Here is a 108135-nt window from a genome sequence, read left to right as displayed (position 1 = left end):
TGGCATTACTTTATCGAGCATGCAAGAATGTAAATGTCTTGTACCTTGGTACATATTCAAGGTACACCATCTCCTAAATATACAAGGTTTAACTTAATGCCTTTTTTTATACAAATACACACATCATAATCTTAATATTCTTTTTTTTTTTATTTGAGCATTGTACACACACAGCAGGTACTTCGTACTACATCATATAGATCTAAGCCATACATTTCATGCACATAATTATGCATGTGTAACTCAGGGTGCGTTTATAAGATTTTTCTTTTGGCCAGAAACAGTGTTTTGAAACACTGTTTATGGCCAAACAGTGTTTATAGCAAGAAAAAAAAAAAATCTTATAAACGCTAACCGTGATTCGAAACACTGCTTTGAAACACTGTTTTGAAACGCACAAAATAGTGTGTTTCAAAACAGTAGAAACAGTGCTTCAGAAATCTTATAAAACGCAACCTCGATCTCAAACACTGTTTATGTGACGTCATAATGCCTTGCGCGCACCCTGTTTGACCTTTTGCCGAGGAAAAACTGCGCAATGTGAATTGCGCAACGGCACAGTCTGAGCGAGAGCCCCAACACACTCGGAGAAAAAAAAAAATCTTATAAACGCTCTCCTGATGAAACTGTGATTTGAAACATTGTTTCAAAACAGTGTTTCAAAACAGTGATTCTGGGCACGCAAAATCTTAACGCGGCCTATGATACATGTGTTTCAAAAATAGGGATTTGTAAGGTAATTTGCAATACAGACTCCTGACTTCGACAGTCAGAAATCACACTGACAAAAGTTGAAACAAAAAATAATTTGGTCTTTGCAATGTCCCACCTTGGAATTGACATTATTATTTTCACAACGCATACAATTACACTGTATTAACATTTCTGATGAAAATGGGAGGCAATAATTTTGCCACTCATTAATTTTGTATGACGCAGTGAAAAGCTATCTTTACAGATCAAAAAAGAAAAAAAAAATCAAGAGAGATTACAAAAACATGCAAGAGTACTAGCCTACGGAGTGTAGAGCTTACAAACTGGGAAGTGCCTATTAAAAGAAAAGACACAATCTGTCTCCTCATATCTCATATACACCCCTGAAGCTATCAGCAGTGAAAACCAGTTGGCCACACAGACTTGCTGTACTGCTGAACAGAGTATACATACCAATGTACACTGGTGCAACTCGTGGAGGCTAGAGTACCACTGTCCGAACATTGTCACAGAGTGGCCATATGGATATGGAATTTTCAATTTGTGCAAAGTTGGCTTCAAACCTAGTTAAAAGTTAAATCATTAGCCAAAGCAAGTACCAGTACAATCATTTTGTTCACAGCCTCAGAAACTCCAACAGCAAATATGTCTGGTATACGATGCTTTATTGAAGATGCCTTAAGGAATAATGAAATATTTATGCAATCAAAGCCGATTCGGAACATTTTCCTGTGTCCATCTTTGCTCAATTTTGGGAAAGCGTGATGCCTGCAATGTAAAGGACACAGGCACTGTCCATTGTATGATTCCAGCTGGTTAATATAGCTACAAAGCAACTAGATAAAATCCAAATGGCTACTTTTCTCTGTATTCTAGTAACAAAACACATGACACATTTTGGCAAAACAGAAAGAAAGTAATTTCTTCCACCTAGGCTTGGGAACTACAATGCTGAATCAAAAAATTCTAAAATGAAATACACAAGAGGTAATAACAATAAAGGAAAGCTAAAAAAGAAAATAAAGACAAAAACAATGAAAACCTCAGAGGAGTCTGTGAACAAAAGCTCAGTCACATCATTATTCAACAGTTCAGGAGAAACACAATAGGTCCCAAAACAGACAAATTATCTTCAAATCATTTTTTTTTCTTTATATACAAAACTATTCTAGGTACAATTGAGTAGGCAAGATTAAGACAGGGGGACTTATATGGGGGAAAAAGATATGATTACAACAGAAGAACATAATTTGTTTGCACATAAAGATTTTCATTACCCGGTACTTGACTCTTGGAAAATATAATCTGGCAGGAATGTTGCTTTTAAAGGGATGGTACAGTATTGGTGGAGATGAGAATCGGGCTTTTAACTTTTTACGAGATACCAAGAAAACACTTATGATATAGTACAGAGTATACAAACTACCATTTTAAGAGAAATTCAAAGTTTATTTGATGAAAATCGGGTTTGGAATGACTGAAACATGCAAAAACAAAGTAAAACGAAGCAATCGTAATAAAGTGTGGGTCCCACACTTTATAAGATTCGCTCTTTTTTGGATATCTCAGCCATTTCAAACCAATTTTAATCAAATAAATGTTGAATTCCTCATGGAATTACATGCTCTTTCATATTTCATAACAGGTTTCTCATTATCTCACCAAAAATGTTTGTAGAAACCTGAAATTAGGTCTCAACCAAAACTATATGATCCGTTTAAATTATTATCAGCAACTTATATTTTGTAGGGTGAGAGAAGTGGTGGGGAATCCCCACCTATAAAAACTCTCCTATGAACAGGGTTTGTGAAAACTGTTTTACACTTTTATATTACATAGGCCCATGTATGGCAGTTTGGATTTTAGATAGTTATTAATTACATTGTACATTGCATGGAATCATGTTGACCCTTATGCATACTACATTTTAATAAGTAAAGAAGAAACAAGACCCAGCATGCCCTGTAAACACTGAGCTAAAACAGCTTTAGTATCTACGAAGAATCCTTGCTATGTCATCTTATACTCGGTACTACAGCATTCAGAAGGGCTATTTACAGGCAGTCTGCAGGGACAACAAGTACAAATGGAGCTGTGAAAGCAGTCTCCTATGCGAAGTCAGAAATACCAGCTGTTCTCTGAGCTTGTAGTAGCAAAGTCCCAAACATTTTAATAAGCATTTTCACATCAGCCTGATGAAATCCAAGCTCAAGATTTTTTTTGGTTGGTTTTTTGTGTGTGTTCTTTTTTTTTTCATGATCTCAAATTAAGACGCTGTTTCATAACCTATTCATATCAGCCCAAAGAGAATTGGCGGAGAATTTTTTCGAACATATTTTATAGCTGAGCATGCGCAAACAGCGTCATTAGAGTGTGCACCTTCAACAAATCACCCACTACTTGTGTGCAGCTTGCCTCAGTTGATCAGGTCACACAGGCTAGGCATGATGAAATGCATCGCGCTAATTCCTCGAGTCAAATCCACCATTTATCAAATAGCACGCTAGTTCGCAAATCATCCCACTATTGCCGAAATTTCCCCAAGTTTGGGTCGAGATATTTTCTTGAGCTTGTCCTTTCAAATTATCAAACAGCACGCTTCTTCGTCATCTGCCAACGAAAATCGGAGTTGAGATTCTGAAAACAGCGCATTTATGTCGAAACATGGGGCTAACGTAAAAATGCCTAATACATGTATGATGCACAATGACAATGGTGGTGATTTACCATCCACCTCATTTCAAACCTATAAAATGCAGCTGTGGCGCTTAGGCCCATATGTGTACACGCAAAAAAAAAGTATCAAAATTTGGAATGCACACATTATAGTGTATTTGAGGCTGGGCTGTGAATGTTTTCACTCAGAATCATTGAGAAAACAAAAGCAATAAAAAGTGCTGAAGAAAAATTTAGACAGCATTCTTCAAATGAGTTTGAATGCACAGACATATTAAAAAAAATAATATGAAAACAAGTACAGTATATGCAAACTGAAACAACAAATATATCCAGATACAACAGTAGTTTGGATGATCAATTGGTTTCACAAATATGAACATGAGTAAAAAATAAGAAAGAAAACAAAGAACACACAAAAAAGCTTACAAGTGCTATTGCATTACTCAAAATATCCCAATGCAAAGGTTAAAGGTCACTTGAAAACATGAGCAAAATGAACAAACAAAAAAACTGGTCATAACAATTTATAATACATTCCCACATACCAGATGATATCAATGCTATTGCTGTCACCAATGTACAGTTACAGTGTACTATCCTCATCAACTATCACTGACAATAATGATACTTAAAAATATCAAAATTAATTCATCAATTATTCATGCAATGACAAAGTCATGCTTTTGCTTCAATTTCAATTGAACTGACTTGAATTGAAGTGAGTCGAATTGAAGTGAGTCATACAATTGAATATCAAAAGCAATGTGACAATATAGGATCAAGTATTATCTCACTGGATCATGCCTTCTGTATTAAATCTGCCAAATTCTACAAAGATAACATTCTACAAAGATAACAAAATGTTGTCACGCACAAATACAGCAATGTAGCCTTTCTCTATTTCAAACGTAATGGAAATAATGAACAACAAATTGCACACTGAACAAAAGTGAACAAAAAAAGAAAAAAGATCAATACTCATGCAGCTTCTTCTTTTTTTAACGTTTTGAATAACAATTGGCACTGGAAAAACATTCTAAATGAATACTTCACCAATCTGGTAATCATGCAAAAGTATTTAAAATCTTGGTTCTGCATGGGCTTTTAACATACTTCATTTATTAACCAAAAAAAAAAACAACAACTTCAACGACGGTGACCAAGAATTAGGTTAGCTTTGTTTTCAATACGATAGTAACAAAGAGAAAACAAGAAGTTCTTTATACACAAGTACCCATACCTTTCATATAATTTTAAAACAATTTCATTTTCTAGGTGACAACACTATCACAACTTTCCAGACAACATTACAAAATCATCTACTCTAGGAAGAATAATGATGCCTTTACATAACAGGTATTTCTCACAAATTTTCACAAGAAATATCACAATGAGTTGTGCCATCTAACATGTAGAAACATTTTAGCAATGTGAATCTGTTCCAAATCATTTCAACGTTTTTGTCAAGGGCTTGAATATCTATTTCATACCAAGTCATTAATATGCTTTTACTTTACAATTATGGTCTTTTTGAAAAAAAAAGAAAATGAAAAAGAGCACTACCTCGGTATATTCAAGTTGTCTACATGAATGAATATACAACCAAATATCACGGTTTGGAATAAAAAAAAAAGCCTAGGAGAACTACTGTGGGAATTTTCACCTGAATATTTCTGCCAACCTTCTTTTCAATTCACGATAGTCATGATGACTTCAGAGTCAAACTATGTTGAATCATACACTTCCTTTAATTAAAAAAAACAAGAAAGAAAAAAAAAAAGAGAATATAATGTTTGCTACGTGGACAATTTTGTCAACCCCATTTTTTTATTTCAGTTTCTAAAAAGAAAGGTAAGGGTATATCGAGAGTATAGACCGATTCTGTGACGCGCTATGTGTATTTTTGGCATGGGCATGTCTCAGCCGACCCCCCTCTCCTCTTCCCCACCCCCTTCTGCGCGCGGAATGAAAAACTGATGCATGGTCGTTTTAGCAAATAGGCGTCTCATACTGAGTGCGCGAACGCTTGCTTTTAATAGTGCGCGAACCTTTGTTACAAGTGCGTGATAAACATGTTGCCCGGGGGTGGGGGAGAGCAGGGGGGGTCGGCTGAGACACCCACTATGGCTGCGCCCAGTGCCACAAATTGTCTGCTGCCCTCAATGGACCCGAATCGGTCTATAATAACCTGTTGAATATTTTTGAATGTATCCTTTAGGACTGACCCGTGACAGTCCAGTAAAAATCACATTTATTTTTAATAGGTCTATCAACACTGGAGTATCTGGAACACAGGCATTTCTTATAGAGATCATTAAACAACTGCAAGAAAGAATTTCAAAGGAAATGAAAGGCACAGACTTGATCATCTTCTGGACAGAATTGAGCCATCTTGTCTCGCCTAAATATCCATAACATAATGTTCGCCAAATGTGAATTTCACGTTCAGAGTTCAGAATGTAAAATGTACGACGTACACATCTACACAATTGTACATCACATGGTAGAAACAGCCATGACATTACACCTGTCATGTCATATCCCGATTCTAGCATGCTTTATCTATTTCTTCATTGGTCCTTTATGAGGAATTGTTAGGAGATATTTCATTTCGTATCATTTTTTTTTTGTTTTTGTAATTACTAAAACTCAACAAAATTTCAGTGACAAACAATTTTACATCCATCAGTATTGCAGCAATCTTGCAAAGTGACGACATATCTCTATTGAAACAAAACAAAACAAAAACTCATACAATAATAGTCGTGGATGCAGTTTACAATGAAAGAGGGCCTGAAATACATCTACATGAAACTACTCTGTACGTGAAAGGGAATGAACTTTGATACTACTATAGGGCTCAAATTCAGGCTTTTGCCTGAAAACTGGCAACCGGCCCGCATATTGTGTCCTCATTTCTGATACAGAAATGGACACACAAGCACAGTGCAATGCCATACAATTCCCTACCTTTGTACAATACACATTCAACAAGATTAATTGTAGACATGATAAGTTACATTAAATAACTTTTTGCCAAGATGGTCACGTGAATGACTGGAACTGAACTGTTCATTCAAACAGTTCACCTTTTAAAATATAGTATAGTCGTGGAGAGATGAATTAAGACTAGAGATAGGTACCTGTACATGGTAGGACCTTCCATTGAAAAAGAATTACATTTTTGTTGTCACATAGTGAAACATATCTTCCATCAAATGCTTTCTGTGGAATATAACATTCTCTTGTAAAGTTGAGGAAAAACAGAGGTCAAATGTTTGCCAGTACAAGCTTGAATGATGTACATATATCTAACCCGTCAAGGATGAGTCCCCAGTACGCTTGGGCAGATGTCTATGGGAAATGTGTGTTGTAGCAAAATCTGCCCGTCCTCATGGGTTAACACATGGCTTTTCTGGCCTCATTCCACTCAATACATACATGTATGTTGGACAATGCATGTGTGAGTAGTTCATATACACACCCCCATTTTATATCACAGAAAGCTTTTAGGCTTACAGCTGCTGAAAATACCGAAGCAATCATTCCTAAACATGATGCATGTCTCTTTGGCATAATCGCCTCAGCCTACAGCCTGGATGATATTGGGCCTTTACATTTGTATGAAGAGTTTGATTGCACAATGAGTAAAGTGCCATTCTTATACATTTCAAAATAAGTCCGTCAAAAGATGGAGCAAAATAATTATAATCTTCCAATGATACCTCACTTTTACATATCAATAAAAATTCTTTAAGTTATGATTTAGAATATCCCACGTAATATCAATTCCAATCTTTTCTTGAGGGTGTCATCGATATATTTCAACTTGACAAGAATGGAGTGAAAGCATTGTGCCATTAAACTCTTCATATCTGCACTAGAGAAATTCTTCATGTACATTGGACTCTTTATGTGCCACGTTCGCACCTCCTACTCAGTCGATGGTGTGCCAACTTCGCATATTCTGCTCAAAAACAGGTAGCTTATGCTATGTGGCTATTGGCTGTCAAGTGGTGTTCCCTACTGGATTTGCGAGTAAATTGTATTAAAGCTTCTGGCACTGTTTTGTGTGCAAAGGTCATGCATGCCTCTACAATAATATGGCTACTGGTCATTTGAAAGAAAAACGGTCGTAGATTGGTCATACAATTTACGTCAAAGCAAAGTTTGGCGTTTTTTCGACAACTCTGCTCATTACATTTCCAGGGTTACAAAAATCTACTGCAACTTGAAGAGATTTGAAAAGCGGATTGTTTCTCCAAAGCATGGCTACAGTGGTGTCTTAGAATAATGTGGCACACAGGGGTTTACACCACGGCACATAAAGAGTTAAATGCAGGTCTATGCATCACATTTGTTGGGTACACATATATTCCACTCCGGAGCATGCAATACTCTAAATATAATACACATTCACACAGAGTTATATATTAATAAGAAATGTACATTTAAGACATAGAGTGAGGTATAGAGGTCAAATTATTTCTGTTCAGTTTTCCTTTATGGTGTCCTGCTTCTCAGACATGACAAAGCTCTGGTTGAGTAGGAGAGGAGGAGTGAACTTCTTTCCACTACATATCCTGTCCAAGCCCTGGAAATTTGGAAAGAACAGGAAAAAGAAATATAGAATGAATGAATGGATGACTGTATGGATGGACAGACGGATGGATGGATGGATGGATGGATGGATGAATAAATGAATGAATGAATAAAAAAAAACTAGATATATCGCTACGGCGACTGATATGCCTCCGCCATAATGCATGGTTCTCCTATTATAGGTCTATAGTACAATATCTTGACAATGTGTGATGACAGTTTCACACAATTGGCAAAATATTTAAATGACAGGTTTGCCACAAATGTGCTGAATGTTCACTTTCCTAGAACTAGGTTCAATTGGATGAATGATTAAAACGTCAGAGTGCAGGTATTTGGGGGAACTGATGATTTTTACTTGACTTTTGACCCCTTTATAAGTTTATGCATTGAGTAATTTTCAAGGTATTAAGAAAAAGTATAATTTCAGTATCAAATGGTAAAATAGTATTATCTAAACCTGGCCTTTGACCTTTGACCTCACAGTTCCAAAGAGAATCACTGTTAGGTATAGGCTGTAGAACATGCATAAATATGTAAGTTTCGTGATAATACCTTAAGTGAGTTACTTTTGAGATATGGAGGAAGAAGTGCAATTTAGCACTTTCACTTGACCTTTGACGTTTTGACCTTTGACCTTTTGGCAAGAAACTTCCCACAGAATATATATTGGGTTATACATGCATACATCAAGTTAAAAAAAAATCCTTCAGGCATTGCATAAATATAAGGAAAGCAGTGATATTTTGAGGAGTTGACCTTGACCTTTGACCCATGACCCCCAACTTCCCTAGATAATCACTGCCCATCGGTACATGCATATATACTAAGTTCCATGAAGATACCTTGAACCATTTGCGAGATATGGAGAAAAACATGAAATTTCAACTTTTTTTTCACAAAATAACCTGTGACCTTTGACCTTTGACCCCGTGACCCTAAAATCCAAACAAAGTATTATCCCCCCAGGATATACCCTCATACCAAGTTTGATGCAAAACCACCTCACGGTTCTTGAGATATCCACAAAAACAAAACGGGACGTACGTACGGATGTACGGACGGACGGACGGACGACCCGAAAACATAATGCCTCCAGCCACTTCCTTGGCGGAGGCATAAAAAAAATATGACTAAATAAATAAATCAATTAATTAATACATCCGCAATGATTGAATAGATGAATAAAGTTGAACATACACAACCAAAAACAGAAACAAATGTTGACATGGTTGACAATGCCACCCACAGACAGGCGAGTGTTTTGAGAGGCCCTCTTTCCAAAACCCTCATCTGGAATTTTGGTCTAATGAAAAACTGCCACTTTTTGAGAGCCAGTTAAATTGGTTCAGTGGAATATAACAACAATTTTAGTGTTAACTTTTGTGACAATGTTACAAACATAATGACCGACAGATAAATTGGTCAAACAAGGCATTTTACTGGAACGCCTGGTCATCCATGACATATTCGATTTCAAAAGTGCAATTTTAGCCATCATTGAATGCATTTTGGCGGTATTTTCTTCTTTTTTTTAGGAAACTTGATGTCAGTGGCCATGACTTGATTAGAATTGTGTTATCAATAAAAAGGCAACATCAAAATCAAGGCAAGCATTCATGCTGTTGTTGCCTGTGACTGCATGCTGAGAATGTTGCAATAATGGCAGTCCACAATCCCAATATGAGACAGCGCCCTCTACTGGCAGTGGGAAGCTAATCTCACCTCTCCTGCATAGGAAAGCAGTGGAGAGACTTCGCACGTCACTGGGTAGCCGTCGGGATCGTTGGCTCTCCGGCTGTAAGACAACACAGGACAGAAATGGATTTAATAAGTATCTAAGGACTGCATGACATTCCCCCATTGTGCAGTGTATGAATTAAATACTATATGTGACCGTGCATCACAAAACGAACAAAAAGTCACACACACTCATTTTGCGCGAGGACTGAAAATAAGTGAAATGGGTCAACCTAGCCGAAATTGACTTTTTCATACATGTATTTTCTGGAAGAGGAAGTCTTCTCTTACATTATGCTAAAATTTGGGATCATAAAATGGGCGGGAAAGTGTGTTTTTTAGCAGTTTATCTCGAACATTTTTTGGCAGAATAGTGTGTTTTATAGGTGTGTCTTTAGAGTCCCTTTTTCATTTTTGAAAAACCTTGTACACACTCTCAAATTTCAACTTTAATAACTTTTGAAAGGATAGCGCTACTGCTTTGAAAGTTGGCATTAATAATGGACAGAATGTGTTAATGAGGCATGCTCAATTTCAGTTTAATCTGATAATCCCTTTATTGTTGTTGTGAAGAGAATTAATGTGAATATTCAACAGAATGTCAGCTTAAAATTAACGCTTGTGGGTGAAAAAGTAGGCCTTCAAAATGTTTCCAAAGCTGCTTGTACACAGTACATATTGAGAGCTGCTGAAGCATTTTTTTTTTCTTGATCGAATGGAAGTTGACGGAATCGATGGGTTTGGAGTAGCATTAATATGTGATAGCTCATGAGATTTTTTTGCAATGATGTAGGGTATTTCATTATACATGGACCACCACCACATCGACCTATATAAGAACTAGAAACAAAAATAGTAATGGGATGATGCTAAAAAAAAAAAGAAAAAAAATGAGAATTCACGTATTGGCTCCAATATAACGAAGAATCAAGAAATAAACTGGTAATGCATTTGTTTGCCAATAGAGAATGAGTTTATTGGACTGGAATTTTTGGTGGCCTCCACCTTCTTCAGGATCCTCGACAATGGTCTTTATTTCTTGATTCTTCGTTCCATAATATCTATGTGTGTATTTCACCAGTTTGGAATGAAGTTACATATTTTCTTTACCATTTGCCAGATTTCCAGAGTGCATAGAATATTTTAATAGAAGTCTAATACTCACCTGTTTTCACAACAAATGCTTCTAGTGTTATGAAATGATCTGATTGTTTAACAGCACAGATACATATTGTACAGAGTATATCCCCCATGCCCAATCTACATGTACACAAACTTTTCATGTCTCATTATCTCTATTAAAAATGTGTTGGTCTTTAACACATATATAAATGCAATAACATTCTGGCAAAGGTAATTAGGAAAATGTGAAACATTATGATACACCAATGGAGAATCGAGAGTCAAATGCAAAAATGACGACACTATAAAGGTCAGTACAAATCCCACATCTGCTCCATATCAAGTACAATGTAATATAATTATCTAGATGTTTTACTGTATCAAAACAGTAGACTACCTTGTACATCACTCCTATAAAGGCAGCACATGTAAACTTATGAAATATACAGTGTATAGTTTATTAAACAATTTTAAGCTGGAATGCTCCATACTCCCGTGACATTTGACAAAAGTCATACATAGTCGGTGGCTTGCACAAAAAAAAAAGAAAGAAAGAAGACAACTGGTATGCCTCCGCCATAATGCATGATTCTCCTAATAGGTCTAGATAGTACATGTGGACAATGTGTGATTACATTTTCACAAAATTGGCAAAATATTAAAATGACAAGTTTGTCACAAATGTGTTGGAATGTTCACCTTCCTTGACCTAGGTTTAATTGGATGAATAGGAGAGCATGTATTTGGGATTTAAGGACTTTACCTTGACTTTGACCCATTCATACATTTATGCATTGAGTAATTTTCAAGGTATGGAGAAAAAGTGCAATTTCTGTACTGAATAGTAAATTGTTTAATATTTTCATCTGGCCTTTGACCCTAAACTTCATAAGATAATCACTGTCAGGCAAAACATGCATGAATATGTAGTACATTTCAAGATAACTTGAGCCACTTGCAAGATATGGAGGAAAACTAATAGTTCAGCACTTTCACTTGATCTTTGACCTTTTGACCTTTGAGGCAAAAACAAAAGAAAAACAAAAACTTTCCAGAGAATTTCTATTAGGTTATACATGCATACAACAAGTGTAAAAAAAAAAAAATAATCCTGCTGGCATTGCATATTAATGACGGAAATAGTAAAATTTTGAAGTGATGCCCTTGACCTTTGACCCCTGACCTGTGACCCCATGAACCCTAAATTCTCTAGATAATCACTGCTAGTCAGTACATGTATATATACTATGTTCCATGAAGATACCTCCATTCCATGAAGATACAATTTCCAAGGTACAGAGAAAAAAGGTAAAGTTTTTATATTATTACTTGACCTTTTGACCTTTGACCTCATGACCCAAACTTTCATCAGAGAATCTTAATTGGGTAATATATGTATACACTAAGTTTCAAGAAAATATCTTCAGTCATTGCTTACAGTAGATATGGTGGAAATAGTGAAATTTTATGTATTTGACCTTGGCCTTTTGACCTTTGACCTTGAGCATGTGCATCTAAAAGTTGATAGGCACAACTTCATCCCCTTAAATACACATACATGCCAAGTTTCATTAGGATACCTCAAAAGGTTTTGATAGTTACCCTGTCCACAAAGTTCATTACGGACGGACGGACAACCCGAAAACATAATGCCTCCGGCACCGCTTCATGGCGGAGGCATAAAAATGTTAAGTGTTTGATTTTGAGAATGGTGCCTGTAATTGATCTACTGGCACCATATGTTCAAAAACACACTAATATTTGTCTCTACTCCTAAATCTCCCTATGATATCAAAAGTCCTATGGCTTACAAGCATAGAGCTACCACAAACAGTACACACTTGCACTGTTTATTGCCACAAGTTAAACACCATGCAGTGTTCAGTAAATGTCAGTTAATATTTACAATATGTAAGTGCAAACACCATTATTTCCTGCCATTTAACCAGACTGTTTGTTTTTTTTAATTATGAAAATACAAAGAACATTATTTTCATCATCAGCAACACAAAATCTCCAACAGCACAACAAACCAATAAAGTGCAATGTTCCAAAATCCAAATTTTGACCTGTCGTACGAGATGAGCACTCTCGATACTCTACTGTCTGCAATTAATCAAACTTGGGCATTCTCTTAAGGCAGGGCAGAAAAGCGAAATGTAGCACTATGCACACATTGCAGAACAATGTGTTTCTTGACAATGTACAGTGTACGAATAAATGTGATGGCAAGGTGTCGCACTCACATCCATTGCCTTTTGTCAAGGCCCCTTCGCTGTAATGGGCAAGCGAAACGAGCCCAGCCCAGCACGAAAGTGCGAGGGCCGTTTAAGATATGCTTCACACATCATTCACGACACATGAACCCTACTGAATAGTCATATTAACTCTTTATGTGCCATGGTGGAAACCCCCTGTGTGCCACGTTATTCTGAGACACAAAGATAGTCATGCTTAGAGAAAGAATTCTGTTTTTCCAATCTGTATAACTTCTACAAATTTCTGTTAAGCCGGACATAATAGTATTAAAGCAAAGTTAAAGAAGAATGCCAAACTTTGCTTCCATATACAATGTATTACAATTCTATTTTCAGTTTTTCTTTTGAATTACCAGTTGCTACATTACTGTAAAGAAATGACTTTTGCACATAAAATAGTGACAGAAACTTAAAGTGTACATGCAAAATCTAGTTGGGAACACCACTTGATAGTCATTCACCACCTAGAATGCAAGCCGTATATGAGAGGAACAAAAGGGCGAGAAACGCTTTGATTGTACCGCGGGATTAGCGATTTATCGATCGGTTTTGGCGGCTTTGTTTGTTGAGCAGAATATGCGAAGTTGGCATGCCGTCGACTGAGTCGGACGTGCGAACGTGGCACATAAAGAGTTAACAGGATCCCGTCGACAAATGGAATTTCGCCACATCCTTCGTCTTGGCGTTGTCTGGCCTGTTCGCACGCATCACTGACCACCAATGGAGGTCTATGGCATGCTTTCACCGTATGCAAATCAGGCTTGGGCAGACAGACATGCAGATTGGTCGACTTTTGCTCCCGAGGAGCAAAAGTTCCTGATTCAAAGGGCTAACAAAATTATGCAAAGCAGATCTCAAAAGGCCCTCGCGCAACCCCACTCGGCTGGGCTCTCTCCACCATACAGCGAGAGGGCCTTGACAAAAGGCTATCAAATCCTTTTTCACACTCTATAGCAGAGTCTAACCCATTGAGGACTCGGCTAATTTTGCTACAACACCCATTTCCCATAGACTCCTGCCCGAGTATACTCGGGACTCGTCTCCAACGAGTTAAAGATTAAATCTCAAATATGCACGTATCATTAAATATCAATGCTGACAACTACTCGCTTTCTGCAATCAACTCAGGGTGACGTTATGATTGAGTATGTGGGAGAATCAGTTTCTCACTGTGTATTGCAAAGAAGTGACACAGAAAAAACAAGGAAAAGTAGAAATTACACGGTGCGTAATATATGTCCCCGCCGGAAGTAGCATTTAGTAGCAAAATGTACAATATAGGTAAAAAGATCAAGGTCAAAGGTCAAAGAAGTCAAAGGTCAAAATTCTGTGTACAAGTTTTGAAGCCCTCACCTAGTGCCATCATATAAAGCAAAAGGAATCAAAATCGGGTTAGAAATGGCGAAGGAGTAGCATTTTGAAGCAAAATGTACAATATAGGTCAAAGGTCAAGGTCAAAGGTCACAACTGAAATTCTGTGTACAAGTTTCAAAGCTCCCAGGTAGTGCTATCATATAAAGCAAACAGAATTAAAATCGGGTTAGAAATGGCGAAGGAGTAGCATTTTGAACATTTTGATCACACACGGACGCACAGACGGACGGACGGACAGACAGACAGACGGACGGACACACAGACACACACACGTACGGAGCCCGTTTCATAGTCCCCTGCTCGAACTCGTTCGGCGGGGACAAAAAAAAATTGAAATACTGTAAAGAGAGAGGAAATGACAATCATCTAAAGACCTGTACGTGAATCACTGTATACTGAATACATTTCCCTGTTCCATTTGTGCCAAGTTCTGGCATGCAATCTACATAAAAATTCTAAGGCTACACCATTGCATGCTTCCATGCTTTTCTGCATGTCCAGTATGACAAGAAAGATGCATTTTTGTTGGTTGGTCTGCTTCATATATATATATTTTTTTTTTCAAAGTCATTTATAGTAGCCCGTGCCAGCTAGACTTCACTGCATGCATCAAAGAATGCGACTACGAAAAGAGAATGAACTAGAAATGTCGCTATGGCGACTGATGCCTCCGCCATAATGCATGATTCTCCCAATAGGCGTATAGTACAATGTCTTCACAATGTGTGATCCATGACATTTTCACATAACTGGCAAAATATTGAAATGACAGGTTTGTCAGAAATGTCTTGAACTGGGTTTGCCATAATTTTCTAAGAGTGCAGGTATACATATTTGGGGAATTTTGGGGAAGTTTATGCATGGAGTAATTTCAAAGGTATGAAGAAAGAGTGTGAGAACGGTACAAAATATATATATATTTTTTTTTGGGGGGGGCATTGAAACCTGGCCTTTGACCCTTAACCTTTGACCTTTGACCTTCAGGCTGGAAATTTCCTGGAGAATCTCCATTAGGTAATGCATGTACTAAGTTTTGAAATTAATAATGCAAGCATTGCAGATATATGAGGGAAATAGTAAGATTTTGAGGAGTTGACCTTGACCTTTGACCCCTGACTATTGACCCATGACCCCTACATTCCCTAGAGAATCCCTACCAGACAGTACATGCGTATGTACTAAGTTCCATGAAAACACATTGAACCATTTGCGAGAAAAGTGATATTGCAACATTTTCACCTAACCTTTGACCTTATGACATGAAACTCTCTAGCACTGGAGAATCTTTATGCAGTAGTACATGTCCACACCAAGTTTCAAGAAAATACCTTTGGGCATTGCATAGATATGGGGGAAATTGCAACATTCGTAGAATTTGACCTTGACCTTTTGACCTTTGACCTCTTGCCAATGTCACTAAAATATACTCAACTAATTGTCCCATTATACATCATCCTTGGACCAAGTTTGGTGAAAGCTGCTTCATCCAGTTTTGGGTTATCACGTAAACAGATAAATTTTAGGATTTGACCTTGATCTTTGACCTTTGACCTCTGTCCGATTTCACTGAAAAACTAATCAAGTAATTGTCCCATCATACATCATCCTCCAACAAAGTTTGGTGAAATTTGCTCCATCCAGTCTTGAGTTATCGCGTAAACGGATACAATTTCATGATTTGACCTTGACCTTTGACCTTTGACCTTTGACCTTTAGCCGATTTCACCCAAAATCTAATCAACTAATTGCCCCATCATACTTCATACTTGGACCAAGTTTGGTAAAATTCCAGTAAACATTACTCAAGTTATCGCGTAAACGAAAGCGGACGGAATTACGTACAGACGTACAGACGTACGGACATACGTACAGACGTACAGACGTACAGACGTACGGACGTACGGACGGACGGACAACCCAAAAACATAATGCCTCCGGCACCACTTCGTGGCGGAGGCATAAAAAGACATGCTCCAGCCAGCTCATGCAATGTCATGCACGATGTTGACCCATGCGAAGCATGAAAGGTACAATTGTAGCCTCGTACAGACAATAATAATTGATGGCCTGGGTACAATATGCATGGAAAACTTTGGGTGCCTTGTCCTCACTTGGGGTACCTACTGCATCTAGAGAATTCTGTTATTTCCCTCCCATATCATGCAAAGAAATTGGCTAATCTGCCCAGACTTGCAAACAGACAAATGTCCCACAAAACAAACAAACAAACAAACAGACAAACATGCCACAGTGCCCTTCTATCATGAGGCACTCCATCTGAATCACAGTCAAATTCTAGTTGTCCATGTTCATGCATTGGGCATCTACAAGAATGACTTGGTCCTGTGGTACCAGTGATTCTGTGCATTACCTCCCCCCACCCTTCTTCACTACCAGGTTGCCAGGAGACACACCTGCTGCTTTGCTAGTGTGCACTTTCCATCTCTCCCTCAATCTTTCTCCCCATGTACCTCTCTTTCTCTCTCTGCCTTTCTCTCTTTCTCTCTATCTTTTCCTCTCTCATTTATTGTTCCTTTCTTTCTTCCTTTCTTTCTTTCTTTCTCATTTCCTTCTCCTCCTTCGATAACTCTCTTTTTGCTTTCTTCCCTTTCCTTCTTGCAGTTATTATAAACCTCGGTTTCACTTTTAATTGTCTTGTAATAAAATGGATCTGTACTAAATTCAATTAAACTATTAAAAATAAACTTGCATTTCTCTTTGCTGTAATGTTGCAACTTTACCGACAAATCTAATGAAAAGAAATGTTTTTATTTTCTTCTCTTTTTTTTCAGGTGCAATCATCTAGCCTGTCTCACACTTACAAACTGTATACAGGAAAGATACATTACATTTGTTTTTTCTTTCTTTCTTTTTTCTCCCAATTATAGCAATGCATGTATACTATGCATCATTGAAAAAAAAAAAGAAAGAAAGAAAATGGAAGAGCCTCACTGTGTAAATTTGGTTTCTGTTTATTCCAGAATGCATACAAGTGGTGAAAGTATTCACAGTTTATACCAAGGGAAAATATCATTCCCGCCAATGTTTTCCCTCCATGTTTGCTGTCCCTTTAATACTGCACGAAATTATACAGTTTGGTATATTCACAGAAAGCAAGCTCTAGAAATGTCATGAATGGATGTATCAAATTGTTACGGCATACTAGCTCTGTGGTGTGGCTTCTCTTCTTTAAAGCAACACTCCGTTCAGAAATTTCAGTCTCTGAGAATGGGCATCTAAAAGATGATAATTGCACATAAAGAGAGAGTGTATTTCTATCCAGTTCTCTACCTAACTATGCATGTATTAAAGTCTGTACACTAAAATCTGTGGAGTGTTTTTACAAGATCAAGCTACACACAGACCACACACTATCTATAGAATGAGCTTTGAAATACATTGGATGGAAATGGAAAGAGAGAATTACTGCGCTTAAGGAAGAATTCTGCGCCAAATGGAAATACTTTATTGCTACCAGTGTCTGTGAATGGGAGCGACAGTCATGAAGCACACTGGTCATGAAAGGGTAATTGATAGCTATGGCATACAACAGTATAACATTAACCCGTTGAGGACAGACTAGGACCCCGTTTACAGTGCAGGGCCGGGCTGAGCCTGGACCGAGCACAATTTTGTCCGTTTACAGTGCCGGGCTCGATCGGCCCGGGCTTTTAATTCAAACCTTTCAATATTTCGTTGTAGTGGGGCTCTGCTTGTAAACAAATGACTACTGTAAAACATGATATATTCGCGGCATGAATTTTTCCTTTTTTGCGGCATGAAATTTTCACGACCTGCCACTGGCATTCAATGCATATAGTGTAGACAAGAACTTTCACGTGCATTTTGATTTCGCGAATCTTGGCGCTCGCGAAATTCGCGAAATTAAAATGCACACGAACATTCCTCGTTTTACAGTATCATTGGGAGCGCGCCGGTCGCAATTTGGTAACGCATTTGGTCCAGTGCGCGTTTACAGTGAGAAAAGGCCTGACTCGGCCGCAGCGGAGCCCGGCCTTTTTTCACTGTAAACGGGGTCTGATTTTACTACAACATGCATTTCCCATAGCCAGCTGCCCTAGTATACTTGGGACTCATCCTCAATGGGTTAAACATGGCCGCTCATCATGCTGAAGTGGTCAGGCCCAAATTAAAATCCCCTTTATTCATATTTTCTCCTTAGAATATGTTTGGCTACGTTGTAGAGTGACATATTTTGATACTATGAATATTGATGCTTGAATCAACATATGTGACCCGCCACAACAAAAGGATCCTAAAGTCGCTGACGGGTGAGCCGAGAAAATCGAGTTTGAAGTCAGATCACCAAAATCTGTCAAAACGTTCGGGTTCTGTTTTTACATAATTTTGTAGTCTAATTTATCTTCTATCATCTGCCGAAATTTCGAAGCTAAATGATCAAAGGAAAGGCCTGAAAATAGCATTTTTCTGGGCCATGCTTGGCTCGCCCGTCAGCGACTGTAGGATCCTTTTGTTGTAGCTGGTCACATATTATAAAATGGACTTAATTTCCCTTTGAAATTTCTAACAGATGGTCTGTCAGCATCAGCTGCAAAACACTACGGTGTTGTATCAATATCGAAAGTAGACAATGAAAGTCACATACATTGTCATGATATCATGGGGGGGGGGGGGGAGAGGAGGAGGAGTTCTAGAGACTGACATTTCTTGTTAATGAGGAAATCAGTCCCAAAAGACGCTGTAAAGGATTACTTTAAGGAGTAGTAGGGATTACGTAATCTTTGCCATCTTCCCAAACACAAGGTAAATGTGGTCTCCTTGTGGTACTGTATTTTATACTCAAGTTTATAAAGAAGGTAAGTTTATAGGAGGTTGATACAAGTTTACAAAAGGTTAATCTACAATATCTATGAGAAGCTATTGCCGTGTTACAATCGAGAGAAACCACTTGTACTGTTTGCCTCTAAAAGTAATGACTGAAAGCATATTCAAAGTATATCATGTTCATTTTTTTTTTTTTTTTTTTTTTTTGGGGGGGGGGGGGGGCTATGGGGTGTAAGTTGAGATATGAGGGGAAGGGGCAAAGAGAAGGATTTTTTTCACATTTTTTAGCTATCCATGTCTACTTTAGTCAGTGAATGATGAAAGGATGTCCAGAAAAATGAGATAAGCCTGAAGATGATGAAATGAGACAGGAACGCGGCTGACACACAGTTGGTAATGTTGACAGATAGGCCTACATACACTATAGAGCCCAACAGAGCGAATACCGTGCAACCAGAAATACTTGCTTGCTTGAATTGAAACTTTTAAAAATTTCACGAGGAGCCATGGTGAACAAAATAAAAATGCACCCAAAAATTTTTGTTCATTGTTTGCTTGTTTGTTTTTCTTTTCTTTTTTTTTTTCTCCTACACAATGCACTAGATGTCGGGGAGGGGGGGGGGGGGCAACTCATTAAAGTTTCACGCCACAAAAAAGGCTGTTGTTTGAGATTTGGGAAAGTTTCAAGCTGCGAATGTTTCTGGTTTTACAGTATGCAATACGATATCCCTTGCTACCAAATGAAGTACGGCTCAAGATAGCACGGAAGCACCGTGTGCAATTGAGGGGGTCGGTGCAATATAGTGCTAACCCACACAATAGTCATTTTGAGATAATCGCTGTTGAATGTTTGAAAAGTCCATACATTGTACATGTATCAATAAAACATGAATGCATGCATTTTTTACCATCTTATTGGTTGAATTCAAATATGATATTTTCACGGAGGTTAGTGTGAAGGATATGGATTATGAAAATGCATGTAACTCAATTTTGACAAAAGTGTGGGTTAGCACTATATTGCACTGACCCCCTCAATTATTAGACTAGAATTACTAGTCAATTGTTGAAGCATTTACTTTGCTTAACAGTGTGGAAGATACACATACATGTAGCGTCATGAAGAGGCATAAATAAGGGTATCTTTTGAGCAGGAGAAAGGATTTGCTGAAAATCAAAGATGGAAAGTAAGAGGTTAAAAGATCACGATGCAGTGGTGCAGTCTTACTTATTGCTCTGCGGGTCGTCGGAAATCTGGCGCGAATATCTGTCACAGAAAGCAGGTGCAATATAGCTGCTAAACACTCGTGTTTCACATTTAGGGCAAACATGAATCCAAAGCCATCCCCAAACCAAATTAAACACACTACAGATACACACGTACGTAGATAAAGTTACACCAGTGTAGCTCATTATCTATCATATCATTAGAGCCAGTGTACTGATCTCCACATGTAAAAAAATCACTTCCTTTCTTCTTTCTTTTTTTTTTCTTTCCGCAAACATGCCTTCTACCAAATAAAAACACAAAATAAAACCAACAAATAGAAATATTACTATCAATTCAATCTTATGCTTTGACACTTCAGATTCAGATAAGATTATCACTTCAGAAATACCAAAACAATGGCAACCAGCACGGTGGAAAAAACAAACAAACAAACAAAAAACAAGACAAAACAAAACAGAACGCACATTGTTATGCCTACTGGAGATTTACATAACTGTACTGGCTGTATTGTACCTCTATGACTAAGACAGTCTACAACTGTAGCTGTGTGAATTCATCAATATGCAAACTTGTTTATCAATATTGCAATGAAAAGTAGGCATTTTTTACATGATTCACAGTATGCCAAATGTTCATTGCAACTCTCAAGATAAGTGGATTTCCCTCAAATTATGGAGCACCAGTATACAGAATATTCTGTCATTACTTATCATGTACACACCACTTGTACATTTGTACATTTTAGGGATTTATGACAGACAGTCTTGCAAAAATTGTCAAGCTGGGCCTGCAGGAGATCGCCTTATGACGAAATATAAAATCAAATTAGTATGAAATATGTTATAAAAGTAACAAACAAAAGAATAGGTTTTCTTACCTTAAAAGAAACACAATGAGACAAAACAAGACAACAGAATGGACACACATAGAAAAACAAAAATAAATCGAGAAGAAATGTCTCTGGTGCATATATAAGCAGACATATGAAGGATGACACAACATTTGCTCCTGAAACATGAAGAGTTTGTTTGCAAAAACGGATAAGTCCATATTTGCCAAATGGAGATATTTGCGATTAAAGGTCAAGAAAAATAAAGAGAATAATAAGAATTTTATTGCTTCTTTTGACCATAACTTCAAAAATGTACCTTCACATGTAGTGACCAATATAATCATTTTAAAGGTATTATTTTGTACCTTATGATAGAGACCCTACTTCAAAATCTTCAAAAATGGACTTATCGGTTTTTGCGAACACACTCTTCAATTACTCTGCTCTTATTATCTGCAAGGACTTGGGTATGGGTTTGGGTTGTGGTAGGGTTTTAGGTTTAGTTTGATGTGAGGATAAGGATTAGGATTAGGGTTATGCTTTGCTTTAAGGTAGAATTCATGCTTAGCTCCTTGAAAATTACACATTCCATCAATTTGATATTTCATGGGAGTAATTGCCACAGGAGCAAATGTCATGGAACCTACCCAGAGACTACTGCTGTGTACGATGAAAAATGTACATTCAAATGAGTGGTTAGGCACTTATTTTGTGGTTGAGAGCAGATATTATAGTGTGTCTGCATCCTTCCTCCATACTGCTGCACCAAGCATTAACAATGGGTTAATTTGACCAATGGGAGAGGGTAGGGGAGAGGAAGTGAGGAGAGAGGAGGGGAGGGGAGGAGGGGGCGTTGCCAAGAAGCTGGTGATAATCAATTGCTGCTGGATTGTCAACCACTCTCCAGAGTTCGCAGGGAAAATTGGCAAGTTGTTAGCTTACACCCATTAAATGCAAACACACCCACGTACACAATGACCCAGCTGAGCAAACCCCATTAAAGAAATTTAAAAAAAAATGCAAACACAAATATGAAGAGTTTGGCTGCAAAACGAGTTAACTCCATTTTTGTCAATTTGAGATATTTGCAAAGAATAGACTCATTAATCAGGGGATGGAGCTGCTGATGCATTTCTTGATTTTTTTCAGGTATTTTCTGTGAATGGTTGGAAATTGTTTCCAGCTCTGAGAGCACATTAATAATGGTTTACTGCTTTGCTTTTGCGAAGCTGTCTGCTCTTTAATATCATTACATTTGAATACATGCAACTGATTTGTTTTGTTTTTGTCTGACCCTTACTTCAAAATATGAAAATATGCTTTAATATACTGATACATTTTTAAAAATGATTTCATGGGGTGGAAAATCAAGGCAATATTTTTGGCATGGTGGCTTCAAACCATACACAGCCATTGAGAATCCCTCCCTCATACAGTGTAACATGGTTAGAAAGACAGAAAGAAAAAAAAAACATTCTCACAGCTGATAGATGAAAATCTGAGAAGGAAAGCAAACCTACTGCTAAGAGACCAGGCGGGTGTTTCATAAAGCTGTTCTTTATACTTACGAACAACTTATGAGCGACTGGTGATCAGTTCTTGTGCTGAATTATCAAAATTCTGGTAAGTATAGCACATCACAACTGATCACCAGTCACGCATAAGTTGTTCGTAACATTAAGAACAGCTATATGAAACATCTCCCCCCCCCCCACCCCACCACCATATCCAGTTGATTTCATTCATCCCTTGCAAAGTTTCTGCACCAGGGGGGCGTTTCATCAACGAGTTCGTCGGAGGTTTTCACCGACAAATTTGCCATCAGCCAATCAGACTCAAGGATTTCAGTAGCTTTTAACAGTTGTCAGTGTAAACCACTGACAAAAAGTTTCATGAAACGTTCCCCTGCTCTACTGTAGAGTCCAACACAGCCTGCCCAACACTTTATGAACCATGACCTTGAATCTACATCAGTTTGAAAATGCATGAACATGACTAGCACACCACACAAAAATAATTAGACTCTCATTCTTTATAGTCTTCGTCAAGTTGGACAAAATCTTATCAACTTGCATCCCATTAGAAGAAGAAGAAAAATAAAGAAAAAGATGATGAGAGAAGTAAGATTTAGCAGAGCAAGACCAAGGCAATAATGATGAAGAAGAAAATACGAGAGAAAGAACGCTATGGCCTAGTAAGAAGATTTAAAGTGAAAACATAGTTCTCAGAAGAGCTGAAAATCCATCTTCCACGATTTGGAATTTGCTTGGGATACATCGAAACGGTCTACCAAGAATCTTTGATCTGGCTGATGCGATTTGCTAGGATGATGGGCTGTTGTCAAGTACTATTACACGGTTTCGTATTCTGAGATCAAAAGTATAGAATAATTTCAATCGTAGCACACGACTTTTATTCCAGAAGGGCCCTCTCCCCATTCAGTATTGTGGGTATAATGTTTCCTGATGATCAACCTTGGCCTAGCTATAGTATTTTCCAAATAGATCAATTGAATGCGATTCACTCGAGCGGGTAGACCAGTGAGTGCAGCTGTTGCCAAATTTATTGATAATCGATAATCGACTCTAAAAAATTACGCAGCGACCCTGATCAGGTATTCTCTCAGATTGTCGTATTTCTAGTGAATCTATTTTTTTTTTTTGGGGGGGGGGGGATATTTTGCATATTTATCATTACCCTACTGACATCATGGTAAAAAGCTATTTCACTCATTTCTTAATATGCATATTTGTGTAAATTTTTGAGTAAACAGAACTATGTTTTCACTTTGAATCATTCACGCCCCACGACCAGCAGTATGCTCACCTGGGGATGGCCGGGATGGGTGTGCCATCAGCATCCACGAAGTCTCCGCCCGCGTTGAGGACCCACCGGTGGTGGAGGGACAGCAGGGCGTGTCTGGCGGTGGTGGGGTTATCCTTCTCTGACTTTGTGCTGTTCTTGAGGGGCGAGAACTCGTCCTCGCGGAGCACCTCAAAGACGGCAAAATTACTACACATAAAAAACAAACAAACAATTACTAGCTAGATCGATATCATGCATCAAATATTTCTGCGGACCACAGGGAATAATTTTCCTAGTATTACATTGCATTGTACCATGCATATTTCATACTACTGCTACCCAAACTACACATATTTTGTATAGCAGGTGAATTCCATTGAAGCGTACAGAATACCATTTGAAATATCATTCATTAGCTGTAATTGCTAATCAAATTTGAGTTGAGAAATTATCCCCAGAACAAGAAACATTTCCACGATGATAGAGTCAAAGATAGCCAACCTTGCCTTATCTAATTACTGTACTCACCTTCTATCTACCACTGCCTGTCCATAATGATTACGTTCAAGCATCCACCATAAATCAGATAGAAAAGAAATGGTATTTTGCCACCAATGCTGCCTACCAAAAGTGACAGAAATTCTAACCCTAAGTGTCTCTTATATAAATGGAAGATTTTCCTGCCTGTACCCACTAGCAAAACTGGAGATTCTTGATCCCTGGCAAAGAGAGGGTTAAAGGGATTGTATAGTTTTGGTTGAGACCTAATTTCAAGTTTCTAACATTTTTTGGTGCGATAATGTGAAACCTCTTTTAAATATGAAATATGAAATATCATGTGATTCCATGAGGAATTTCAACGTTTATTTGATAAAAATTGGTTTTGAAATGGCCGAGATATCCCAAACAGACCGACTCTGATACAGTGTGGGACCCACACTTTATTACGACTGCTTTCTTTTTATACTTTGTTTTTGGATGTTTCAGTCATTCCAAACCCGATTTTCATCAAATAAACTTTGAATTCCTCTTAAAATGGTATGTTCTGTACTATCTCATATGTGTTTTCTTGGTATCTCGCAAAAAGTTAAAAGCCTAATTCTCATCTCCACCAATACTGTACTATCCCTTTAAACAGAGTGACTTGGAAGAACTCACTTTGAGAACTTGAAGACATCAAAGACAAACTTCTCCATCTTTATGCCGTTGGGTTTCTCCGGCACCACGCGCTTGCCCTCCCCGTTGATGAATGGAATCTTCTTCTTGGCCACGTGGTGCTGCAATCTCGACTCGTTCTCACTGGACAAAGGGATGAAAGAGGAAAAACTGTCACTAGAATCAAAGATTTTGTTCAACCGCATATGGCGAGATAAATTTGCTGGAAGCTCTCTTTTACTATCAGGTCTTCTGTCTAGCTCTCTAGTTATCTGTCTATCTCTATGTTTATCTATCAATCTAATTATCTATCCCCGTCTGCATATTGGTCTATAGATCTGATCTATCCATCTTCCTGCATATCTATCTATCTGTGAACATAAATATCTATCATTTGATCGACCCATTAAGCCATCTATACATTTGATATCTTTTGCCTGTGCAGCATGTGCACATAAATGTGTATTTACCTAGTATATATCTTTCTGTTTTTTATCTATATCTCCGTACCTACTCAGTATTAGCAAACACAACTGTACACTGCAAACTCATGTCATCAAACAAGACAACTTATAAAATTGAAAAAGATACTCAAAACGACTGTTTCAGGATGGTCAGAACATGACACTTTTTCAAGACACTGCAAAAGCCTTCAAAGATATCATCAAACTATTACCTCAACAACTGCTTTTTATGACAGTTTCTGATCATCAAACAAGCCAAGACAGCAACAAAGTTAAAAATGACAAGTCTGTCCGCTTAAAAGCAGAAAACTAGTGTGTCAGAAAGCATGAGATACAATTTTAGTAGGGAAAGCTGTGCTCTTACTTGACGACGCTGCGCAGGAAATCTGTCGTGAAGAAATGATTGCAGATGTTTCCGGCACTGAACATCAGTCGGCCATCCTCATTCCTCTTCTCAGCCGTGGACAGCGTGATCTCGCTGTACTCCACCACCTCGTACTGACCGTCCAGCCGGCAGACCACTCCGACCGGCTCCGTTGGGTAGGCCTTCTCCACCACCTGCATGAATGGATCAAGTTTGGGGGAGTGGTGGAAGGGGGAGGGGGAGTGAGTCGTACAATGTTAACACCAAATTCAATACTTAAAGGGGAAGGCTAGTAACTGATCAGTGGGAATCAGTGGAAATGCTGGGAGATGATTGTTCCAATCCTTATGGGATTCATTCAAGAGATCATTGTATATCTATTGTTGTGTGAAAATGATTTGCTTCAGAATGGTCTCATATTCAAGTAATGTGCAGTTTAATGCTTCCAGGTTAGCGTCCCTGGTCAGTGACGGAGCATTAATCTGCACATTACTTGAATATGAGACCGTTCTGAAGGAAGTCATTTTCACACAACAATACTGTAGATATACAATGAACTCTTGAATGAATCCCATAAGGATTGGAACAATCATCTCCCAGCATTTCCACTGATTCCCACTGATCAGTTACTAGCCTTCCCCTTTAAAATGACTGTACATAAATCAAGCACATTTTGATGTCTGCTCACCTACGATATGTATGTTTGTGTGTGTGTGTGTGCGTGTATTTTGGGTAGGCAAAGAATAGCACCACTGCAACATTTACGGTAATCATCTGAGCTTTATCTCCAACAAGGACAACAATGTAATTTGCATTGACATACCTCAGGAATTCAAATGCAACATACTACAACCAGAAAGGATTGTGATCAGCATCATTACCCCACTTCTATCTCTATCTCTTTGAGTAGTAGTAGTTTCCATATTCAAACCATAGTTTACATACCAAAGTGCATCACACATCAGGGAATAATTTTCGAACTCAAATTTGATTAGCAATTTCAGCTGATGAACAATATTTCACATGGTATCCTGTACACTTCTATGGAAGAAAACTGCTATACAAAAGTTAGTTTGTGTAGCAGTGGTGTAAAAATGCATAGCAAATTGCGATGCGATACCAGGAAAATTATTCCCTGCACATACAGCACTGTAAAACCAAACAGTTCTGTAATAGTTTTTGTCTACACAGGGGATGGCACATGGAATCCATCAAAAGTTTTAGCCAATTCTAATGAATTATATTTCATTTCAAAGTAGGCAATCTCTTCTTATCAGAATTTGATCCAGACAAGATAAATCTCCTGCATGCAGGGGTGTTAGAGTACATGGCATTTTCAGAAAAAATTCTGAAACTTTAAAATATGAAAAAAACTTAGTCTGAAGTGCATTCAAACTGTGAACATATCAATCCATTTGAATTGACAATGGTCCGAATGGTTTGGGCAGAGTAAAAAAATCTGAAATCAGATTAAGCCGTTGAGGACGAGTCCAGAGTATACTTGGGCAAGCATCTATGGGAATTTCGTGTTGAAGCAAAATCAAACCGTCCTCAACGGGTTAACATTTGAACCCTCACTTTCATGTGCATGGTAACTTTGCTTTGTATTGTTTTACTTTGTTTTGTTTTGTTTTTGTTTGTATTTTCTATTTTGTTGTACGATCTTGGGTCACAAGCGGCTCCGCCCTACTGGAGCACCCACCTTGGCTCCACAGTTGGCGCCCTTCGCGATGCAGAATCCGACGAAGGCAGGGTCAGCCATCTTGACCAGGATGTTGTCCACGCAGTAGACGTGGACGTACTGCACGCCCCGCCTGTCCATGTCCTCCAGAATCTTGCAGTTACCCAGCGCCCGGTAGAGGCCTCCGTTTCCGTCTAGCCACACAAAGAGAAAGAAATTATTAAAGCACTCTGAGAGTGCAGGCCTCCGCCAAGCCAACAACTAGAACCATCCGTACACACATGAAATTTCCCAATATAGAAGCCTGCTGTATTAATATATCAGCCACTTCAAACTGCGCAACACCTTGCCTGAGTAGAATATGCACTTAGTGTGCATTTGTAAACCTCCAGTATGCACAGCTAGAAGTCCCAAGTTCAGTGACCTTACAAGTACGTACATACGTAAAAAGAGCAAAAATCCTTCAAATATCCTTAAAAATTCCTGGGTCACTACAAAAGTTGAACCATCTGTTTCTAGAGTAATCATCCACTTTTCCTGCAAGTTTCATTCTAATCTGTTCACAACTTTTGGAGTTATTTTGCAAACATTTATATCTGTCTATCTATGTAAGCACCTATCTACCTAATAATCAATCTATTTATCTACACTGTATCTATTCTATCTATTTTTCTAATACCCTATCTTCCTATGATCTATTTATCTCCCTATCTATCTACTTATTTATTTTTCTATCAAAAATATTTTCTCTTTCTCTCTATTATCAGCAGAACACACCAGTGATAGTTTTGAGAAAATCAGACAATTTGTTCAAAAGATATGCCGTTTATAAAGTTTTTGCACAGGGTACAGTTACTGCTGGATGATGAGACTACTACAGTTTATGATGTGACATTTGTATTAAAGGAAATTGGGAGAATTCCACAAACTTTAATTTTTTGGAAAAAAAAAATCCCTCAACTCATGACTGACATGCATGTACAGTTCATGTTAGGGAAATATTATTTCCCCTGCCTTCTGAATGAGGCAAGTCAAGCACTCTATTATTATGCAAGAAAAGTGAGAATATATTGAATTTGCTTTTATGCTTTCCTATATATCATGTTCTATCCATGTGACATCACAAGCTGGAGTCGTCTTCTCGTCCAGTAATGGCAGCAATGAAACTTCAAAAATTCTTTTAATAGCTTTTAAATAGGTTGTCCAATTTTCCTCAAACTTTCACTGATGTGATATTGCTGCACACTCTCAATCCTATAGCATGTACGAAGGCGGACTTGTCCTTTGATAATCCCACTATGTTAGATTCAAACAGGTGGTTCCAACCTACCCGGTGCCCGGGCTATCTTCCACTTCTGATCGAGGATGATCTTGCCTTCGAAGGAGACACAGGGAAGCATCTCCTGTTCAAAGAGGACTAGGTCAGCCTCATCGATACCAAAGTGGTTGTGACTCTTAAAGAAGTCTCTGGTGGGCTCCTTCGTGTGCTCACTGGTCATTATGTACCTTTACAGAATAAAATAACAAGATGGTGATGACATAATAGTAAATACTTGAAATGGATGATGATGGTGAAATAATACAGGAATGCAATTATCTATAGTAACAATGACAATGATAGTAATACAGGGTGGTCCACGAGGGGTTTCAGCATGTCGCTGCAACATGCTCAAATTCTTGTGCAACATCCTCAAAAAGCCAGCAGCATGCTATGCAACATCCTAAAGAATTCGCAACAAGCTCAAGAGAATATGTGTTCAAACATGTGAAAAACATGGGCAAGACAATAGAAACATCAAACTACCTGGTACTTAGATATTTGTGTGCAAAACATGAGAGAGAACATTGAAATGAAAGCAGCACCAAGAGAGATATGCTGCTAAATATTGCGTACTACAATGTGCTCGTGATGTGCGCTCCGCTTTGCAATATTCTCAGATTCTGAGCTTGCAACATGCTCAAATTCTAAGTTGTGGACCACCCTGGTAACAGATGATGACATGCAATGATGATAGTATTTGTACCACTACTGATGATTTAAATGATCATAACAAAAAATATTTAATAACAGTGATGATGACAACAATGAACTGTTAAGCAAGAAATCACAGCCGATGAAGTTGATTATAGTGCATATCTATACATACTCACACCTCACCACTTTTTTTAAAGGAACAAAGTAGCGATGGAGTGTAATATATTTGTATTAAAAACATCTGGTGCACAGATTTCCACTGTGAGAAACTGCAAAACACATATGGTTATCACTGGGTGAAAAGAGGAGACTATCTCAATAGAGGGAAAAAAACGAAAAAACCAACAGCCTAAAAAGCACGACCTTACACAAGTGTCTGTTTAAATCTTCCTATAAAACACAGTAAGCTTAAAATTGAAAATTGCAGCTCTTTGTCTGCTCAATGAAAACATTTTCATTGGATGCTTTTGATATAAGATACTACATTATTGTATGGTATGTGTTTATGTGTACAGTGTATTTGTTCTTGTTTCAATATGGGAGGGTGGGGGAAGAGCAATCTTTTAACAGTAACAACGGAACTATTCAACCGTGAATTGTGCACAACAGGGCTGCATGGGATTTTGAGATCTATTGTTGGACAACTGTCATATCATAGAAAATCTCTGCAGCACAACAATGTTTGCATTTCTGGCCGGTGCACGCACAAATTATATAAAAGTCTGTGTTTGCAGTGTATTGCCTGGGTGTGTACTCAGGTTAGACACGCACGAGTCAATTCAGTGAAGAGCCAACTGTGCATTTCTATAATACTGCTCATTGTTATTCCTCTGCCATGTATGGTATTAGAACCACACCCAGCACTGTGACGTACAAGAGACTAGCCCATATTCAAAACAATGCTTCGCAATGGGGCAATACCACTATCACAAAGAGAAGAAGACGTTGTAGTGTCCAGTACAAACAAGATTTAAAGCTTTTTCTCCCATGCCCATATCCTGGTTATCATAATCTGCATTACCATGCTGTTAAAATATAACTACCCGTGTGGTGTACATTGTATATGAACAACTTCATTGCAAAACAGGTTTATGGGATTGTACATGGGTGGAAATGAGGATTGGGCTCTTAACTTTTTGCGAGATACCAAGAAACCACAATACACTTATTATGAAATGTTGGAGAGCATGGAGTACCATTCAAATTCAAATTTTATTCTCTGAAATCAGTTCTAAAATGACTGAGATACTAAATCAAAAAACAAAGTAAAACAAAACAATCCTTATGTTTGAAAAGGTGCGTCCCACCTTTTATAGTACCGTATTGCTTTGTTTTGGATATCTCAGCCATTTCAAAACAAATTTTCATCAAATGAACATTGAATTCCCCTTTGAACTACGGTACATGTTTTGTTTTTGTTTTTTTTATATACTCATGAGAGGTTTCTCATTACTGCATTTCATTGAAAAATGTTAGAAACCTGAAGTATGATCCCTTTTTAAAGCATATTCTTTGGAATAAAGTGAAAACATACACAGAGTTTAGGTACATAACCATGAAAGTCTCATTCCAACACCTCTAGAAGTACAACTGTAACTCAGCATTTTGACTTGTAAGTGAATTTTACAATCACTACATGGCTGAAAATTTCTCGTAAGACCTGGGCAATCTATCAACATAATTTATTCAAACTACTGTAATTTCATATTTTCTTCACTCTGCAGCCATTACTTTGTTCTGTGCATTAAAAAAAAAAGACAATTGAACCGGTTTAAAATAAATCATACAGCAGTTGAAGGCATGAAAAGAAAAATATTAAAAATGACTTTCACACGTGTACATGAAAAAAGAAAATGTTCAAAAGCATTGCTTTATAATAGTACAACGTGGTATATGTTTGACGGATATGAAGCAAAACACAATATTATATTTAACACAAAAGAGGGCGGTGGGACTGTTGAGCAATAGTGGATTTTCTACAGCAAAATGTGATGCAATTATTGCCAATGACAAGAAACATTATAAAACAAAACAAAACAACCGCAAGATCTGAGATCCCAACCAAGAAACATAAACAATGTTGGCCTGTTTTGCACAAAGTTTAAAAACAGAAAGGGTAGAAACACTTACAATTGTTAGCTGTAAAATTTGTTATCAATGTCGATGTTCTCCTATTCCATAAAACTGAATTGCACTGAATCTCCAGAAATACATTATACACTGTGTAAACTTATAACTAATATTAAAGGGGATGGCTAGTAACCGATCAGTGGGAATCAGTGGGAATGCTGAGGGATGATTGTTCCAATCCTTGGAGTACATTATATATCTACTGTTGTGTGAAAATTATTTGCTTCAGAACGGTCTGATATTCAAGTAATGTGCAGATTAATGCCCCGTCACTGACCAGGCACGCTAACCTGGAAACATTCTATTACACATTACTTGAATATATGAGACCATTCTGAAGCAAATAATTTTCACACAACAGTAGATAAATGAATCCCACAAGGATTGGAACAATCATCCTCCAGCATTCCCACTGATTCCCACTGATCAGTTACTAGCCATCCCCTTTACTAATAACCAATATTTCAATTAACTCATTGGTAAACCAAATCAGTTATCTAGAAGCATTGATATCAAAACTGACTTCATGTTGTTGCTTATTAACCCGTTGAGGACTGTTTGATTTGGCTACAACACGCATTTCCCATAGACGCCTGCCTGAGTATGACTCGTCCTCAACAGGTTAACACATGACTCTCTGCCAGCTTGTAACAGGTACGTACATCATTGTACGTAATTCATTTTGCAGTATACCATGCGCTGCTGATACAATCTGAAGTTGAAAATAGCCATCTAATTTTTATTATGCAATAAGGGTACGTATGGCATCTTTCAAGGAACCAGGGGCTGAACATTAATTTAATACAAATGTATGGATCCTACTGGTAGGGTCCATGGTTATAACAAGCTGAAAGTTCAGTCAGTTGAGAAATGCTGGAACATACAGGTACCTAACATGAACTCTTGCATGAGTCAGTGTATACAACGCTCCAGACTCTTCCTAAATACAATGTATGAAGGTAGGTTTCATGTATGGTATTCATGAGTATTATTTTGCCTCATGAAATGTCATATACTGTAAAACATGATATATTCGCGGCAAGAATTTTTCGCGAACTGGAGCCGACGGTCTTTTTTGCGGCATGAAATTTTCGCGAACTGCCACTGGCATTCAATGCATATAGCGTAGACAAGAACTTTCGCGTGCATTTTAATTTCGCGAATCTTGGCGCTCGCGAAATTCGCGAAATTAAAATGCACGCGAAAGTTCATCGTTTTACAGTATTAGTTTTCACATCTTTCAATAGCGCCTTCTAGAATCAGTTAACATGTGACCTGTGGCACAAAGGCAAGTACAGTGTATGCCAGTCTCCCATTGTTCTACACTATACATTTTCACTGAACCAAACACAAGGTCATTTATCTCAGCTTCCTGCCATTGCATTTGAGTCTTTCAGGGACTTATAGGCAGACTTTAACTTGTTTCCTACTATACAATAGATGTGTACAGCTGTACAACAGGGCTGCCAACTCTCACGCATTGAGCGTGAAGACTCACGCATTTTGGTCCTTTCTCACTCTAAAACTTTATTTCATTTGCATGCATTTCTATTGATCTCACTCATTTTGACTCCTAAATTATAGCACTGGCCTATGGGAGTCTCACTCTTTTAATAACTAGTTTCCAGTGTTGGCAGCCCTGGTGTACAAATCCCCATAGTACATTTGTAGGCTTTGTACAAGGCTTATTATCATTAAATTGGTGATGCAGCCAGGGAATGGCAAAGTACATTGAGTGGCCTGGTATCTCACAGGTATTATGACTGCATTCTTGTTTTTGATAAGTGTTGTAATTTGGAACCTACCCTGCATACAGAGTACACTGTACTTTTTACATAAAATCTTCACATGTGCATGTTAAAAATGCATAATCTCTATTAAAAATACAATGCAAGCATTAGTGCATCTTTAATATTTCTTATTGTATATGCTACCAATAGGAATTTAATTATCATGCCCAAACTCCAGGGAATGATTTCCCAACTCAAGTTTGAATCGATTAGCAATTTCAGCTGATAACAATGTTCAAATGATATCCTGTACACTTCTATGGAAGAAAGCTGCTACACAAATGATATTCTGTGTAGCAGTGGTATGAAAAATGCCTCTATAGCAAACTGAAGATGCAATAACAGCAAAGTCATTCCCTGGTACTTTCCTTTCTATCTATTTATTTATGTATTCATTTAGTTAGTTAGTTTATAGTTTAGTTAGTTAGGGAATAGTTAGTTATTCATTCATTTATATCTATTTTGGTTGTAAAGAGAACACACACACAGAAACAATGATTTAAACACAAGAAAATTCAAGAAATGACAGATTTTTAATAAAATATGGACTAGGAACTTCTCAAAAAATTGCAATGGTACAATGTATCTCTTCTTTCTTTTCTTTTTTTTTCTTTCTTTCATCAAAGTACACATATTTTCTTTATGTTTTGGGTGCTATCAAGCTTTAAAAATAAAGTGAATGGGCCACAAAAGTGAGGATGATCTCAGACAAGGAAGAGAAAAGTGTGGAGAAGGAGTTTGGGAGCTGGAAGGTTTGTTGGAGGAAGGAGGATGCCCTGAATCAGGTGAGGTGGCGTGATGACGGGAGAGAGGTTGCTGTTAGAGCGAGGTAAGCGTGTAGTAAACGTAAAGCATTTAACTCTTTATGTGCCATGGTGGAAACCCCCTGTGTGGCACGTTATTCCGAGACACGAAGGTAGTCATGCTTTGAGAAAGAATTGTTTTTCTAATTTGTATAACCTCTACATATTTCTGTTAGGATGGGCATAACAGGGGTCGCACTTAACTTTTTTTTTTAACTAGCCAGGCGGACTACTTAGAATCAAATTTGACACTGAAGCAATATTTTGGCTAGCCAGACGGACTAGTTACTTCAGAATTTTATGATTTTTAGCTAGTCCGACATGATTTTGGGTGGCCAATGGCCAGCGGACCATCGCCAATTTCGAACCCTGCATAATAGTAGGCAAAGTTCAAGAGGAATGCAAACTTTGTTTCGATATAAATTGTATGACGAATCTATTTTCAATTTCTCTTTCGAATGACCAGTTGCTACATTACTGTAAAGGCATGACTTTTGCACATTAAACCGTGACAGAAACTTAGAATATAACGAGCAAATCTAGTTGGGAACACCACTTGATAGTCAATCACCACATAGAATGCAAGCCGTTTATGAGAGGAACAAAAGCACGGAAAACGCTTTCATCGTGCCACGGGATTAGCAGTGATTAGCGATTTATCGATCGGTTTTGGCGGCTCTGTTTGTTGAGCAGAATATATGTGAAGTTGGCACGCCGTCGACTGAGCCGGACGTGCGAACGTGGCACATAAAGAGTTAAATACATGCTACGTACAACATATTGTAAGTATGGGGGGGGGGGAATCACCATGGAATGGTTCCTTTCTCTCCGGTCAGCTCAAGGGCCAGCTCCTGCAGCTTGAGGATGCGCTCCGCCTGCAGCTGGTACAGTGTCTTGCTCGATGGGAGCCCCACGTTGTACATACCCTTGGGGTACTTGACCCCCAGCCGGGTGCCCTGGCCACCAGCTAGCAGGAGCACCCCTACCTTCCCCTTGGAGATTTGCTTTAGCCCTGTGTGAGGGAATCGGTGGCATCACAGAAATTTGGTAGTTGATAAAACTAGCATAGTACAGAGAGCATCGAATTACGCAGAACATTATACACTAAATAACAATTAAACAGTAACAACAAACTGCTCTAAATGCATTTTAATGTGTGTACTACAGTTGTACGTACTAACAAATCACACATAATTATACTTTTGAAATACAAACAAACACTCATGCACACACACTCACACACACACACTCACACACACACACGTTTACACACAATCGTTCCACACACACCATCTCCAGCTCTGTTGTACTGAGCATCTGGTTCCACTTCCTGAAATATTTTGACAATCTACCATTTTATTTATATTTAAAGCCATTATCATAACAAGGAAAAATTTGTCCATACACCGTCAATCTCTTCAACAGGTGACAGCTATGATCTTTAACAACAGTGGGTACATATCTTGTATTAGAATGAAATAAAAATGCAATTTTAAATCAAAATTGTTTAGAAAGCTCAACTTGCCTTCCTTGTACCACTGGTCCAGATATTTCCCAGAGCGGGTGACTGACCCAAAGAGCTCGGACGGGATCGGCTCCATCCGGTCGTCCACCTTCTCCTTGTTGTCCATGTTCGACGTCGACGTCGAGAAAAACTGCAGCACCTCCGCCACGTAAGTGGCCTGGATGTCGTCGTACAGGGCCCGGCGCTGTTCGTCGTCGAGCTCGGGGTCGTCCCAGAACTGCAGGATGTGGTCCTGGCCCAGACTGGCCAGTTTCTGGCGAAGGGAGGTGACATCCATCTCGCACAATGCTATACCAGTAGGTTTCTGTTTGAATGCATAAAGAATGTTGCCATAACAACCATACATATAGAATGGTCAAAATGGAAAGTCCTCCCTGACATTACGTGTATGTTGCTTTGTATAAGTATTCCAGTGAAATTCTTTGGGGAACAATCAGACAAACACATGAAAAGTTATCTGATGATGTTTAGAGTGCAAGGCAAATTGGCTACTTTGTGTGATGTACAGTGCTATAGACCGTGCTGAGCAGATTCCAAAGCCTTCTTTTGTTTTAAAAGGAAAAAAAAATCATTAATTTTCACAAATATTTTTAAACATGCACAAAGCATGATCTACTCAGGAGAATATAAAAAAATGTATGACTGCATTAATAACAGGGTCAACTACAGTAGTTGATGTACGTTTGTACTTTAAAGCGTACAGCCAGCTTACAACTGAATCATGATGAGGATGTTTGAGAACATGTGGCAGTATGACAAAAACAGAATTCAAACATTTTTGTATATTATTTTGTTTTCCCTTTATATTTGACAGCAAATGACCTACATTGTAAAACAACATGAGACACAATGTTACAATGTACATGTACCGGTACCTGTTGTATACAGGAAAAGCATGTTAATACCAAGACAATGTTATCGTCAGGAAGTTAAGTTCGTGATAATAAACAATAAGCCCTATCACCTGTAGATCATGTTTTCGAAAACTTCCCCTTCTTGAATACAGTTTAGTGATCATGCCATGCACCAAATTTGTGCCAGACGAGAACACCATCTGTGCCAAAATGTCAATTTGTGAACTCCTCCAGATGTTCGTTGCGCAAATTAACTTTGTGTATGGTTAAGCACCGGAAATTGATCTCACATACACTTGTACAGTGCAGTTGAATTGAGTAAGGTCTACAAATGTAGTAAAAAAAAAAAAAAAAAAAATGGTACTGTTGGTTATGTGCTCTGGGTGGATGTGGACCAATTTAGGGTGGAATTTCTTTATCTGAAATGATTTAGATCTTGTATGGGGTATTATGGATTGTAAAGTACAATGTAAGGTTATGTATCATTGACCTCCAGCCAAATATGGTATCTGATGCACTTGGGCAAGTCCAAGATAAGGTCCCCTCAGAAGGCAAAATTTCATCTTTGCTCAATATTGACATGTTTGGTATCATTTTGAAGCTTATGAGTTGAAGTTTTGATTTCCATGGAGGAAAAAATGATATTATGTAAGTTTATTCAAATTTCAAGGGCTTCATTTGCATAAATGTGAAACACAGCGTTACATATGGGACATTTATAAAAATTCATATTAATTCAAAGGAAAGCAAATGATATGTAATTAATATGTGGACATAAGAAGTTCATCAAATAGTTTAACTTGGTATAAAAATTTAGGGATTATGCAAATGATTATGCAAATTAGCTCGTGTCCTATCATGAGATGTCCCATACGTAACAAATTGAGGTCATTTTTTTAGGTTTTTTCTGAAATTGCTAAGGATATTTTAATGCCCTTTTGGAAAGTTCTAATTTATTGTTTAGAGAAATTAAATACCATAGAAAAAAGAAAAAACAGTAAAAGAAATATATTCTATTAGGCATTGAAATAATGTTACGTATGGGACAAATGCGTTACGTATGGGACATCCTCATACATATTGCATGTAAATGCATGTAGCTAGCTTGGAAGGTCTCTCAGTACACAAATGGTAAATCATCCTGAAGAAAGCATCCCAGCATTGTAGCTACTTTTTGAGTTTTAGACACTTGAAACAATGCATGTACTTGACTGAACAATTTTCAGAAAGGGGGAGGGGAAAATGGCAAAATACAAAATGAAAAATCAGCATTAAAGGGATGGTATAGTTTTTGTAGAAATGGGGATTCAGTTTTCAACATTTAATGAGATGATTGGAAACCAATTATATGAATTACTAAAGAGCATACAATCCTAAGACTAGAGGAATTCAAAGTTTATGTGACGGAGATCCAATTTGAAATGGTTGTGATATATACAAAAAAAATATATAAAGTAAAATAATTCTTTTTTATTGCAAGTGATACACAAATTGTTCTTATTCAGTTTCAATAGTAGCCACGACAAAATTCATGGTTATACATACTGAGGTGTGACTCGAATCAATGACCTGACTGCTAGACAGACATCATATATCTACTCGATCACAGGGGTTCCACGCAGCAGGTATTGCTTATTTATCAAAATTAATATTTCTTGTGTCAAGTCATTTTTTATTGAAACTAAATGGCAAACTGCCCTTCATCAGTGGAAGTAAACACTTTAAACTATTCAATTTTTCAGTAGTAACTATCCTGATAAAAATAGGGCATAAAGTGTACATACTCAGGTTGATCATAAAAAATATGATTAAATATGATTATGATGGTAAATATATGGGGAATATTGTTCCCTTGTCAATCTGGAACAGCATTTGAGTAATTTCAACTGATTCTACCTCAGTGATTATGCAAAAATTTGTTTATGGGTATTTTGCAAAATCATTATGCAAAATACCCATATAAACTGGTTCTCCACACACTAAACGAATGGGGGACAAAGGGCATGCATACTCAGGTTGGTCATAAGAATACAAAAATATGATTGAATATGATTATGATGGTGAATATTCGGGGAATAATGTTTCCTTGACAATCTGGATCAGTATTTGAGTAGTTTCAACTGGTTTTACTACAATAATTATGCAAAATACCCATAAACATGGTTCTTCACACACTAAATGAATGGGGGACAAACTGTCCCATACGTACATTTGTAACTGTCCCATACGTAACACGTCATGTCTGTCTTTAATTAGAACCTGTAATTAGAGCTTTTCGTCTAATGACATGAAACTTACCTGTGATAATCTTGAGTGTTGTGACTTTCATCACAGTGAGTTACAAGTTGTAGAATGAAATACTTTCAGAGAGTTTTGAGGTTGAAAAAAATGTTCAAAAAAACAAAAGTTTTCTGGTCCCATACGTAACGGCACATATTTTCTCTTCTAGAATATAATTGTCAAGGTCATTTTTCTCAATTTTTTACATGTTTATACTTCTCCTAGATGTCAATCACCATGATGAAGTTCAATATGATCAAAGGCCATTTTTTTACACTATTTTTCAGGTCATAAAAGTCTCTGAATGTCCCATACGTAACGCGCGCATTATCTTGGACTTGCCCACTTCGGAAATGTAAGTTTTGAATAAAACACTTGAGTTTTTCATATCTTGCTGTATTCCTGAAACAAATTGATACACAAGGATGTGTGTATTCTTAGCCCGTTGAGGATGAGTACCGAGTACTCAGGCAGGTGTCTATGGGAAATGCGTGTTGTAGCAGAATCAAACCGTCCTCAACGGGTTAAGGGATGGTACAATTTTGGTTTACACTATAGACAGGGCTACAGAATTCCACATTTTTGTGTGAGTCTTTGTGAGATATTAACCCTAAACCAGGCTGGGCTTTTTGGGGTGTTCTGTGTTCTGTGGCCGCGGGAGGGTTGATTCAAACCCCCCACCCCCTCCCCCCCGAGATCTCGGCCGTCGACTGCGCAATCACCCTGAAAATTAGCGCATACATTACCTGTCATGTTATCTACCAAAGCATGAAAGAAAAAATCTAAATTTTCATTTTCAATATAAATATCAAATAATATCACATCTAGGTGAAATCATAAATTTTGCTCTAATTCAGAAAATGAAGCTAATGGCATCCTAATTTTTGGTAACATTGTTCCTGGTAACAACGTACTTTTAAAAAAAATCTGGTATCAAAACTAACTTCTTATTTATTTTATTGTTTTATGAATTTCTTATGTATTTCTTTGTTTTTCGACCTTCTGTTTTATCATTTTTTTCGTAAAATTTATGACAGAATCTATTTCAAGCATTTCAGATCATGCTGAAAATAATTGTTTTCAGCGAATGAAAGTGAAAATAAATTAATATCTTTATGGATAAGGCGAGAAAACTCTATTTGCATTTTTATAGACTTTAAATAAACAAAATCACCTTTTTGAGCTATTTTTGGTCTGACAGCCATGTATAAAAGGTCATGCAGCGTCTTAACGGTATGCGCAATTTTCGCGAAAAAAGGATGTCAAAAGATGTACGAGACTTGAAAATAAAAAGTCAGCGAACGGCGCGGTCAAAAATATTCCGCACGGTGGAATAGTCACGAAAAATGCCTCTTTACAGCCTCTTTTCTCAGTTCAAACTTTTCAAGAGTGTTACTGTGCTTTCTTTCCAATATAGGTTTGGAGAATCCATTTGAATTGAGTTAAATACATCATTTTAAAGCTTAGAATCTGATCTTTCAGAACCTGCCTCTAACTAGAATTCCACATTTGGTAACTTTTTTTGTGTTTTTTGGTGCATGGTCACATGGTAGTAAAAACATAAAATAACTTTTATGTAATTGTAACATGTACAATACCTGTATACAGCTGTATATACAACTTGTATGTACAGTGTATGTGACCACCAGTTCAAAATTCACAAGAATTGTGGTTGACCGACTCAAATTATATTTTAAGGTTTGTCGTTTAATAATTATACCTGGGAGAGAAATCTCTTCTCTACAATGTACTCCCCTGTCATTTTTTTTTTTAAAGCTATGTACATGTGGGCAAGTCCAAGATAACACGCGCGTTACGTATGGGACATTCAGAGACTTTTATGACCTGAAAAATAGTGTTAATGGCTTTTGACCATATTAAACTTTATCATGGTGATTGATATCTAGGAGAAGTATGATCATGCAAAAAATGGAGAAAAATGACTTTCACATTTATATTCTAGAAGAGAAAATATGTGCCGTTACGTATGGGACCAGAAAATTTTTGTTTTTTTGAACATTTTTTTCAACCTTAAAACTCTCTGAAAGTATTTCATTCTACAACTTGTAACTCACTGTGATGAAAGTCACAACACTCAAGATTATCACAGGTAAGTTTCGTGTCATGAGGTAAAAAGTTCTAATTACAGGTTCTAATTAAAGACAGACATGACGTGTTACGTATGGGACAGTTACGTATGGGACAGTTTGTCCCCCATTCATTTAGTGTGTGAAGAACCATGTTTATGGGTATTTTGCATAATTATTGAAGTAAAATCAGTTGAAACTACTCAAATACTGATCCAGATTGTCAAGGAAACAATATTTCCCAAATATTCACCATCCTAATCATATTCAATCATATTTTTATATTTTTATGACCAACCTGAGTATGCCTGCCCCTTGTCCCCCATTCGTTTAGTGTGTGGAGAGACATGTTTATGGGTATTTTGCAAAATAATTTTGCAAAATACCCATAAACAAATTTTTGCATAATTATTGAAATGGAATCAGTTGACACTACTCAAATACTGATCCAGATTGACAAGGGAACAATATTCCCCAAATATTTACCATCATAATCATATTTAATCATATTCTATATTTTTATGACCAACCTGAGTATGTATGCCCTATTTTTATCAGGATAGTTACTACTGAAAACTTGAATAGTTGAAGGTGTTTACTTCCATTGATGAAGGGCAGTTTGCCATTTCGTTTCAATAAAAAACAACTTGACACAAGAAATATTAATCTTTATAAATAAGCAATACCTGCTGCGTGGAACCCCAGTGATCGAGTAGATTACCCATGAATTTTGTCGTGGCTATTATTGAAACCTGAATAAGGACAATTTGTGTATCACTTGCAATAAAAAAAAAATCATTTTACTTTATATTCTGTTTAAATATTTATATCACAACCATTTCAACTTGGATCTCCATCACTAAACTTTGAATTCCTCTAGTCTTAGGATTGTATGCTCTTTAGTAATTCATATAATTAGTTTCCAATCATCTCATTAAATGTTGAAAACTGAATCCCCATTTCCACAAAAAATTATACCATCCCTTTAATGCTGATTTTTCATTGTGTATTTTGCCATTTTCCCCTCCCCCTTTCTGAAAATTGTTCAGTCAAGTACATGTATTGTTTAAAGTGTCTATAACTCAAAAAGTAGCTACAATGTTGGGATGCTTTCTTCAGGATGATTGACCATTTGTGTACTGAGAGACCTTCCCAGCTAGCTACATGCATTCACATGCATTATGTATGAGGATGTCCCATACGTAACGCATTTGTCCCATACGTAACATTATTTCAATGCCTAATAAAAAATATTCCTTTTACTGTTTTTTCTTTTTTCTATGGTATTTAATTTCTCTAAACAATAAATTAGAACTTTCCAAAAGGGCATTAATATAACCTTAGCAATTTCAGAAAAAACCTAAAAAAATGACCTCAATTTGTTACGTATGGGACATGTCATGATAGGACACGAGCTAATTTGCATAATCATTTGCATAATCCCTAAATTTTCATACCAAGTTAAACTATTTGATGAACTTCTTATGTCCACATATTAATCAAATATCATTTGCTTTCCTTTGAATTAATATGAATTTTTATAAATGTCCCATACGTAACGCTGTGTTTCACATTTATGCAAATGAAGCCCTTGAAATTTGCATAAATTTACGTAATATAATTTTTTCCTCCATGGAAATCAAAACTTCAACTCATAAGCTTCAAAATGATACCAAACATGTCAATATTGAGCAAAGATGAAATTTTGCCTTCTGAGGGGACCTTATCTTGGACTTGCCCATGTGTATTTATATGTACAATGTAATATGACATAAAACCATATATCATAATAAAGCTAAGCTTTTAAAACTCTTTCAAACTACAGTGTACATTTGATATAATGGATACAAAAGTGAAAATTCATTTAGCCTACTTTTGTGGGTTTTGAGGTTTTTATTCAAAACATGCTACTTTCTCATTACCCTGGTACTCTTAATTTCAAAAGCATAGTTTTCAGAACTCTGTATCTGATGACTGATCGCTGACTTCGCAACACATTTCAACGATGGCAACATAATTCCTACCAGAAATTCTGCCAGGATTTGAAAATTTAATCAATAGTGAGGACACAAAACCAACAAAGAGTTTGGACATGCTAAAAAAAAAAATGATTTAAAATCATTACTTTTACACTAAATGTACAATTGTACGTACAAGTGTAGGTTATAGTTCTGAAAGAAAATACTATCATTTGAACAGAGCACTGGCATTCAATTAAATACACTGTAGCATTAAATGTAATCGACAAAGTTGTAGAATATGAACAAATGCATTGCTGAGTTTTCAACTACAAGTACATATGTACATAAATTGTAATTTGATATACACATTCACACAGGAGCCTCTAGAGTTTTATAGCACAGACCATCAATGTGTATTAAATGTGCTGTACAATGTATGGGACACTCGCTGGCAATATACATTGTATGGGTCAACTTGGTGTCTATGTACAATAATTGCTTCTTCCTGTGCCTCACAGAAGGTGCAAACACTAATAAAGCTTAAAGGTGTGAAGTTTGAGATGTAGCCAAATTTACTGAGCAGTAGAAAAGTCCCTTGTGTATCAAGTACTAGTACATGTACAACATGTATAATTGGTTGGGCCAGAGAGGTGAACAAGAATCCAAGTATTAAAACCTGCCGTACAGACGGTACAGTGCAATGAAAATTCCTTTGACAAGTCTCAATTATATCTTGCCCTTGATATCAAATGATCTGTAGTTTATCTTGGCTGTGAAATGGGTGAAATATCATTCATATCTAGATTCAAGGTCTGAAAATGACTCCAAGAGAATTTGGCAAGGTTTGAACAAAACTCAGATCACAGTTTCTTCTTTTTCATTACCCCTTCCACACAACCCAACGGTCCTTTTCAGGACCACTTGTAGTAATTTACAGTTTTCTTCATAGGTTATTTCTAGTGCCTTCTCCCCTCAGGACTACGTACACTTTAACCTTATTCTAATCTCTTATTTTGCATTTCTCCCACAGGAACCTTTTCAGGATTTAACTGTCATCAATTATCCTCTCCATTACCCCTCTCCTTTACTCCTTTTCCTCCTTTTCAATTCTCCTCTCTAGGCTCTTCTTCTGCCAAACAGTAGGGGGCTTTAGATTTTAGATGTGCGGACGTTCAAAAAAAGGGAGAAAAAACATGTGCGCAGTAGCGCGGGTCGAGTTGGCGCACGCTTCTGCGTACGCTCAGATTGTTTTTTTTCCCTCTGAACGTCCGCGCGTCTAAAATCTGAAGCTCCCTAATGACCCGATGAAGGACTAGAGGTTCTACTGTACATACACATGGTGTCAATGCAAATCTTTCTCCCTCATTTTATACTTCACCATGCAAACCTTCAAACAACACACTGCCACTGGACCGTTAGTGTCTTTAAAATATTCCATTACTTTTTCTACAGTCTCTACGGTGCCTCTCATCAAAGCCTGTTCAGCAACTGGATTAGATTAACATTAGTTTTTAGACCCAGGTTACAAGTTAAGACTAGACCGTCTAAGTTTAATTATAATTTATTAGGCACTTACCTAACGTTACATAAAATCAAAGCTTTTCAGAGCAGAGCTGCAGGAGAGGCAATCTATTTTATTTTTAGTATTATCAAGCTGCAGAGCTAACACAGCTGTAACAAATGTTAGCATTCTTGTATTCACGACATTGTACACGTACCGACACTATTGAAGAAGGCTGTCATTGAAGAAGCCCATCCAGTTCACTAACTGCAAGCTTCACTACAGTACAGGCAGGCAAACCTACGTACAACGTTGTACACTGGCAAGCCTACGTAACCAAGTTACTAGTATCCAGCAACTCTGCCCAGCGACCAACAAGGGGAGCTACATCGGGACGCGGCGGGCAGATAAATTATCAGGCTGGGTCGCCAAGCCCCGAAACTAGCGAGCGATTATGTTTGGTGAGTGGTGACGTGTGCAGGTTCAGTACTAAATCATTCATGGCATACTCACCACGGCGTTCTGAAGATAAACGGGTTATGAAGCAGGACTTGTTATTGTACCTTTGCGTTCCAGTTGTTGATGGCAATCTTATTAAGTACAAAGGTAAAGCGAAAAAAAATTGTTTTACCAGACTGAGTGAAACAACATTCACACTTACGCACAGTAACTGTGCGTTGTGGTTGTACCGGTGCACGCGTTGTACGCTCTGTACACACGACACACACTAAACGTGTATGCTTGAAACGATCGCGAGCGAAGGCGTGTCATACATTCGTACACGTTTCCATGCGATCTTCTTCGCGATCGATGAAATTTCTCCACTCAACTTTTTTTTTTGTCACAAGAGGGCGTAAGACTGGATTGCCTTTTTTTTTCTTTCTTTTTTTTTTCTTTCTTTCTTTCTTTCTTTCTTTCTTTCTTTCTTTCTTTCTGTCTGTCTGTCTGTCTTTCTTTCTTTCTTTAACTGTCTTTTTTCTTTCTTTTTCTTTCTTTCTTTCTTACTCTCTGTCTTTCTTTTTTTCTTTCTTTCTTTCTTACTTTCTTTCTTTCTTTCTTTCTTTCTTTCTTTATTTATTTATCTATTTATTTATTTATTTCTCTGAAAGACTGACTGCAGGCTGGACAGGACTGGTGGATGAGTCATGGGCAGCCCACATGCGCGTTCCTATTTGTTTGTTTGTTTGTTTGATTTTTGTTTGTTTTTCTGGAAAAAGGGTATAGCTAAGGGGCTCAATTCGGGGAAAAAATCAAGAAAATCGTTGAAATGGGGATCTCTCCATATTTTCCCCACATGCGCGTTCCTAATATTATTTGTTTGTTTGTTTGTTTGATTTTTTTTTTCTGGAAAAAGGGTATAGCTAAGGGGCTCAATTCGGGGGAAAAAATCAAGAAAATCGTTGAAATGGGGATCTCTTCATATTTTCCCCAGAAATGATGTTCGAGGAATTTACTATAGGGTCATGATAGTTTTCAAACCTTTTCCGAACAATAATGTTATCCTGAAATGGGTTCCCGAATAGAGTTAGTTTCAAAACCCCCGAAAAGTTCCGAAATTAAGTTGAAGTTTATTGTTCGTATTCACAGCGTTTACATGGCATAATTAAGCAGCATGAACACAGGATACCTGTGCCAGAGAAGACGATGAATACAAATCAAGTCTGATACCAGTACACCTGTCTAATACAAAGTTTCTATAAAAGAGGTTGTAAAAATAATGCAATACTAGTACAATGAATAGCTCCAGCTTTAAAATGCATGAAACATGTCACCATGCCAATTGTTTTCTATAATGTTTGGAATAGTAATGAAGAGTTTGTTCGCAAAAACCGATAAGTCCATATTTGCCAAATGGAGATATTCGCGATTAAAGGTCAAGAAAAATAAAGAGAATAATATGAACAGTTTTGCTTCTTTTGACCATAACTTTAGAAATGTACCTTTATATGTAGTGACCAATATATTATCTAAAATGTATTATTTTGTACTTTATGAAAGAGACAGTACTTAAATATCTTCAAAAATGGACATCGGTTTTTGCGAACAAACTCTTCGTATGTTTGTTGTCATTTTTTTCCATTTTTTAAGCGCCATAAGCACTGAAAATTGTAGACTTGAGCGCTATACAAGACAGTAGCCAATATTATCATCATTAATATTGTTATTATTATTATCATCATCATCATTACTATAATTTATCATATCACATTGTGATGAAAACTTAACATTGTAATACATGTGCTAGTATACATGTAAATTAACATGTGGATCTAAAATAATGTAAGTACAATAATTATATAAGCAAAGAATGATACTTCAGCCATGATTGGAGTTATCTCACACTGGCCAACATAATGCAATTTTGATCTACGCCGACACTTGATTGAGTAAGTATGTTGAGACGCACTGCCGTGGTATAGAATATAGTCCGGCACATCATTTTCCGTAAAGATGCACCATCAAATGGCAAAGAAAAGAAGAGTTTGTTCGCAAAAACCGATAAGTCCATTTTTGAAGATTTTGAAGTACGGTCACTGTCATAAAGTACAAAATAATACCTTTTAAATGATATATTGATCACTACATAATTATAAAGGTACATTGTTGAAGTTATGGTCAAAAGAAGCAAAAAATTTATTATTTTCTTTGTTTTTATTGACCTTTAATCGCAAATATCTCCATTTGGCAAATATGGACTTATAGGTTTTTGCGAACAAACTCTTCAATACTTTTCGTAATGGATTCTATTTATTACCGAAAAGAAAACGAAAAAATTATAATTGTTGTAGATTTTCTTTCTCACATTGTAATTCTTATGCATGCAATAATTATCTAAAATAAAACCCTGTAACTTTGGCAACATTTTATTTCTCCCATTATAACTAAGGGAATGATTATCTTGAAGATCAAAAATCATCAAACTATCTCTTCTTACATAGAAATGTCAGCCTGCCTCACTTTTTCTTATTGTTCTCTCAATGCTTATACCAACATTTTGTTAATATTATATAATATATTATTTTTGTATCATTTCATCAAGGACGGACTGATTTAGTTGCTACAATACGCATTTCTCATAGACACCTGCCCGCTTATACTCGAGAATCGTGCCCAACAGGCTAAACACATCAAAGAAGTTTCGTGGAAGAAGAAATAGAAGAAGAAGAAGAAATTTACTGTTCATACATGATCACAGTTCACTGTGTACTAACCCGAGAGGGCGCTTTATAAAACCTCACAGAGTGTTTTCATTGGTCTGCAAGGAGACAAAGGTAAAGCTGTCCTTCAATATCAGTAATCAAGTTCGCTTAGTTTGACAAAGTTTTCTCCTTTTTTAGGGGAAATCAGGAATAATGATGGAATTTTTACCGGATGTAGAAAGGATTCAATGGTAAGAACAAATTTTCACAATTCAGTGCTGTCATTCCGAAAACACGTTCGAATAAATACTTTAATTTTGGCGGATAATTACAATGATGTCATCACATGGAATGTCTCCCAGTAAACTGCGAACACCAGATCTTTACTAGTTTATTCTTTCGGTGAATTCAGCATGGAAATTTCGCTCGCAACAGAATTTAATATTAATTACCGTACGATAGGCCACAAACAGATAATCTGGCAAACGAAGGATACACAGGAAATAACATTATTGCCCCACCCCCTCCAAAAAAGAAAAGAAAAGAAAAGAAAGAAGAAACCTCTCAAACAAGCTTAATGAGTTGGGTTTTTTTTTTTTTTTTTGGATTGCTTGTTTGTTTGTTTGTTTGTTTGTTTTTTTAACAAGCCGTTCTGGCACACTGCAAAGTTGTTAACTTGACAAGCGAAGAAAGATGATGCACGGCCGCTAAAATCAAGAAAAAGAAAGAAACAGACACATACACACCAACAAATAATCATGGATTGTTTCCTTGATGTTTGTTTTCATCACAAACCACTGGAATTATTCTGACAATGTTGTTGTTGTCTCTTCCAACGTGCTCGTCTTCTTTAATGTGACAAACATGTTTTTGTTTGCTTTAATTTTTCCCCTAATTTCAAACAGATGATTCAGTAAACAAGTAATATGACTACTGACAACAGAAAGATAAAAAAGAACAACTGTAGGGTCACGTAAATAGGTGCTATGCCAGAAAACATCGATATCAAAAGTTCACAGTAGTTTTCTCGGAGCTGAACAGATGACTATTGTCTTTACGTCATTCTCATTTTTTTTCTCAATATTCTAATGAGTATTTTGCACAGCATGCAATTTGGAATGATTTCATCTGTGATTATTGTATGCTTTGATACATTGGTTCTTTATGTTTACTACTGTGTATGTGTGTATAGTAGTAGTAGTAGTAGTAGTTGTTGTAGTAGTAGAAGTAGTAGTACATTGTAGTAGTAGCAGTAGCAGTTAAATAGTAGTACATAGTACCACAGACAGGGTATAGGCCTGGGCCTAAGAACACCAGCATATCGATACAGTATGCCCCCCCCCCCCAAAAAAAAAAAGAAAAAAAAAAGAAAAAAGAAAAAAAAAAGAATACAATCAGATTTTCGCGTTGACAACACCCAATAATGATTATGATTAAACTGTCTAAAATGCTACTTCAGGGTCTTAAAAACATCACATCCTAGCTCTATTTTGCAGAAAACCCCATTCAATCTTTAGATAAGTAGTCACAGAGCAATGTGGATTGTTGTAAAGCATGTCATGAGTCTGATCATTCTTCCAAGCTTAGTACTTGGATGCTCTTGTGTGTGATCACAATAGACAGAACTTGGGGGGAAGAGATTCCTGATATGCTCTATAAAGTACACAATTCTCATGTCTCTTTGACCACTGAGACAAATCGAAATGGGTTTTCTGTAAGATGCGGCCAATGAGTTTACTACCCCAAAATTGTATTTGGATTGATTCACTATTTTCAAAGTTATCATTACGGAGGCTCCCGTTGTATTTTTTTCCGGACATACGGTATCTATACGGTATATATACGGTATATATATATATATATATATATATATATGAAGAGTTTGTTCGAAAAAACCGATAAGTCCATTTTTGAAGATTTTGAAGTACGGCCTCTGTCATGAAGTACAAAGCAATACCTTTTAAACGATATATTGTTCACAACATATAAAGGTACATTTTTGAAGTTATGGTCAAAAGAAGCAAACATTTTCTTATTATTCTCTTTATTTTTCTCGATCTTTAATCGCAAATATCTCCATTTGGCAAATATGGACTTATCGGTTTTTGCAAACAAACTCTTCATATATATCCATACAGGGTATGTATTCCAGCAGGTCCGTGTGCCTGTTGGTCTACATGTCTTTTCTGTATAGTAAGTTGTCGTGTCGAATTGCCGTGTCATTTCTGTCTTGTATAATTATCTTATGTAGTTGACTTTCGGACCTATTTTTGCACTCTTCAGAGAAGCCCTTTATGTAAATGGTTAGATTTTTGTTGTTGTTTAATTTCAAGATATAATTGCAACTGATTGAATATGTATGTCTATGTATTAACAATATACAACAGAGTATATGCCTGTGCAAACGTGGACTGAACGTCACTATATGGTGCAAAATTGAATCTATCATATAGGGACTATAATGTATGAAGTTCACTGCACTTTTCTTTCCTATATCTTATCCCTGAGGTGAACATACTCTAAACAGATGTCATTCCCCTTGTGTTCCTTTCACTATTTCATCTACCATCTGCACGAATGAACTAACAGACTTCAACATCTCAATCAATCATAAATGTCATTATTTTCTTTGACTGTATAATCAATATGGAAGAATACACCAGAAGAATCATATTGCACGTGATGTTGTTGCTAGAGACAGCGATGTCGTCAACGCATCATCAATCTTCCAATTATTACTGATGTCACAATAATTATGAACAGAATATGATCTTTTGCAGACGGTACGAAGGTGCCATTAATTTCTTGTCATAAATACCATATTGAGAAAAAAACTGTTTCGAGTCATGTCTACACACACACACATTTTTTTTTTCTGTGATACATTACAAATAAGGTGGAACTCTTTTGTAATTCAAATTCAAATTCATAATTTATTTTCACTTGTATTTTTCCAACAGAACGTACAAGAAACAATATTATAAGTTTGACATGCGAGTAGTAAAGTATACATAACCAGACAGGAAACATGTTCTTGTTTGCATGATCAGTACAAAAAAAAAGAAAAAAAAAAAGATACGCTCTATAATTATACACTCTGCGAAAAAATGGCGTATTTCAAGTACTTTCCCTTTCGTTTCGATACACGACCGCGCACCACAAAACGAACAAAAAGTCGCACCCCTTGATTTTAAGTGAGGACTCAAAAATGGTGAAACAGGTCAACCACATCATTTGATATTATCTTTTTTTCATATATTCTCAAAGCGCTACGCTTCTTCTACCTTATTCTTAAGTTTGGGATCCTAAAATGAATGGAAAAGTGCATTTTCAGCAGTTTTTCTGCAACCCTTTTTTGTAGAGTAGAGATATCAGGTATACGTCTTATATATGCTCCTTTTTCATTTCTTGATAATCCTTCGCACACTCTTCGCTTTCAAGTTCGATAACTTTTCAAGGGATAAGGGTACGGCTTTGAAATTTGGCATTAATCATGGACATAATGTGTTAATAGAGCATGCTTAATATCAATTTAATCTGATAATCTCTTCATTGTTGTTGCTCCAGTGGTTTACATCCTGTTTTTTTTTTTTCATTCATGGCACAGCTAGCAAGGTTTGGTAAAGATTAAGCGCTTGAATAAACAGATAGACCCTGTACTTCAGAGCCTTTAATTTCGGTTCACACTTTTCCAGAGTGTATGCTTTCTTTCCAATATTTATATAGGTTAGGAGAGCCCATTTCAATTGAGCTATACAACAGTTTAAAGCTTAGAATCAGCTCTTTCAGAATCTGCCCTTTACTAAAAATCCATGTCTGGCGACTTTTTGTTGGTTTTGTGATGCAGGGTCATATAGTGAATTTCTCTCATAATTTTTCTCGAATTAAAGAAAACCAAATTAACTCCAAACGTCGACATACACTGATATACGAAACATTTTGAACCAATGCCAAGAGACTGAATATTAAAGGTAGTGTTTAACTTTGGGAGCTGTGATTAAAAAAGAAAATGTTCAAGATATCATATTTGATGCATACGTGTAGGTCTGCTGTATCACAAAACACCCTATCATATAGATTTTTCTCAATAAATCCTTATAATAAGGAGATACTTGGAATCCGTATATTTCTCAACTGTAGATAGTTTAGTCTGGAAACATTTTTATTATAAGTATTGTACACATTTTGTGTATTTCAATATATTCAACATCAATTATAAGCATTCACATTTTTAAAATGGATGTTTTTATCCCTTACACATATGATCTGCAAATATTAAATTAAGCCTTTCAACATAGAGTGGCTCTAAACTCTGTCTGCTTACTACAATCCCGCGCAGTCCATAAACATGGAATAGAACTTATATATAAGACAATGAAATGGACTACGCTGTATTCTGTCTTTCGGCGCGATGACAACTTTTAAATATCATTATCATAAAGTTAGGCAATGTACTTAACCTATAACCTGTCAAGGAGATCCCGGATGAACCTCTTGATTCCACCAGAGAGTGTCTTTCTTTGTCGTGACACTTTATAGTATAATTATTATACCTTTATTATAACATATAGAGAGTTTGTTCGCAAAAACCGATAAGTCCATCTTTGAAGATTTTGAAGTACGGTCTCTGACATAAAGTACAAGATAATACCTTTTAAATGATATATTGGTCACTACATATAAAGGTACATTTTTGAAGTAATGGTCAAAAGAAACAACAATTTTCTTATTATTCTCTTTATTTTTCTCGATCTTTAATAGCAGATGTCCCCATTTGGCAAATATGGACTTATCGGTTTGTGCAAACTCTTCATATATTCTTTTTATTATATGTAAAGTTACAATCGTATTGAGAAGTATGTATCCTGCACTAGTTACGTAACAAGAAATATTTTTGAAGATATCAAAATTATATGTTCTTTGTTTTCAATTCACTCAATGCTGTTTCAAACTAAAATATGTCATTTTGACAAGATAAAACAAACTATACATCTGATCTTCCATTTAAGACCTTCATTTATGAGTGTAAATTTGGGCTTGTTTTCACTGAGTTATCCGTTTCTTGGACGTATCATGTTCCGATGACTTTTATGCGGAGTCGAAAGTATTTTACATGCTTGTTCGTGTTGTTTGAAAGTTTGATCCTAGTGACCTCCCAGGGTCTATTTTGATCTGAATCATCCCGATGTAGATTATAAAGACAAAATTAATTAACGTATCTGTCTAGACATTCAAATTAAAGAGTGCGTCTTATGATATTAATTATTAGCGATATCAGACAAATTAATCTTTTCTCTCCATGATGCGTAGCAGAAATGTTGCTGGTAATTCTAGCACTTGAGAACAATCAGTATGCACTAGTACCCGAAGAATTCTGCGTTTGCCATTTTAACCCCTCGTCTGTGTTTCCATGCACCATCTAATTGTGCTTCTCCCCTCCCCTCACAAGCTCTTTAGGGGAGTGCATGGTAAAGGCACTGATTATGAACTCTTGTCAGCAATATTGATGGATGGTGGAAAGGTACTAGGCCTATAAAAGACCGGTATTAGCCCGATGCCGCAACAGAGTTGAGGAATCCACATTGTTTCCTGCTCGTCTTACTCTCCCGCTTTAGATTTCAGATTTCCTCTTGTCTAGACAGGAAGCATTCAGCAAATCCTGGGCAAACTGGTGCTGATTTCTGTCAAGAGAATTTGCAGCAAAGCGTTTGTTTGCAAACTGGTCGAGGTTGCACGGCAGCGAGGCGGAGCTGTCAGGCGATGGGTCATGGACCAAGTAGCCTTGCGAATTCCAATCTGCTTCTTGGTCATATGTTTTCTGGCCTTGGCCTTGTTCCCGAGATGGGGTAAGTCTCTAAAAGTGCTTCAAATGAAAGAGCGGCTTTCCTCTCTGTTTCTTCTGTAACGGCACACACCGATGTCAAATTTGACTTGATGTATATACAATTAATGATGATGATGACTTTATCAATGATACTAACAGTATAGTCTTGTAATAATCATGGCTTGTTTTTTATAATGAAGAATTGTATTGCAAAACGAGCTAAGTCTATGCTTGTTTGGTTGATATATTTGCGATTACTGCTAAAAAAAAACAGAGAACAATAGGAAAATCTTAGTTCTCGCTAATATTTACAAGTGAGATATATCTGGAAAGGTCTTATTCCGCTCTATCTGATGATTGACGTATTTTAAAATGTTTAAAAAATGACGCTTATTATAGCTCAATTTGCGATGAAACTCTTATATCCTGGTCACCGTGCTGGTGCAGAAAGTCGTGGTTCATTATTTTGCAGGATATAGAGACCCACAATTTACAGGAAAAAAAAAATCACGTGATATCAATACACAAACGTATACCATGAGAATGAGCTAATACCTTGTCTAATAAAGGTAGAAGGATGCTTCGTACGAACTACCACGTGAAATGGTTTCCGGAGAAAGGAACTAGACTTAACTACTTTAAGTTGTGCAAGTGAAAGAAGGATATTATTCAGAGGGTGAAGGAGAAGGTGTGAGTTTCTTCAGTTTGTCTCCCTCTACAAATTAAATTTGTTAAGATCGCAGCAGTACTGCTGATCTGTAAATTAACAAACATGTCGGAAAAAAAGGAATTAGTGGGACTCGAACCTGTCATCTAGTGCTTTCCGGGCAGCGACACTACCACCAGGCTGTCCCTGGTTTCCGGCAGTGACACGATGAACAAGGAACAAAATACCCAAGCTCCGAGATTCCGACATTGTTATGTTAAAGGGATCGTACAGTTTTGGGTGAGACCCAATTTTAGGTTTCTAACATTTTTTTTTTTTTTTTTGGTGAGATAATGAGAAACCTCTTATAAAATATGAAAGGGCATGTAATTCTATGAGGAATTCAACGTTTATTTGATGAAAATTGGTTTTGAAATGGCTGAGATATCCAAAAGGAGCGATTGTGATAAAGTGTGGGACCTACAATTTATTACGATCACTTTGTTTTACTTTGTTTTTGGATGTTTCAGCCATTCAAAACCCGATATTCATCAAATAAAGTTTGAATTACTCTTAAAATGGTATGCTCTGTACCATATCATATGTGTTTTCTTGGTATCTCGCACAAAGTTAAAAGCCCAATTTTCATCTCCACCAATACTGTACCATCCTTTTAAGTAGTCCAAGGCGGACAAGGCATAGGATAAATGAAAGAAGGATATTATTCAGAGGGGTAAACGTGAAGATGTGAGTTCCTTCACTCTGTCTCCCTCTACAAGTGCAAGTCTTGTACATGGATTTACTTTGGTGCCGTTTGCTTCTTTTTTGTTCATGGAGCTTATTATATATCATACCTTTGACCTGAAACTATAATTCTTGTCTTATATGTGGGAAAGAGACTGCAATTAAATGAATGAAATAAAATGAAATGAAATAAAACGAAATGGAATTGTATATTGTACATTATCCTTTCAAGCTTGAGTCTAAATACAAGTCTTAATCTTTCACCAGGTTCGGGCGAATGCTACACCCTGCCAAGAGCAACTGACTACAGAGGCTTGGTCAATGTGACCCGCAGTGGTCGAACTTGCCAGCGATGGACCCTTCAGGCTCCTCACCAACACTCCAGGACTCCTGACAATTACCCAAACGCAGGGTTGGGAGATCACAACTACTGTCGCAACCCTGACAATGAGAACACGGCCTGGTGTTACACAACCGATAGGAACAGAAGATGGGAGTACTGTGATATTGGTGAAGCACAGGTCACCTGTCAAGCTGAGGTCACCATTACAACTGGTAAGATTTCCTGTTGTGATTTTTTTGTTTTGTTTAAGATTTAAGGGTTATCTTTAGAAGAACAAAGAATAAAGCACTAAAAATATTTCACTAGTGTGTATGAGCATATCTGCTGTAATAAGAATATACTCGCATTCAATAAACTGATTTTCCAAAGAAGTGTATTCTTAGCAAGAGTAGTGAAAAGGACCCAGAAAAAAGGTCAAGAAAAGAGAAGAAGAAGAAGAATGAGAAAGGGCTACATAATAGGAAAAAGAAGAAAACTATTTTATCAAATCACCATCTCGGAGTCTCCTACATTGTATTGAGTGATGAAGAAAACACACTCGGAAATTATATTGCGTAACATGTTTAACTAGGTCCCGAGGAAGTTGGTCCTGGAGAATGCTACACTCAGCCAAGAGCGAGAGACTACAGAGGTTTGGTCAATGTGACCCGTAGTGGTCGAACCTGCCAGCGATGGACCCTTCAGGCTCCTCACCAACACTCAAGGACTCCTGACAATTACCCAAACGTAGGGTTGGGAGATCACAACTACTGTCGCAACCCTGACAATGTGAACACGGCCTGGTGTTACACAACCGATAGAAACAGAAGATGGGAGTACTGTAATATTGGTGAAGCACATGCCACCTGTCAAGCTGAGGTCACCTCTACTCCTGGTAAGATTTCCTAAAATGTTGTGATTCTTTGTTAAGGTCTAAGATTTATGTTTAAAAGAAAGAATAATAAAGCACTAAAATTATTTTTCTAGTATGTATGGGCATATCTGCTGTAATAAGAATTTGCTCTCATTCGCTGAGCAGATGTTTCCAAAGCAGTGTAGCCTTACAAAGAATATTGGAAAGGACCAAAGAGTTGCAAGGAAAATGGAGGATAATGAGAAATGTTGTTATAATAAGAAAAATTGGAAAAAAATTGAGTAAAATACCCATCACGGGCCCTATATATTGAATGGATAAGAAAACATACTCGGGAATGATATTGCGTACTATGTTAACTAGGTTCAGAGGAGGTCGGTCCTGTAGAATGCTACACTCAGCCAAGAGCGAGAGACTACAGAGGGTTGGTCAGCGTGACCCGCAGTGGTCGAACTTGCCAGCGATGGACCCTTCAGGCTCCTCACCAACACTCAAGGACTCCCGACAATTACCCAAACGCAGGGTTGGGAGATCATAACTATTGTCGTAACCCTGACAATGTGAACACGGCCTGGTGTTACACAACCGATAGAAACAGAAGATGGGAGTACTGTGATATTGGTGAAGCACATGCCACCTGTCAACCTGAGGTCACCTCTGCACCTCGTAAGTTTTATTATAAAATATTTCATTTTCCATTTTCTTGAAAAACAAAGATATTTATAGCTTTCAATTGGGTATTAGCATATCTGTTGTAACAAGATATTTCCTCGCTTTAGTGGATATAAAATGATTTCAAAGTGTTGTGTCTTCAAATGAATATGGTATAAAAGAGAGATAAGCTGTAGATGAAATCGATTAAACGAGCGAAGGAAGGAACATTAAAGAGGAAGAGTGTTTGAGACAAGTAGCCGTCCCGTATATTGAATGGACAAGGGAAGAAAACATTACCCGGGAATTTCGTACTATGATAATTAGGTCCCGAGGAGGTTGGTCCTGGAGAATGCTACACTCAGCCACGAGCGAGAGACTACAGAGGCTTGGTCAGTGTGACCCGCAGTGGTCGAACCTGCCAGCGATGGACCCTTCAGGCTCCTCACCAACACTCAAGGACTCCCGACAATTACCCAAACGCAGGGTTGGGAGATCATAACTACTGTCGTAACCCTGACAATGTGAACACGGCCTGGTGTTACACAACCGATAGAAACAGAAGATGGGAGTACTGTGATATTGGTGAAGCACATGCCACCTGTCAACCTGAGGTCACCTCTGCACCTCGTAAGTTTTATTATAAAATATTTCATTTTCCATTTTCTTGAAAAACAAAGATATTTATAGCTTTCAATTGGGTATTAGCATATCTGTTGTAACAAGATATTTCCTCGCTTTAGTGGATATAAAATGATTTCAAAGTGTTGTGTCTTCAAATGAATATGGTATAAAAGAGAGATAAGCTGTAGATGAAATCGATTAAACGAGCGAAGGAAGGAACATTAAAGAGGAAGAGTGTTTGAGACAAGTAGCCGTCCCGTATATTGAATGGACAAGGGAAGAAAACATTACCCGGGAATTTCGTACTATGATAATTAGGTCCCGAGGAGGTTGGTCCTGGAGAATGCTACACTCAGCCACGAGCGAGAGACTACAGAGGCTTGGTCAGTGTGACCCGCAGTGGTCGAACCTGCCAGCGATGGACCCTTCAGGCTCCTCACCAACACTCAAGGACTCCCGACAATTACCCAAACGCAGGGTTGGGAGATCATAACTACTGTCGAAGGAAGGAACATTAAAGAGGAAGAGTGTTTGAGACAAGTAGCCGTCCCGTATACTGAATGGACAAGGGAAGAAAACATTACCCGGGAATTTCGTACTATGATAATTAGGTCCCGAGGAGGTTGGTCCTGGAGAATGCTACACTCAGCCACGAGCGAGAGACTACAGGGGTTTGGTCAATGTGACCCGTAGTGGTCGAACCTGCCAGCGATGGACCCTTCAGGCTCCTCACCAACACTCAAGGACTCCCGACAATTACCCAAACGCAGGGTTGGGAGATCACAACTACTGTCGCAACCCTGACAATGTGAACACGGCCTGGTGTTACACAACCGATAGAAACAGAAGATGGGAGTACTGTGATATTGGTGAAGCACAGGTCACCTGTCAAGCTGAGGTCACCTCTGCACCTGGTAGGTTTTATTATAAGATATTTTACTTTCCTGAAAAAAAAAAATATGTACAGATTTCAATTGGGTATTAGCATATCTGTTGTAACAAGATATTTCCTTGCTTACTATGTATAAAATGATTCAAAGTGTTGTGTCTTCAAATAAATATGCTATAAAAGAGCTATAAGGTGTAGATGAAATCGATTAAACAAGCGAAGGAAGGAAAATTAAAGAGGAAGACTGCTTGAGACAAGTAACCATCCCATTATTTTATGGAATGGATAAGAGAAGAAAACATTACTCGGGAATTTCGTACCATGTTAAACTAAACTAGGTCCCGAGGAGGTTGGTCCTGGAGAATGCTACACCCAGACAAGAGCGAGAGACTATAGAGGCTTGGTCAATGTGACCCGCAGTGGTCGACCTTGCCAGCGATGGACCCTTCAGGCTCCTCACCAACACTCCAGGACTCCTGACAATTACCCAAACGCAGGATTGGGAGATCACAACTATTGTCGTAATCCTGACAATGTGAACACGGCCTGGTGTTACACAAACGATCGAAACAGAAGATGGGAGTACTGTGATGTTGGTGAAGCACAGGCCACATGTCAGGCCGTGGTCACCTCTGCGCCTGGTAAGAATTCCTAAAATATTGGGATTTCTTGGTAGGTTTTATCTTAAAACAAAAGAAGAAGAACGTATATACTTTTTAAAAGAGATTTCCCGAGTGTATGGTCGTAATGATTTGATACGAATGTCTTCGCACTAAATGAGCAGAGAATGTTTGCATTTTGCGTTAGTATTGTAATGAAATAAGTTTAAAGCACTGGAGTTGCTGTCTTTGGTACGTCTGGTAGGACGTAGGGGCGTGTGGTGACCCCATGGCAGTAAGAGTTTCGGTGGGGGGGGGGGGGGGGGGGGCGAGTCACGGGTGGCACGTGAGTATACCCTCGCTCGAGAAGTATATAGGAGCGAGTGGTGGTGAGCTGACGCTCAACGAGGGCGGACGCGTCCGCGGTGTCTCCCCATGGTTTTGTAATGTATTGTACGCTGAAGTCTTGTACAGTATGTCCCCCCCCCCAAAAAAAAAAAACAATTACAACGGTGCCCTCCGCAATGATATCTTTAAAAATAGTGAAACAATCTTAATACAAATTCAGGGTATGAAACTATAACTCATTGCCCATATCTTACAGAAAACCCCATTTGATTTGCTTCAGTGGTCAAAGAGAAATGAGGAATTTTGTAGAGGATGTCGGGAATCTCTTCTGTCCAAATTCTGTCTATTATTCACACACAAGAGCATTGAATTGCTAAAATTGGAATAATCAGACTCATGACATGCTTTACAGCAATCCACATTTCTCTGTGACCGCTTAACCAAATTGTATGGGGTTTTCTGCAAAATAAAGCTAAGATGTTATGTTTTAAGACCCTGAAGTAGCACTTAGACAGATTGGTCATATTGGGTGTTATCAATTCGAAAATCTGATTGTAATTTTTGGGGCGACTTACTGCAGTATGTCCCCCAAAAATTACAATCAGATTTTCGCATTGATAACGCCCAATATGATTAAACTTTTTAAATGCTACTTCAGAGTCTTAAAATATAACATTTTAGCTCTATTTTGCAGAAATCCCCATTCGGTTTGGTTAAGCGGTCACAGAGAAATGTGGATTGTTGTAAAGCATGACATGAATCGGATTCTTCCGAGTTTAGCACTTAGATGCTCTTGTGTGTAAATAATAGACAGAACTTGGACAGAAGAGATTCCCAACATCCTCTACAAAATTCCGTATTTCTCTTTGACCACTGAAGCAAATTGAGTGGGATTTTCTGTAAGATGTGGGCAATGAGTTATAGTTTCATACCCTGAATTTATATTTAGATTGATTCACTATTTTTAAAGATATCATTGCGGAGGGCACCGTTGTATTTTTTTTCCGGGGGGGGGGGGGGGGGACATACTGTATACGCTGTGTGTATCGGCAGTTTGTGCGGCGAGTAGAATGACGGCTGTGCATGGTGTCAGGCGACTAGCCCTGATGGGTCGCCGCCGTCGCCGGATCGGCGAGTTACGGTAATAACGTTTTTCGTACGCACGCAGCTCGATTGTCATCTCGGTGATATTATTAATGGCGTCTCGACGTAATGATGCGATGTGATGTGATCGTTGTGAGTCTGATATTCAACGGCGTGGCCAGGATTTGACCCGGGGGGGGGGGGGGGGGGGGGGTGTCCTCCCTCCCACGGTGAGAACTTTTTGCATTTTGATGTTGCAAATGATTCAATTTGATGCATGTTTTTGTGTGTTTTATCGATTTGAAACAGTCCCACTTGTTTAAGGTAGCAGTCTATTTTGATGTAGATTATCAATGAACAATTTGCCTATAAAATGGTATCATTTAGATAAACTTCTTATATTAATTCTTAAGCTCAATATCGTGAACGCGACTGAGCCCAAGCGAGCGGAGCGAGCGAGGCGCGAGGGGAGAATGTTGGATGGGGGTGTCCCCCTCCGACGAGAACTTGCTGCATTTTGATGTTGCAAATGTTGCAATTGGATGCATCTTTTTTGCGTGTTCTATCGACTTGAAACAGTCCCACTTGATTAAGGTAGCAGTATATTTTGATGTAGATTATCAATGAACAATTTGTCCATGTTGTCTGTAAAATGGTATCATTTCGATAAACTTCTTGTATTAATTCATACACTGAATATCATGAACGCGACTGAGCCCGAGCGACCGGAGCAAGCGAGGGGAGAGGGGAGGGTGTGTCCCCCCTCCCACAATGATAACTTTTTGTATTTTGATGTTGCAAATGGTGCAGTTTGATGCATTTCTTTTTGCGTGTTTTATCGACTTGAAACAGTCCCACTTGTTTAATGGTAGCAGTATATTTTGATGTAGATTATCAATGAACAATTTATCTGTAAAATGGTATCATTTAAATAAACCTGTTGTACTCATTCTTACACTGAATATCATGAACGCAACTGAGCCCGAGCGAGCGGAGCGATCGGGGGGGGGGGGGGGGGGAGAGGGGAGGGTGTGGGAGGGGGGTGTTCCCCCTCCCAAGGTGAGAACTTTTTGCTTTTTGATGTTGCAAATGGTGCAATTTGATGCATGTTTTTGCGGGTTTTTTTCGACTTGAAACAGTCCCATTTGTTTAAGATAGCAATATATTTTAATGTAGATTATCAGTGAACAATTTGCCTATATAAAATGGTATCATTTAAATAAACTCTTTGTGTTGATTCTTACAATGATTATCATGAATGTTGTCTGTTCAGCATTCAAACAGAAAAAGCACGCACACGATTGTGTAGATAAGGGTCATTTCTCCTTTCACACGAAGGTGATTTTCAGACCCGAAATTCAGCGATCTTGTGACAACTTTTGATGCAATACTTCGAATTTTTCAAGTGCCAAATAATAATGGAAATAGATAAGGGCTTTTTCAGGAAGTGTTAAAATCACGGAATTAAGCTGTTATTCCAAATGTGCATCATCTCTGTGTATATCAAAATCTAGTGAAGTAGAGATTAGGGGGAGGATGTGGGAGCGGCATTCCATCTCCCGCTCGACGGAGCTTTTGTGTTTTTAGAGTTGAAATAAAGCGATCTAGGGCACACTTTTTGTGGAAATTGTCATTCCCCAAAGTGTATTAAGTCTATAGTGGGTACCACCAAGCAATAAACGGGTGGCAAGACAATATACGAATGGCTTCACACTTAATCAGCAGAGAATGTTTCGAAAGCGTTTTTGTTTTGTTTTGTTTTTGTTTTGTTGCTGCGTTAAAAGTAATATGGTAATGACCCGAAAGTATTAAAGAAAATGGGTTAATGAGAACAGGCTTTCTTATTATTAAAAAAGTGAAAGCGCTGAATTAAATAACCATTTCGGGGGATTACTGATATCGAAAGGAAAAGAAAAGAAAGCATACTCCTGAAATGCGTATTATGTTAACTAGGTCCATCGGAGGTGGGTCCTGAAGAATGCTACACCCAGACAAGAGCAAGAGACTACAGAGGTTCGGTCAGTGTGACCCGCAGTGGTCGAACCTGCCAGCGATGGACCCTTCAGGCTCCTCACCAACACTCAAGGACTCCCGACAATTATCCAAACGCAGGGTTGGGAGATCACAACTACTGTCGCAACCCTGACAATGTGAATACGGCCTGGTGTTACACAACTGATAGAAACAGAAGATGGGAGTACTGTGATATTGGTGAAGCACAGACCACCTGTCAAGCCGTGGTCACTTCTGCGCCTGGTAAGATTTCCTAAATTATTACGATTTCTTGTTAGGTTTTTTTTCTTAAAACAAAAGAAGAAGAAGCCACTCTTGAAAAAGATTTCATGTGTGAATGATCATTCATGTTCTATAGCAATGTCCTCGCACTAAATGAGCAGGGAATGTTTTCAAAGCGTTTTTTTTTTCCTTTTTTCGATTGGGTTAATAGGAATATGGTAATGGACCGAAAGTCCTGAAGAAAATATGTTTATGATAAAAGCCCTTTATATTATTCAAAAGAAAAGTTAAAACAATAAATCAGATAACTATCCTGGGGCTTAAAGTAAAAGAAAAAGAGGAAGCATTCTCATGAATTGCGAACTATGTTGACTAGGTGAAGCGGAGGTTGGTCGTGGAGAATGCTACACTCAGCCAAGAGCGAGAGACTACAGAGGTTTGGTCAATGTGACCCGCAGTGGTCGACCTTGCCAGCGATGGACGCTTCAGGCTCCTCACCAACACTCCAGGACTCCCAACAATTACCCAAACGCAGGGTTGGGAGATCATAACTACTGTCGTAACCCTGACAATGTGAACACGACCTGGTGTTACACAACCGATAGAAACAGAAGATGGGAGTACTGTGATATTGGTGAAGCACAGACCACCTGTCAAACTGAGGTCACCATCACACCAGGTAAGATTTCCTAGAATATTATGACTTGTTATTCCGTTTTATCTGAGAAGAAAAGAAGAAGAAAGCATTTATAAGATTTCAGTTGTGTATATGAGCATATCTATCTTAACAAGTATAACAGTGTAAAAGAGCAGAGAATGCAGTTAAAGCGGAGTAGTTTTATTAGGAATATTGTAAACGATGAAAACCTGGTGAAGGAAAAAAAAAGATAAGCCTGTAAAATAGAAAAAAAAGCGTTTGAATTTATATAACCATTCCGGAGCCATATAATAAATTGGTAAAAAAAGAGAAAATATGCTCGAGAACTCCGTATAACATTTTCAATAGGTCCCGATGAGGTTGGTCCTGAAGAATGCTACACCCAGCCAAGAGCGAGAGACTACAGAGGCTTGGTCAGTGTGACCCGCAGTGGTCGAACCTGCCAGCGATGGACCCTTCAGACTCCTCACCAACACTCAAGGACTCCCGACAATTACCCAAACGCAGGGTTGGGAGATCACAACTACTGTCGAAACCCTGACAATGTGAACACGGCCTGGTGTTACACAACCGATAGAAACAGAAGATGGGAGTACTGTGATATTGGTGAATCACAGCCCACCTGTCAAGCTGAGGTCACCTCTGCACCTGGTAGGTTTTATTATAAGATATTTTATTTTCGTGAAAACAACATTAAATATTTCAACTGGGTATTAGCATATTTGTTGTATCAAGAATTTCCTTGCTTTCCTGGGTATTAAATGCTTTCAAAGCGTTGTGTCTTCAAAATGAATATGGTATAAAAGAGCGATAAGGTGTAGAGGGGGTCGATTAAACGAGTAAAGGAAGCAGAATTAAAGAGGAAGAGTGTTTGAGACAAATAGCCATCCCGTACATTGAATGAATAAGAGGAAAAAACAAAACTGGGAAATTTCGTACCATGTTAATTAGGTACAGCGGAGATTGGTCCTACAGAATGCTACACCCAGCCAAGAGCGAGAGACTACAGAGGCTTGGTCAATGTGACACGTAGTGGTCGACCTTGCCAGCGATGGAGCCTTCAGGCTCCTCACCAACACTCCAGGACTCCTGACAATTACCCAAACGCAGGGTTGGGAGATCACAACTACTGTCGCAATCCTGACAATGTGAATACGGCCTGGTGTTACACAACCGATAGAAACAGAAGATGGGAGTACTGTGATATTGGTGAAGCACATGCCACCTGTCAAGCCGTGGTCACTTCTGCGCCTGGTAAGATTTCCTAAGATATTACGATATCTTGTTAGGTTTTTTTTCTTAAAACAAAAGAAGAAGAAGCCACTCTTGAAAAAGATTTCACGTGTGAATGATCATACCTGCTGTAATAGCAATGTCCTCGCACTAAATGAGCAGGGAATGTTTTCAAAGCGGTTTTTTCTTTTTTTTTTCTTTTTTCGATTGAGTTAACAGGAATATGGTAATGGACCGAAAGTCCTGAAGAAAATATGTTTTTGAGAAAAGCCCTTTATATTATTCTAAAGAAAAGTTAAAACAATAAATCAGATAACTATCCCGGGGCTTAAAGTAAAAGAAAAAGAGGAAGCATTCTCATGAATTGCGAACTATGTTGACTAGGTGCAGCGGAGGTTGGTCGTGGAGAATGCTACACTCAGCCAAGAGCGAGAGATTACAGCGGTTTGGTCAATGTGACCCGCAGTGGTCGACCTTGCCAGCGATGGACGCTTCAGGCTCCTCACCAACACTCCAGGACTCCCAACAATTACCCAAACGCAGGGTTGGGAGATCATAACTACTGTCGAAACCCTGACAATGTGAACACGGCCTGGTGTTACACAACCGATAGAAACAGAAGATGGGAGTACTGTGATATTGGTGAATCACAGCCCACCTGTCAAGCTGAGGTCACCTCTGCACCTGGTAGGTTTTATTATAAGATATTTTATTTTCGTGAAAACAACATTAAATATTTCAACTGGGTATTAGCATATTTGTTGTATCAAGAATTTCCTTGCTTTCCTATGTTAACTAGGTCCATCGGAGGTGGGTCCTGAAGAATGCTACACCCAGACAAGAGCAAGAGACTACAGAGGTTCGGTCAGTGTGACCCGCAGTGGTCGAACCTGCCAGCGATGGACCCTTCAGGCTCCTCACCAACACTCAAGGACTCCTGACAATTACCCAAACGCAGGGTTGGGAGATCACAACTACTGTCGCAACCCTGACAATGTGAATACGGCCTGGTGTTACACAACTGATAGAAACAGAAGATGGGAGTACTGTGATATTGGTGAAGCACAGACCACCTGTCAAGCCGTGGTCACTTCTGCGCCTGGTAAGATTTCCTAAATTATTACGATTTCTTGTTAGGTTTTTTTCTTAAAACAAAAGAAGAAGAAGCCACTCTTGAAAAAGATTTCATGTGTGAATGATCATTCCTGTTGTAATAGCAATGTCCTCGCACTAAATGAGCAGGGAATGTTTTCAAAGCGTTTTTTTTTTTTTTTCGATTGGGTTAATAGGAATATGGTAATGGACCGAAAGTCCTGAAGAAAATATGTTTATGATAAAAGCCCTTTATATTATTCAAAAGAAAAGTTAAAACAATAAATCAGATAACTATCCTGGGGCTTAAAGTAAAAGAAAAAGAGGAAGCATTCTCATGAATTGCGAACTATGTTGACTAGGTGAAGCGGAGGTTGGTCGTGGAGAATGCTACACTCAGCCAAGAGCGAGAGACTACAGAGGTTTGGTCAATGTGACCCGCAGTGGTCGACCTTGCCAGCGATGGACGCTTCAGGCTCCTCACCAACACTCCAGGACTCCCAACAATTACCCAAACGCAGGGTTGGGAGATCATAACTACTGTCGTAACCCTGACAATGTGAACACGACCTGGTGTTACACAACCGATAGAAACAGAAGATGGGAGTACTGTGATATTGGTGAAGCACAGACCACCTGTCAAACTGAGGTCACCATCACACCAGGTAAGATTTCCTAGAATATTATGACTTGTTATTCCGTTTTATCTGAGAAGAAAAGAAGAAGAAAGCATTTATAAGATTTCAGTTGTGTATATGAGCATATCTATCTTAACAAGTATAACAGTGTAAAAGAGCAGAGAATGCAGTTAAAGCGGAGTAGTTTTATTAGGAATATTGTAAACGATGAAAACCTGGTGAAGGAAAAAAAAAGATAAGCCTGTAAAATAGAAAAAAAAGCGTTTGAATTTATATAACCATTCCGGAGCCATATAATAAATTGGTAAAAAAAGAGAAAATATGCTCGAGAACTCCGTATAACATTTTCAATAGGTCCCGATGAGGTTGGTCCTGAAGAATGCTACACCCAGCCAAGAGCGAGAGACTACAGAGGCTTGGTCAGTGTGACCCGCAGTGGTCGAACCTGCCAGCGATGGACCCTTCAGACTCCTCACCAACACTCAAGGACTCCCGACAATTACCCAAACGCAGGGTTGGGAGATCACAACTACTGTCGAAACCCTGACAATGTGAACACGGCCTGGTGTTACACAACCGATAGAAACAGAAGATGGGAGTACTGTGATATTGGTGAATCACAGCCCACCTGTCAAGCTGAGGTCACCTCTGCACCTGGTAGGTTTTATTATAAGATATTTTATTTTCGTGAAAACAACATTAAATATTTCAACTGGGTATTAGCATATTTGTTGTATCAAGAATTTCCTTGCTTTCCTGGGTATTAAATGCTTTCAAAGCGTTGTGTCTTCAAAATGAATATGGTATAAAAGAGCGATAAGGTGTAGAGGGGGTCGATTAAACGAGTAAAGGAAGCAGAATTAAAGAGGAAGAGTGTTTGAGACAAATAGCCATCCCGTACATTGAATGAATAAGAGGAAAAAACAAAACTGGGAAATTTCGTACCATGTTAATTAGGTACAGCGGAGATTGGTCCTACAGAATGCTACACCCAGCCAAGAGCGAGAGACTACAGAGGCTTGGTCAATGTGACACGTAGTGGTCGACCTTGCCAGCGATGGAGCCTTCAGGCTCCTCACCAACACTCCAGGACTCCTGACAATTACCCAAACGCAGGGTTGGGAGATCACAACTACTGTCGCAATCCTGACAATGTGAATACGGCCTGGTGTTACACAACCGATAGAAACAGAAGATGGGAGTACTGTGATATTGGTGAAGCACATGCCACCTGTCAAGCCGTGGTCACTTCTGCGCCTGGTAAGATTTCCTAAGATATTACGATATCTTGTTAGGTTTTTTTTCTTAAAACAAAAGAAGAAGAAGCCACTCTTGAAAAAGATTTCACGTGTGAATGATCATACCTGCTGTAATAGCAATGTCCTCGCACTAAATGAGCAGGGAATGTTTTCAAAGCGGTTTTTTCTTTTTTTTTTCTTTTTTCGATTGAGTTAACAGGAATATGGTAATGGACCGAAAGTCCTGAAGAAAATATGTTTTTGAGAAAAGCCCTTTATATTATTCTAAAGAAAAGTTAAAACAATAAATCAGATAACTATCCCGGGGCTTAAAGTAAAAGAAAAAGAGGAAGCATTCTCATGAATTGCGAACTATGTTGACTAGGTGCAGCGGAGGTTGGTCGTGGAGAATGCTACACTCAGCCAAGAGCGAGAGATTACAGCGGTTTGGTCAATGTGACCCGCAGTGGTCGACCTTGCCAGCGATGGACGCTTCAGGCTCCTCACCAACACTCCAGGACTCCCAACAATTACCCAAACGCAGGGTTGGGAGATCATAACTACTGTCGAAACCCTGACAATGTGAACACGGCCTGGTGTTACACAACCGATAGAAACAGAAGATGGGAGTACTGTGATATTGGTGAATCACAGCCCACCTGTCAAGCTGAGGTCACCTCTGCACCTGGTAGGTTTTATTATAAGATATTTTATTTTCGTGAAAACAACATTAAATATTTCAACTGGGTATTAGCATATTTGTTGTATCAAGAATTTCCTTGCTTTCCTGGGTATTAAATGCTTTCAAAGCGTTGTGTCTTCAAAATGAATATGGTATAAAAGAGCGATAAGGTGTAGAGGGGGTCGATTAAACGAGTAAAGGAAGCAGAATTAAAGAGGAAGAGTGTTTGAGACAAATAGCCATCCCGTACATTGAATGAATAAGAGGAAAAAACAAAACTGGGAAATTTCGTACCATGTTAATTAGGTACAGCGGAGATTGGTCCTACAGAATGCTACACCCAGCCAAGAGCGAGAGACTACAGAGGCTTGGTCAATGTGACACGTAGTGGTCGACCTTGCCAGCGATGGAGCCTTCAGGCTCCTCACCAACACTCCAGGACTCCTGACAATTACCCAAACGCAGGGTTGGGAGATCACAACTACTGTCGCAATCCTGACAATGTGAATACGGCCTGGTGTTACACAACCGATAGAAACAGAAGATGGGAGTACTGTGATATTGGTGAAGCACATGCCACCTGTCAAGCCGTGGTCACTTCTGCGCCTGGTAAGATTTCCTAAGATATTACGATATCTTGTTAGGTTTTTTTTCTTAAAACAAAAGAAGAAGAAGCCACTCTTGAAAAAGATTTCACGTGTGAATGATCATACCTGCTGTAATAGCAATGTCCTCGCACTAAATGAGCAGGGAATGTTTTCAAAGCGGTTTTTTCTTTTTTTTTTCTTTTTTCGATTGAGTTAACAGGAATATGGTAATGGACCGAAAGTCCTGAAGAAAATATGTTTTTGAGAAAAGCCCTTTATATTATTCTAAAGAAAAGTTAAAACAATAAATCAGATAACTATCCCGGGGCTTAAAGTAAAAGAAAAAGAGGAAGCATTCTCATGAATTGCGAACTATGTTGACTAGGTGCAGCGGAGGTTGGTCGTGGAGAATGCTACACTCAGCCAAGAGCGAGAGATTACAGCGGTTTGGTCAATGTGACCCGCAGTGGTCGACCTTGCCAGCGATGGACGCTTCAGGCTCCTCACCAACACTCCAGGACTCCCAACAATTACCCAAACGCAGGGTTGGGAGATCATAACTACTGTCGAAACCCTGACAATGTGAACACGGCCTGGTGTTACACAACCGATAGAAACAGAAGATGGGAGTACTGTGATATTGGTGAATCACAGCCCACCTGTCAAGCTGAGGTCACCTCTGCACCTGGTAGGTTTTATTATAAGATATTTTATTTTCGTGAAAACAACATTAAATATTTCAACTGGGTATTAGCATATTTGTTGTATCAAGAATTTCCTTGCTTTCCTGGGTATTAAATGCTTTCAAAGCGTTGTGTCTTCAAAATGAATATGGTATAAAAGAGCGATAAGGTGTAGAGGGGGTCGATTAAACGAGTAAAGGAAGCAGAATTAAAGAGGAAGAGTGTTTGAGACAAATAGCCATCCCGTACATTGAATGAATAAGAGGAAAAAACAAAACTGGGAAATTTCGTACCATGTTAATTAGGTACAGCGGAGATTGGTCCTTCAGAATGCTACACCCAGCCAAGAGCGAGAGACTACAGAGGCTTGGTCAATGTGACACGTAGTGGTCGACCTTGCCAGCGATGGAGCCTTCAGGCTCCTCACCAACACTCCAGGACTCCTGACAATTACCCAAACGCAGGGTTGGGAGATCACAACTACTGTCGCAATCCTGACAATGTGAATACGGCCTGGTGTTACACAACCGATAGAAACAGAAGATGGGAGTACTGTGATATTGGTGAAGCACATGCCACCTGTCAAGCCGTGGTCACTTCTGCGCCTGGTAAGATTTCCTAAGATATTACGATATCTTGTTAGGTTTTTTTCTTAAAACAAAAGAAGAAGAAGCCACTCTTGAAAAAGATTTCACGTGTGAATGATCATACCTGCTGTAATAGCAATGTCCTCGCACTAAATGAGCAGGGAATGTTTTCAAAGCGGTTTTTTCTTTTTTTTTTCTTTTTTCGATTGAGTTAACAGGAATATGGTAATGGACCGAAAGTCCTGAAGAAAATATGTTTTTGAGAAAAGCCCTTTATATTATTCTAAAGAAAAGTTAAAACAATAAATCAGATAACTATCCCGGGGCTTAAAGTAAAAGAAAAAGAGGAAGCATTCTCATGAATTGCGAACTATGTTGACTAGGTGCAGCGGAGGTTGGTCGTGGAGAATGCTACACTCAGCCAAGAGCGAGAGATTACAGCGGTTTGGTCAATGTGACCCGCAGTGGTCGACCTTGCCAGCGATGGACGCTTCAGGCTCCTCACCAACACTCCAGGACTCCCAACAATTACCCAAACGCAGGGTTGGGAGATCATAACTACTGTCGTAACCCTGACAATGTGAACACGGCCTGGTGTTACACAACCGATAGAAACAGAAGATGGGAGTACTGTGATATTGGTGAAGCACAGACCACCTGTCAAACTGAGGTCACCATCACACCAGGTAAGATTTCCTAGAATATTATGACTTGTTATTCCGTTTTATCTGAGAAGAAAAGAAGAAGAAAGCATTTATAAGATTTCAGTTGTGTATATGAGCATATCTATCTTAACAAGTATAACAGTGTAAAAGAGCAGAGAATGCAGTTAAAGCGGAGTAGTTTTATTAGGAATATTGTAAACGATGAAAACCTGGTGAAGGAAAAAAAAGATAAGCCTGTAAAATAGAAAAAAAAGCGTTTGAATTTATATAACCATTCCGGAGCCATATAATAAATTGGTAAAAAAAGAGAAAATATGCTCGAGAACTCCGTATAACATTTTCAATAGGTCCCGATGAGGTTGGTCCTGAAGAATGCTACACCCAGCCAAGAGCGAGAGACTACAGAGGCTTGGTCAGTGTGACCCGCAGTGGTCGAACCTGCCAGCGATGGACCCTTCAGACTCCTCACCAACACTCAAGGACTCCCGACAATTACCCAAACGCAGGGTTGGGAGATCACAACTACTGTCGAAACCCTGACAATGTGAACACGGCCTGGTGTTACACAACCGATAGAAACAGAAGATGGGAGTACTGTGATATTGGTGAATCACAGCCCACCTGTCAAGCTGAGGTCACCTCTGCACCTGGTAGGTTTTATTATAAGATATTTTATTTTCGTGAAAACAACATTAAATATTTCAACTGGGTATTAGCATATTTGTTGTATCAAGAATTTCCTTGCTTTCCTGGGTATTAAATGCTTTCAAAGCGTTGTGTCTTCAAAATGAATATGGTATAAAAGAGCGATAAGGTGTAGAGGGGGTCGATTAAACGAGTAAAGGAAGCAGAATTAAAGAGGAAGAGTGTTTGAGACAAATAGCCATCCCGTACATTGAATGAATAAGAGGAAAAAACAAAACTGGGAAATTTCGTACCATGTTAATTAGGTACAGCGGAGATTGGTCCTACAGAATGCTACACCCAGCCAAGAGCGAGAGACTACAGAGGCTTGGTCAATGTGACACGTAGTGGTCGACCTTGCCAGCGATGGAGCCTTCAGGCTCCTCACCAACACTCCAGGACTCCTGACAATTACCCAAACGCAGGGTTGGGAGATCACAACTACTGTCGCAATCCTGACAATGTGAATACGGCCTGGTGTTACACAACCGATAGAAACAGAAGATGGGAGTACTGTGATATTGGTGAAGCACATGCCACCTGTCAAGCCGTGGTCACTTCTGCGCCTGGTAAGATTTCCTAAGATATTACGATATCTTGTTAGGTTTTTTTTCTTAAAACAAAAGAAGAAGAAGCCACTCTTGAAAAAGATTTCACGTGTGAATGATCATACCTGCTGTAATAGCAATGTCCTCGCACTAAATGAGCAGGGAATGTTTTCAAAGCGGTTTTTTCTTTTTTTTTTCTTTTTTCGATTGAGTTAACAGGAATATGGTAATGGACCGAAAGTCCTGAAGAAAATATGTTTTTGAGAAAAGCCCTTTATATTATTCTAAAGAAAAGTTAAAACAATAAATCAGATAACTATCCCGGGGCTTAAAGTAAAAGAAAAAGAGGAAGCATTCTCATGAATTGCGAACTATGTTGACTAGGTGCAGCGGAGGTTGGTCGTGGAGAATGCTACACTCAGCCAAGAGCGAGAGATTACAGCGGTTTGGTCAATGTGACCCGCAGTGGTCGACCTTGCCAGCGATGGACGCTTCAGGCTCCTCACCAACACTCCAGGACTCCCAACAATTACCCAAACGCAGGGTTGGGAGATCATAACTACTGTCGTAACCCTGACAATGTGAACACGGCCTGGTGTTACACAACCGATAGAAACACCAGGTAAGATTTCCTAGGATATTATGACTTGTTATTCCGTTTTATCTGAGAAGAAAAGAAGAAGAAAGCATTTATAAGATTTCAGTTGTGTATATGAGCATATCTATCTTAACAAGTATAACAGTGTAAAAGAGCAGAGAATGCAGTTAAAGCGGAGTAGTTTTATTAGGAATATTGTAAACGATGAAAACCTGGTGAAGGAAAAAAAAAACATAAGCCTGTAAAATAGAAAAAAAAGCGTTTGAATTTAAATAACCATTCCGGAGCCATATAATAAATTGGTAAAAAAAGAGAAAATATGCTCGAGAACTCCGTATAACATTTTCAATAGGTCCCGATGAGGTTGGTCCTGAAGAATGCTACACCCAGCCAAGAGCGAGAGACTACAGAGGCTTGGTCAGTGTGACCCGCAGTGGTCGAACCTGCCAGCGATGGACCCTTCAGACTCCTCACCAACACTCAAGGACTCCCGACAATTACCCAAACGCAGGGTTGGGAGATCACAACTACTGTCGAAACCCTGACAATGTGAACACGGCCTGGTGTTACACAACCGATAGAAACAGAAGATGGGAGTACTGTGATATTGGTGAATCACAGCCCACCTGTCAAGCTGAGGTCACCTCTGCACCTGGTAGGTTTTATTATAAGATATTTTATTTTCGTGAAAACAACATTAAATATTTCAACTGGGTATTAGCATATTTGTTGTATCAAGAATTTCCTTGCTTTCCTGGGTATTAAATGCTTTCAAAGCGTTGTGTCTTCAAAATGAATATGGTATAAAAGAGCGATAAGGTGTAGAGGGGGTCGATTAAACGAGTAAAGGAAGCAGAATTAAAGAGGAAGAGTGTTTGAGACAAATAGCCATCCCGTACATTGAATGAATAAGAGGAAAAAACAAAACTGGGAAATTTCGTACCATGTTAATTAGGTACAGCGGAGATTGGTCCTACAGAATGCTACACCCAGCCAAGAGCGAGAGACTACAGAGGCTTGGTCAATGTGACACGTAGTGGTCGACCTTGCCAGCGATGGAGCCTTCAGGCTCCTCACCAACACTCCAGGACTCCTGACAATTACCCAAACGCAGGGTTGGGAGATCACAACTACTGTCGCAATCCTGACAATGTGAATACGGCCTGGTGTTACACAACCGATAGAAACAGAAGATGGGAGTACTGTGATATTGGTGAAGCACATGCCACCTGTCAAGCCGTGGTCACTTCTGCGCCTGGTAAGATTTCCTAAGATATTACGATATCTTGTTAGGTTTTTTTCTTAAAACAAAAGAAGAAGAAGCCACTCTTGAAAAAGATTTCACGTGTGAATGATCATACCTGCTGTAATAGCAATGTCCTCGCACTAAATGAGCAGGGAATGTTTTCAAAGCGGTTTTTTCTTTTTTTTTTCTTTTTTCGATTGAGTTAACAGGAATATGGTAATGGACCGAAAGTCCTGAAGAAAATATGTTTTTGAGAAAAGCCCTTTATATTATTCTAAAGAAAAGTTAAAACAATAAATCAGATAACTATCCCGGGGCTTAAAGTAAAAGAAAAAGAGGAAGCATTCTCATGAATTGCGAACTATGTTGACTAGGTGCAGCGGAGGTTGGTCGTGGAGAATGCTACACTCAGCCAAGAGCGAGAGACTACAGCGGTTTGGTCAATGTGACCCGCAGTGGTCGACCTTGCCAGCGATGGACGCTTCAGGCTCCTCACCAACACTCCAGGACTCCCAACAATTACCCAAACGCAGGGTTGGGAGATCATAACTACTGTCGTAACCCTGACAATGTGAACACGGCCTGGTGTTACACAACCGATAGAAACAGAAGATGGGAGTACTGTGATATTGGTGAAGCACAGACCACCTGTCAAACTGAGGTCACCATCACACCAGGTAAGATTTCCTAGGATATTATGACTTGTTATTCCGTTTTATCTGAGAAGAAAAGAAGAAGAAAGCATTTATAAGATTTCAGTTGTGTATATGAGCATATCTATCTTAACAAGTATAACAGTGTAAAAGAGCAGAGAATGCAGTTAAAGCGGAGTAGTTTTATTAGGAATATTGTAAACGATGAAAACCTGGTGAAGGAAAAAAAAAACCATAAGCCTGTAAAATAGAAAAAAAAGCGTTTGAATTTAAATAACCATTCCGGAGCCATATAATAAATTGGTAAAAAAAGAGAAAATATGCTCGAGAACTCCGTATAACATTTTCAATAGGTCCCGATGAGGTTGGTCCTGAAGAATGCTACACCCAGCCAAGAGCGAGAGACTACAGAGGCTTGGTCAGTGTGACCCGCAGTGGTCGAACCTGCCAGCGATGGACCCTTCAGACTCCTCACCAACACTCAAGGACTCCCGACAATTACCCAAACGCAGGGTTGGGAGATCACAACTACTGTCGTAACCCTGACAATGTGAACACGGCCTGGTGTTACACAACCGATAGAAACAGAAGATGGGAGTACTGTGATATTGGTGAATCACAGCCCACCTGTCAAGCTGAGGTCACCTCTGCACCTGGTAGGTTTTATTATAAGATATTTTATTTTCGTGAAAACAACATTAAATATTTCAACTGGGTATTAGCATATTTGTTGTATCAAGAATTTCCTTGCTTTCCTGGGTATTAAATGCTTTCAAAGCGTTGTGTCTTCAAAATGAATATGGTATAAAAGAGCGATAAGGTGTAGAGGGGGTCGATTAAACGAGTAAAGGAAGCAGAATTAAAGAGGAAGAGTGTTTGAGACAAATAGCCATCCCGTACATTGAATGAATAAGAGGAAAAAACAAAACTGGGAAATTTCGTACCATGTTAATTAGGTACAGCGGAGATTGGTCCTACAGAATGCTACACCCAGCCAAGAGCGAGAGACTACAGAGGCTTGGTCAATGTGACACGTAGTGGTCGACCTTGCCAGCGATGGAGCCTTCAGGCTCCTCACCAACACTCCAGGACTCCTGACAATTACCCAAACGCAGGGTTGGGAGATCACAACTACTGTCGCAATCCTGACAATGTGAATACGGCCTGGTGTTACACAACCGATAGAAACAGAAGATGGGAGTACTGTGATATTGGTGAAGCACATGCCACCTGTCAAGCCGTGGTCACTTCTGCGCCTGGTAAGATTTCCTAAGATATTACGATATCTTGTTAGGTTTTTTTCTTAAAACAAAAGAAGAAGAAGCCACTCTTGAAAAAGATTTCACGTGTGAATGATCATACCTGCTGTAATAGCAATGTCCTCGCACTAAATGAGCAGGGAATGTTTTCAAAGCGGTTTTTTCTTTTTTTTTTCTTTTTTCGATTGAGTTAACAGGAATATGGTAATGGACCGAAAGTCCTGAAGAAAATATGTTTTTGAGAAAAGCCCTTTATATTATTCTAAAGAAAAGTTAAAACAATAAATCAGATAACTATCCCGGGGCTTAAAGTAAAAGAAAAAGAGGAAGCATTCTCATGAATTGCGAACTATGTTGACTAGGTGCAGCGGAGGTTGGTCGTGGAGAATGCTACACTCAGCCAAGAGCGAGAGACTACAGCGGTTTGGTCAATGTGACCCGCAGTGGTCGACCTTGCCAGCGATGGACGCTTCAGGCTCCTCACCAACACTCCAGGACTCCCAACAATTACCCAAACGCAGGGTTGGGAGATCATAACTACTGTCGTAACCCTGACAATGTGAACATGGCCTGGTGTTACACAACCGATAGAAACAGAAGATGGGAGTACTGTGATATTGGTGAAGCACAGACCACCTGTCAAACTGAGGTCACCATCACACCAGGTAAGATTTCCTAGGATATTATGACTTGTTATTCCGTTTTATCTGAGAAGAAAAGAAGAAGAAAGCATTTATAAGATTTCAGTTGTGTATATGAGCATATCTATCTTAACAAGTATAACAGTGTAAAAGAGCAGAGAATGCAGTTAAAGCGGAGTAGTTTTATTAGGAATATTGTAAACGATGAAAACCTGGTGAAGGAAAAAAAAAACATAAGCCTGTAAAATAGAAAAAAAAGCGTTTGAATTTAAATAACCATTCCGGAGCCATATAATAAATTGGTAAAAAAAGAGAAAATATGCTCGAGAACTCCGTATAACATTTTCAATAGGTCCCGATGAGGTTGGTCCTGAAGAATGCTACACCCAGCCAAGAGCGAGAGACTACAGAGGCTTGGTCAGTGTGACCCGCAGTGGTCGAACCTGTCAGCGATGGACCCTTCAGACTCCTCACCAACACTCAAGGACTCCCGACAATTACCCAAACGCAGGGTTGGGAGATCATAACTACTGTCGTAACCCTGACAATGTGAACACGGCCTGGTGTTACACAACCGATAGAAACAGAAGATGGGAGTACTGTGATATTGGTGAAGCACATGCCACCTGTCAACCTGAGGTCACCTCTGCACCTCGTAAGTTTTATTATAAAATATTTCATTTTCCATTTTCTTGAAAAACAAAGATATTTATAGCTTTCAATTGGGTATTAGCATATCTGTTGTAACAAGATATTTCCTCGCTTTAGTGGATATAAAATAATTTCAAAGTGTTGTGTCTTCAAATGAATATGGTATAAAAGAGAGATAAGCTGTAGATGAAATCGATTAAACGAGCGAAGGAAGGAACATTAAAGAGGAAGAGTGTTTGAGACAAGTAGCCGTCCCGTATACTGAATGGACAAGGGAAGAAAACATTACCCGGGAATTTCGTACTATGATAATTAGGTCCCGAGGAGGTTGGTCCTGGAGAATGCTACACTCAGCCACGAGCGAGAGACTACAGGGGTTTGGTCAATGTGACCCGTAGTGGTCGAACCTGCCAGCGATGGACCCTTCAGGCTCCTCACCAACACTCAAGGACTCCCGACAATTACCCAAACGCAGGGTTGGGAGATCACAACTACTGTCGCAACCCTGACAATGTGAACACGGCCTGGTGTTACACAACCGATAGAAACAGAAGATGGGAGTACTGTGATATTGGTGAAGCACAGGTCACCTGTCAAGCTGAGGTCACCTCTGCACCTGGTAGGTTTTATTATAAGATATTTTACTTTCCTGAAAAAAAAAAAATATGTACAGATTTCAATTGGGTATTAGCATATCTGTTGTAACAAGATATTTCCTTGCTTACTATGTATAAAATGATTCAAAGTGTTGTGTCTTCAAATAAATATGCTATAAAAGAGCTATAAGGTGTAGATGAAATCGATTAAACAAGCGAAGGAAGGAAAATTAAAGAGGAAGACTGCTTGAGACAAGTAACCATCCCATTATTTTATGGAATGGATAAGAGAAGAAAACATTACTCGGGAATTTCGTACCATGTTAAACTAAACTAGGTTCCGAGGAGGTTGGTCCTGGAGAATGCTACACCCAGACAAGAGCGAGAGACTATAGAGGCTTGGTCAATGTGACCCGCAGTGGTCGACCTTGCCAGCGATGGACCCTTCAGGCTCCTCACCAACACTCCAGGACTCCTGACAATTACCCAAACGCAGGATTGGGAGATCACAACTATTGTCGTAATCCTGACAATGTGAACACGGCCTGGTGTTACACAAACGATCGAAACAGAAGATGGGAGTACTGTGATGTTGGTGAAGCACAGGCCACATGTCAGGCCGTGGTCACCTCTGCGCCTGGTAAGAATTCCTAAAATATTGGGATTTCTTGGTAGGTTTTATCTTAAAACAAAAGAAGAAGAACGTATATACTTTTTAAAAGAGATTTCCCGAGTGTATGGTCGTAATGATTTGATACGAATGTCTTCGCACTAAATGAGCAGAGAATGTTTGCATTTTGCGTTAGTATTGTAATGAAATAAGTTTAAAGCACTGGAGTTGCTGTCTTTGGTACGTCTGGTAGGACGTAGGGGCGTGTGGTGACCCCATGGCAGTAAGAGTTTCGGTGGGGGGGGGGGGGGGGGCGAGTCACGGGTGGCACGTGAGTATACCCTCGCTCGAGAAGTATATAGGAGCGAGTGGTGGTGAGCTGACGCTCAACGAGGGCGGACGCGTCCGCGGTGTCTCCCCATGGTTTTGTAATGTATTGTACGCTGAAGTCTTGTACAGTATGTCCCCCCCCCCCAAAAAAAAAAAAAAAAACAATTACAACGGTGCCCTCCGCAATGATATCTTTAAAAATAGTGAAACAATCTTAATACAAATTCAGGGTATGAAACTATAACTCATTGCCCATATCTTACAGAAAACCCCATTTGATTTGCTTCAGTGGTCAAAGAGAAATGAGGAATTTTGTAGAGGATGTCGGGAATCTCTTCTGTCCAAATTCTGTCTATTATTCACACACAAGAGCATTGAATTGCTAAAATTGGAATAATCAGACTCATGACATGCTTTACAGCAATCCACATTTCTCTGTGACCGCTTAACCAAATTGAATGGGGTTTTCTGCAAAATAAAGCTAAGATGTTATGTTTTAAGACCCTGAAGTAGCACTTAGACAGGTTGGTCATATTGGGTGTTATCAATTCGAAAATCTGATTGTAATTTTTGGGGCGACTTACTGCAGTATGTCCCCCAAAAATTACAATCAGATTTTCGCATTGATAACGCCCAATATGATTAAACTTTTTAAATGCTACTTCAGAGTCTTAAAATATAACATTTTAGCTCTATTTTGCAGAAATCCCCATTCGGTTTGGTTAAGCGGTCACAGAGAAATGTGGATTGTTGTAAAGCATGACATGAATCGGATTCTTCCGAGTTTAGCACTTAGATGCTCTTGTGTGTAAATAATAGACAGAACTTGGACAGAAGAGATTCCCAACATCCTCTACAAAATTCCGTATTTCTCTTTGACCACTGAAGCAAATTGAGTGGGATTTTCTGTAAGATGTGGGCAATGAGTTATAGTTTCATACCCTGAATTTATATTTAGATTGATTCACTATTTTTAAAGATATCATTGCGGAGGGCACCGTTGTATTTTTTTTTCCGGGGGGGGGGGGGGACATACTGTATACGCTGTGTGTATCGGCAGTTCGTGCGGCGAGTAGAATGACGGCTGTGCATGGTGTCAGGCGACTAGCCCTGATGGGTCGCCGCCGTCGCCGGATCGGCGAGTTACGGTAATAACGTTTTTCGTACGCACGCAGCTCGATTGTCATCTCGGTGATATTATTAATGGCGTCTCGACGTAATGATGCGATGTGATGTGATCGTTGTGAGTCTGATATTCAACGGCGTGGCCAGGATTTGACCCGGGGGGGGGGGGGGGTGTCCTCCCTCCCACGGTGAGAACTTTTTGCATTTTGATGTTGCAAATGATTCAATTTGATGCATGTTTTTGTGTGTTTTATCGATTTGAAACAGTCCCACTTGTTTAAGGTAGCAGTCTATTTTGATATAGATTATCAATGAACAATTTGCCTATAAAATGGTATCATTTAGATAAACTTCTTATATTAATTCTTAAGCTCAATATCGTGAACGCGACTGAGCCCAAGCGAGCGGAGCGAGCGAGGCGCGAGGGGAGAATGTTGGATGGGGGTGTCCCCCTCCGACGAGAACTTGCTGCATTTTGATGTTGCAAATGTTGCAATTGGATGCATCTTTTTTGCGTGTTCTATCGACTTGAAACAGTCCCACTTGATTAAGGTAGCAGTATATTTTGATGTAGATTATCAATGAACAATTTGTCCATGTTGTCTGTAAAATGGTATCATTTCGATAAACTTCTTGTATTAATTCATACACTGAATATCATGAACGCGACTGAGCCCGAGCGACCGGAGCAAGCGAGGGGAGAGGGGAGGGTGTGTCCCCCCTCCCACAATGATAACTTTTTGTATTTTGATGTTGCAAATGGTGCAGTTTGATGCATTTTTTTTGCGTGTTTTATCGACTTGAAACAGTCCCACTTGTTTAATGGTAGCAGTATATTTTGATGTAGATTATCAATGAACAATTTATCTGTAAAATGGTATCATTTAAATAAACCTGTTGTACTCATTCTTACACTGAATATCATGAACGCAACTGAGCCCGAGCGAGCGGAGCGAGCGGGGGGGGGGGGGGGGGGGGGGGAGAGGGGAGGGTGTGGGAGGGGGGTGTTCCCCCTCCCAAGGTGAGAACTTTTTGCTTTTTGATGTTGCAAATGGTGCAATTTGATGCATGTTTTTGCGGGTTTTTTTCGACTTGAAACAGTCCCATTTGTTTAAGATAGCAATATATTTTAATGTAGATTATCAGTGAACAATTTGCCTATATAAAATGGTATCATTTAAATAAACTCTTTGTGTTGATTCTTACAATGATTATCATGAATGTTGTCTGTTCAGCATTCAAACAGAAAAAGCACGCACACGATTGTGTAGATAAGGGTCATTTCTCCTTTCACACGAAGGTGATTTTCAGACCCGAAATTCAGCGATCTTGTGACAACTTTTGATGCAATACTTCGAATTTTTCAAGTGCCAAATAATAATGGAAATAGATAAGGGCTTTTTCAGGAAGTGTTAAAATCACGGAATTAAGCTGTTATTCCAAATGTGCATCATCTCTGTGTATATCAAAATCTAGTGAAGTAGAGATTAGGGGGAGGATGTGGGAGCGGCATTCCATCTCCCGCTCGACGGAGCTTTTGTGTTTTTAGAGTTGAAATAAAGCGATCTAGGGCACACTTTTTGTGGAAATTGTCATTCCCCAAAGTGTATTAAGTCTATAGTGGGTACCACCAAGCAATAAACGGGTGGCAAGACAATATACGAATGGCTTCACACTTAATCAGCAGAGAATGTTTCGAAAGCGTTTTTGTTTTGTTTTGTTTTTGTTTTGTTGCTGCGTTAAAAGTAATATGGTAATGACCCGAAAGTATTAAAGAAAATGGGTTAATGAGAACAGGCTTTCTTATTATTAAAAAAGTGAAAGCGCTGAATTAAATAACCATTTCGGGGGATTACTGATATCGAAAGGAAAAGAAAAGAAAGCATACTCCTGAAATGCGTATTATGTTAACTAGGTCCATCGGAGGTGGGTCCTGAAGAATGCTACACCCAGCCAAGAGCAAGAGACTACAGAGGCTTGGTAAGTGTGACCCGCAGTGGTCGAACTTGCCAGCGATGGACCCTTCAGGCTCCTCACCAACACTCAAGGACTCCCGACAATTACCCAAACGCAGGGTTGGGAGATCACAACTACTGTCGCAACCCTGACAATGTGAATACGGCCTGGTGTTACACAACTGATAGAAACAGAAGATGGGAGTACTGTGATATTGGTGAAACACAGAACACCTGTCAAGCCGTGGTCACTTCTGCGCCTGGTAAGATTTTCATAAAATATTACGATTTCTTGTTAGGTTTTTTTTTTTCTTAAAACAAAAGAAGAAGAAGCCACTCTTGAAAAAGATTTCACGTGTGAATGATCATTCCTGTTGTTATAACAATGTCCTCGCACTAAATGAGCAGGGAATGTTTTCAAAGCGTTTTTTTTTTTTTTTTTTTGATTGGGTTAATAGGAATATGGTAATGGACCGAAAGTCCTGAAGAAAATATGTTTATGATAAAAGCCCTTTATATTATTCTACAGAAAAGTTAAAACAATAAATCAGATAACTATCCTGGGGCTTAAAGTAAAAGAAAAAGAGGAAGCATTCTCATGAATTGCGAACTATGTTGACTAGGTCCAGCGGAGGTTGGTCCTGGAGAATGCTACACTCAGCCAAGAGCGAGAGACTACAGAGGTTTGGTCAATGTGACCCGCAGTGGTCGACCTTGCCAGCGATGGACGTTTCAGGCTCCTCACCAACACTCCAGGACTCCCGACAATTACCCAAACGCAGGGTTGGGAGATCACAACTACTGTCGCAACCCTGACAATGTGAATACGGCCTGGTGTTACACAACTGATAGAAACAGAAGATGGGAGTACTGTGATATTGGTGAAGCACAGACCACCTGTCAAGCCGTGGTCACTTCTGCGCCTGGTAAGATTTCCTAAAATAATTATTACGATTTCTTGTTAGGTTTTTTTCTTGAAACAAAAGAAGAAGAAGCCACTCTTGAAAAAGATTTCATGTGTGAATGATCATTCCTGTTGTAATAGCAATGTCCTCGCACTAAATGAGCAGAGAATGTTTTCAAAGTGTGTGTTTTTTTTTTTGATTGGGTTAATATTAATATGGTAATGGACCGAAAGTCCTGAAGAAAATATGTTTTTGATAAAAGCCCTTTATATTATTCTAAAGAAAAGTTAAAGCAGTAAATCAGATAAATATCCCGGGGCTTAAACTAAAGAAAAAAGAGGAAGCATTCTCATGAATTGCGAACTATGTTGACTAGGTGAAGCGGAGGTTGGTCCTGGAGAATGCTACACTCAGCCAAGAGCGAGAGACTACAGAGGTTTGGTCAATGTGACCCGCAGTGGTCGACCTTGCCAGCGATGGACGCTTCAGGCTCCTCACCAACACTCCAGGACCCCCAACAATTACCCAAACGCAGGGTTGGGAGATCATAACTACTGTCGTAACCCTGACAATGTGAACACGGCTTGGTGTTACACAACCGATAGAAACAGAAGATGGGAGTACTGTGATATTGGTGAAGCACAGACCACCTGTCAAACTGAGGTCACCATCACACCAGGTAAGATTTCTTAGAATATTATGACTTGCTGTTCCGTTTTATCTGAGAAGGAAAGAAGAAGAAAGCATTTATAAGATTTCAGTTGTGTATATGAGCATATCTATCGTAACAAGTATAACAGTGTAAAAGAGCAGAGAATGCATTTAAAGCGGAGTAGTTTTATTAGGAATATTGTAAACGATGAAACCCTGGTGAAGGAAAAAAAAAAGATAAGCCTGTAAAATAGAAAAAAAGCGTTTGAATTTAAATAACCATTCCGGGGCCACATAATAAATGGGTAAAAAAAAACGAAATATACTCAAGAACTCCGTATACCATTTTCACTAGGTCCCGATGAGGTTGGTCCTGTAGAATGCTACACCCAGCCAAGAGCGAGAGACTACAGAGGCTTGGTCAGTGTGACCCGCAGTGGTCGAACCTGCCAGCGATGGACCCTTCAGGATCCTCACCAACACTCCAGGACTCCTGACAATTACCCAAACGCAGGGTTGGGAGATCACAACTACTGTCGCAACCCTGACAATGTGAACACGGCCTGGTGTTACACAACCGATAGAAACAGAAGATGGGAGTACTGTGATATTGGTGATGCACAGACCACTTGTCAAGCGGAGGTCACTTCTACACCTGGTAGGATTTCCTATTATTGTGATTCTTATTTTATCTCAAAACAAAAGATTTCAATAGTGTGTACGACCATATCTCGTGTAATAAGAATGAAATGAGTAAAGAGTAGGGTTTGCAAAGCGTTATAGCCTTATAGGAATATGGTATAGGATAAGAAAGTGTTGAACCTCTCAAATTGTAGTCACTTCAGCGCCCGGTATTAATTTCTTATAAAATTTAATATTGTCTTACTCAGTTTTCCTGTCAATAATATAACACTCTGCCAGTTTGTCTAAGTCATTTGATTCGAGTGTTTGTGAGGTCATCTTTAGCCATACTGTTTTCCATTTCAGTGATTGCTTCTCCTTTACTTCAGTGCACTCAAGGTAATGCTTGTGGGTTTTTTAGAACAGTTAGATAAAAGGGGGTATAAAATGACAAAATAGGACACAAATTCTTTAGGATTGCAAGAAAGAAATAAGACAGTTCACTGGTGCTGGACAAAATATAAGGAGAGAGAATGATTATCGTGCTGTATAACTAGGTCCCGAGGAGGTTGGTCCTGGAGAATGTCATAGCCAGCCAAGAGCGAGGGACTATAGAGGTTTCGTCAATATGACCCGCAGTGGTCGAACTTGCCAGCGATGGACTCTTCAGGCTCCTCACCGACACTCCAGGATTCCTTCAAATCACCCAAACGCAGGGTTGGGAGATCACAACTACTGTCGCAACCCTTCTAATGCGATCACAGCCTGGTGCTTCACAACAGATCGAAACAGAAGATGGGAGTACTGTAATGTTGGTGAAGCACAGGCAACTTGTGAAACTTTGGTCACCCCTGCACCTAGTAAGTATGGTAGAGATAATGAAATTTCTTTATTAGATTTTACTTAAAGTAGAATGTACTCTTCGTTGTTCAAGAACCTTGAGTTTGTGTAATTTATGAAAGTATTGCAGTGCGTACTTTGACAAGGCGTTGGACTTTTCAGGTAAGAGGTATCATTGGGTGTACGTCACGAGACCGACACCCACGAGTCATACGGCAAACAAGTCATACAGCTCACAAGTCATACAGCTCATGAGTTCGACACTAAGCCAACAAGGCCCACAAGACCGACACAACGCGCCGTGTTGTATCTGTCGAACTTGGCTCGTGGGCTGTTTTTACCTAGCGCCAAACTCATGAGCTTTATTTGCCTAGAGTCGAACTCGTGGGCTGTATGACTCGTGGGTGTCTTTCTAGTGGGATGACCCCGTATTATTAGGCCAAAATAATAAGAAAAGATTGAAAAAAAGAAAAGATTGAAAAAAGATTGAAAATCAAATGAACGACATGTATTTTGTTTTTGCAATATAGAGAAAAAAGACAAGGACAGATACATAATGTGGTAAATATATTGGTCAAAATAGAAAGAAAGTTATTGATTCGCATGTTGTAAACTAGGTCCTGAGGAGATTGGTCCTGGAGAATGCTACACTCAGCCAAGAGCGAGAGACTACAGAGGCTTGGTCAATATGACCCGCAGTGGTCGAACTTGCCAGCGATGGACCCTTCAGGCTCCTCACCAACACTCCAGGACTCCTGCAAATTACCCAAACGCAGGGCTGGGAGATCACAACTACTGTCGAAACCCTGATAATGTGAACACCGCCTGGTGTTACACAACCGATCGAAACAGAAGATGGGAGTACTGTGATATTGGTGGAGCACTGGCCACCTGTCAAGCTGTAATCACACCAGTTCCTAGTAAGTTTCGGGGAAAGATTGTAATTTCGGAATAATAAAAATAGTTTATTTTCAATTAAATTGCACTGTTACTTCCTCGTTGAGTTATTGAACTCATCTATTTGGACAAGGCAGTCCATACCGGATAATAGCTCCGCGTTTTAATGTGGAAACATCAAGAAAATTGTGCTTTTCAGAAAAGGTAAATTAAATGTAACGTGCGAAAGAAGTGAAGAGCTAATACATTACACAGTAAAGTAAAATCATGCGTATCTACAGCGTCTTTTTTAATAGTTCAGTGTATTTACAGTTACATGCATTAAATAAGTATATTGCGGTGGCACAACCTTGCGTCTGTTATAATACCTAATACATACACTGTACCTCCATATGACGTTCCAAGACAGAATATATACGAAGTCAATCCAAGTCAACTATATCATTTTCGTCAATGTCACCTCGTAGCTAAATGAGATCACAATGAATTAAGTTAATCTGCAGACGAAAATGATTCCAAGAAACGCATACATCGAGTGCACTACTTAAGCAGTTTATGATAACAATCGCTCTATCGATTTAGTTATAATTGCTGAATTGTTCCCGGAAACCAGAATTTCAACTTCCTTTTCTTCGCAGGTTTTTTTTTTTTCTTTTTGTTTGTAGAAATTGATTTAAGATATATATATATATATATATATATATATACATATATGTATATAATATGTTATGATTTGCAGATGCATGCGAGAGCAGAAGTTGCCAAAATGGAGGGACCTGTCGGAATGGTGTATGCGTGTGCCCTCCTGGTTTTAGCGGCGTGGTCTGTGGTGAAGGTACGCATGCATTATACATAAAGGGGCCACTGCACATACCGCACTTACTTTCCTCATCAACTGATCCACGGACGATTGTTGCTTTCCTCGATTTCCTTCAGCGGAATGTCAAATCAATAATATCTAAAATAAAAAGAAATAAAACAACACAAACAAATGCTGATAGTATGGACGTATTATGGTGTTGTTATCTTTCTAAAATGAATTGTTGCCTAATTTTTTTCACTTAAGTATAGTGGTATCATGATTGTCCAGCTACCACAAGTTTGTTTGTAATGTGTTTGTTTGTTTGTTCGCTTCCAAGAAGTGATTACGCTTGTTTTGTTTTGTTTTTCCAAAATGTATCTTCAAAAGAAGTTTTGATTGTAGGTAAACATTCCTTTGCAATTCTCTGTTCCCTGAACAACCTGAAAGCGAAGCCGTAATACTCCTGCGGTCTATTTCCCCGTGTTACCCAAACCAGTGGATTTGCTCATGCTGTAGGGATATCATTAAAAAAAAATCATATTGATTAATTAATAGTAGCAATTCATATTAATATATGTCTCCAGAAGCAGCGCCGTTGATAAATTGTGAGCAGAGTCCGTGCTAGCCTGACCAGACACTGTGCTGCGCACAGGGTCTGACATGTGTTAGTGTTTCAACGTTGTAAACGACCGTCACTATTGACGGCAAAATCACATAAAATACCTTTTATTTTGTATGATTTTAAGAGTAATATAATTTGCAACACTTACCTACAGCGTATTTTCCTGATGGTTGAGTTGAATTCGGCGTTTTGTTGGTATCCAGACCTTATTGTTGAATTTTTCGGAGTAGATCGTGCGGTGGCATCTTTTCCTTCGAGAGCTTCACAAAAGCAACAAACTACCACGCATGCGCATTCAGAAGTGGTTGCTTTTTACGTACGCCCGTGCGCCCGTGCGTTTCATGTGTTACGTAAAGCTTGTAGTAGATCCGCGCGTGCTGCACCGGCAATGATTTGAACTTTTTTAGTCGGGGTCATCCGACTATCTCATCACTTCCGCCCCGACTACCTACGTTGTAGTATACGAGAGTGAATGCCATTCATATAACACGCAGATGAGGAGTGAAGCAGTAAGGACGTTTACAGACCTGATTTCAGCCATAGATTTCGGTAAGTTTTAGACGTAATTAAACAAAAAATCGCATACCGGTTATTGTATGATGGTCATAGATTACGATAATTCCTTATATTTTAGTTTTCCACGATTAATAAAGATATTCATGAAGGAAACAGTGAACGATAACAACGTCCGCGAAGGAATAGAGGTGCAGCGCTGTCGCTTCGCGACAGCGCTGCGTGTAGTTAAGTCCGTGCTTGAACGGAGGAACGTGTCTCAACCAGGCATGCGCTTGTCCCTATGGATTCGGCGGATCATTCTGCGAAAGAGGTGTTAGAAACAACTATTACCACCTTCTTCAGATTTTTTTGTCAAGTCTTAAGGCTTCGAGTCACAAAGGCTGAAAATCGATCACAAGGATTCATCAACGATTACCATGTTATAGCCCATCTTGAAAGAAAAAACATAAAAAAAAACAAATTTAATGGGTTTTGCTAAAATTCTGAAACGGAATCATTATGTTAAGATGATGACATTTTAAAGCGGCGGTTTTTGTAAGAAATGAAATTGACCGTTTCTGTGATTTATCTTTATTTATGGATGTTTACTTCCTACATGAAAATAGCAAAGTATTTCATTCACCTTCTCCTTCCAAATAATTTCCATCGGCAAGAATTCGCTTGGTTGTTGCTAAGTCGGGCAACCCTCCGGCCAGCTTTACCCCATTTCACAGAGATTTTCTCTCGTCGGTCACTCATCGGAAGCTAAGTTTATCACTTCCGGCCACCCACAGAAAAGTATCGGAGTGCAGTCCGATGAATCCGACTTCTGTCAGTCGATAATCGGGTCAGTGATAGACACGTCGCGCGGTGATCTGATGAGACAAGATTGTCCGATGAGGATCACGCGCGACACTGGCAGAATACTCATCTGATACTCGATCAAACGAGCTGGATCTATCACACTGTGACCCGATGCACTTAGATGGGTGGCCGTAAAGAACAATCTTTGCTTCTGGTGAGTGACCAATAAGGAGAAAAAAAAAAGACTCTGTGAAATGGAGTAACATTTGTGAACAAAGCATTCATAGAATCTAAATACATTAGACAAGCAGTCTATGCAACCTAAAGCTTTTATACAAAACGGCTCATCGGTAATATTTACATCTTTATCCAGCTGACAGCGAAGCAGAGCGAGGTGAATTCTTACAATACGACACAACAGATGCCGCCTTCTTCCAATTAGCCTTTTGTTTCATTGGGTCAAATGCACATATAGATATATTTCACACACAAACACACAAATCTCTAACCCGGTAATTAACGTGTAAAGGAGAGGATTAAGGGGAAACAACGCAATCAAATCCAGCAACGCTTATCCTGCTTACCGTGACTACACTCTGAATTCCTTAGATTGAAATGGATTGTAGTCAGGGGCCAATCCAAAAGTTGGATTGAAGTTTTCTATCTAATAGAGTTAGAGTTCAATCTCATTGGATTGAACCTTTCAATCCTATTTTGAATTGGTCCCTGATTACAATCTATTAGATTGACTTTCAATCTACGGAATTTGGAGAGTATATGCTGAAAAATAATGCAGTTGATTGCTGTTATATCAACGTTTGTATGTATAAGTGCCTGATTCCGGACACCATTGTACGAAGCTTGTAGACCGTAGGCCCTACATATTACATCTTTAACTGATATGAGAAGATTTGTTGAAACAGTTTGCAAAAGTATAACCAAAAGATACTTTAGCAAAGAAAATAGTTCATGTTACAATTCGTATGATCTGTGAGATTGACTGAACCGAAAGAGCCTCAACAACTAGCACCACCAGTAAAATGAAAGATAGGGAAAGCGACAAGCCCGTGCCGCAAACGTTTCATCATAATTATATCTATAATATTCATAGGTAAAATAATTGAAAACGATTATGAGGATAACATAGATTTTATTTTTGATCCTCCCCCCCCAAAAAAAAATATATATATGTGTGTGTGTGTGTGTGTGTGTGTGTGTGTGTGTGTGTTTTGTGCAAGAGGAATAGAAATGGATGTTTAGGAATTTTAAAACGTTTTATATCTTTTACGACCACTTTACCATTCTGAATCACATTCCCGTGTGAATACTCATCACTTGCTATTGGAGCTCTATAACTTTACTAATAATTTCTTACACACACGGATATTTGAGTTTGTTACTGACAGCATATTTCATGCATTTCTAAATAACGTCAATAATTTCTACAGCTTCTACTTTTTTATCGAATGTAATGCCATATTCTTTTTTTTTTCTTTTCAATTTCCCTTCGCCTTCGTTCTGCTACTTATTTCTTAGTGGACTGTGGGCAGGATACCTGTCAAAATGGAGGCACCTGTCAAGAAAGCGCCTGTGTCTGTCCGCCTGGGTTCTTCGGTACATTCTGCGAGGAGGGTAAGTATGTTCTGCCCTGACTAACTCCTAACATCTCAACGTTCATCTCTCCACAGGTCTGCACGCGTCAACAGTATATACACCTATGCAATATTGTAGTGTAAGCTGTTAAGAAGTAGTAGAGAATTATCAAATGTCCAAAAACTACTCGCTCAGTTGCAACGTACAGCAGTAGGGTCTAGGCAGTGCATTCGTGACACTCTTTCATCTGTTTTGGTATTATTAAATCACGCTTACTTGGGTAGCTTGTGTAAAAGGCATGCGCAGTGAATATTTCAGCCTGTTGAGTTATGCCGAAAGGGGTCCCCGACCAAGGTGACACCCACAAAAATATCAGATATTCTACCTGGAGCTGCGATGGAGTGAACACGCGTCGTTGGAGAATCTAAGGGACGTGGCTTTCACAGCTGGACAGTGGAGTTTCTGCCTGGACCAGTTTCATCCATTCACCCATTGCCACCCCGATTCAACTGCCCGGATCCCATCTTTTGATTCCGTGGAAGAGATGAAAGAGGTTGGTAGATTATGTGATAAGTGAAGAGTTTACACACAAACCTATGCACAGGAAACTAATGTGGCAAGCAGAGGTAAAAAAAAGAAGAAATATCTTAAGAGAATATGGAACATTTGCCATCATAGATTATCATTAAGAAAATATCCCTTGTAATGGTAAAAGTGAGGTATCATAAGAAAGGTTTTATTTTGCCCTTTCTGACGATTGGCTTAGAAATAACAGGCGAGTAGTTTTGCAAACAAACTCTTCAAATCATATAGTTGATATTGAACCCAGTGATACGCGATAAGTACAGCTAGAAGGACAGGTTGTAGTGAAGCTGACCTGACTCTATCCGAGACAATCGTTTTATCTGTTTCTAAAGATTATGCTTTCTGTTTTTCTGTTCGCTGTTATGTGTGTTGTGATCGTTGGATCGTGGTCCTGATCTTGGCAAACAACTAAACATGATGACGTTCTTTTTATTTTTCTCCTGCTGTCGCATTGATGATATGTCATTTTCAGAAATTAAATGTTGCTTTGATTCTGTGACGTAATAACGTTATATCATTGGTAGAAGTGTCTGTTCCTTTTCTATGAGCTATAGACAAATAATGCACTCTATAGTCAGGTTTTTCGCATGAAGTGATGTATTGATATTTCGATATTTTGCATTCTTTTGTGAGGTACTTTCATTTCATTTTATTTCATTTCATTTCATTTTTAGGTTGTGTTTACAACATCCATCAAAGACAATGTAAAGTACTACATAAGATTATTTATATGTCCATCTTCTGCCAACTGTGCACTGACATATATATTTTACGAATCAGTTATTAATAATAATAATAATAATAGCTGGTTTTTATATAGCGCATTTCACACTTAAGTGTCTCAATGCGCTTTACAGACTATTATTACCCCGGTCACTGGATACATGATTTCCAACCAGCACTAAACAGTGCTCATTCTCCACTCCCTGGGGAGCATTCCAGCCAGTCGCAGCCATTTTACAGGCGCGCACATGCTGATCAACCAACATAAGCTTTCTCATCCTACCGGGTCTTATTAGACAAGAAAGTATGATCCTAAAATGAATGATACTTGATTTTATAAGACATGGGTAAGAGATAATACTATTTTCCTTCCTTACTCAATTTAACTTGCCGGCAGACCGAATAGAAGACGACGGCAGGATGCTACGTGTAGACGCGTGTCAGCTCTGTATCAGACGGATAGAGCGTAATGTGAGTTTTGTCTTCGTTATGGTCACTATATTGTGCCACTGTGCTTTTCCAAACGTATCAGAAAGGAGACATCAAAAGAACGTGTCAATTAGTGTAGTACAAAATTATCCGTCCAATGTAACGATGAATATAATCATTAAAGAGGCTAACTTAAATAATAATGCAATTTGATGATTTCTTTATGAAAAGAGTATAAACAGTTTTCCTGTGCAATACCTTTTCCTGAAAGAACCGATTGTATTTTCTAATTAGCGTCCAAATAAATGTGAATATTCATTTTTATGATATTGATGCCATGGATGCTGCCAAGAGCCTTTAAAAGCACACTTCTGTTCAGTACTTGAAGGCTTTGTCCTGTAAATACATTTTCATAGCATGATGGCACTAAATAAAATTGATGAGATCTTCTCCATAATGCGAAGGAGTTTAGTGATTGCTCGTTTTACACATGCAGCTTATTCTCTCTATCAAATGCGTTTTCTTTGTATTACATTCATATGTCACAGGTGTCGGCCAAATTAAGCACACCGAACTTCAGTTCCCGTGTGTGCGGCTCCACGTATCGGCGATCCCTACCAACAGTTATTCTTTACTACTTATGAAGGAGTTAAAAAGAAAATGACACGGACGCGTTCATGTGAATCCGCCAATTGCATTTACAAGGTAGTAGCCCTTCTTTGCAACCATCTTGAGATTAGAGAGAAACAGAAGTTAGAGCAACACGAGGAGAATATTAAATATCTAAACAAAGATTGAATCCTCTTCGAATGTATGAAGAATATTGACCTGAGAAAAAAAAAATATCGTGACAAACACATCGAAACACTTACCTCCTCTGCCTTTTGTACTGTCATCTGAATAATTATGTTCGAGAAAAAACAATGAACGGAGTATGGAGCGCCTCTGAAGATGCAACAGGAAAGAAAGAGAACGAAAACCTGAAGTTTCCATAGTGAACTGTAGTTTGTTAAAGGTCAAATCAACGATCATATAGCAAGCGATGCTGTTGTTCGAAATCACACGCCGTATACCTTGGGAATATTTGAAGATGCTCGCATAGGGGATTGAAGATGTCTGTGACGCTTAATACAAATACAATGTTTGAAGTCAAAGAAATCCTGCTATTTTCTGCGCCATAAAGCGATGAATATTAGTTGTTGTAAAGAAGGGTTACTGCCTAAAATCATTATCAGAAATCATTTGTGCTACAAGGTCTTTTCAATGAATTTAGTTTACATCTCAAAAGCTGCTTTTTTGTTTCTTTATTGTCATACCCCCCCCCCCCCCCCCATCGTTGCAGCTGAATCTGGACCGATTTCGCTGGTTGGTGAAATAGCAGGCATAGTTGTAGCAGGGCTGTCTGCTGAGCTATCTATTATGGGGATCGGTTGGTACATCTTCAAGAAGTGGAAAAGAGCGCAGGAAGAGCAGGAAGAGAGCAACGGAATGTGCTTTAGTGGTCGACGTCCTTCGGCTCAAGCTAGCCATGACCCTGTAAGCATGCAGCCGATTTGACATTAGGTGTTGTCGCTGTTGCGGACTCTTTGGTTGTTTTGTTTTGTTGTCTTTTGTAAGTACATTGAATAGCTAAGAATTCGATTTCATGCACACAACGTCCGCAGACAACACACACTCGCAATGAAGTACGTAAGATGGAATTATCTTTATTAGAATGTCTAAGTATATCAATATAATCGATGTAACTCTCCACATATATCGATATACATGTATGGTATTATGTTAATTGATAAACCTATATATGTTTTATATGTTTTGATATAAATTAGGCATTTTCATGCTCAAGCTCAGTTATTAAATACGAAAACGATATGACATCTTTGTACATAACAATATTATTGTTATGTACAAAAATGTCGGTTCTACGACGTCTGCTGTGTCGACTATTGCTACCATGAAATATTTGCACGACTGAGAGTATTTCTGTACGTAAATGTGGTAAATTGTGTAGATGACGCAATCCCATTCACTGTCACACATCAAATAGATATTCCATGGTTTAGAAAAAGAACAAGAACAATAGCAAAAATGTAACATAAAGACTGTGTAACAGCAATGCCCTCTTTCCATTTTGCTCCCAGATTCCTCTTCGGGAGTGGCTGAAGTTGGTAAGCGACGAAGATGACGAACGCCGTCGAGTCGAGCTGCGTGATGAAATAATTCGCGCTCTGAGAGGGCTAGACTTCCCGGGAGACGAGAAAGAAAGGATGGAAAAAGAGAAAAGGAGGGAAGAAGAGGAATAACCTTCTCTCAGTTTTCCTTATGTCAATAAATGTTGAGTTATTTCACTGACTGCTGGGAAATGCTTAATATCAATCATAAATATACACATGCATAGGTTAGAAAAGATCTAAGAGACTTTAAAACTGAACAGTTATCAACGAAAAAAAAAATCCAATACAAAACAGATAACCGTCACTTTAAAAGTTTCTAAAGTTAGGTCATCATCACATAGAAAAAAGAAGATTGTTTAAATGCTGCCGTATTTAACACATACATGTATAAAGAAAATTCAAAATGCTTTCACTTTTCTAGCTTCATGAAAGAGCAATTGACTTACAGCTTTCAGTCAGCAGGGGGATTATTACTATCTTTAACATATGTCAGTATCAGGTTGATGGAATGTTTGTTTGTTTGTTTGTTTGTTTTTTTTTTTTGGGGGGGGGGGGGATTCTCTTTATATTTTCTCTTATTGTTGTCCATACATGACGTCAGGAACTCTAGTAGTCTCCTGATCCAGTGGTTCCAAACACCAAAACTTTGAAATTTATAACTGTTGCATCGATTATCCGATTTTCCTCAAACTTTTACTGATGTGTTCTACTACTATTACTGCTTTCACTCAATCCACATTGCTCTTTGGGTTTTGGTTTCCTTTAAAAATAAGGTTTCATGAGATAAAAACTGGCCGTATTTCCTACTACACACGTTCTTGATATAGTTGGAGCTCTAATCGTCAGTCTTCGTCAAATGTATCGCTTTCGCAAGCTCTCAGAATGTTGTAATAACCCAGTAACAGAACAGCCCCTCACAAAAACAAAAAAATAAAACGACCTTCAACATAAAATGTTGTTCCTTTTTTCTTGCTCACGCTGTATATAGTATGTGGGATTTCTCTATCATGTTAGTGTATCCAAGGCATTGTGATGTTACCATTTCTTTGACTTTAACATTACTAGTTGCAAAATCAGGAAGAAATGAGATTGCTTTTTCTTGTGATAATTACAGAAATTGTAACAAAGCATGGATGATAATCATTGGCTTTCATTACATTTTGTAAAATCAAACTCTTGGCTGTCTCAACCAATATTCAAGAGAAGAGACCTAAATAATGAGAGAGAGAGAGAGAGAGAGAGAGAGGAGGTGGGAGGGAGTGTATGAAATGGAGCTTTCCATTGACAGAAATACAATACCTTAGTAGATATCATCTCTGTTGCAGAATGTGTTGAACTCCGAAAATACAAGTGATAATTAATGATAAACAGAATGATGAATAATATATGTATATGTTTGCAATGGCAGCCTTGACCTTGAGACTGTACTTCTCCTGCAGCTTATTTGTATAGACTGATTCTTTTCCAAAATTGATGTAATTTCTTCCTTTATCTTTTTCGATTTACCTATGTAAAAAGAAGAAAAAAGATGAACAACTCACGCCTCAAAAAACAAAACAAAACAAGTTTAAGCTGACGAAATGTGGCCTTTAAAAGGTACTCCATACTATTCATATATGTAAATTTCATTTCTTCTTTGATTTCCCATCTCCATGGGCATTCTCATGCTTTGGAATCGTACTTTGGTTGATTGCATACTGCTTAGTTACCGATGAGACGAGGTCACTATTTATGAGACGGCTTTAATTACAATTAATATTCTTTTGGATCTGCAAGACTTACGAGCCTATATAGCCTAATGTAACATTCCTTGCGTTCAGTTCACCTCAATTTAATTGCATTACTGTTATCATTATTATTGGTATCATTATTACTACTACTATTACTACTACTACAACTACAACTACTTCTATGGTGATGCTGTAATCAATATAAAAATGGAGAAGCAAGTGAGGGTTGCAATTTTCTAAACAACCCGACATTAAACAAACTTGAATGACAATAACCATGATTGTTTGTCAAGCAGAAGAATGTAACATAGTTCATCATTTCCAATATGGAGGGGATGTTTCATCGTGATTCATACCCGAAATGATTTTTCACATTACTTGCTGGAATGTAAGGTTCATAACTACGGGGGAAATGCCGTATACCATGTTTATTACAGTTCAATAAATGTGGCACTAAACCTAATATACAAGCCTGGAAAATCTTGGCTGTGATGTTGTTAAAATGAAAATTATTTAGTTTTTAACCTATTGTGTGTAGATTTAGTATGTGCATGACGATCTGTGTGTGTTTAATTCAATGTTTTGACAATGCTAGAAGAATGCAATCTCGAAACAGACATATTCACTCAGCAAACTAATTACGACTAGAAAAGGTGTTTATCTCATTATTTCAAATCTGCATATATATCAAATATTTTTGTCCGAGAGATGATTTTAATTTTTGCCAACTTTTTTATTATATAATTCCTTAAAGAATAGAATTGACCTTATAGCAAAACAAACAACAAAAAAAAACACGTTTTTCCCTTTATTTGAATACCTGCTAGTGCCCCCCCCCCCCCGCTTCCCTGATACTTCCTTTGTATTCCACTAGGGGACAATTTGATTGTAACAATCACACTATCACACTTGTAACAATCAGTGTAGTACACCTCTGGCAATGTTGCTATCACGCAAAAAACAAAACAGAACAAAAACTGCAAAACTGCAAAATTTACTGTTTTCAGCATCTAGTTCGTTTGTTCGCCTGCACTTGTATTTGTGAAAGCTTTTCTATACTTCCGAATATCATTGTGTTATTTTTCCCAATATTATAATCTATCCTACGAGGTTACTGTGTTTTTTTTTTTGTTTTTTTTTGATATGCTCTTCATTCTAGACATCTGTTGGGACCTGCGCAGACACACATACGTATAAATGTTAGTTGTATTTGTTTTGTGACATAAATTTACCTACTTGACTATATAGTTCTGATGCATGGATGGCGATAAACATCTATATTGTAAACAAAATGTGTATGTGCTGTCGATTGAAATGCATGTGAGTGTGTGTGTGTGTGTGTGTGTGTGTGTGTGTGTGTGTTTTACGGTCTAGGGAAATTACTTCCTATGGACAATTAGCCTGCACCGTTCCTTTGACTTTTAAGGGAATGGCTAGTAACTAATCAGTGGAAGTCATTCGGATTGCTGGGGGATGATTGTTCCAATTCTTGTGGGATTCATTTAAGAGTGCATTATATATCTATTGCTGTGTGAAAATTATTTGCTTCAGATCGGTCTCATATTCGAATAATGTGCAGTTTAATGGTTCCAGGCTAGCATGCCTGTACAGTGACGGGGCATTAAACTGCACATTACTTTAATATGAGATCGTTCTGAAGTAAATAGTTTTCACACAACAATAGATATATAATGAACTCTTAAATGAATCCAACAAGAATTGGAAAAATCATCCTCCAGCATTCCAACTGATTCCCACTGATCAGTTACTAGCCATCCCCTTTAAAGAGATCGTACAGTTTTGGTTGAGACCTGATTTCAGGTTTCTTACATTTTTGGGTGATATAATGAGAAACCACTTATGAAATATGAAAGAACATGCAATTCCATGAGGAATTCAACGTTAATTTTATGAAAATTGGTTTTGAAATGGCGGAAATATCCAAAACAGAGCGATTCTATTAGTGTGGGACCCACACTTTTTTACGATCGCTTTGTTATACTTTGTTTTTGGCTGTTTCAGTCATGCCAAACCCGATTTTCATCAAATAAACTTTGAATTCCTCTTAAAATGGTATACTCTGTGCTATTTCAGAAGTGTTTTCTTGGAATCTCGCAAAAGGTTAAAAGCCCAATTCTCATCTCCACCAATACTGTACCATCCCTTTAACCTTAATCGTAATGATGAACCTAATCTAACTGCATATTCGTGCAGACAGACGTAATATGGATACGCGCTTTTGTGCGCATGTGTTCGCATGTGTTCGTCTTTTATGGGTGTGCATGTGTGCGTGAATAGAGATATGCCAGTGATAGAGAAAGAAAATTTAGCAAGAGAGAGAGAGAGGGAGAGAGACTGATCTTGTCAAGGTGACTATTATAGCAATGACATTTGACAACACCGTATTGATATGTATAAGCAAGATTTATTTTTTCTTCTCTCACTTACATAATCATTACAAATACTATGGGTCCTTTACCATCACCACATCCATTCATTCCTGAATTACCTCAATATTTATAATATAGTTTATTTCCCTCAAAATTTCACTTCAGTATACTAAACACTGCCATCGCACAATTAATTAATGCCTCTATGGCAATAGAATTGGTGCTTTTAGACTTGTGATATGTCCGCCTAACGTTGACACATTAGTCAAATAGGGCCTATACGCAATGGTTTAAGCCGATCATATAAGTTATATCTTCTTTGATGAGTATTTCGGTGGTCATTGTCGTCTTGAAAATGACAAGGGGGGGGGGGGATATTACCGTCATGTTAGTTACATTTCTAAATATCCGTGATATAATTTTTGTTTCATTTCAAACAAACGTGCCATATTACAACTCATGTGGATAAAAGATGAAAACCCACGTGTAGGAAATGCATGCGGATTTCCTACTTTGAAATCCATTCCAATGTATAAAATCGTTTTTGAATCAGAAGGTTATTTCTTTTTTTTTTAATCAGAATATGTGTATTTACATTCAGCTTCCAGTCTTTTCATTTTAAGTGCATTTACTTTGTTGTATCATTTATTTTCGTTTACATTTCGACAACAAATCCAGAAACTAATTGATCATAAATGCAAAATCATTGTTAATTATTGAATCAAATCATGACAAGTAAGTGCAGGAGACCACTATCTTAAGCTTGTTTTTTTTTTTTTTTTTTTTTTTTTTTTTTTTACGGCAACTTCTATACAAAATGCATTTGATCAACGTGTCAGTTGCACTTTTGAGTTTCGTAGTGACAAACAACGGCAACCACAGCAACAACAACTAAATGAGCAGAAATGAGCATCAGGTGCAAAGGTGAAATATGAGATTAATTTCATCTTGGGTAACTACGTGTTCATACACATAGAATACAAGAGTGTATAATTTCTATATGACATTTTATCCTGATTTTTTTTTTTTTTTTGTCTTGTGATTCTCCTAGCGGACTAACAACTTTTCCGGAATGGAGAGAGCCGAGGCTTCAATATCTTGACTCTGTTTTGCTGACGGGAATTAAGGTTCATTTATGTTCTATGAGGCCCTACATTTATTATTCTAAGTACTCCGACGACAATAATACCCTCAACTTGCCATAAGGCATCTGCTGAAATATATTGTAGTCTGCTCCTATACAATGAATTCAGAGTTAAGATTCTCTTACTATTTGCACGATCCCATCAAGATGACCATAAGTGAAAGAGTAATATTTCTCACGAAACAAAATTACGTTTATTTTGGCACAATGCTTAAAATCAATGTATGTGTGGTGTACCATGGCGATACGCTACCTTTAAATGAAATTCAAATGGACATACAGGTACCACTTCGTGTAAAACATTTTTTTTTTTTTATCCGAAAGCTTGAAATTAGTAGTGTACAATTTGAAATGTATATAAGTAAGGACCCATGACATTTATCTTGTATACGAGAAAGATCAATTATGACAATAATAAAACAAAAAAATACTTCAAATAATGTCACGCTACAAGACGCTGAGCTGCCGCTTTGTAATGCCATATAATTAAGTAATATCACACTTTATTGTCTGTGTTCCTGGGCGACACTAACACTTGAGGCAAATGATGACATCAAAAAACCCAAGATATGACAATTGTAAACCAATCTTCGAGATAAGAAAATCCGAAACACATTGTTTTTGCTTTTTGTTTTTGTTGTTGTTGCTGTTGTTACAGTTAAAGACCTGGGAGCGAGGGGATTCACGGGATAGGAAATCTGGTCCGGTTTGGATATACAACGTATTCAAAAGTCCTCAAAGCGAATTATGCACAGCATTGTCAGTTGTCACTGATCTTTATGTTAGTATACAGAGTCACGAAGCCGCAATATTTTCTCGACTGAAGTCGGCCGTTCCTAAAGAGCTCAACTATTGTTGAGTGTGTGTGCGTTGGTAGTCGCACAAAGCATTATTTCAAGATTTAACAAAAAGAGTGAAATTTCCATCTTCCAACCGAACTATGCCCAGTCCACACGCCGATATACTTGACATGTAGAAGGTCGGGATCGGTCCATTCTATGAAGGGGGAACGGTTACCATGGCGATCCATACTGAAACGACCCTTGTAAAATGTTAACCAGAAGTGATTGTACTCTGGAATACCAGATAGCTTGGCAGCGGATGTGTGCTCGATTATGTTCACATTGCACAAATGTCCCTTGCTTGTCGCCCCTGAGCAATTTCGCTGTATCCTGGCGACTCCTCACCATTTGGGGTGTCAGAAGATACTCCTGATTCCGTGCAGAGATAGGAAATACAAGGTGAAAAAAAAAACACATTTAAATATGTTGTCTTATGTTTGAGTATAATTTGCTCTCCTGCATAGTCAGACATAATTATGATGTAAATTCTCCAGTAGGCGGTCGTTATTCAATTCGAATGCAAAGGTTATGATGTTCTATTGATTCAGTACTTTTGTAGATGCTTTGTGTTGCTGTAAAGGACAAAGAATAAAACCCTATAAATTTTCAGCAAGTTACGTTTCATTTTGCTTTACATCCGAGTTGCAACTGTTTGCAACCCACTCAATTATAAATGCAACAGGCCCCGAGATCAGAACTAACGTTCATGTCCATCTTCTTTACACTGTCCCCAAACTTCACGACATATAGTAGCTAGCACTAGTCTATAGTGAAGCGTTTGTTCGCAAAAACCGATAAGACCATATTTGCCAAATGGAGATATTTGCGATTAAAGGACAAGAAAGATAAAGAGAATAAAAAGAAATATTTTTCTTCTTTTGACCATAACTTAAAAAAAGGAACCTTTTATGTGGTGAACAATATAGCATTTAAAAGGTATTATTTTGTACTTTATGACAGAGACCGTACTTCAAAATCATCAAAAATGGACTTATCGGTTTTCGGGAACAAACTCTTCAAGTCCTCTATGATAGTTGCTATGCAAAATCTACCGTATGTCCCAAAAAATTATAACGGGGCCCTACGCAATAATATCTTTAAAAATATTGCATCAATCTAAATACAAATTCAGGGTATGAAACTATAACTCATCGCCCACATCTTACAGAAAACTCCATTCGATTTGCTTCAGCGGTCAAAGAGAAATGAGAAATTTTGTTGAGGATGTCGGGAATCTCTTCTGTCCAAGTTCTGTCTATTGGGCCGGATGCATAAACGCTAGCAATTGCTTGTGCTAGCCTTTTACTCGAATCCGTATGCATAAAAACAAGCAATTGCTTGCGAGCAGAAGCTCTTGCTAGCAAGTACAAGCAATTGCTTGCTGTCCACAAGCAATTGCTTAGAGACCAAGCATTTGCTTAAAAATGTATGCATAAAACATACCTTTTGCTAGTTCTTGCTAGCAATTGCTTACGATTTTCCAAGCTCTGTAAGTATCATTTTCATATTCATGGGAGAAAGACAACAATATGTGAAGGAGTGGTACAAATCTACAAGAAATTACTCTTAAGCAGAGTAAGAAATTTTTTATTTCAACAACGGGAATGTCCAGTGGTTAGCACGCAAAATTTGATGAAAAACAGGTAGGATGTCTCACTTCGGTGGAGAGCAAGGAGACGTCTCTCCACGTGCGATCTGGCAGATGCGGGCTATTGTAAGCAGTGATGGGAATCAGCCAGTAATACGAGTGTTAGTATAGTTGTGTGTGTGTGCGTCTGTGTGTGCATTTATGAGTGTCATTTCATAGCTCTTCTGCTATGTCAGGAAATGTTTCTGCACACACATGCCCTTTCAAATGCATGCTGCCACACGCGCCTTTGTTCTTGTGTTCGCACAGGCGTGACGTCCCTTTTGTTGAAAACGCAAGCAATTGCTTGTGCGGGACAAGCAAAAGGTATAAGCGTGTGTGTGTGTGTGTATTTCATATGAGCGTTGTTATGATCACCATACTGCTATGTCAGGTTCCAGCTCACACATGCCCCTATGAAATACCTAATACGCCTTTGTTCTCAGACGTACAGTGTTCGCACAAGCGTGACGCTATTGTTCGAACCCTAAGCAATTGCTTGCTGAATGCAAGCAAAAGGTATGTGCACAAGCAAAAGATTATGCATATGTATTTAAGCAATTGCTTGAGCTACACCTTTTACTAGACGAGCTTGAGCTTTTGCTTGAAGCAATTGCTTATAAGCAATTGCTTGTTTTATGCATTCGGCCCAATGTTCACACACAAAATCATCGAAGTGCTAAACTTGGAAGAATCAGACTCATGACATGCTTTAATACAATCCCCATTTCCGTGTGACCGTTTAACCAAATCGAATGGGGATTTCTGCAAAATAGAGCTAAGATGTTATATTTTAAGACCCTGAAGTAGCATTTAAAAAAATAATCATATTGGATGATATCAATGCAAAAATCTGATTGTAATATTTGTGAGACATACTGCAGTATGTCCCTGAAAAATTACAATCAAATTTTCGAATTGATAACATCCAAAATGATCGACCTGTCTAAGTGCTACTTCGGGGCCTTAAAATGTAACATCTTAGCTCTATTTTGAAGAAAATCTCATTCAATTTCGTTAAGCGGTCACAGAGAAATGTAGATTGTTGTAAAGCATGTCATGAGTTTAATTTTTCCGATTGCAGCAATTCAATGCTCTAGTGCGTGAATAATAGACAGAACTTGGACAAAAGAGATTCCCGACATCCTCTACAAAATTCCTCATTTCTCTTTGACCACTGAAGCAAATCTAATGGGGTTTTCTGTAAGATGTGGGCAATCAGTTATAGTTTCATACCCTGAATTTGTATTTAGATTGATCTACTATTTTTAAAGATATCATTGCGGGGGTCCCGTTGTAATTTTTTTTGGGGGGACATACTGTATTTCCATGGTATGCAACACTCAGCAGCTGGGTGGTTGAAATTCTGAATAAGTCATGAAAGCTATTGAGGAAAAATGCTGCCCTCTCTTATCAATGGTCATGGCTTATGAAAGCAAAAAAAAAAAAAGAAGAAGAAGAAATTAAACAACAATAACAATAGATAAAACAGGAACCAAAACAAAATTCACATCCTTCGTGAAAATAATTTGGATAACAATAGATTACCAATGCGATACATATCGGGTACGCCAGAGTTCTCCCCAGACAAGGCGAGATGCGCGTCGAACTTGGTGCTGACTTCAAAATCCATAGCCAAGGAGTTATTTTGTAGGTAGAAACCAGGAAAGGCGAAATCCCTGTAGAATCTTCCCTTGTCGGTGTGTATTATTTGGCAGCCTAGGATTTCAATACCAACATTAAAGGCATAATCTATCATTTGAAGATGAAACAAAACCCCAGCTTCAATTAGTGCGTTAAAATAGGTCTAAAATGTGAGTTAGGGATAGAAAGAGCCACTGTAAAAAAAAACGAAAACAAAAACAAAACAAAATTGAATCCGTACAATCAATTGATAGGTACACAAAATGTTAACAAGAGTCATATTTAGAATGCTTCCAGACGAAACCGTCGACAGTTACGGTTTAATCTCTTTATATTTTAGGCTTTATTGCGAAAATTTTACATGGTATGTGACCCTGCACCTCAAAACAAACAAAAAGTCGCCAGACATGAATTTTTAGTTAAGACCATATTCTGAAAGAGCAGACTTTAAGCTTTAAAATGATGTATAACTCAAATCAAATGGACACTCCTAACCTATCTTAATATTGGAAAGAAAGCACAAACTCAGGAAAAGTGTGAACTGAGAAAAGAGGCTCTGAAATACAGTGTCTATGCAAGCGCTTAATCTTTACCAAACCGTGCTGGCTGTGCGATGAATGGGACAAAAAACAGGAAGTAAAACACCAGAATCACAACAATGAAGGGATTATCAGATTAAAGTGAAATTAAGCATGCCTCATTAACACATCCTGTCCATAATTAATGCCAAATTTCAAAGTAGTAGCACTCAGATCCTTTCAAAAGTAATTAGAGTTGAAAGTGAAGAATGTGTACAAGGTTTTTCAGAAATGAAAAAGGGATTCTAAAGACACACCTAATCACACTATTCTACCAAAAATGTTCGAGATAAACTGCTAAAAAACACACTTTTCTGCCCGTTTTATGATACCAAATTTTAGCATTATGTAAGAGAAGACCCGTTCTTTCAGAAAATTTATATGAAAAAGTATGAATATGAAAAAGTCAAGTTCGGCTATTAGGTTGACCCATTTCACGTATATTCAGTCCTCACGTAAAATCAGTGTGTGCGACTTTATGTTCGTTTTGAGGTGCACGGTCACGTATAATGTTTTGTGATACAACAGACCTACACATATGCATCAAATGTGATATCCTGATTTATCTTTTTAAATCACTGCTCCCAAATGTAAACTGGATCCTTAACCTATGGCAGGGTTATTAAAAGCATTACCACGAAAGCTTGTTTGTCTATATGATTGCCTTATTTTCTCCAAAGCAATTTAATACATGTATCAGAATTCGTTTCAGTACACAGTAAATTCCTTAGAAAACATCAATATATTAATTAGTATACACGATTTAAAGGAGAATGAATAGATATGTGCGTTGACTCTATTGTTTAACCTAATTAGCAAATAAGAAATTACGAAGAAGGACTGCCACTATAAGAGGATTGTTGAACACGTGGCAGCCTAGGAAGCCTATGCGTCTGCATATTTTGTTCAGCAGAATGTCGAAAAAAACCCTGAGTAATTATTACATGAAATGAAAATATGATAATATAAAAAATTGTAACGATGATGAAAAAGAATGATAAAAGAAAAAAATGTGATCATTAAGATAAAGGCGATGGTGATTATGGTAAGCACAAAAACATTGTGTATGTTTGTTGCTTACTGTAGTTTTATTTATAGCGGGACAAGCAAAAGGTATGGGCACAAGCAAAAGGTTATGCATATGGATTTAAGCAAATGCTTGAGCTAGACCTTTTGCTAGACGAGCTTGTGCTTTTGTTTGAAGCAATTACTTACAAGCAATTGCATGTGCTAGCCTTTTACTTGAATCCGTATGCATAAAAACAAGCAATTGCTTGCGAGCAGAAGCATTTGCTAGCAAGCACAAGCAAGTGCTTGCTGCCCGCAAGCAATTGCTTAGAGACCAAGCATTTGCTTAAAAACGTATACATAAAGCATACCTTTTGCTTGTTCTTGCTAGCAATTGCTTACGATTTTCCAAGCTCTGTAAAATGAGCTTGAGCTTTTGCTTAACTGGGACGTTCCCTTTTAAGTGTAATTTTTCATATTGTAATATAACCGGATTTCTCCGGTTACTGTGGGATCTTTATTGGGTATATATTCGCGGACACTTCACTCACGCTCACAGCGATCAGACCACACCTCCATATCACGCCGAGTCGACATCATTAATTCACAAGCAACAAGAAAAGTGCGTGCATAGAGGAAACTTTATTACCGTACTCGCCAATTCGGAGAGTTCGTCTGCCACGGTGCGTAACTGATCACCGCACGAAGAGTCGATACATAGCGTCTTGTATACAATATACAACAAAGCACAGGGAGACACACCACGGACCACGTCCGCCTCTGTGGAGAGTCAGCTAACAACTGCTCGCTCACACTGCTCGCTCGAGCGAGACTTTACCCACGTGCGACCTGTGCCCCAACTACAACTCTTAAGGTCACGGGGTCACCGCACGCCTCCAACGTCCTATTAGACGCACCAGAGACACCTACTTCTAGTGCTCTAAACTCATTTCATTACACAGCCCCTCCCTAAGACTAGTCAGTCCCTTGACTAGAGCATGGCTTCTCACACATAATGAAATGACCAAAAATCGGATACTTAAATTCCGTATCTCTCTTAATTAAAAACACAAAAAATAACGCAATATCGACCTGCTTATTTGAATCTCTCCAATTAGCACGTACAGCAACCTTTACCCTTCTCTCTAAGCACATTAAAACAACAAGTATCTTACATGAAAACAACATGAAACACTTTCTGCCAACTTTGCATGAACATGTATTTACATAACTTAAGTCAACACCGGAGATAAAGCTGAATCATTACCTGCGTTTGAGTTATTTAAAGGTCATGAGAGTTTGGTTTTCCGTCTTTGTCATGACGTAAATCTTACAGAGCACCTTGTGTATGTACATTGATTAAAGTTTCTGTCGTTGAGGTTATTTACGCTTTTCCAGTGGTAACTCTTCCAGTGATTCGAGTTATATTCACACTTAATTATATGAATAAACAAAATAAACAAAGCTTTCTTGATAGCAGTCCACATTATCTTAAACACATATAAGACACGAAAAACACTGGAGCGTTATGTTCGTTGCATCTCTTCGCTAAGTCTGCACTCCCACTACTGCGTCAACAAGGAATTCCTTGCGACGTTCTAGTTTGGTGCACAAGACTCCGTCCTTGTATGTCATCTCGCAGACGGTTTCTGTTATCTTGTGTACTTTGCCAACGAGAATTTTGGTCAATTCCCCCTCCGTCATCGGTTGGCCTGGTGCCCCAGCTTCCACATGATGCAGCTTTGTCAGGCGATGAGGTGCTTTCTTGCTCCCACTTCATACTGCCTGTCTCGGCTCTCCTCCCATATCTTCTCGCCTTCCCGATATATGGACCGAGAGGATTCTTCAACGACGTTCACCCGCTGGTTCTGCAGGAGATCTGGGACGGGTAGTTCTCCGACCGGCTCGTTTACCGTGACCCGCCAGATTTGGGGTTCCAAGATGTCATCCGGCTCAGGTACTTGGTTGTCCGGCTCCGAGTCTGATGTCCCGGATCCGGGATCCGGCGGCCCCATCATCGCTAGCATGCCTCGTGGCTTCCCCCTTGCTGGTGGAGCTAGGGGACCTGGGACAGACTCCACCTCTTGCCGCGTCCCCGGTGAGACCGTCACCTCAATCTCCGCACAGGGGGTTGGAGTCTCAGGAACTGAAACACTGCTCTTCACCTGCTTCGCAACAGGCGAGCGGGATCTATGTCGTCTCCCAGGTTCATCGTTGCGGCTGTGGACTTCGCGAGAGTGGTTGTCCCTTCCAGCTGTTGGGGAATCTCCTCTATGACCGCGGTGCAGCCTCCTGTAGTGAGCCAAGAGGTTATCTCTCCGGGAGAATAACTTCCCGCACTGTTTGCACTCGTGGCTGCGCCGACTTCGATGCTTGCTTTCGATGTGCCGGGTTAAACTCCGATAGTGGGAGAAGTATCTATGGCAAGTGTAGCACTTGTAGAGTCCTTTCTCCGGTGATCTCGACATGATGAAACTCTGTTGTAAAAAGACAACAAATATGACAATATATACATTGGTTAGACGGTCACCACTTTATCACATGGTGTTGACGGTATCCTGCAACTTCCTACGTATTTACATTACGCTGTACATCAATAAACTGCAATCACTCCACACTCTGTCCCACATTCCTGTTAGGAGTCTCCGTATCGCTGAGGCGGATTTCGCCTCCTAGGTGGATAGCGTCGCGGAGGAGTAGGCCTACTAGAAGAATCTGGGGTATTGGGTTCATCTTCGCCAGCCTGTGTAGTGGGAGGGTTAGATTCTGGTCGAAATTCGGCAACCTCGTTGGGTCTCTCGTGAGGTGGTGCTTGGAGGACATGAGGATCCGGCTCCTGCAAGGGGGCATCACTTCCTCCACCAACCTCGATCCATGACTCCAACGGCTCTCCAAGGTAGGGTTTCATTCTGTCCACGTGGACCACCCGTTTCTTTCCGTTGTGTTTCTCCTGTATTCGGCACGTAACGTCCGACAACTTTCCCACAACAAGAAACGGACCTTGCCATCTTCGCTGCAGTTTTGGAGATAAGCCCTTAGTCTTTGCTGTGTTGTGGAGCCATATGAAGTCTCCAACCTTGAAGTTGCTTCCCTCTGCCTTCCGGTCATATGTTTCCTTTTGCCGTCGGGCACTTGCTGCTAACTTCTTCCGGGCCCTCTGATGCGCTTCTCGCATGCGCCTCCTCAACTGGTAGGCATAATCTGTTACTGGGGACGGGGTAACTTCTTCTTCCTGCCTGGCTGTTTCCATAGTGAGGTCGATCGGCAATGAGAGCTCCTTCCCTAACATCATCATACTGGGGGTCTCCCCAGTAGACTCTTGCGGAGATGTGCGGTATGCGAAGAGGGCCAGTGGCACCT

At 38.7% G+C, this 108135-nt stretch overlaps 4 protein-coding genes and 1 long non-coding RNA gene across 5 annotated transcripts; 4 read left to right on the top strand and 1 right to left on the bottom strand.

Annotated features, from left to right (window-relative positions):
* Positions 1-7426: 7426 nt before the first annotated feature.
* Positions 7427-45330, bottom strand: LOC139710627 (UDP-N-acetylhexosamine pyrophosphorylase-like). The gene is made up of 11 exons (XM_071622551.1): positions 45247-45330; positions 36051-36354; positions 35333-35537; positions 29158-29333; positions 27849-28021; positions 26147-26340; positions 25322-25462; positions 24185-24370; positions 20524-20562; positions 9721-9793; positions 7427-7987 (listed from the first exon to the last, which is right to left on the bottom strand). Exons 2-11 carry the CDS (start codon positions 36325-36327, stop codon positions 7886-7888), a joined length of 1566 nt encoding a protein of 521 aa, XP_071478652.1. The 5' UTR covers positions 36328-36354; positions 45247-45330; the 3' UTR covers positions 7427-7885.
* Positions 45331-53613: 8283 nt separating this feature from the next.
* On the top strand, positions 53614-70223 carry LOC139710635 (apolipoprotein(a)-like). The gene is made up of 21 exons (XM_071622559.1): positions 53614-53719; positions 55355-55642; positions 56002-56304; positions 56647-56949; positions 57286-57564; positions 57877-57960; positions 58170-58472; positions 58810-59088; positions 62431-62733; positions 63113-63391; positions 63719-64021; positions 64346-64624; positions 65012-65290; positions 65403-65705; positions 66058-66360; positions 66712-66990; positions 67297-67593; positions 67957-68259; positions 68719-68862; positions 69226-69528; positions 69835-70223. Exons 1-21 carry the CDS (start codon positions 53641-53643, stop codon positions 70143-70145), a joined length of 5604 nt encoding a protein of 1867 aa, XP_071478660.1. The 5' UTR covers positions 53614-53640; the 3' UTR covers positions 70146-70223.
* A 259-nt stretch (positions 70224-70482) lies between these two features.
* On the top strand, positions 70483-75855 carry LOC139710634 (apolipoprotein(a)-like). The gene is made up of 9 exons (XM_071622558.1): positions 70483-70504; positions 70653-70796; positions 71123-71425; positions 71750-72028; positions 72958-73260; positions 73561-73863; positions 74250-74528; positions 74858-75160; positions 75485-75855. The coding sequence occupies exons 1-9, from the start codon at positions 70483-70485 to the stop codon at positions 75775-75777; spliced, it is 2229 nt and encodes a 742-aa protein (XP_071478659.1). The 3' UTR covers positions 75778-75855.
* Positions 75856-75895: 40 nt separating this feature from the next.
* LOC139710633 (apolipoprotein(a)-like) lies at positions 75896-86903 on the top strand. The gene is made up of 13 exons (XM_071622557.1): positions 75896-75908; positions 76126-76428; positions 76781-77059; positions 77372-77674; positions 78013-78291; positions 81632-81934; positions 82319-82597; positions 82953-83255; positions 83583-83885; positions 84406-84692; positions 85317-85608; positions 86325-86420; positions 86884-86903. Exons 1-13 carry the CDS (start codon positions 75896-75898, stop codon positions 86901-86903), a joined length of 3060 nt encoding a protein of 1019 aa, XP_071478658.1.
* Positions 86904-90245: 3342 nt separating this feature from the next.
* Positions 90246-93919, top strand: LOC139710638 (uncharacterized). Its single transcript, XR_011709470.1, has 4 exons — positions 90246-90454; positions 91607-91680; positions 92981-93174; positions 93780-93919. It is a non-coding gene; the product is annotated as an uncharacterized lncRNA (long non-coding RNA).
* The last annotated feature ends 14216 nt before the right edge of the window (positions 93920-108135 follow it).

Source organism: Diadema antillarum, unplaced genomic scaffold (assembly GCF_040938485.1).
Source record: "Diadema antillarum isolate AM-2024a unplaced genomic scaffold, OU_Dant_1.0 seq00001549_RagTag, whole genome shotgun sequence".
NCBI classification, from domain to species: Eukaryota; Metazoa; Echinodermata; class Echinoidea; order Diadematoida; family Diadematidae; genus Diadema; species Diadema antillarum.
This window is presented reverse-complemented; position numbering and strand designations above follow the sequence as displayed.

Coding starts and splice junctions, on each gene's coding strand:
- LOC139710627 (XM_071622551.1), bottom strand. CDS start 36,327: ATGGATGTCACCTCCCTTCGCCAGAAACTGGCCAGTCTGGGCCAGGAC. Junction 35,538..36,050: donor GGACCAGTGGTACAAGGAAG/GCAAGTTGAGCT, acceptor TCCCTCACACAG/GGCTAAAGCAAATCTCCAAG. Junction 29,334..35,332: donor GAGAAAGGAACCATTCCATG/GTGATTCCCCCC, acceptor TATTCTGTAAAG/GTACATAATGACCAGTGAGC.
- LOC139710635 (XM_071622559.1), top strand. CDS start 53,641: ATGGACCAAGTAGCCTTGCGAATTCCAATCTGCTTCTTGGTCATATGT. Junction 53,720..55,354: donor GGCCTTGTTCCCGAGATGGG/GTAAGTCTCTAA, acceptor ATCTTTCACCAG/GTTCGGGCGAATGCTACACC. Junction 66,991..67,296: donor TGAGGTCACCTCTGCACCTG/GTAGGTTTTATT, acceptor AATTAGGTACAG/CGGAGATTGGTCCTACAGAA.
- LOC139710634 (XM_071622558.1), top strand. CDS start 70,483: ATGTTGACTAGGTGCAGCGGAG. Junction 73,261..73,560: donor TGAGGTCACCTCTGCACCTG/GTAGGTTTTATT, acceptor CATGTTAATTAG/GTACAGCGGAGATTGGTCCT. Junction 74,529..74,857: donor TGAGGTCACCATCACACCAG/GTAAGATTTCCT, acceptor CATTTTCAATAG/GTCCCGATGAGGTTGGTCCT.
- LOC139710633 (XM_071622557.1), top strand. Junction 76,429..76,780: donor TGAGGTCACCATCACACCAG/GTAAGATTTCCT, acceptor TTGGTCCTGAAG/AATGCTACACCCAGCCAAGA. Junction 81,935..82,318: donor CGTGGTCACTTCTGCGCCTG/GTAAGATTTTCA, acceptor TTGGTCCTGGAG/AATGCTACACTCAGCCAAGA.